Below are 119594 nucleotides of genomic sequence, written 5' to 3'. Positions count from 1 at the left end.
AGTCAGCCACTTGTCCAGGCAAAAAGGATATGAGTCTTCTCAGGTGAGTCAGAGCAAGAGAGGGAAAGGGCTCCTGCCCCTCTTGGTGGGGGACTGCCCCCAGCTTCAGAAGGCGGAAATGCTCAGGGAAAAGTTAGTTCCGGTGTGTGAAGCCCCAGGATCAATGTCTGCGGTGCCAGGCTAGTAAATAACCAGAGGAAGGGTCTTTCTTTTAAAGAAAAAGCAAAAAGTATCACTTAAAGTTGTCGCCTTGGGACACCCGGGTGGCTCAGTGGTTGAGCGTCTGCCTTCGGCTCAGGGCATGATCCTGGGGTCCTGGGATCACTTCTCCATCTGCCTATGTTTCTGCCTCTCTGTGTCTCTCATGAATAAATAAATAAAATCTTAAAAAATAAAAAAAAATAAAGCTGTCATCTTGACATTGGGTATCAACTATACTTCAATTTAAAAACTAAATTACATAAAGTAATAAAACATTTGAAACAAATGCAACATTGTACATCAACTATACTTCAATTTTTAAAATAAAATTTATTCATGCATTAGAGCTGTCACCTTCACTGCAAGCTTTTATTGTAATGATGCTGACATCATCCCAAACATTTCTAGAATGACTCTTTTGGAATTGTCTTAGAAGGGTGAAAGAACCACAAGTTTTTTGAGATCCTTAATCGTAGCCAGTCTTCACACTTGTGAGAGTGAGTTTCATATTTAGACACATTTAAGTCACACAGATCAAATTTTAAGAAGGTGGGGGAAGAAATGAGTGACCAAATTGGGCATTAGTTGTAAAATCACGAGAATGGTTATCTTATGAATTGTGTAAATGGTCCCTGAGGACCTTTAAGAAATAAAAATATAGGGGTAACTGGCTGACTCAGTCAGAGGAGCATGAGACTCTGGATCTTGGAGTTGTAAGTTTGAGCCTCTAGTTGGGTGTAGAGATTACTTTAAATTTTTTTTAATTTTTTAAATAAACAACTATTTTGTGTGTAAGTATGATAAGGGCATAATCTCCCCTAAGAGTTTAAAATCTTGGGATGCCTGTGTGGCTCAGTGGTTGACATCTGCCTTTGGCTCGGGCCCTGATCCCAGGGTCCTGGGATTGAGTCCTGTATTGGGCTCCCAAAAGGGAGCCTGCTTCTCCCTCTGCCTATGTCTCTGCCTCTCTCTGTGTTTCTCATGAATAAATAAATAAAATATATATATTTTAAAAGTCTAAGATTTCTCATACAGTTATTGAGTTGATCTACACATTAATGGGTATTCTCTTTTCATGGATTAAGGCCTTTGATCATCTGGCCCCTGCCAAATATCCAGCCCCACTTCCCCTTTTTCCAGCATCCTTGAACCTTATTCTTAGCCATGCCAAACTAATCACGTGCTTGGTCTTACTTCCTCAGGTGTACCCATACATGTTATGTCCACCTGATGAATCCTGATTTGCCTTTCAAGATTCAGCTCACATTCTATGAAGATTTTCCTGGCCCCTCCAGTCAGAGTTAATAGTTCCCTTAACACCTTGCAAAACTTTTATTATAGCCCTTGCTGCACTATGCCATCATTACTTGTTTACACGTCTGCCTCCGCTTTTTAAAAAAGATTTATTTATTTGAGAGAGAGAGAGAGAGCAGGAGCAAGGGGAGGAGCAGAGGGAGAGGAAGAATCCTCAAGCAGACTCTTCACTGAGCACGGAGTCCAGGCTCTGTTCCAGGATCCTAATATCATGACCTGAGCCAAAATCAAGTCAGAAGCTTAACCTGCTGAGCCATCCACATGCTACCTTTGTCCACTCCCTTGAGGGAAGATTCCAGGTCCTTTCTTTCTTTTTTTTTTTTTTAAGATTTTATTTATTTATTCATGAGAGACACAGAAAGAGAGGCAGAGACACAGGCAGAGGGAGAAGCAGACTCCATGCAGGGAGCCTGATGCGGGAATCGATCCCGGGTCTCCAGGATCACACCCTGAGCTGATGGCAGACGCTTAAGGGCTGAGCCACCCAGGCATCCCCCAGATTCCAGGTCTTCATCGTCTCTGCAACCTCAGCACATAAGACTTCTAGGCATATAATAGGCACTCAATACACATTTTTTTAAGTTTATACAAGAAAAATAATTTTTAAATTTATTTTTTATTGGTGTTCAATTTGCCAACATATAGAATAACACCCAGTGCTCATCCCATCAAGTGCCCCCCTCAGTGCCCATCACCCAGTCACCCTCACCCCCCGCCCACCTCCCCTTCCACCACCCCTAGTACCTTTCCCAGAGTTAGGAGTCTCTCATGTTCTGTCTCCCTTTCTGATATTTCCCACTTATTTTTTCTCCTTTCCCCTTTATTCCCTTTGACTATTTTTTATATCCCCAAATGAATGAGACCATATAATGTTTGTCCTTTCCTGATTGACTTATTTCACTCAGCATAATACCCTCCAGTTCCATCCACGTTGAAGCAAATGGTGGGTATTTGTCGTTTCTAATGGCTGAGGAATATTCCATTGTATACTCAATACACATTTGCTAAATAAGTGAATGTGCCGGTACTGAGTAGTGTCCTGTGTACCTCGTGCCTCCCTAAAGCCACGCAGTATGGAGCGCCCTCTGGTGGAACCCAAGGAAGCTCCAAGAGGAAAGACCTAAAATCAGTCCCCGCTTCAACTTTGCGTATTTTTACAAAGATCATCGCCAAGGCCGGAAAATCTGCACTGCACAAGAGCTTCCCATCTTCCACTATTTTCAGCCTAGAAGCCATGATGAAATAAGAAGAGCAAAGTAATCTATAAAATATATAATAGATTCTATTTGAATATGTGTAATGCAACATTGAATAATTATTGTCAGAAGATGTCTCCTACTTTCATTCAACCATTAAAAGTCTTAATTATTGGGACGCCTGGGTGGCTCAGTGGTTGAGCGTCTGCCTTTGGCTCAGAGTGTGATCCCAGGGTCTGGAATCGAGTCCTACATCGGGCTCCCTAGTGGAGCCTGCTTCTCCCTCTGTGTTTCTGCCTCTCCCTCCCTGTGTCTCTCATGAATAAACAAATAAAATATTTTTAAAAACAAAAATAAAAAATAAAAGTCTTAATTATTTTTTTTAAAGTCTTAATTATTGCCGCACCTGGGTGGCTCAGTCGGTTAAGTGTCTGACTTCAGCTTGGGTTGTGATCTCGGGGTCCTGGGATGAAGCCCCACATCTGGCTCCCTGCTCAGCAGGAGTCTGCTTCTCTCTCTCTCTCTCTCTCTCTCTGAAATAAAATCTTTTTTAAGGGATCCCTGGGTGGCGCAGCGGTTTGGCGCCTGCCTTTGGCCCAGGGCGCGATCCTGGAGACCCGGGATCGAATCCCACGTCAGGCTCCCGGTGCATGGAGCCTGCTTCTCCCTCTACCTATGTCTCTGCCTCTCTCTCTCTCTCTCTCTCTCTCTCTCTGTATGACTCTCATAAATAAATAATAAAAAAATTAAAAAAAATCTTTTTTAAAAAGTCTTAATTATTGAATGAGTATCAAAAATTATTGAATAATAATGGAACTTAAATAAATTATTAAATAAATGATCTAGGGATCTGAAACCCAGAATTTGGAGTGTACCTATTTATTCATTCATTTAATAAATAATGATTTAATTGAATAAGAATACTGAAGCTAAACATTTACAAGGCACCTATTATATGATAAGCACTGCTGAAAAAAAATGTTGGAAGATGCCGCAGCATTTGGCTTCAAAGAACTCAGTAAGTCATTGGTCTGCATGTTACCCAAGTCTCTTAATGCATAGTTCCCCTTCTTTGCTTTTTATTTCCATACAATTTAAATGTAAAGAAACTGGGTCGTTTTTTCTTTTCTTTTTTTAAGTTTCTCGTTGTTGTTTTTTTAAGATTTTATTTATTCATGAGAGACAGAGAGACAGAGAGACAGACAGACAGAGGCAGAAACAGGCTCCATGCAGGGAGCCTGACATGGGACTCGATTCTGGGTCTCTAGGATCATGCCCTGGGCCAAAGGCAGGCGCTAAACCACTGAGCCACCCAGGCTACCCTGGGTCGTTTTTTCTGATAAGAATTTTCCACAGTCTGGATTTATTTGACCTATATGAGCTTGATATTGTGTAATATTTTCCTTTGATTTCTTGTAAATCGGTATTGTATTTAAAGCAGTGATTCTCAGGGCACCTGACATAGGTCCCTGCCTCTCCCTCTGTGTCTTTCGTGAATAAATAAATAAAATCTTTAAAAAAAAAAAATTAGGCAGTGACTCTCAATCCTTCCCAAAAGTATCAGGCTTATCTGAATGACTTGTTAAAACAGATTGCAGGGCCCTACCTTCAGAGTTTCTGATTCTGGTCTGGGGCAGTCCTGAAAATTTGCATTTCTAACAAGTCATCAGGTGATACTGACATTACCCAAGAATGGATTATATAAACTACACCAGGGCTCATTCAGATTCAGAGTTGGCTTTTTGTATGCAAGACTACCTCACCTGTGGTATTGTGTTCTCCTGTCCAGAGACACATAATGCACGTGGTGTTATATACCACTGATGAATCACTGAACTCTACCTGTGAAACTAACAATTCATTGTGTTAAATAATTGAATTTAAATTTAAAAAGAGGTACCTGTGTGGTTGTCTTTTTTGTGTGATATGAATAGTCTTTGATGCTCAGTGCTTAGATCTATTCATTTATTTGGTATTGCAAAATGGTGATATTCTTATCATTCCTTCTTCATTTACTAACTAGACTGTTTGTGGGAAGAGAAACTTCCTCATCTACTAAATAGTTACCCAGTGGGATAGTTCATATCGGAAAGCCCCATTTTGAGAATAATGAGTTGTTTCACCAGCATCATCTAATGGTTACCAGCTAAAGATTTGTTTTTGTTTGTATTTGTATTTATTTGTAGTGTCATTATAAACTCATGTCATTAAATGTGTTTGATGCATTTTGAACATTACAATTATTTTTTAATAATAAATTTATTTTTTATTGGTGTTCAATTTGCCAACATACAGAACAACACCCAGTGCTTATACCATCAAGTGCCCCCCTCAGTGCCCGTCACCCATTCACCCCCACGGCCCGCCCTCCTCCCCTTCTACCACCCCTAGTTCGTTTCCCAGAGTTAGGAGTCTTTATGTTCTGTCTCCCTTTCTGATATTTCCTACCCATTTCTTCTCCCATCCCTTCTATTCCATTTACATTACAATTATTATCCTTATTGATTCTTAAATTATCTCATCTTTGACCAGTGGGATCCTCTTCAAGTTGGCTCCTGAATCCTGGTGATGGAGGAGCAGAAAGCAAGCTGAGGGCAAAGCACAAGCTGACATCCCACACTCCCACTTCCCCTGAGGCGAGATATGTGTGACATTCCTCTGGTACTCCTGGCTGCTCTAAAAGCAGGGGAAGGAAAAACAAATGGTTAATTTATAGAGATTACAATCCTGCTGGAGGGCAGACTCCTTCAGTTTACAAATGTCTTAGTGATTTACAAGAAAAAAAAGCATTCTTCTCAATAACCTAACTTCCAGAAGGAAACTACAGACTGTCTTAATATAATGCTAGAGGGGAAAACAACCTTAACTTGACATGGCAAGGCCTCCAATATCTTGTAGGTTCTCTTCAGTATATGAAAGTTCTTTGGGGGGCACCTGGGTGGCTCAGCCAGTTAATCATCTGCCTTTGGCTCATGATCTCAGGGTTCTGGGATCGAGCCCTACATCGGGCTCCCTGCTCACTGGGGAGCCTGCCCTTTCCTCTTCCTCTGCTGCTCCCCCTGCTTGTGTGCTCTCTCTCTCTCTATCAAATAAACAAAATCTTTTTTAAAAAATAAAAAATAAAATTTTTTTAAAAAGGAACATTTCTTTTGAAAACCTCCCTTTTTTCCTACCTCCTCCAACTCCCAAGTATATAATCAGTCACCCCTCACAGCCTTGGTGCAGCAGCTCTTTCTGCCCACGGGCCCTGTCCCTGTGCTTTAATAAAATCACCTTTTCACATCAAAGACTTCTCAAGAATTTTTTCTCAGCCATCAGTTTCAGACCTCACCAACATTCAAAAACTACATCACTTGTGATATGAGTTTGCCACGTTACTTAAGAATATTAAGAATATTCAGATCTGCTATAGAAAATAAGAGAATGAAACCAATACGAAAGATAGATGACATTAAGTATAGAAGTGGATAACTTGGGGTCCCTGGGTGGCTCAGTAAGTTAAGCATCTGCCTTCGGCTCAGGTCATCATCTCAAAGTCCTGGGATGGAGCCCCATAGGGAGTTCCCTGCTCAGTGGGAGCCTGCTTCTCCCTCTCCCTCTCCCTCTGCCCCTTCCCCCAGTTGTGCCCATGCATGATATCTCTCTCTCTCTCTAGTAAATAAATAAATTAAATTTTAAAAAAGAATCAGATAACTTTGAAACAAGTTAGACCTTGATGAGTAGAACAGGTGTCTGCTGATATGGAAGAAAAGAACAAAGTAAGTTAGCACTGAATATTCATGAGGCACATGAAACTCCAATAAATATGAGACACTCAATATTTATAAAATCTTAAATCAGCTATACCTTTGTGACACCTATTCTGACACTCTGTGTCCTCTGCCTAAGATTTACAGCTAAAACTCAGAGCTACCCATCATGGTAACTTGCAAACTCCATCAAGAGCCTGAAATTCTTGCCCTTGTGCTCCTACAACAGGGTGTAAGCAAGGGAAAGCTTTCCGTGACCCTCTTAGGGTCCCTGGCTGAGTCTGAAAATTAAACTGACAAAGACAGATTAACAGCAGAAAATGCTACAAATTTAATATAAGTTGTATGTGACACAGGAGACTTCACAAGGAAATGAAAGCTCCAAGAAACAGACCTGAGTATTTAATGCAACATTTGATGAAAAGAGGACAGCTGCCAGGAATAAGTTGAGGAGTCCGAGGTAATTGTAGCAAACTGGAGGAATCTTAGCAAGAGCTTTTTGTTCAGATTCTTCTCAGGGTGGAGATAAGGATACTCTTTTCCTTCAGGCATAGGAGAAATCCCTTATGTGAGGATTTTATAACCTGTGTCAGGGAAGGTCAGGGAAAGATCAGAGAGACTGTCTTGCTTTGCTATTTTCTCAAATTCCTTCAGCTTGAAGTATTCAATATGCTAAGGTGTCATAGTTGGGGTAACATGTCCTGAACCCCATCAAGAGCAAGAGCATTTGGGGCCCAGTGATCATCAATCTGCTGAGTCCCCTTGCTCACCCATAACTCTAGTCCTTATAACAGGCTGGTGCAGCAGAAAGATAGGATCTATGAACATTACATAACACAAGTTCACATTGGATGGTTCTTTACTGAGTTGCAGCCTATCCTAAGGGGGTTAACCTTCCCCATCTCTATTCCACTGCTTTTCACTAAATGTTTTTCATTGGTTAAATAAACCAAATGATCCAAAGATCTTAACTTTGCCTGTGAGCCATTCTGTTCAGTGATCTCTGGGATTACTTGTTCTATAGTATATGAAGATGCTATCATAACATCAAGGTAATTTCTCACATAATAATCATTTTGACACATGATAAGGTATTCCAGGCTCGTCTTGTACACTTCTTGCCCTAGACCTGAAATCACCCACAATTCTTCAATGATTCCAGATTCTTTTAGTGGGAAATAGTATTTGAGCTACAGACTGGATACTGGGGGTGCTCATTGCTCCTCAGTTGATAAATATCTTTTGAATTATATACTGTTTCATGTTATATAGGCTTCTTAGGTCTTCCACTAAAAGGTGCCCCCATTTAAGGGGCACCTGGGTGGCTCAGTCATTTAAGCATTTGACTCTTGGTTTTGGCTCGGGTCATGATCTCAGGGTCCTGGGATACAGCCGTGTGTCAGGCTCTGCACTTAGTGGGAGTCTGCCTAAAGATTCTCTCCCTTCCCCTCTGTCCCTCTCCCCATGTGCACTCTCTCTATATATATATCTAAAATAAATAAATCCTTAAAAAAATAATTTAAATATGCAGGCTCAGACCTGAACCTGCTCATTAATATAATCAATCCTCAATTAATTAAACTTAACAGGGATGCCTGGGTGGCTCAGCAGTTGAGCGCCTGCCTGCCTTTGGCCCAGGACATGATCCTGGAGTCCCAGAATGGAGTCCCACATTGGGCTCCCTGCATGGAGCCTGCTTCTCCCTCTGCCTGTGTCTCTGCCTTTCTGTGTGTGTGTGTGTGTGTGTGTCTCATGAATAAATAAATAAAATCTTTTTTTAAAAAAAAAACTAAACAGATAAATAAAAAGGAACTAGAGATACCAGATTTGGGGTTAAACACGACAAACTGAACAAACATTTATCTCCAACTTCTGAAACCCTACTAGAATGGCATATACCCATAAAAGATAAGAAGAATGGAGAGGTAACAGCAGATAGTAAATGGAACAAAACTTTAGAAAGTTAAAAACAAGTGAATGAGTGCTAAATGAATTAACATGCCAGAAAAAGATAAATTCCTCTAGAATATTGAAGACATAAAATACTATTCAAGTCCTTCGTTGAGGCCAGCATAACCTAATACATCTAATGAAGATGGTGTAACAAGGAAATATCAAGTTTATTTCACTCATGAAAACAAAGGCAAAAATCCTTCCCAAAACATTAGCAAATTGAATCTAACCAGATGAAAGAAAGGAAGAAAGAAAAAACACCACTACAAAATAGGATTTACCGGGATCCCTGGGTGGCAGAGCGGTTTAGCGCCTGCCTTTGGCCCAGGGCCCGATCCTGGAGACCCGGGATCGAATCCCACGTCAGGCTCCCAGTGCATGGAGACTGCTTCTCCCTCTGCCTATGTCTCTGCCTCTCTCTCTCTCTCTCTGTGACTATCATAAATTTAAAAAAAAATAGGATTTATCTAGTTATACAACAATGTTTAATATTAGAAAATCTATCAATGTAATTGACCATATAAGCTGATTAAGAGAAAAACCATGAGGGGGTGCCTGGGTGGCTCAGTGGTTGAACGTCTACCTTTGGCTCAGGGAGTGATCCCAGGGTCCTGGGATCAAGTTCCACATCGTGCTCCTCTCGAGGAGACTGTTTTTCCCTCTGCCTATGTCTCTGCCTCTCTCTGTGTGTCTCTCATGAAAAAAAATAAATAAAACCTTTAAAATAAAAAAAATAAATAAAAGAGAAAACTATAAGAATATCTCAGTAGAAACAGAAAAAAACATTGGATCAAGTCCCGTGCCTATTCAGAATTTTAAAACTTTGTAAATTAGAACTAGAGGGCATTCCTTAACCTGATAAATAATAACCATTGACATCTTACAGCAAATATTATCCTAAATGGGGAAATAGCTGATTCATTCCCAAACTGAGAATTGAGAAGAAAGCCTGACGTCCTCACTTTTATTTGATGCTGCATCAGAGGCCCTACACGGAACTGTACAACAAGAATAATAAAGGCTTAAAGAACAAAAAAGAGGAAATAAAGTTTACAGAACAAAAAAGATGATATGATTTTTTACATTACCAAACAAGAGTATAAACTAACAATTAAGAATAATAGAACTTATCAAATTAAATTGGATATAAGATTAATACATAAACTGTGCCTAGGGGGCTCAGTCAGTTGAGCGTCCAACTCTTGATCATGTTCAAGTCTCAATCTCAAGGTCATGAGTTCAAGCCCTGTGTTGGCTTCACACTGGGCATGGAGCCTACTTAACAACAACAACAATTTAATACATATAATATTAACAGATATTTCTGTACCAAACAAAAACCAACTATAAACATAGCTAAAACAAAAAATATATATACTACCTACCATCGTATGAAAGTATATCCAACAAAAATTTAACAAAAAATATATGTGACCTAGGTAGCCAAAATTATGTTGAATGGAGAGGTAGACAAGAAAGGAGAGAGCAGAGGAAGAATGTTTTAGTAAGCTAGTTACTTCTTCGGGTACCTATGATTCAAGTCTCTTAAGAAATGAAGAACCACGTAGAATGCATTTCAGAAATGATAGAAGGCTGGGGCCTTCTATCTTCTCACTGATAGAAGCCTGAGGCACGATCCACTATCTCCTCTCCCAGTAGTTTAGGGCCACCTCTGGGGGCAGTATGTCTCTACCTTCTCCTTCCTGTTCAGAATTGTGCCTGCCTGCACAGACTGTCAGAGTGAGACAACATCAGTGTGCAACCACAAGTGACCACAGTTGCAGCTAAAGTCATAGGTCAGCTAAGGGGATGTGACATAAGACACCAAAAGCATCTCCATGTGGGTTGTGTGTTTGTACAGCAGAGTGGCTGTACAGCCTATAATAGGCTGAAAGAGATAATGAAGAATACAGGGCCAAATTTTTCATTCTTGTCCCATAGGAGAAAAGGGCATTTGGAAGAAGAGCAAGAAAAGAAGTGTCTTGAGAGTTAAAAATAAATCTTCCCTACAACCCAGCAATTGCACTGCTGGGGATTTAGCCCAAAGATACAGATGCAGTGAAACGCTGGAACACCTGCACCCTAATGTTTACAGCAGCAACATCCACAAGAGCCAAACTGTGGAAGGAGCCTCGGTGTCCATCGAAAGATGAATGGATAAAGAAGCTGTGGTCTATGTATACAATGGAATATTCCTCAGCCATTAGAAACGACAAATACCCACCATTTGCTTCGATGTGGATGGAACTGGAGGGTATTATGCTGAGTGAAATAAGTCAATCAGGGAAGGACAAACATTATATGGTATCATTCATTTGAGGAATATAAAAAATAGTGAAAGGGAATAAAGAGGAAAGGAGAGAAAATGAATGAAAATATCAGTGAGGATGACAGAACATGAGAGACTCCTAACTCTGGGAAGTGAACAAGGGGTGGTGGAAAGGGAGGTGGGCAGGGGGTGGGGGTGACTGGGTGACAGGCACTGAGGGGGGCACTTGACGGGATGAGCACTGGGTGATATGCTATATGTTGGCAAATTGAACTCCAATTAAAAAAATAATAAAAGAAGTGTCTTAAAAAAAAAAGAAGTGTCTTGAAGAGGGAGGGAGAAGAGGAGCCAAGCTTTCTGCAAGATAGGAGGTATGGGGAAAAGCATTGTGTGAAGAGGTTAAAGATTTCAGGTAATCTCTATACTGTGGAATTCCAATGGCACAAGGGAAACAGCTAAAAGTAGGGCAGGCGTCAGCTCAATATGGCACTGCAAGCCCAAATGAATTGTTGCAGCCCTGAAAGCCCACTCAGAAGTGGCCTTGAGAGACGGTAGTGAGGGGAAATCCTCCCAAAAAGCAGAACTTCTGGCCCTGTACATGGTCATCCACTTCGTGTGAAAAAAGAAATAGCCTGGTGTTAGAATAGAGATTCACGGACAGTGGTAAATGGCTTAATTTATCAATCAGGAGCCTCGAATGAGTAAGATTAGAAGCTTGGGGGCAGGGAAATATGCAGAAGAGGTGTGTGTATGGACCTATGGGAATCAGAAAATGTGAAGGTCTTTGTGTCATATAACACCCACGAGAGAACATCCATCATAGAAGAGACACTACAACACAAAGTGAAAGAAAATGACTAAGCCAGCTAGGGTCAACTAGTCTCTCTCCTTGGCCATCGCAAAACAGGGACAACAAGGTTATAAATGTAGTAGCTATGGCAGCAGTGGTGGAGGCTATACCTGGGTACAACAGTGTGGGCTCCCACTCATCAAGACTGATTGCTGCCAACCAAGGCTATGGTTGCTGCAAACAGCCCAATGCTGAGACTCCGATTTGGGACCATCCCTAGAGGAAATCAATGAGCCATTTCTTGGCATGTTAATTACATTGGGTTCCCTCCAAACCAAACATGGAAAGGGCTTGATTCATTTCTTAGGAATTGATAAATATTCTGGGTGTGGCTTTGACTTTCTTGTCTGCAAAGCCTACTCTCCAAGAGTTCACATACTGTCTGGTCCATCAGCATTAGATCCTGCGTAGAATCACTAGGGATCATGGGACCCACTTTATAACAAAAGTATCTGGACATATGACCTGGGGATCCACTGGTACTATCGTATGCCACACCATCCTGAAGCCGCCATCTGATGGATCAATGGAAAAGCCCTTTGAAAACATAGCTAAGGTATCAACTCAGAGATGAAACCCTGCAGCCTGGGGCACTAGCCTTCAGTATGTGGTATTATACATTTTAAGTCAATGACAATAATATGGTACTGTGTCCCCAAGAGGTAAAATACATGCATCCAGGAACTAAGGGATGGAAGTAGAAGTATCCATGCTTATCATTACTGTCAGTGAATCATTCAGGAAATTCCTGTTCTCATACCTCTAGACTCTGAGTTTCTACAGGTCACAGTTTCCAGAAGCAGAATGCTTCTACCGCAGTAGACACACACACACACACCTAGTAAACTAAGCTACACCTGCTCTCTACCATGGCCAAGAGACCTGGAGACTAAATAATAAATAAATAAATAAATAAATAAATAAATAAATAAATAAATAAATAAAAATTTTAAATTCATTCAAGGCACTTGACTGGCTCAGTCAAAGCATGTGACTGTTGATCTCGGGGTTGTGAGTCCAAGCCCCATGCTAAGCATAGAGCTTACTTTAAAAAAAAAAAAAAAAAAGACTCATTCTTCCAGCAGAAGAAATCTCTCCTTAGCATCAGGAGGAGTCAGGGCTTCAGAGAGCAGAAAGATTGCATCCGAAACCCAAGGGTTCACAGTCTAAAAAGGCCATGAGACCAGACTCTTGGAGCTCAGACTCCTCAAGCTATGTCTTCCCCTAGCAGAAGCGCTAGCTGAGGCTGGGAGCAATCCAGAATGGGTAACAAAGGAGGGAGATGACTGCCAGATGGAGCTCCAGAACCTCTCTATAGTGGGACCATAACGAGCCCCATTAACTTTCCATTTACAAACTTCTCTGGGAAGAGATCAAGCAGGTCCTAGGTCTCTGGGAAGAGATCAAGCAGGATCCAAGCTGTTTAAGGGTAGGCTGAAAAAGGGGATCCCTGGGTGGCTCAGTGGTTTGGCGCCTGCCTTTGGCCCAGAGCTCGAACCTGGAGTCCCGGGATCAAGTCCCGCGTCGGGCTTCTTGCCTGGAGCCTGCTTCTCCCTCTGCCTGTCTCTCTCTCTCTCTCTCTCTCTCTATCATGAATAAATAAATAAATCTTAAAAAAAAAAAAAAGGATAAGGCTGAAATGATTATACAGCAAGTGGACCCGAGGAGCAAGGAGTGAATAGCATGGGTGCCACATGGTGCTGCCCAGGTGTCCCCTTGAAGACTGCTCACCACTGCTGGGGCGTTTTGTTCCCTGGCAGCTCTCAGCTGAGCTCTTTCACAGGCATTGTTCTCAGCAGAAGCAGCTGCCTTTCCCAAGTCCTTACCCCCTTTCTGGGAACAGTTCACAACCAAGGCTAGATGATGTGCCAGTTACCTCCATTCAGGACGGTCCTGAGAGATTCACCCAGCCTGAGAATTCCCCGTGGGATTGGCCAAGCTCTCTCTTGCTACCCTTAATTCACTTCCCCCACAACCCCTAATCCTGCTTCCTTCTTTTCCATGCTGTTCCTACACCCCCTTGTTGGGCCTTCTGCAAACAAATCTCGAAGTTTGTTTCCCAGAGAACCCAAATGATGACAGCACCCATTTGGAGATAAGAAGGTAACCCCCAGAAGAAACCAGTTCACATATTTAAAAGTGGTTTTCTCTAGAGAGAGGAATAGGGCTGAGGCAAGGTGGGGCAGGAGACTATTGTTACATACCCTTCTGTGCTCGTCCTTCTTTTTAACACGCAGGTATTTTTTTTTTTTTAAAACGGATGAGACACCCAGGGATCTCCCGCCCTAAGTGACTCTTTTTTTTTTTAATTTTTATTTATTTATGATAGGCACACAGTGAGAGAGAGAGAGGCAGAGACACAGGCAGAGGGAGAAGTAGGCTCCATGCACCGGGAGCCCGACGTGGGATTCGATCCCAGATCTCCAGGATCGCGCCCTGGGCCAAAGGCAGGCGCCAAACCGCTGCGCCACCCAGGTATCCCTACACGTAGCTATTAATTCTATCATTAAAACCTCTTTTCTCTTAAACTTTTTTAGAGAATTTGATACTGTCGCTCTCCTGTTTTAAATATTTCCATTGGGGATCCCTGGGTGGCGCAGCGGTTTAGCGCCTGCCTTTGGCCCAGGGCGCGATCCTGGAGACCCGGGATCGAATCCCACGTTGGGCTCCCGGTGCATGGAGCCTGCTTCTCCCTCTGCCTGTGTCTCTGCCTCTCTCTCTCTGTGTGTGTGTGACTATCATAAATAAATAAAAATTTTAAAAATAAATAAATAAATAAATAAATAAATATTTCCATTACTTCCGATTGCATTTAGAATAATCCTTGAGAATTGTTCATATGGCTTATAAATCCCTCCCTGTCTGGTCCCTGCTTAGTTTCCTACCTCACTCTCTCAGTTAGCTGCCTTCTGGATTTCTGGTTTCTCAAATGGGCCTCTGTTCCTATCCCAGGCTTCAAACATCCCTGCTCTGTCTGGACTATTTTAGCCATCCTCCCCTCTACCTGGTTCACTCCTATTCCATCCATCAGATTTCCACCAGGATGTCACTTTCTCAGGAAGACCTTCACTGCCCCTCAAATTATATCGCTCTCACCTTTAACATTCTCATAGCACCTATACACCCTCTTTCTTAGTATCAGTCTCCTGAAATAATCCACAAGGGATGTTCACAAGGGCTGTCTTGCTATATCTGTCATTACTACTACCCAGAGCACAACTACAGCATAGTAGATATTATATATTTACTGAGTTTTGCCAAAATGCTTTCTAGAGTCTCAATTCTGTACCCAACAAGTTAGGTAACCTGTCTGAACTCCAGTTTTCTCCAGTATAAGATGGGGATAAAAATAATACCTACCTTGAATGGTTATTTTGAAGATTATATGAGGTATGTTGGCAAAGCCCTGAGCACAGTGCCTAGCATATAGTAAGCATTTGACTAATGTGTCTTAAAAATAAAAAAAAGTTTGTATCAATATACATTCACATCAGCAGATTTTAAGACTGTCACCCTCTACCTCTTTTATATTTTAAAAATATTTTCAAATATTTTTGTAAATATATATATTATTTGTGAAATAATAAAGGCAAAAAAAATAGGAGGATCTCATCTCATGGCTTTAAGCCGACATGTATTTTCAAGCCCAGAGGCTTTGTTAATGAGATGTCTGCACCTTACTAGTCCACAACAGGCACACCATAAAGAAAGCAAGGGTGGCACCTGGCTGGCTCCATCCATGGAGCATGCAACTCTTGATCTCAGGGTTGTATGTTTGAGCCCCACACTGGGTATAGAGATTACTTAAAAATACGATCTTTAGGGGTGCCTGGGTGGCTCAGTCCATTAAGCATTTGCCTTGGGCTCAGGTCATGATCCTGGCATCCTGGGTTGGAGACCCCTGGTAGCTGCCTCCCAGCTCAGCTGGGAGCCTGGGTCTCCCTCTCCCTCTCTTCCTCCCCCTCCCTCTTGCACTCTCTCACTGTCTCAAATAAATAAATAAAATTGAATCTTAAAAAAAAAAAAAGAGCAAATATTCAGTGCTCCCTTCCTTGCCATAGCTTATTTGGAGAGAGGGGGTGTTTGAGAAAGGAGACCCAACATGGTGTTATTATTGTACAAGGTCCCCTGCACAGTTAAATTGCAGGTACTTCTCATCTTCCCTTCAGGTTTTGCCACAGCCCCCTTGCTTGTGCTATGGGAGGATATGGGGCCCATCTCTCCCCAGCCAACCCAGGTGGCTGCCCCTGCCTTGAACGTTTTCAAGTGACGCAGTACCCTGACAGACCCAGAGGCCCCTCCACACTTCCTGTGTGGGGTTCAGAAACTCGCCTCACCTCCCAGCCTTAGGTGCCTACTTCGGAAAATGGTGAGTCTCCCTCTAACGGGTCCCCTTTTTCAACCTGGTGTTGAAAACAATGACCTCAGGGTCTTCACCTTCAGCAGGGGTTTTGAGAAAGTCCTCTGGTTTCTTTTTCAGAAGTAATAAGCCACCCGCCTCCGCCATTTTGGGTAGAATAAGGGTGCATCCAGTGAGAGAAGGATGCAGTCGGGGAACCTCTGGAGAATTCTGGGACTCTGTCTCTTATCAGGTAAGTAGGGTAAAATGAGAAAAGGTGGTATTTCTCCAGACTATGGGGAGGCCTAGTGTTACCAAAGAGCCTCATTTACCAGACGATGTAAGAAACATTTTGTCCTACATCAGGGCAAAGATCTAAGACTGCAGGGTATGGAGAAAGATTTGCTCCGGTTGTACAGGAAACCATTCAGGGAACAGCCAAAGAAAAGCATTTGGGATCATAGCTTTTCAGAGCAGAGAAGTCTCTCTGCCTCCAAAAACAAGCTTGGTCATCAGTGAACTACCCAGCCTTTAAAAACTAACACAAAAGATATTAGAAGAGCTTATCTCCACTCCTTATCATGAGGAGAGCAGATAGTTGAACCCAAACGGTGCAGGGTATAACAGGGTTGACCTCTCAAACAATAGGCACATAGTAACTTCCAGCCCCTTTCTGTAGACTAAGAGCTTTCCATTAATTTAGTCCTTTTTGAAGCAAGGGAGAATATAAGTTGATAAATAACCAAAAGCAATTCCACATCTCATAGGAGATAAGATTTTTTTAACAAGTTGCCGTTTATTAAGTGCCAGAAACTGTATAAAGAAAAAATTCAAAAAAAAAAAAAAAAATTCTTTACGTGTGTCAAATAATTTAATTCTTACCTCCATCTTGGAAGGTAAAAGTTATATCCCCTATTTTACAGACAAAGAAACTGATATGCAAAGATGTTAAATAACTTGTTTAAAGTTACACAGATAGTAAGTGCTAAAGCCGACCTGGGGAATAGGACGGTCTGTCTACAAGGCCTATGCACTTCATGGCTACTTGGTGTAAAATGGCTCACGATCGATCGTTTTAGTTCAGAGACCTAGAAAATGCTAACATAGCTGGGGCTCCAAACTCAGAGTCACAACCATCATGTCTCCATTTCCTGCTTCACTGTTGAGTTTCTCAGGCTTGAATGCTCACACACATCACCTGGGATTCTGCAGCGTCTGCTTCAGTAGGATTGGAATGGGGATTGCAATTCTTCATTTCTGATAAACTCTTGGGCTTCTAAGTCTGCAACTGGTCCAAGGAACACATTTTGAGTGTCAAGGGGCAGGGTGTGGCTCCTGCAAGGAGAGGTTAGGCATTTTCTTAGAGGCTTATGATATAAACTAATCTTTCCCAGGTCAGGGGGGAAGGGAGAAAGAGAGAGAAAGACTCAAGCACCCCTAAAGATTTGGCATCATGAGGGACTGTGCCCAGTCCGCTCTGGAAATGGATGAGCACGAGGCAAGTGGAAGGGTCTCACTCCATGTAGAGACTGTTGGTAAAAAGGGAGTTCCAGGTGTATGGAAAACTTTCAGGCAACATCAGGGAAACTAGTCATCATAATGAATCCAAGTTATTGCTGAGTGAGGAACCCAGTGGAAATGTGACCAGGCTCTTCAACACACAGGCTCTTAGATGGTGAGTAATGGGAGTTTCAAATATCTCCATCTCTGTAGCAAGCAGAAAACAATGGAAAAACTGAACAATCAGACAAGCCATAGCAAGAAATGGAACAAGAAAGTCAACATTTGTACCTAATGAAGAGCTTGTTTTTTTCCTCAGTTTGATTTTCAAAATGGAAGCTTGGCTACAAAAATTGTTTTGTTATTTCTCCAGTGGCCCAAAAAGTAGACTCAACTTTTTGTAACTCCTGTTTGTCAAATATTGAGTGTTCATATTTAATGCCAAATGCTTCTTTGCTTTGTGTCACCCAAATTGACCAGGAACCCCTGGTCTATACCCAACAGTATGCATCACTTACCTGGGGGACAGGGATGAGTGTGACCCTGGGGTGGTTGGGAAAGACTTCGCATGTTCAGAAATGATCAGATCAGACCACGTCACTTTTTCTGCTTGGAATTTCAGGGACCCACAACATTTACTAACTTTTTTTTTGTATTTATTTTCTAGTTGGTGCTTGGGGGCAGGACGGTAAGTAAGATATGCTCTCTTTCCTTGTTATTAAATCAACCCTGCATTCTTTGTTTTTATGAGTGGAGTTTTCTCTAGACACCCCTGCCAACAACACACACACACACACACACAAAACTTCCACAGAGACCCATTAAAGGAGTTTCTACCACCTTCTCCTTGGCCTTTTTCTGATCAATCTAGCGATAGTTCCAGCCAAGAAGAGGAAAGCAACAGAGAGCATGGGAAATATGAGTCCTAACCATTTTCAAAAGAAAAAATTGAGACTGTTAAGTTGAATGTGCCAAAAGTTTTCATTTGTTTGAATTTCATATTTGATGTGGGATTTTGTAGAGGGCATGAACATATGCACGGGGATGTGGTGAATAAGCCTCTGGGGCATCATTTGGGTGCACATCTTGAGTCACATGTCCAAATACCCTGAATATGTGTGTGCATGTGCATTCACGTGCACACACACACATGTGAGTACGCCTGGCCTGGACTTATGTCCTGATCATAGCAGTGGAGTCAAGAGCATCCCAATTGGAACCCTCTCTATTCAATCAGCTCCTCTGAACTTAGTGAACCAATTTTGTGTCTAAAGATGGCCACTGTGCGTGCCTGCTTATATTCCATGACACTGAATCATTTGCAATATTTTTAGAATCCTTTTCCCCCCTTTTTTACCATACAGCATGCTTTATTATTACTTTACTGACAGATGGAATATGTCAAAATTACTGAATATGCTTCAGAGTAATTAATCTCTTCTGCGTGCTACTGTCATTTAGAGTTGATTATTCTTTATCATTGATTTGTGTGCAATCCATATCTTCTTTTCTTTTTTCTCTAGCTTTGAGATATAATTGATGTATAACACAATGTAAATTTAAGGTGTATGATATAATAATTGACATTGCAAAATTACTACTTAAGATCCATTTTTGTAAATTGCCGTCGGCTGTTTAACGTAGGATATAGGGCCCCAAACAGATTTTCCTATGCAGCCATGAGGAATTTGAAGATCCAATCATTTTTCCCTTTTTTCTAATTTAGAAAATGACATTTTAGTGCTTGCTTCAGCAGCACATATAGAAAATGACATTTTATTTTTTTATTTTTTTAAGAAATCTCCATACTTAATGTGGGGCTCAAACTTAAAACCCCAAGGTCAAGAGTCACACGTTCCATCAACCGAGCCAGCCAGGCACCCCAGAAAATTACATTTTAATACGGTAGAAAATTTGAAAGATAAATATAAACTTGTCCATAATCATTTCACCAGTCATAAACATTGCTGACAGGTTGACGCAGTTCCATGGTGCAGGCGTTTTTTCCTTTTTCTTTTTCTATTTTTATTTGATAAGAGTTTATACACAATGTTACATTAGTTTCAGAAGGTCCTAACCCAGGGGAATAGGTCTGTTCTTAGTAGCTGATACAAGCGTAACTAATAGTTGCTTATCATTTCCTTTTCAGAGGATTTCAAACCTGGTAAGAGGATTTTCACTCTACACCACCTCTTTTCAAATGTGGAACCAAATGGTATTGAGGACAGTCATAGTAATAAACACTGAGAACCAGAACCACCAGAAGAAAAATACAATTTTCTGTCGGTAGGATCTGTAGATGTGCCGATTTCTGTTGCTGTCACGTATCCCTGAGAATGCATTCAGAGAAGAATATACATGGGGTGGGAGCCTTCACTGAGTTTTTGTGTAAATCATAAGTTCGTGGAAGGCACAGATGGTGTCTTACTTACCTGGCCCAGTGCCTGGCACATAGTAGGTATTTTTTGAATCAGTAAGTGATCACTAATTCCCTCTCTTTAAGAAGCTGATGGTCTTGTGTGTGAAAAATAACTGACAATACAGTATGTTACGTGCTGTGCTATGGGTAAGTACAGGCTAAAATAAAATACAAAAATAATAGTGGCCAACTGTATAGAAGATAGTTGGGGAAGCCTCCCCAGAGGTGATTCCTGAGCTGAGTTTTAAAGGATGAGCTTTGGGGTACCAGGGTGGCTCAGTCAATTAAGCATCTGACTTTGGATTTTGGCTCAGGTCATGATGTCATGGTCATGAGATACAGCCCCATATCAGGCTCCATGCTAAGCATGGAGCCTGCTTACGATTCTCTCTCTCCTTATCCCTCTGCCCCTCCCAGCTCACAAGTTCTAGCTCTCTAAAAATAATAAGAGTAATAGTAATAATGATAATAATAAAGAATGAATTTGTATTTTAGGAAGAATATTTTAGGCAGAGGAGTTAAGGCTGTGTAGTGTGAGGCTAAGAAGCTAGATGTCTGGCGTGCCTGAGTGGCTCGGTCGGTTAAGTGTCTGCCTTCACCTCAAGCCATGAGGTGAAGGTCCTGGGATCGAGCCCCTCATTGGGCTCCCTACTCAGTAGGGGAGTCTGCTTCTCCCCCTCTCTCTGCTCATGTTCTCTCTTTTGCTCACTCTCTATCTCAAATAAATAAATAAAATCTTTAGAAAAAGAAAAAAGAAGCTAGACTGCCGTATTTGAATCCTGGATTGATTTCTTATTTGACGAGCGCCTGAATAGTTTGCTTCGCTCTTCTGTGCTATAGCATTATCATGTATAAAATGAAAATAATAAAGATACCTAGCTTGTAATGTTGTTATAAGGATGGAATAAGTAATTCACTTAGAACATCATCTGACATATAGATGCAATGAGTGAATTTTAGTTGTCATTATTATATGGGAAACAGACAGACTAAATAATAAGTATTAACGTTTAGTGAACATGTGTGTTCTAGATATTGCCCTAAATATTTTACCTGAACTTCTCATTTAATTCTCCTAATGTATCTATTCTACAGATAAAGAAACCAAAGTTTAGAAAATAAATAGTCCAAACACCAAGAGAAATATAAATGCAGATTTAGCTGATACTGAAACTCATTTTCTTAACTATCATGAAACTTTGTTTCTGGATATGCACCAAATCTTTGTGAGCATTCAAACAATTTCTAGGCACAGATGTCTAGCCTACAATGCTAGGTCCTTTTTGGAGTTACATACATAAGTCTAAGCTCTGCTACCATATCTGTGCCAATAAAACTCATGAGCAATTTTCTTTACATTCTTTACTTTTCTTTTTCAAACAAACATACCAACAGAATGAAATGTCTACTTGCTTTTAAGCTCTTTTATTTATAATTTCTAGCTTATTTAACATTGCTAATAAATAGCAGTATTGAAAAATTATTTCTAAGTCAAAATAATATCAACCATCTATGTCATTCTATTCAACTCCCAATTATTAGCAGATAGATAAATTGAAGAATGACTTGTTTATCATCCTGTATGATGTCAGCCAGAGAGTTGCCCGAACAACTGGGTCAGAACTCAGTTCTGTTCTCCATCTTTCCTCCACCGCAAGAAGGAAAGGAAGAAAGTAACTAACATTTTTCTTAAGCATCTGCTATGTATCATTCATTTTTTTTAAAAAAAGATTTTATTCATCCATTAAAGAGAGAGAGTAAGTGCATAAGCAGGGGGAGCAGCAGAGGGAGAGGGAAAAGCAGACTCCCCACTGAGCAGGGAGCCCAACACGGGGCAATCCCAGGACTCCAGGACCATGACCTGAACTGAAGACAAACGCCTAAAACTGACTGAGCCACCCAGGCGCCCCTTGTACCATGCATTTTTACCAGTGTAACCCATTTAATACTCACAAATACCTGTGAGGTAGGTGTTTTATCTCCATTTCCCAGATGAATAAACTGAGGCTCAGAAAAATTCAATGACTTGTCTTCAGTCACCCAGCCTAAAGCAGATGTGGGATTCAAACACAGGACTTCTAATTCAGTCCAATGTTCTGTCCCCAACAGCATACTGTAGCAAAAAAACGCCCAATACAGAGAGAGAGCTGTCTCTGAGCATCACCACCTCTCCTGTCTTCCAATTGCCACATTCAGGCTTGAGCATAACTTAGTGCCACCCTGGGTCCTGTCCACAAGTCTTCCAGAAAACAAGGATGCACCCCAGCCTTACATCCCAGGACAACACTGCCTGCTGTGGGGAATGTGCCCAGGCCCCAAATTGTATTAGTGGATTTCAGTTGTCCATACCAATAGTGACTCCCTCTAACAAAAATAATTGAAAATTGATTATACTCAAGAGATGGTTCAACATAAAGCCACTTTTTTAAAAAGATATTATTTATTTATTTGAGAGAGAGAGCATGAGCAGGAGGAGGGATAGACAGAGAGGGAGAAGTAAACTCCATGATGAGCAGAGAGCCTGAGGTGGGGCTTAATCCCAGGATCCTGGAATCATGACCAAAGGCAGATGATAAAGCCACTTTTTATTGGAAGAACCATTCCCTTTAAAGGAATACAGTCCTGGGACACCTGGGTGGCTCAGTGGTTGAGCGTCTGCCTTTGGCTCGGGTCGTGATCTCAGGATCCTGGGATCAAGTCCTACATCAGGCTCGTCACAGAGAGCCTGCTTCTCCCTCTGCCTGTGTCTCTGCCTCTTTTTCTCTGCCTTTTGTGAATAAATAAATAAGATTTTTTTTAAAAAAAGGAATACGGCCCTGTACATAATTTAAGAGCAATAAAAGAAACATGGTCTAAGATAAGAAGGATGTTTGGTCTCCATTATGAGGGATTCCATGCATTATGAGAGAACTTCTGAATGGTGAAAAATAGGTAAGCCCAAGCATCAATGGGTCCAAGATCTTGCAAAGACGAGTGAAGGTCTTTATCTCTAAGAAGACCCTTTCATGTCTATCTAAAATACGGTTCTTGCTAATGTAGGAAGTTGGCTTGAAGACTTCTAGAATTTTTCAGTTTTAGGGTTTTAAGACTTTCTGAGCTTCAGTAGATCTAGATCTAGGGGCACATGCTGGTATGCATCTGAGCTGCATCCAGGAACCTACCTCATGTAAATACCTCACCTTCAATGCTTGGGGCTCCCTAAAGGATGGGCCTTGTTTGGGGGTTCTTGGAGATAATGTCTAGTCCCACTTGAAAATGTTTATCTACAGTTTAAACTTAAGCCAAGGTTACTGTCTTACGGTGCTTTTATTTTCTCATGTTCAGATGAATTGACAAGTATATCTCCAGAGAAACGTAAGTGTCTGTCTTTCATGTATGCCCTGAAGAGGCGGGGCGGGGGGGTGGATAGAGAAAAAGGAATTGGCTGTGAGAGATTAACCTCTCAAGAACTGAAGTCCTTCCAACATCACATTTCCAACTCCTATTTTGGAAATATTCCCCAAGGGGCTTTTCTAGGCTTTCCTTTACTTCCTTCCTCCCCTTCCCAAGCCCCCATGTCCATGCCTAAACTCTAAAGTCACCCTTAAGGGTGACTCTTAAAGATTCTCCAGTTCCCCTTCTTCTTCAGATCCCCTCTTTCATGCCCTCTAGCCAGCAGAGTTCCCCTTTGACAAGATTCAAGACCTGGATGACAGGTGGTCTTCTGTATCTGGTCAATCCTTTTATTCCTAATTTGCCTTTGCCAAAATCTTGCTGGTTTCTCCCTCCAGTTTCTCTTCTCTTCTCTCCTATTTTCCAGGGTTTAAGGTCTCCATCTCTGGAACCGAGGTAGTGGTGACATGCCCTGATGTTTTTGGATATGATAATATAAAATGGGAAAAAAATGATAACCTTGTGGAAGGTGCTAGTAACAGAGAGCTATCTCAGAAGGAGTTTTCAGAAGTGGACGACAGTGGTTATTATGCCTGCTATGCAGATTCCGTAAAGGAGAAGAGCTATCTCTACCTGAGAGCAAGAGGTAATATAGGTCTCCAGAGCAAACACCACAGGGCACTTTAGAAAAGGCCACTTCAAGAGAGCACTCTCAATTATTTCCCCAAACTCACTTTGCGGTCCCCTGGCATCTTTGTGCTTCTCTTACACTCAATCCTGAGACTCTCAGGGGCCATAGGGCATCAGTGTTTTCTGAAATATGGATTAAACACGAATAGGGGGTCGCCTGGGTCAGCATTAGATCTAAAAATAACAACTTCCCAAGAGACAGGATGGAGTTGTTTGCATTTTATCAAATCCAGAATTCTGGCATAGATATGGGTTTATCTGATGCCTTATCCAGAGATCAATTCTTCAGAAGGGTTTGTAGAGCTGCTATAATAAAGTATCATAACTAAGGCATAATAATGCTGGCTAACATTTACTGAGTACTTACTAAGTTTCAAGCACCATACCAAACATTTGCCAGGGATTTTTTTCATATAATCCTTTCAACAACCACATGAGTTAGAGGAAACAGAGGCTTTGTGAGTTGAAAACACTTCTTATAATTCTCACAGCTAGTGAGCAAAGGAAAGGAGCTGGGACTTGAACCCAGGACTGTCTGACTGCAGAGCCTCTACCTATAACCTTACTCTTTGCTTATTGTTAAAAACACTGAAAGGCCCGGCTCTGGCCATGGCAAGCATGTGAGTAGTAAGGGGAGAATCACTTTTATTTATTCCTTGCTGGTTCTACTGTCCTTGCATCTTCTTTTCTCAGTAACTTCTCTTCCTCTCCCCTATCTCTGTCCCCCACAGTATGTGCAAACTGCATAGAGGTGAATCTGATGGCAGTGGTCACAATCATCGTAGCTGACATCTGCCTTACTCTGGGGTTGCTGCTGATGGTGTATTACTGGAGCAAGACCAGAAAGGCCAATGCCAAGCCTGTGATGAGAGGAACAGGTGCCGGCAGCAAGCCCAGGGGTAAGACCATGGAGTTAAGTTGGAAGAGAGTCTCACCAACGGGGACGTCCAGCCTGGGCCAGGATGGGTGGCGAGTCCACAGCTAGGTCAAGACAACTTCTATAGAACATTCACTGTGTGGCCAACGTCTGGACAGACGGTTTCACATCTCAGATTGCTTCTCTCTTTCCTACCCTAGAGAAATACAAAAAAAAAAAAATTATTAACAGGATGGCTGTGAGTGTTCTAGAGTAGCCAGATTCTGCACACACCCCCAATCTGTGGGGAGAGAGACTTTGGGATATTATTACCTCCTGCCTTTTTCCTTCCCTTCCCCATAGAAAAAGACACATGGAAGGACTTTGAGCTGAGGAAAGTCATAAAATGATGAGAAGAGTATGGAGGTCATTAGAGATGGGATGAAAGGAAACAGGAGGCAGAGGACCCAAGATAAAAAAGGGGAGAGCCAGAGGAGAGAATGAAGGGGGTTGCCATCCGGGATCGATCTGGGACTCATTGCCACGAGATGAGTTTTCCACATGGGAACTAATCCTTTCCCCTTCCTCCTCTGCAGGACAAAACAAGGAGAAGCCACCACCTGTTCCCAATCCAGACTATGAGGTAAGAAGGGATAGAGCCGGGGAGGGGATCTATCTAGAGAAGGAGACAGGTGGGACTGTCCATCTGGCCTGCTGGACACTTTGAAGCCCCTCACGCAGGGCTCCCAGACAACCTGCCCCATGCCCACCTTCTCCTCCTTCAGAACAGGGCCATTTCCAAGGCTGTGTGGCTTCTACGACTATGGCATGGGGGGTGGGGGTGGGGTGACCCCCCTCTTTCTGTGGCTTAGTCGTTAGCTGGGATACAACATGGGGAATACCATATCCACACCTTCTAACACGATACATTCAGGACTAGTTTCCACCAGCAGGCAGGGGTACGACCACGCTGGTTGTTGAAATTTTAAAGTATTTTGTTGGTAAATAGCCCCAAGCTTCCGGCTCCCCTCTCCCAACACACAGGCTGCCAGACATCGCAGCCTCTCCCCCACTAGACTGCTTTTCCATTTGACAACTAAAGAGTTAATGCCTGGCCTCAGAGAGAACCAACCACCAGGACTATTTTGGTTGGCTGGTGTGTGCACTACCAATTGTTAAATATTGGGACGCTCACACCTAAACAAACTCCACAACTATTTACTGAGCACCAGCCACACACGTGGTATTCACCTTCATATAGGTGACTTCATTTAATCCTGGCAAATGCCCTGAGAGATGAGTCTTTAGATGCCCATTTTTGAGATGGGAAGGCTGAGGCTCCCAGAAGGTGGCAGGGGCAAGTCTGTTGCCAGTGGGTGCCAGGTGAGAATGTGAGCCAGCTTCTTGACTACTAGTCTGCAGTCCTTTCCATTGCACTAAAGCTAGAGCTTCAGTGGCCCCTTCTTTCTGGAGGGAACTACTTCTTCCTGTCCTGTTGACCACGACCTCTCTATTCCACCCACAGCCCATCCGGAAAGGCCAGCAAGACCTGTATTCTGGCCTGAATCAGAGAGGCATCTGACGGCTCCTGAGGACACGGCCTCCCCCGGGCCCAGGTCTTGGTGTCTCCAGGTCCTGCTACTCCCAGTACCCTGGGTAAATCTTGAACCCCAGAAGAGAATTGTTCCTCTGCCTTCTGGAGAACTAACTCCCAGCCTGCAGCCTTATCCCCAGCTCCCTCCAACCCGCCTTCTCTGCTGGCACTCGGTCCTGCAATATCACCTCCTCATCATGGCCACTCACTGCCCCCCGCCAGCCAGACTGCCCTCTGGTCAGGGTATTCATTTCTGTTACCCTGATGCCCCCACCATCACCAGTTCCTTCCTACCCTTCAGAGGTATCCTTGCTCCCTTCCGTACTGCCCCCTTGGACAGAACCTGCCCCTATCCCTTACTATCCCACCTACCTTTCCATTTTTCCAGCTCTCTCTTTGGTGACCCTCTGTGGGGATGGACTAGGTAACTCTGGTAGAGGTCCTGCCCCATCCATGACGTCGGCCCAGAGCCACCCTCTGCCCGCAGGCCCCTGGATGATCATTTGCATTTTTACAAATGTGCTAGGCTCCTTGACAGCTGAGAGAGAAAATAATAAAGTGTATTTGGCTGAAAGAGTTGCTGTGCCTCTTTTCTGGAAGGCCCTCAGAGGCTGGTTCCTCACATCCTCCCACCTTTGACTCAATGCTCCCCTAGGATCCCAAATGCAAGTCCTACCTGTTTTCACCACTGGTGGGGGTGTTAGCTCCTGGTATCTTTGGAGAGGGCATTAGGGAAGAAATAAAAAAGAGAGGGAGAAAGAAAGGAAAAAAATAGTCCTTTCACTTATCTTTAAAAAAAAAAAAGATTTTATTTATTTATTCATGAGAAACACACAGAGAGAGGCAGAGACAGAGGCAGAGGGAGAAGCAGGCTCCCTGCGGGGAGCCCAATGCAGGACTTGATCCCAGGACTGGGGGATCGGTCATGCCCTGAGCTGAAAGCAGACGCTCAACCGCTGAGCCACCCAGGTATCCCTAACTAATTTATCTTAAAGATGACAGAGAGTGACGGATGGGTCCCCAATGGAGCTGTCAGTTCAGAAAACAGAGGGACAGAAGCAGAAGCCTTCAAGGACAGGTGAGGGTGGTGGATGGGGAGTTTGGGGGTTGGGGGGGGTCCGATTTCCACAAGCTGCCCGGGAGAAGGATCCAAGGCTGAGCCCCTGCCCTGCCGTGGGGAAGGAGGTGCTCTGGAGCAGATAACCCCTCCCTCTACCCTGCAAGCCAGCAGCCTGCAGCCAGAAGGCAGCTGTGGTTTGACACACCCGGATGTGGGCTGTGGGGCCCGGTGGGAGGGCCTCACCCCCACCTAGCACCCTGTGCTCCACTGCTAGCTCAGAGTGAAGGCCAGAACTATGAGAAGCCCCAGGGACCCCCTTCCCCCTCTATGTACCCAGAAACCTCCCCACTGACCACAGGGCTATTTATGCATGTGGCCACAATGAAGGGCCATTTGTGGTTAGCAACGTGCCACATGCCTTTCACATTCAGTCTCGGGATCGTGGCCACAGATTTGTTGGTCCCTGTTGAAGGATGCCTGTTGCCCCCTGTGCACTCAGCACCATAGGCTCACAAGGAGACTGTGATGTTAACCATCTTTAGCTGCTGATCAGCAGTCTGGGCCTCTTGTCCCAGATATTTCAGGAAGGGGAGGGATGGCTCAGGGTGAGAAAAGCAGTAACAGCTACTGTCTAGTGAGCACTGACTAGGTTCTAGAAATCACCCTTAGCACTCTCCATGCGTTGCTCCTAAAATCTTTACAATAACTCAGCAAAGTTGACAAAATAGATGTTGTTGTCCTCATTCTACAGATGAGGCTACAGAGATTCAGAGAGGTTGTTATTTGTCCAAGTTGCACAGCTAGTGAGGGACGGAACAGGAATGAGCAGCCAAGACTGTCCAACTCCAATGCTCTGAACAGCTCTGTGAGATTGACAGTGATCATAAAGAATTCTCACCGTTTTCTTGGCTTGAAAGCTCTGAAAAAAAAGAAAAGAAAGGAAAAGAAAAGAAAAGAAAAGAAAAGAAAAGAAAAGAAAAGAAAAGAAAGCTCTGTGTTTAATCACTTAGGCACTCCTTCGGTCAAGGGCTTTTCTCATCACTCATGGGGCAGACCAGCTATGTGCTAAGTGCTAAGGGGAGACAAAAAAAAAATTGTTTTTGCCTTCAAGGAGCTTGCAATTATAGAAGAGTGGCCAAGAGTGCAGAAGTTTGAACAATAACAGGAAAATGAATGTAATTTAGCCCCCATGGGTGCTGTAGACAGTGCCCCAGGGAGGAACTCCACTCACCGAAGACAAAACAGGTAACCTAAATAAGCAGTGAGCTATTAAATAAATTGAATTGATAGTTCAAAACCTTTCCACAAAGAAAATTTGAGACCAAGAAGACTTCACAAGTGAAATCTACCTAATATTTAAGGAAGAAATAATACTGATTCTATATAAATTCCTCCAAAAAATTGAAGAGGAAATACTTCCAGTTCATTCTATGGAGACCAAACTCATGGTAATGGTTGATTTTATGTGTCAACTTGGCTGAGCCACAGTGTCCAGATATTTGGTCAAACACATCTGGATGTTGTCGTGAATGTATTTTTTTAGTTGAGAATAATGTTTAAATCAGCAGACTCTGAGTGAAGTAGGCTATCCTCCAGCATGTGGATGGGTGATTAGCCCCATCTAATCAATTGAAGGCCTTACAGAAAAAAAAAAAAAAATGCGTGAGGTCCTCTGAGGAAGAGGGAACTCTCTATCTCTAGACTGTCTTTGGACTCAAGTTGCAACATCAACTCTTCCCTGGGTCTCCAACCTGCCGGTTCACCCTGATGATTTTGGACTTGCCAACCTTCACAATTGTATGAGCCAATTCCTTAAAATAAATCTCTCTCTTTCTCTCTCTGCTCTCTTTTCCCTTTCCTATATAACAGCCTGTTGGTTCTGTTTCTCTGGAGAACCCTAATGACAAATCCTGATATCAAAACCAGGCAAAACATTACAAGAAAAAAAAACTGAAGACCAATATCCCTTAGGAAGAGAGGCAAAATTTCTTCACTAAATAAATTTAATCTAATAATATATAAAAAGGAAAAAAAGAATAGGGCCACCCAGTTGCCTCAGTCATTGGAGCCTGTGACTCTTGATCTTGGGGTCGTGAATTCAAGTCCCACGTTGAGGATAGAGTTTACTAAAATATATATAAATATATATATAATATGCTTATAAAATATATTTTTATAAATTATATATAATAAATATATATAACATATATTTATATGTTTATATATAAACATTTACATGTTAATATATGTTAATATATGTTTTATATATGTTAAAAGAATAATATATAATGACCAAGTATAGTTTATTTCAGGAATGCAAGATTGATGTAATAGATCATGCCACCAATGTAATTTATCATATTAACAGATTAAAGAAGTAAAACCAGATAATCATCTCAACAGATACAGAAAAAGCATTTGACAATATTCAACAACTGTTTTTACTAAAAATTCCCAGCAAACTAGAAAGAGAAGGAAACATCCTCAACCTCTTAAAGAACATGTAAGAAAAACGTATGGCCAATATCATACCTAATGATGAAAGACCACGTTTCCCCTAAGATCACAAATACGGCAAGAATGTCCTCCCTTCCCTTCAATTCAACATTGTACTGGAGGTTCTAGCCACTGTGATGAGCAAAGGAACAGAAGTAAAATATATCCAGATTGGAAATGGAAAAGTTAAATGATCTTTATTCACAAGCAACCTGATCACCTATGTAGAAATTCTGACAGACTTTATATAAAAAAAAAAAGTACCAGAATTAATATGTGGATTAATATGTGAAGTTTTCAGGGTACAAGATCAATATACAAAAAAACAACTGTTTTTCTAGATACTATCAATGAACAACAATTGGAAATTGAAAGTTTAAAAACACCATATAAAAGAGCATCAAAAAATATAAAATACTTAAGGGATAAACCTGACAAAAAATGTATTCATGGATTGGAAGAGTCGATATCATTAAGATGTCAATTCTTTGCAAGTTGACCTTTAAATTCTACACGATCCTGATCAAAATCCCAGCAGGCATTTTGTAGTAACTGAGAAGCTAATTCACATGGGACTACAAAAAATCTAGACGGGCATTTGGGTGGCTCAGTTGGTCAAGCGTCTGCCTTCAACTCAGGTCATTATCCTGGGGTCCTGGGATCAAGTCCTACATCAGGCTTCCTGCTCCTTGGGGAGTCTACTTATCCCTCTCCCCTTGCTCTTCTCCCTTCTTGTGCTTTCTCTGGTTCTCTCTCTCTCAAATAAGTAAATAAAAACTTTAAAAATAATAATAATAAAAGAAATAAGTAAAATAAAACAAATAACTTAGAATAGCCTGACTACTTTCTTTAAAAGTTGCATCTTAGCCATTCCACTCCTGAGTATCCAACAGAAATAACAGTATATGTCCACACAACAGCTTATATGTGAATGTTCATGGCAGCTTTATTTGTAATAGCCAAAACCAGGAAATAACCCAAAAAACTATTAACAGGTGGATGGATAAACAGCCTGTGGTATGTCTATACAATGGAATACTATTTACTGGAAAATAAAAAGGAATAAAATATTGATAGATGCACCAAGATTTTGATGAATCTCAAAATAATTATGCTCAAGTGTAAGAAGCCAGCCCAAAAAGGGGTACATATTATATTATTACACTTATGTAAACATCTAGAAAAACAAAAACTAACCTATAATGACAGAAAGCAGCTCAGTGGTTGCCTGGAGGGTGGGGGAATAGGGAGAGGATGGAGGGAGGGATAGGATGCAAAGGAACACAAGGAAACTGTTCAAGATGTTGGATATGTTCATTACCTTAATTGTGGTGATGTTTCACAAGGATATACATATGACAAAATATCACATTTTACACTTTAAGTATACGTAGTTTATTCACGTCAGTTTACCTGAATAAAGCTGTTTATATTTAATATATGTGCTGCTGAGGTGAACACAAAGCTATTTATTTTTCAAAAGATCTATTTATTGGGGCACTTGGGTGGCACAGTTGGTTAAGTGTCTCCTTCCAGCTCAGATCATGATCTCCAGTTCTGGGGATCGAGCCCCATGTCAGGCTCCCAGCTTAGCAGGGAGTCTGCTTCCCCCTCTTCCTCTCCCTCTTCCTCTCCCCCTACTCATTCTCTCTCTCTCTCTCTCTCTCTCTCTCTCTCTCTCTCTCTCTCTCATAGTCTTTTTAAAAATAAAATATTTATTTGTTTGTTTATTTATTTGAGAGAAAAGTATGAGTAGGGGGGAAGGGCAGAGGGAGAGGGAGAGAAGGAATCTCAAGCTGACTCCCCACTGAGTGTGGAGCCCAACTCAGGGCTCAATCTCATGACTCTGAGATGATGACCTTAGCCAAAATCGAGAGTCACATGCTCAACCATTTGAACCACTCAGGGGCCCCAGTAAAGCTGTTTGTTAAAACCACAAAAAAAAAAAAGAGAGAGAGAGAGAGAGAACCAAAGGGACACAAGTTTCCAGAAGGGCTCAGGTGGAGGGCAGTTTTCTCAACCTTGGCTTCGCAATAAAATCACTTTAAGCTGTTCTGAAAGCCCTGGTACCTTAGTCCCAAGATAATCAGAATCTCTGAAGATTCCAAAGTATATGCCATGTTGAGAACTGGTGAGAGGTATAAGGAGATAGAAGAGCACACAAGGAATACAAGGTGAAGGGAAGAGTGCAAGGTGTGGGAAGGATACAAGCACTGGTGCAGTAGAAGCCAAGGGAAAGTTGTCCAAGGTGGAGTGATCCAATGTGAAAGTAGGAGGCAGACCTCAGAGAACAACAGAGGTAGGAATGTAAAAGGTGGGAATGAGCCGTAACCATGAATGAAGCATGTGTAAATTGGAAGTTCATTCTGTTTCTAACAAAATTAGCATCTGTGGGCAGGAATATAGTGGGCAGAATCATACAGATCTCTGGTTGTGTGGTGTTAATTCTTTCTCTTTTGGGGAACCCTGGTCCTGAAGTTCTTTCAATTACCATAACTCAGAGAACAAAAAGATGGGTTGCCCCTATGGAAGATAGACCCAAAAGAATCAGTGGCCTCAGTTCTTCCTCTAAACCAGAGACTCTCTGAATTGGGGCTGCTTCAGAATCACCTGGAGGCTACATGCCTAGAGTGGAGCCCAAGTGTCTATATTTTTAAGAAATCCTTCAGGGTCCCAAGGTTTCAGAACCACCACTAACCCAGTAGCTGAAGATGACATCTATTGAAAATATCCCAAGGCCCTGTTCACTCTCAAGTTCCAGGTTTCCAAGTGGCTGAAGAGTTTCTGATGTTAGGGGCACCTGGGTGGCTCAGTGGTTAAGCATCTGCCTTCAGCTCAGGGCGTGATCCCAGGGTCCTGGGATCAAGTCTCGCATCGGGCTCCCCGCAAGGAACCTGCTTCTTCCTCTGCCTATGTCTCTGCTTCTCTCTGTGTGTCTCACACGAATAAATAAAATCTTTTTTTAAAAAAAGTTTCTGGTGCTCGCTTCGGCAGCACATATACTAAAATTGGAACGATACAGAGAAGATTAGCATGGCCCCTGCGCAAGGATGACACACAAATTCGTGAAGCGTTCCATATTTTAAAAAAAAAAGTTTCTGATATTAGTTTATTATGCAGAAGGCAGGAGCAGGACAGGGACAGATTCTGAGAAAAAGAAGATGAATGGTACCTTCTATACCACAGTAAAGGGTACTGAATGGACCTACATTAAAACCTCCTCATAGCTAGTGGCTACCTCTCCATGGGGTCATAAAGCCAAGGCCAGCCCTTTAGCAGAAGTGGGACTTTGTCACACATACTCTCCAAGTCTTGATGAGAAGTGATCTCTTGGGCTCTTGATGTTTCCACCTCCTCTGCTCATGATGTCACGGAAACCTCTGTGTGGCTATGTATCTAAACATAGCAGCCTGCCCTCGGCTGTGGTGAGGAAGTCAAAGCCCTCAAGGGGTTGTAATAGGGGGCTGGGGGCAACAAGTAGCAACAAGTGTGGTGGAAGAGATCCTGCACCCAGGAAGCCCCCTGGGTCAGGAACACCAGGTCCCTGCACCAGGGAGCCCACTGGTCCAGAATGGAGTGGAGACTGCCCATCACACTGTTCATCTGGGGCAAAGGACTGGAACCAATGAAGGAAGGACACAGGTGAGCAGGGAAGGCAAGGGCTCAGCCAAGTCAGGACAACTCCCATGCCTTGCCCAAGAGTCTTGAAAAATCCAGGCACCTGCCAAGTGAAATAAGACTTCTTTATTGAATGAACAAGGAAAGAAAGTACAGTCGATAGCTGATACTGCTATAAGCCACCAGTCTCAGGTTCACTTCTTCCGAGGCCAGTTTTCACCAAGATGACTATACTGAGCATCATTCTGATTTCGAAGGGGCTAGGAGGTAAGAAGAGGAACAGTGAAGCAGGATCAGGATTCTCCTAGTGAAGACCCCAGTCGGCCCCAGAGATGAGAGCTCATACCAAATTTCCCAGTGCCCCCCACCCCCCGGGATGAATTCCTCACCAGGACTCTTCATCCATACACATAACATCTAGCATCAGCCTCTTCATCCCCTCCCATTCTCCTCCCATTCTCCTCCCATTCTCCTCCCATTTTGTCTCTTTCCCCTCAAGGCTCACCTGATAGAGCTGGTCATTTTCCAACAGAATTTGAGTGTCAGCAGCTAGAAGAAACAGGGAGAAAGAGTCATCAAGGGCCTAGGAGGATGGGACAGTGAGACTCCATGAGTACTGCAGGAGGACTACAGCTGGTCATATCCTCAGAAGTCTGCATGAGCAATATAGGCACAAGTCTCCCAACAACCAGTTTTAGGAGTTCTTAGGAGACCGCAAGAGTGACTCAGATGAGACACAACCCATTGCCAGCCCCATTCTTAGCAGGTGCACGCTCATACCCACAACACCCATGTACATACACACATGCACACTCTGTCCTTTCCACTTACACTTAGAGGACCTTCCAGTCTCGTGTCCAGCAAAGCAATAGACTCCCAAAGCAAGGAGCAGAGTGGCGATTATGTCGGTGATGACGATGCCAGCCAGGGTAGCTGAGTCCAGCTCCACACAGTTCTGACACACTATGGGGGAATGAGGGTAAGAGGAGAGCTGGAGAGCCTTCAAGACCAGGGAACCATCTCTGCCCCCTAGGGCAGCCCCAGAACCTCACACTAAGACTCAAACTTTAGTAAGACCCCTGGATAAAGGCCTGCTGATGCCTTTGCTACATCCACCTCTGCCCTTAATCCCAAGGAATCCCTGAGAAGAGCCAAGAAGTACTTTCAGCTTTGCAGGAATGTAAACAAGGCAGTAAGGCCAAACAACTCTCTTTTTTTATATATAATAAATTTATTTTTTCTTGGTGTTCAATTTGCCAACTTACAGAATAACACCCAGTGATCATCCTGTCAAGTGCCCCCCTCAGTGCCCATCACCCATTCACACACACACCCCAAACAACTCTCTTAACCAAGATTTTACTGCTTGAGTCACAAGGCCCCTACTGTTTTTTTCTGCTAGTTAAGTTCCAAAGTCTGGCTCACACCATTACAAGAGTTACTTCACTTTGTTTAGAGAACAGGTTGGTCCACCATAGTGCCCTCTGGCTCTAAGGTTCTCATATCCAGAGGTCCCATCCATTTCAGTTCAAAGAGTCCAAAAGGCACATACTTCGATAATATACTTGCATATAAGGTGTTTTGTCGGATTGTTCTTCTGTCGCATTGCACCGATATATTCCTCGTGGATCCAGGATGCGTTTCCCCAAGTCCAGAGTTCTACTGCGTGGGAGTTGTATTCCCATAGTTCCCTCTATCCTTAGGACACTGGTGTTGCAAGTCAGGAACACTCTGTCCTCAAGTTCCTCCACAGATACCTTGAAGGGGCTCACTAAGGAGAAAACAAACAACAAAAACAAAAAACAATGATTGCAGCCAGCTGTTTGGTCTGTAGCAGATGCCTGATTCTGCTGAAGTTTATATTTTAAAAGGACCGCTTTCTAAGTCTAGGACAATTTATGGTTTCCAGTGAGAGAGAAAGAAGTCCCAAGAAAAAGGCTTTGGGGGGCTCCCCATGAACTACAAGAACCAGGAAGGATGCAAGAATTCAGTCCAAGCAGAGCACAAACCCTGACAGACATGGAGCAAAAGAGGAAACCATGGAAGCTGGTTGATCCAAGAACCTTCCTGGGAATGTGTTCAGACCACTGATTAGAAGTAGAAGGAAAGCATAGACTATTGAAGCACCAAAGAGACATGGAAAGACAGAAGAATGTTCCTCGGCTGGAAATGTCCACATTTGTTCTCCAGCAAAACTTTTTTTTTCTAAGATTTTATTTATCTATTCGAGATAGAGAGAATGCACGAGCAGGGGAGGAGAGGCAGAGGGAGAGGAAAAGCAGACTCCCCACTGAGCAAGGAGCCCCACACGGGGCTCCATCCCAGGACTCTGAGATCATGACCTGAGCCAAAGGAAGACATTTAACTGACTAGCCATCCAGGCGCCCACCAACAAAACTTTTAACTCTGCTTCCCAGCCATCTACAACCCTTCCGCTTTAATTTCTCATCCTCTTCTCTCCCTTTTTGCCCCTGCCCCAACAGCTACCAAGAAAATGGGACTCTCACTACTAAAGTCTTTCCTGGGACCAGTGATGGTTAGGATAGGAGAGAAGCTGGTATGAATTACCAGCCCAGTGATCCAGAAGGAGGCCCAGGGCAAAATCCAGGTAATGATTTTTAGTTATTCTACCCTTGCTTAGGGGGAAGAGGACAGAAAAAAAATTATCAAATTCATTCTTGGGGCTCCACACAAGTGAAGTTTTGTCGGGAATTTAAGGACTGTAGGTATGCACAGTGCCTTTCTAGATCCACTGAATTACTTTGAGAGTATGTCCAGAGTCCACAGAGGCACAAGGATCTGTATCTCCAATCCCAGTGAAAAGCGCAATCCAGATTTTTCCTGACTCCATATTCAGTTACCAATTTGAATACAAGAGCATCCTCTGGAAAATCCCCAAAAGAGCTGTTTCTCATGCCTCTCCAGCAGACCAAGATTATATGGGCATATATCAGAGAGATACATGTACATCAGATGCTTCACATCCTACAGTCATGCCTTCCATGCAGATTTGCTTCCAATGGAAATCCTAGATATCCCAAAGCATTTGTCCCAGTTTGCCTGAGACTGAGGGTGTTTCTGGGATAAGACACTATCACTTTTAAAACCAAGCAAACCAGGACACCTGGGGTGTTCAGTGGCTGAGCATCTGCCTTTGGCTCAGGGCATGATCCCGGGGTCCTCGGATCAAGTCCCACATTGGGTTCCCCATGGGGAACCTTCTCCCTCTGCCTATGTCTCTGCCTCTCTCTGTCTCTCATGAATAGATGGATAAAGTCTTAAAAAAAAAAAAAACAGGCAAACCAAGATGAGTTGATCATCCTACCACCTCAGATATTCCCTCCTTCCTTCTCAATTTAAAGTTAACTTTCTCCTAAAGCATGCCCCTGAGTATTGGGACATGGCTACAGGTAGCGACAAATGATGGCCAAATGACTAAGAGTCCTAGATCCCAGAGACTTTCTGCTCTAGAATGAATAGCACTCCCTTACCAGCCCTAGGCTCAGGCCCCCACAGACTGCACATTTCCTGCAGATCTCTGGCCCAAGGCCTTTAGAGAGACATTGAAAGCCAACATGCACGCCTAGCCGGAGTCAGTCAAAGCCAAGAACCTGTTTCCCAAATCCAAACCGTGTGCTACATCCCAACCCTGCCCTCCTTGACAACTCTGCCAGGTGAAGTGAAGCATTGAGAAGGATTTTCAAGTGGAGCTCACTCCAGGTGCTAATATCCCTCTCGGGTTTCTTGAGATGCCCCCACCACCTAGAGAAGCCTTACCTCGGGAGAGGAGGACAGCCAGGATCAGGCCAGCCAGAAACCTGCAGTGTTCCATTTTCCAGGAGAATTCCTTCAGTAGGTAGACCCAGGTCACAGAACCACCAACCAGGGTAAGAGTGCCCTCCCCCAACTGACTCACGGGTACCCGGAAAAAGTAAAGGGGTGGAGGAAGAACTAAAAGACGCCTGTGTGTCTGCTATCTGCCGTTGATCATGGGAGATTGTCAGAGTAGGGGTAGACTGGGGGTGGGGTAGGAAGGAAACAGGTGCAAATTGTTCTTTCTCCAAGCAGGGAGCTTTGAGGGGTGAGGTGGAAGGGAGAGCAGAGTGTGGAAAAGTTTGCCTAGACCTCTAGGAAGTAAAAGAAGATTTAGGATGTTCTTTCCTGAGTCACTGATGAAAAATAGTAATTTCAGAGTTGCTGTCAACAATGTAACTACATTTACTCACTACCTGAAAACTGCCAGCTCTCAAAACTCTGGAAAGAAACTGTGAGCCCCATCCCATAATCCATACCAACAAGGTTCCTCCCATTTCTGGTCTTTCTTGGGACCCTGCCCTAGTTCCTCCTTAGGCAGCCTGGAACACCAGACTGACTAGCTTCTTACCAGTGGGAGGTTGGGCTTTGGAGCCCCCCAGCCCAGACAGATATTTGAATACCAACTCCTATACTGCCTACCCACCTGGCCTGAGCCAGTCAGAATTTTTCAGAGGCTAATTCCTTCAGTATCCCAGTAAGGATTCAGACAAAAAGTTTGCATGGTACGTAACACATCGTATTTGCTCAGTAAGAGATCATTATTAATAACAACATGATTGGGGCACCTGGGTGGCTCAGTGATTGAGCATCTGCCTTTAGCTCAAGGCATGATCCCGAGGTCCTGGGATTGAGTCCCGCATCAGGTTCCCTGCAGGGAGCCTGCTTCTCCCTCTGCCTATGTCTCTGCCTCTGTGTGTGTGTCTCTCATGGATAAATAAATAAAGTCTTAAAAAAAAAAAAGCCAATATGATTGACTCACAGGCATAATTGAGTCTCCCCAGTAGACAATTGGACTATACCTTCCTGTGGCCTAGGAGGATCCAAACTCTCTACGGGGCCAGAGTTGAACTGTAATTTACCTGAGGGCAGACATAGCATATGTCTTGCTCCCTTCTGTATCTCCAACACCTAGCTTGTGCCTGGCACATAACAAGAGGTCTGTAGATTTTTGTTGACTCACTGACTTACAGCTGAGGGAGAAAGGAGCCTAAGATTCTGGAAACTCGGCTCAGGCTCTGGCCTTTGGAAATGTATGGCCTGTCTCATTGCAATTGTCCTATCTATTCTTGTCCAGGAAGGTACTTTCTTGATGATCTTGTCTCAAAAGACTGGTGAAAAATTCCTAAACAAGGGCCTAGATTGTGATGGTTTTCTGTTCAGAGCTCCAGCCCTGAGCACATGAGTGTTCTCATTTAAATTCATTAGTACTAGCAAGAAGCAATAACTGGCTGAAATCCTAGCAACAAGTGGTGGCAGAGATGTTTACCCCTCTCTTGAAGAAAGAAGCCCAGGCCATCTCCTACCCACAACCCAAGGGGTGTCTCTGTGCAAGTCATCTCTGAGATGGGGATCCAGCACTCTCTCCTTTTCTTTCCCAACACTTCCCATTCTCTACTCCTTAACAGAAAGTGAGATACATTTGCACCTGCAACCCTCCTGAGGCCCTTCTCTGCCCACATTTGAAGTAGAGGGTGGTGGCTCTGGATTTGTGCCTTCTCTCAGGGGCCCCAGCCTAAATGATGCTGGGCGGAGCCAGACTGTCTGCTCTGCAGGCTGGCTGGCTGCTGGGGGTTGCTTAGTGCTTCTGTGTCAGGGAGAAAGGCAGAGGCTGACATGGAGCTGGGGAAGCATCTGGCTGGCCTCATTTTGGCTGTCACTCTTCTTCAAGGTAAGGAATTCTGGCAGTCTGAAGAAAGGCTCAAGGAAGAGATCATCACCAGGGTGAAAGAATATTGGGGCCTCTAACCTCAAACCTACCTCAGCTGTCACGCTAGAATTCTGAGAATGAAGGGCAAAAATGAAGCCTCTTACTGTTCTCTGCTAGAGAGAAGCAGTGTCCCATGGGAGAGATGGAGTTCTTGTCTCTTAAGAAATGAAAACAGGGGCACCTGGGTGACTCAGCTGTTTGGGCATCTGCCTTCAGCTCAGGTCATGGTCCCGGGGTCCTGGGATTGAGCCCCACATCGGGCTCCCTGCTCTGTGGGGAGCCTGCTTCTCCCTCTCCCTCTGTTGCTCCCCCTGCTTGTGCTCTCTCTCTTTCTCTCTCTCTCTCTCTCTCAAATAAATAAAAAAATTTAAAAAAAAAAAGAAATGAAAGCAAAGGACTTTACTGGCTAGAGAGAGGACCCGGATACAGCCATCTTAGGTTGATTGTAGCCCAAAAGAGCACAGGCCAGAAACCGGAAAAGAAAAAGTATGTATTCCTTAACTCAGAGCTTGAGTTAAGGGCAGACCTATAAGATATTCACTCACTCATTTGCTCAGTTGGTTAACTGGTTACGAAATATGAGTGAGATCCTTTTACATGATAGGCTGTAAGGATATAAAGGTGAATAAAAGCCTCCTGCCCTAGTGAGCTTATAGTCTAACTGGAGGGATAAGCTTCAGTGTCACCAGATTGAGTGCAAGGTGCAATATGGGGTATCTGTATGAATATTCTGTTGGAAATAAATGGTAGGAAGTGAATGAACTGGGTCGATGCCTGGAATCTGGGCTAGAGATGATTCTCCACACACTGGGAGAAGCTAAAACCACAAAAGCTGTTGCAATCACACAAGTACTATGTGAGATGTGAGGAAGAGGGGCTGAGAATGGAAATGAGAGGATATTTACCTTTAAAGGATAGTTCGAGAAAAACATCTTAAAAAAGAGATAAAAGGATGATCAAAGAGCTGAAATAATTGGATGAGTGCAATAGAAAATAATAAACTAGAAAAAATAATAGAATAGAATAATAAAATAATAATAATAATAATAAATAATAATAATAGAATAGAATAATAAAATAGAAAAAATAAATAGAATAAACCATAGGAGAAGAAAAAAAAAAAGAAAGAAAGAAAGAAACCAAAGAAGTAGAGAGCTTCCAAAAGGAAAGAATCACCACTAATGAAATATTGTAGAGAGGTCCTGTTGATAGAAAGATATATTTAGAAGTTTAAATCTGTGGGATTTGGCAAAATAAAGGCCATGGATGATTTATAACACTCTCATTGGGGGTAGTATGAGTGGAAACTGGATGGATATGGTTTCACTCATACAGGGAATATAAGAAATAGTGAAAGGGATTATAAGGGAAAGAAGGGGAACTTAGTGGGAAAAATTAGAGAGGAATACAAAAAATGAGAGACTCCCAACTCTGGGAAATGAAGAAAGGGTTGTGGAAGGGGAGGTGGGCAGGGGCTTAGGGTAACTGGGTGACAGGCACTGAGGCGAGCACTTGATTTAATGAGCACTGGGTGTTACACTATATGTTGGCAAATCGAACTTGAATAAAAACAAATGAAAAAATGAAGTAATAAAAAAAAGCAACTGAATGGAATTGTGTAGAAGGTGAAGGGTGAGTGATAATGTGCACCAAGCATAGACTGTTCTTCAAAGATTTTGGATGAGAAGAGAAAAGAGTTTAAGTGGTAAATAAAAAAAGAAATAGGATCTAAGACAAAATACTTTTGAGTGTAAGAGAAATTTGAGCACATTTTCAGGCTAAAGGAAAACAGAGAGTAGAGCAAGTTCCCTGAGTTGATGTTGAAAGGATGGAGTCAAGACCGGGCTCAAGGATACAGAGGAGAAGGCAACCTTACCTTCTGAGATGAGGAGAAAGGATGTGCAGATGGCTTTGGCCATGGGTAGGTGTGTAGATGGGAAAGAAGCTGGAGAAGATCACTGCAGCATCTATGTTCTCAACAAACCAAGTAGCAGATGATACCACTTGCAGAAACTGAGCTGGGTGACTGCTGGTTGGGAGACTTGAAGAGGATAGTGAGAATTTAGAATGATTTCTAAATGGAAATGGAAGAAGAGCCAGCTAAAGGCCACACAGGTTGAAGGGCAGGGGTGAAAGCCTGTGTGAGGCAGCTAGATATAGCAGAAAGGGTACTGGGCTGAGCAACAGAAACCTGAGCTCTGGGTTCAGTTCAGCCACGAATGAGCTGTGTGAACTTGGATGATGCCTCCTTCCTGTGGGCTCTGTTGTCTTACTAGTCAACCTAGGAAATTTGGCTGCATGATCTCTCAATTCCTAAAAAGGAGTAAGACTCAGAGAAGCAAATTAAAGGATGTTAACAATCAGTTGGACCCTCTCTCCTATAGAATCTGAGTTAGAACAAAGGGCCTCAAAAAAAAAAAAAAAAAAAGGGCCTCTTCATCCCTCCCATGGTGATCAAGTGTTCAGGGAGGACCACTAGTGAAAAATCTGCCTAATTCTCTGCCCTGCTTTTTTTTTTTTTATTCACTCATTCATTCATTCATTCATTCATGCCCTCATTCAACAAATATAAAGCTCCTACCATGTTCCAAACACCGTGCTAGGTACTGTTAATAATTGGTTCAGTCCTGCAAGAAGTTCTAAAACAGTTGTCTCCTTTCAACTGTTTCCATTATACTTTTTTTCCCCATCGTAATTTGATTCATGCTTCATCTGTCCCCATCACACATTCTACCCCTAGACACACTACCTCTCTGTCCTTTTCCAATCTGTCTTTGCTCAGCTATTCTTTCTCCCCAGAATGCCTTTCTCTGTCTGGTAAATTCCTAATCATTCTTTGAGGCCCAACTAAATATCACCTTCTCTGTTAAGTTTTCCCTGTCCCTCACTCTTGGGCAAAATCAATAGCTTCTAGCCCCTTTCATATGCATTCACATAAGTACTAAAACTAATTGATAAGTTCTATTATATTAGTTATATATGTGTTCATTTTTCCTATTTTGTTGTAAACTCTTTGGAAGCAAAAAGTTCTTTGTATCACCACTCGTGTCTTTCATATTGTTTAATCATGTCAGGTACATAATAGTGCTTGGTGTTTTGATTCAATCCAATTGAACTGAATTCCATTGCTAGTTCTCTGCAGTATATCTATCATGCAATTCTACTACTCTGAATTTTGAGACAGATTTGAGAGCTATTGAATAGCTACCTCCTCTAGGATGTCCAGGGTTTCTACAAAAAATGGATCACCAAGGCTGAGGATTTTATTTTTTTTAAGATTTTATTTATTTATTCATAAACACACAGAGAGAGAGGCAGAGATACGGGCAGAGGGAGAAGTAGGCTCCATGCAGGGAGCCTGACATGGGACTCGATCCTGGGTCCCCAGGATCACGCCCTGGGCTGAAGGCAGGCACCAAACTGTTGAGCCACCCAGGCTGCCCCAAGGCTGAGGATTTTAGAAGAACTCTAAAAATTCTTTAGTTAGTGTAAACCAACTTCTTGCCAGGATTTTAGCTGCTAAAAAAGCAAAGCATTCCAGACTGTACAGGAAATACCTTTATGTATATTCCAGTATAGTTCTGACTCTGACCATCCAAAGTTAACATCAGACCCCACAGGTTAAGGGCACTGTCCCCAACAAGACTGCCCTCACTTTAAATGCCAGGCACAAGTTTAGGGGTTCCTTTTTTTTAATAATAAATTTATTTTTTATTGTTCAATTTGCCAACATACAGAATAACACCCAGTGCTCATCCCGTCAAGTACCCCCCTCAGTGCCCGTCACCCATTCACCCCCACCCCCCGCCCTCCTCCCCTTCCACCACCCCTAGTTCATTTCCCAGAGTTAGGAGTCTTTATGTTCTGTCTCCCTTTCTGATATTTCCTACCCATTTCTTCTCCCTTCCCTTCTATTCCCTTTCACTATTATTTATATTCCCCAAATGAATGAGAACATATAATGTTTGTCCTTCTCCGATTGACTTATTTCACTCAGCATAATACCCTCCAGTTCCATCCACGTTGAAGCAAATGGTGGGTATTTGTCATTTCTAATGGCTGAGGAATATTCCATTGTATACATAAACCACATCTGCTTTATCCATTCATCTTTCGATGGACACTGAGTTTCCACAGTTTGACTATTGTGGACATTGCTGCTAGAAACATCGGGGTGCAGGTGTCCCGGCATTTCATTGCATCTGTATCTTTGGGGTAAATATGCAACAGTGCAATTGCTGGGTCGTAGAGCAGGTCTATTTTTAACTCTTTGAGGAACCTCCACACAGTTTTCCAGAGGGGCTGCACCAGTTCACATTCCCACCAATAGTGTAGGAGGGGTCCCCTATCTCCACATCCTCTCCAACATTTGTGGTTTCCTGCCTTGTTAATTTTCCCCATTCTCACTGGTGTGAGGTGGTATCTCATTGTGGTTTTGATTTGTATTTCCCTGATGGCAGGTGATGCAGAGCATTTTCTCATGTGCGTGTTGGCCATGTCTATGTCTTCCTCTGTGAAATTTCTGTTCATGTCTTTTGCCCATTTCATGATTGGATTGTTTGTTTCTTTGGTGTTGAGTTTAATAAGTTCTTTATAGATCTTGGAAACTAGCCCTTTATCTGATATGTCTTTTGCAAATATCTTCTCCCATTCTGTAGGTTGTCTTTTAGTTTTGTTGACTGTATCCTTTGCTGTGCAAAAGCTTCTTATTTTGATGAAGTCCCAATAGTTCATTTTTGCTTTTGTATCTTTTGCATTCATGGATGTATCTTGAAAGAAGTTACTGTGGCCGAGTTCAAAAAGTGTGTTGCCTGTGTTCTCCTCTAGGATTTTGATGGAATCTTGTCTCACATTTAGATCTTTCATCCATTTTGAGTTTATCTTTGTGTATGGTGAAAGGGAGTGGTCTAGTTTCATTCTTCTGCATGTGGATGTCCAATTTTCCCAGCACCATTTATTGAAGAGACTGTCTTTCTTCCAGTGGATAGTCTTTCCTCCTTTATCGGATATTAGTTGACCATAAAGTTGAGGGACCACTTCTGGATTCTCTATTCTGTTCCATTGATCTATGTGTCTGTTTTTGTGCCAGTACCACACTGTCTTGATGACCACAGCTTTGTAGTAGAACCTGAAATCTGGCATTGTGATGCCCCCAGCTATGGTTTTCTTTTTTAAAATTCCCCTGGCTATTCGGGGTCTTTTCTGATTCCACACAAATCTTAAAATAATTTGTTCTAACTCTCTGAAGAAAGTCCATGGTATTTTGATAGGGATTGCATTAAACGTGTAAATTGCCCTGGGTAACACTGACATTTTCACAATATTAATTCTGCCAATCCATGATCATGGAATATTTTTCTATCTCTTTGTGTCTTCCTCAATTTCTTTCAGAAGTGTTCTATAGTTTTTAGAAATAGATCCTTTACCTCTTTGGTTAGGTTTATTCCTCGGTATCTTATGCTTTTGGGTGCAATTGTAAATGGGATGGACTCCTTAATTTCTCTTTCTTCAGTCTCATTGTTAGTGTATAGAAATGCCACTGACTTCTGGGCATTGATTTTGTATACTGCCATACTGCCAAATTGCTGTATGAGTTCTAGCATCTTGGAGTGGAGGCTTTTGGGTTTTCTATGTAGAGTATCATGTCATCAGCGAAGAGGGAGAGTTTGACTTCTTCTTTGCCAATTTGAATGCCTTTAATGTCTTTTTGTTATCTGATTGCTGAGGCTAGGACTTCCAGTACTATGTTGAATAGCAGTGGTGAGAGTGGACATACCTGTCTTTTTCCTGATCTTAGGGGAAAGACTCCCAGTGCTTCCCCATTGAGAATTATATTTGCTGTGGGCTTTTCGTAGATGGCGTTTAAGATGTTGAGGAATGTTCCCTCTATCCCTACACTCTGAAGAGTTTTGATCAGGAATGGATGTTGTATTTTGTCAAATGCTTTCTCTGCATCTAATGAGAAGATGATATGGTTCTTGGTTTTTCTCTTGCTGATATGATGAATCACATTGATTGTTTTACGAGTGTTGAACCAGCCTTGTGTCCCGGGAAGTAATCCTACTTGGTCATAGTGAATAATTTTCTTAATGTACTATTGGATCCTATTGGCTAGTATCTTGTTGAGAATTTTTGCATCCATGTTCATCAGGGATATTGGTCTATAATTCTCCTTTTTGGTGGGGTCTTTGTCTGGTTTTGGAATTAAGGTGATGCTGGCCTCATAGAATGAATTTGGAAGTACTTCATCTCTTTCTATCTTTCCAAACAGCTTTAGTAGAATAGGTATGGTTTCTTCTTTAAACGTTTGATAGAATTCTCCTGGGAAGCCATCTGGCCCTGGACTTTTGTGTCTTGGGAGGTTTTTGATGACTGCTTCAATTTCCTCCCTGGTTATTGGCCTGTTCAGGTTTTCTATTTCTTAAGTTTAGGGGTTCCTATACCACCTACACTTCCGACAAATTGGGTACAAATCTGGAGGGTTCCCACATTTGATAATTTGTTAGAACAACTCATAAAACTCAGGAAAGCACTATATTTACTATTAAAGTTTAATTATAGAAAATAAAATCAGGATTTTCCAAATGAAGAGACACATAAGTAAGGTCTGAGAGGGCCCTGAACACAGAGCTTCTGTGCTCTCTGCCTGTGGAATCAGAATACATCACCTTCCTAGTACATTGATGCATTCACCAATGAGGAAACTCCACTGAGTTTTTTTTTTCTTGACTTTTTTTTTTTAAGAGTAAAAGACAGCTGGGGATAGGGGGAGAAGAAAAGGGAGAGACTCTCAAGCAGACTCTGTGCAGAGCACAAAGCCCAACACAGGGCTTGATCTCACCACCCCAGAGATCATGATTTGAGCTGAAACCAAGAGTCAGACATTCAACCAACTGAGCCACCCAGCCCCTCCACTGAGTTTTTATTGGGGTTTCATGACATAAGTATAATGTTCGAATCATTGGCCATATGACTGAACTCAATCTCCAGCTCTCTTCCTCTCTCAGGGTTCAAATTCCCAGATTACATGGGTCTTGACCAACTCCATCCTGAGTCATTTCTTTAGCATAAACTCATGCATGGTCCATAAGCCCACCAAGGGACACATGGTTGGCTCTGTCAGTTGAGCATCAGACTCTTGATTTTAGCTCAGATCATGATATCAGGGTCGTGGGATAGATCCCTGAGCAGAGCTCCTCACTCAGCAGGGAGTCTGCTTCTCTCTCTCTCTCTCCTTCTCCCTCTGCCCCTCCTCCTGCTTATGCACTGTCTCCCACTCCCTCTCCCTAAAATAAATAAATATATCTTAAAAAAAAGAAAAGAAAAAGAAGAAATGCACCAAGACTAACAAAGACACTCCTAACACTCATTAAATTCCAAGGGTTTAGAAGCTCCCTCCCAGGAATCCATGACAAAGATCAGACAAATTCTTTATTATACAACACCCTGAATTCAATTTGGTGATTTAGGCTGCAACCCAAAAGAAGTAAGTATAGATACTTTCCACTTTCCTAGATTAGGATATCTATCTTGGCCTCAAATGACCAAGGTAATGATACCTCAGGGCATCTGGACAACTCTATGCCCAGCTGATTCTCTTTTTTGTCTTTACAGGTGCTACAGCCCAGAAGGAACAAGGTAGGATGAGTGGCTTCTTTCTATCCTCAAACTTTGAGAAAAGTCATGGAAATATGGTTCCTACAATAGTAGTCCTATAGGGACTGAGTGATAGAAGGGATGGAATGATGAGTCATAAGTAGCAAACCTCTCATTGGCAACCAAGTGAGTGGCCAGTCATGTACTTTCTGGTCAGCTTTCCTGCAGCTAAGCAAATAATTCTCAAGTTCTTGAAGCAGAAACAGGACTCTGGCAGCTAGGTACTATTCAAAGTGGGGTCCATGAACCAACACCACTGGCATCAGCTGGGATCATGTTAGAAACGCCCCATTTCAGCTCCTTCCCAGAACTACTAAATAGAATCTGAAATTCTAACTAGATCCTCCATATGATCCTTGTGCCTATTAAAGTTTGAGAAGCACTGCTACAATAGTCTTGTCCTGATATCTTGGGACAGTGAAAATTGCAGAAGAAAGACCTTTAACAGGCAATGGCTTTTCCGTTTCAGGATTTCCCATGATAAAAGTAGATGGCAATCGAGAAGATGGTTCGGTACTTCTGATTTGTGACTCACAAAACAAAGATATCAAATGGTTTGAAGACGGGAAGGAAAGAACTTTACCAAAGAAAGATAAAAAGACGTTGGATCTGGGAAGTAGTATGAAGGACCCTCAAGGGATATATCAGTGTCAAGTAGCAAAGAACATTTCAAAGCCACTCCAAGTATATTACAGAAGTATGTAACCCCTTTTGGTCTGCTTGTTGTACAATTAAGCAGTTCTTTCTGTTCTGGTAGGCTTCCTATCCCTGGTAAGTGTGGGAATAGACACTAAACAGTTCTCATTCTCTTTTTTTTTTAAGATTTTATTTATTTATTCTGAGAGACTCAGAGAGAGAGAGGCAGAGACACAGGCAGAGGGAGAAGCAGGCTCCATGCAGGAAGCCTGATGCGGGACTCAATCCAGGATCACACCATGGGCCGAAGGCGGGCACTAAATCGCTGAGCCACCCAGGGATCCCCCAGTTCTCATTTTCTTAATCACAGACAGTGATCACAAGACAGTTACCCCATCTTCTTGGAAAAGCATAACCTGTCCTGTAAAGCCTGGTTTAATTTTGGATAGGCTCTCATGGATCAGAGCAGTCAGCTCTTTATATAAGCTAAGTTGGTGTAGCTCGGGGAGATGGAGGAGATGACAAGGTGAGCAGCAATGATATGTAGAAGGCGGCTGACCACAGAGAAGGGGATCTGATCTTCCTCCTATTTCATATGGTCAATGGTCAGACTACATGGGCTTCCCCAGGACAGCTGGGAGATGCAGGGATATCAAGAAGTATTGCGTTCTTAGTCCAAGGATCTTCCCCTACCATACCTTGCACAGAGAGAGGAGTCTGCTATCCTAAATAGAAGCATCAGCACTTGTAGGAAAAAGAAAAAGATTCAGAAGAACCACTTTCACACCCTGAAGGAGACTTGTCCCTCTCTTTCCCCATAGTGTGTCAGAACTGCATTGAGCTGAATGCAGGCACTATAACCGGCTTTGTCTTCGCTGAAATCATCAGCATTTTCTTCCTTGCTGTTGGGGTTTACTTCATTGCTGGACAGGATGGAGTTCGCCAGTCAAGAGGTAAAAGAATGCTCTTCAATAAGAGATGGGACTACCTGGGATCCCCAGTTTCTTTCCTACCAAAATTGACCTAATAGAAGAGATGAGGTTGCTCATCTCTTCTATTGCTAATGAGCAATACGACAGTGATATTTTGACAGCATATTTCACAATCCACCCCTCTCTGATTTTCCTCTGATTCCTCTGATTTTTTTAAAGATTTTATTTATTTATTTATTTATTCATAGATACACAGAGAGAGAGAAAGGCAGAGACACAGACAGAGGGAGAAGCAGGCTCCATGCAGGGAGCCCGGTGTGGGACTCGATCCCAGGTCTCCAGGATCACACCCCAGGCTGCAGGCGGCGCCAAACTGCTGCGCCACCGGGTCTGCCCTCCTCTGATTTTTTTTAAAAAAACTCTTTGTTGAACTAAAACTACATAGAGAAATGTGCATGGATGACAAGCATACGGTTAAACAAGCAAACATACCCATGAATCCAACACCCAGCTTAAGAAAGACAGTATTACCAATACCCTAGAAGTCCCCCTTGTGGTCAGTTCCAGCCTCTCCACTTATCCCACAAAGTGAGTACTAGCCTGACTTCTAACAACATTAATTTTTCCTGTTTTCATTCCTTATGTCAATGGACTCATACAGAAGCACTCGTGTGTGTGCTTCTTTTAGTAAAAAACATGCTTGTGAGATCTTTCCACATTGTTGTATGTAAATGTATTTCACTAATTCTTATTGCTATGCAGTGCTCCAATGTGTGACTATAACCCAATTTATTAGCCATTCTACCTCACATATTCCATTTTTTGTGCAGCCTCAGACAAGCAGACTCTGTTGTCCAATGACCAACTTTACCAGGTAAGGCATGGGGGAATGAAAGAGACATTACTACAATTAATAGTAAAATTTGGGGATGGGGGACATGTCATTTGGAGGCTACTGTACAGGTAAGGAACTACTTAGGGCATACCAGATGATTACATAGTCACACTTTGGGCAGAATGGATGAAATGAAGAGAAGGATTGAGAGAGACTGAGGTCAGGATCCAGTGAGAAAAAGTGGAAGAACACACTGAGAGGGACACACAAAGTAACTGTATACAGAGCCTTCATCCCCCTTGTCCTCTTTCCACCCCGAGGACAGTGAAACACCCACTCCAAAGCCTTGCACATGGAAAGCATTCAATAACTATGCTTCAAGTTAATTCATAGAGGACAAGGGAAAATGAGTTTATGACTGTGCTGTCCTGATTAGCCCCTCAGGGATCGAGAAAATGACCAATATGGCCACCTTCAAGGAAAGCGACTGAGGAAAAATTGAACTCAGGACTCAAAGTAGGTGTGTCCTTCTATACCAATTCTAAGAAATTACCTTTCCTGGGGTTGCCTGGGTGGCTCAGTTGGTTAAACGTCTAATTCTTGACTTCAGCTCAGGTCATGATCTCAGGGTCATGATTTCAGGGTCATGAGATCGAGCCCTGCTCTGGGCTCTGTGCTCAGCTTGGAACATGCTTAAGATTCTCTCCCTCTCCCTCTGCCCACCCCCCACCCTGCACACCTCTGCTTTCTCTCTCTCTTTCTTAAAAATCAGCCTTTCTTTTACTTGCCCTCCCAAATGCTGCCAAGTCTATCTCCATATTCCAAGACACCATAAGCTTAGGGAGGGTGGGTAACTTATGGTTCTTTGGGGTGAGGGGGCTGTCCTGTGCATTGTACAGTTTTTAGCAGCATCCCTCTCCTCTATCCACCAGATGCTAGTAATACCCGCAGCTGTGACAATCAAAAATATTTCCAGATATTTCAAATGTCTCCTCCGGGGCAAGATCACCATTGGTTCAGAAACACTGACCTATATTAACCTTTCAATCAAACAATTAGTCAGAAATTCTGATGCAATCAACCAGGAAAAGTTTCTATCAGGAAAACCGGATCAGAGCATTATTTGGTTTTCTGAACCAATCCAATTTTTCTTTTTTTTTCTCCCTTCTGGATAGTTCTCAGAAACATGGCAGTACGTTTTGGAGCACTCCTAGCAGAGAAATTCTCAGCCCTAAACGTAGAATCAAGTTTTCCAAAGGTGACAAATGGAGAAGAAAGCCCATCAGAGCAAATTTGGATTTTTCTCAAAATAAAATAAACAAAAAGTAAAAATATGTATGGTGTTGCAGGAGCGCCACCTATTGGAAGGTAATTTTCTGTAAAAAAAAATTGAAAAGGTCAATAACCCCTCTATTTGAATATTATTTTTTAAAGTTCTAATTTTTATTTACTTTTTGTATAGGTCATAATTTACACGGTTTAAATATGCAATAAAAGGTCTCCCTTCACCTCCATCCCCAGCCATTCAGTTGCCGTCTCCAGAGACAAACAATATACTAGTTTCTTTATAAGATATATAAGGTATTATAAATCAGAGGTATTCTAGGCATACATAAGCAAACTCTTAGGTACACATTATTCTTCCTTTCCCTATTTTTCACACAAATAGTATCATAACATACATATTGCACTTTTCACCTAATAAAATATTAAGATTATTTCATACCAGTAAGTAAAGGAGCACCTTTTTTTTTTTTTAACCCAGCCACATTGTGGACTTGCTATGATTTATTTAATCAGTCCTCTATTGATGGACAAAATATTGCTGCCAATATTTTGCTCCTACAATGCTGCAATGACATTATATAAATGTCATTTTAAAAATAGTTGTATTGAGGTATAATTTACATGCTATAAAATTCACCATTTTAAGCAATTTTCACTATTCTTAGTAAGTCTTACAAAATGTACCCAGTTGTACAATCACCATAACCCAGTATTAGAACATTGCTATCACCCTCTTAAGAGTACATTCCCTGTTCCTACCCTCAGCCCCAGGCAACCACTAATCTCTTTTCTGTCTTATCAGGTTTGCCTTTTTTGCCTGTTTCATATAAATGGAATTATACAATATGCTGTAGTTGTGCAATGTGCTGGACATTCTTCTTATGCTAATCTTTATGTGGATCCATGTCTTCATTTCTCTGGAATTGACACCTGGGAGTGAAGAATTGTTGGGTTGTATGGTAAATTTATGTTTGACTTTTTAAGAAACTCCCTGTAACATTTTATATTCCCAGTAGTAATAGTTGAGAGTTTCTGTTTCTCCACATTCTCACCAATATTTGTTACTATTTTTTTTTAGTACAGCCATTCTCCGAGGCATAAAATGGCATCTTATGCTACCTTTATCTAAAAAAAATTTTTATAGATAATTATTGTACTTTAATTTGTATTTCCCTAATAACTAATGTTGTTGAACACCTTTTCATGTGCTTATAAGCCATTATTATATCTTTAGTGAAATGTCTATTTAAATCTTTTTTTAATTTGGGTTGTCTTACTGTTGAATTGAAAAAGTTCTTCTATATTTTGAATACAAGTCCTTTATTACATATATGATTTACAAATGCATTACCAGTGTGTGGCTTTTCTTTTCATTCTTTTCATGGTGACTTTTGAAGCACAAAAATTTTTAATTTCTATGAAGTCCATTTTATCCATTTTTTTCTTTTATGGATTGTGCTTTTGGTATCATGTCTAAGAAATCTTTGGCAAACCCAAGGTCATGATGATTTCTCCAATGTCTCCTTTTTATAGTTTTTAAACTTCCATAGTTTTAGTTCTGACAAACGTCATTTAGAATATACTAGGACTATTCAAAACAAATATAAATAAATGATACTTGGGAGCCATAATGTATTTGCACTTGTAATTTTATTAAATATTGCCAAATTGCGCTTCATGGAGGTTGGACTAGCGTTTACTCCCAATAACAATAATTGAGAGTGCCTTTTACTCCATACTTTTTGAACTTTGCCGATTTCATAAGTTAAAAATGACATCTCAGTATAGTTTTAATTTACATTTTCCTTATCAAAAATGGAAGTGAGGACACCTGGGTGGCTCAGTGGTTGAGCATCTGCCTTTGGCTCAAGGTGTGATCCCAGGGCCCAGGGATCGAGTCCCGCATCAGGCTCCCTGCGAGGAGCCTGCTTTTCCCTCTGCCTATGTCTCCGCCTCTCTCTGTGTGTCTCTCACGAATAAATAAAATATTTTTAAAAATAAAAATAATAATGTAAGTGAATCATGTATTTTTCCTTCTCAGGATATATAGGCTCGTATCCCTTTATCTTATTGACTTGCAACAGCACTTTGCATATGTGGAAAACTAGATTTTTTGTTTGTGATATTAGTTGCAGATATTTTTCCAATTTTGGTATTTGTTCTTTGACTTCATGATGGTTGGTTTTCTGTCCACATTTTAATTATCTGAGTATAGCAGAATCTGTATCTGCATGCAGTAGAATTCATTGATCTTTTATGGCTTGTAGGTTGTTTCCTATTTAGAAAGGTCTTCTCCATTTTAAGATTATTCTTTTTAAAAAGTTTTCCTATGAATTCCTCTGACACTTTAATGGTTTCATTTTATACATTTAAATGAATGATTCATCTTGAATTAATTCTAATGTAAAGGCCTAACACATTGACTAACTTTAACACCACATAGCTACCCGGTTATTCTAGAACAATTTTTTGAATGATCCATCTTGTGCCCATTGATTTTAAATGGAGTTGCCACTCCACTCTCACCAGACTGTAAGCTCCAGGAAAGAAAAGACGTATTTTTACTAATGTATTTTCAGAAACTAGTATCATGCTGGAACAACATACACATTTAAAAATTGCACAGCACTGTGTGTGTGTATGTGTTTGTGGAGAAATATACATAACATGCAATTTGTCATTTTAAACATTTTAAGTGTACTATTCAGTGGCATTAAGTACATAGACAATATTATGCAACCATCACCACTATCCATTTCAAAAACTTTTTTCATCATCTTGACCTCTGTACCCATTAAACAATAATTCCCCATTCTTCCCTTCCCCCAGCCCCTGGTAACCTCTATTCTACTTTTCTATCCCTATTAATTTGCTTATCCTAGGTACCACATATAAGTGGAATCATACAATATTTGTTCTTTTGTGTCCTGCTTTTTTTACGTAACATAATGTTTTCAAGGTTTATCCATGTTGTAGCATGTATTAGAATTTCAGCCTTTTTAAGGCTAAATAATAGTCAAGCGTATGTATATACTACATTTTATGTATTTATTCATTTGTCAGTGCACATTTTGCATTGTTTCCTTTTTTTGGCTATTCTACATAACGTTATGAACATTGGTGTACAAGTATCTGTTTGAGTTCCTGCCTTCAATTCTTTGTGGTGCATACCCAGAAGTGGAATTGCTGTATCACATGGTAATTCTCTATTAAACTATTTGAGGAACCACCAAAATTTTCCCAAAATGTTGCACTATTTTACATTCCCATCAGCAATGCCCAAGGGTTCCTAGCTCTCCTTCTCTTCGCCAACACTTATTTTCCTTTCTTTTTTTTTTTTTTTTTTTTTGATAATAAACTTCCGAAAGGATGTGAGGTATTATTTCTTTTTTTTTTTTTTTTTTTTATGATAGTCACACACACACACAGTGAGAGAGAGAGAGAGAAAGAGAAGCAGAGACACAGGCAGAGGGAGAAGCAGGCTCCATGCACGGGGAGCCAGACGTGGGACTCGATCCTGGGTCTCCAGGATCACGCCCCGGGCCAAAGGCAAGCGCTAAACCGCTGCGCCACCCAGGGATCCCAAGTGAGGTATTATTTCATTGTTAGTTTCGATTTGCATTTCTGTAATGACTAGTGACATTGAGCATCTTTTCGTGTGCTTATTGGCCATTTGTGTATCTTCCTTGGAGGGATGTCTATTCAAGTTCATTGCCCATTTTTGAACCACACTGTGTGGTTTTTTGTTGTTGTTGAGCTGTAGAAGTTCTTTACATGTTTTGGACATTAATCCTTTATCAGACATAGGATTTTACAAATATTTTGCCTCATTCTATGAATTCTCTTGAAAAGTGCGCTGCTTTCGCTGCCTTTGTGTACCTCAATGTAACCTTGAAGCACGCATGATGTCCCCACGTTACAAATAAGAAAACTGAAATCCAAAGCTAGCATTACCTTACTTAGCACCCTGCCTGACACCCAATAAGAGCTCAAAGCTTTGTTGTTATTGCTGTTGTCATTGCCTCATGGATAATAATAATCTATGAAATGTAACAGAAGCTGCTTCAAAAAGGCACGACACTGGTGGGGAAGATAGAAAGCAAAAGCCCACAGAGGTTGCCAGCAGCGCCAAGGATCACCAAGTCCCACCCGCCAGGGAGACACCAGACTTCAAACCCGCCTCTTACTTCACCAAGCTCCAGCCAAACCCCGCCCCCGCCCCGTCCCCAAGACCACTTCCGGCCACTTCCGCCCCGCCCAGCTGTCTAGCGCGTGCGCCGTGAAGGTGTTTGCGCGCCAGTTTCCCGCGCAGAGCCGCGCGTCCTGCTTCCGGCACCCGGATGAGGTTCTATGAGGCCCGGCGCCTGGTCATGACGTAAGTTCCGGTTGCCGTGTTGAGTCGGAAGTGGGAACCCTTCGGCCACTGAGACTCTTGTCGTATCGTCGCTGGTGGCCCTTCAGGCTCTGGTAAGAGAGGAAATAGCTTGACGGGAGGGGATCGTTGAATCCGCGATGGGATTTTCTTCTCCTGGTTGAATGCCACTCCAGGCCTCTGCACTCTTGCCTCCACATTCCTTCTGTGTTTTCCTGACCCTTGACCCTCTCCTTCATGAACTTCGACCCTGTCTGATTTGGGACCTGGTTAAGGTGCCCCAGTTTCTGGCATCATCGCTCCCCCTTTTGCCCATTCCTCTCCGGGAAAAGGCCAGAACACTGGCCTTGCGTTGTCTTTGACTTCCTTTCTCTGGAATGAGCGCCGAGTGGGTGGGTCTCCCTTGCCGCGGATCCCTTATGGAACCTGGGGAGATGAAATGCGAAGCATAGACAACCGATAGCCGGATGCCAGGGAAGAGAGAATTAAGCACCAGTCGCAGCAACCCAACAAGTTGAATACATACGGCAAGATATTGACATTTCTTATGGCACGTGATCAGGTCGCTACTCAAAACTCTTTTGGCTCCGTGCTTCGTGCACCCTACACCAATAGGGTGTAGAAGACGCTAATAAGATTGAGTAACCGCAGCTCAGGAGCTTGTATGTGAAGGGTCGTGTCTTTGGGATCAGTTTTCCGCTCACAGAGCAAGGATACGTTTAGTTTCGCTGCTTTGGTGTCACCTGGGAACCCTCCTGAGACGCATGGGGGACCCAGGAAAGCATGCTGTCGGCTTTTTGACTTGATGTGAGATCCTTCTTGCTCGCTCGTGTGTTGTTAGGATCTGTTGCCACTTAAGTGGGACCTGAAAGAATTTCGGGGGTGGAGCATGTAACAGTGAAAAACATTTTAATTCTTGTTTGATTTAATGTCTCACTAGGAGAGAGACCTTTAAAAAGTATGATTTAATAGAGCTTGGATGGGATCCCTGGGTGGCGCAGCGGTTTAGTGCCTGCCTTTGGCCCAGGGCGCGATCCTGGAGACCTGGGATCGAGTCCCACGTCGGGCTCCCGGTGCATGGAGCCTGCTTCTCCCTCTGCCTGTGTTTCTGCCTCTCTCTCTCTCTCTGTGTGTGTGTGACTATCATAAATAAATAAATAAATAAAATTTAAAAAAAAATAATAGAGCTTGGTTTTTGCCAACCCAGTTTTAAAGTATTCTACATATTTCTGTTTAAAAGAATATGTAGGATATTCTTTTAAATTTGCAATACAAGGGGCACCTGAGTGGCTCAGTGGTTGAGCATCTGCCTTTGGCTCAGGTAAATAAATAAACAAACAAACTTTTTAAAGAAAATTAATTTGCAACACCAAGTCTGATGTCAAAACATTTGTGGGCGTGGCTTTTTAAGAGTTGACAGTTGATCCTTAGGGATTAGCAGTGCTGTTCATAAACAAAAGATTGAATTCCGGAGGGGGCGGTGTGAGCGGATTTTGTAGGACTGGAGGTAAATAGCTATTGTAGATGTAGACCCTTGCAGTGAGTATATCAGAGTGAAATGTGTTTTTAAGTAGGACATATTAAAAGGAATCAAATCCAGGGCGCCTGGGTGGCTCAGTCAGTTAAGTGTCTGACATCGACTCAGGTCATGATCTCGGGGTCCAGGGATTGGGCCCCCATTTGGGCTCCCTGCTCAAGGAGTGTGTGCTTTCTCCCTATGGAGAGAGCAGGGACATAGGGAGAGGGAGACTAATTGAATGCCACTCCCTTTCCCTATACCCCTCCTACCCCCTTCCTCACTAGTGTGCGCTCACAATCTCTCTCAAATAAATAAAATCTTAAAAAAATAAAAAAAAAAGAGAATCAAATCCAAAAGCTCCTAAGGATTGATGGAGGCACCATCCCAAAGGCTAACAACAGAATGGTATTGTATCTCTGTATGGCAGTTGAAAATAGAAGATTATAAATAATCAGTGACATTGAATATGAAAACAAAATATCAGGGCTCCGTTTTCTCAGACCTCTTGGAGTAGGTGATATCTAGGTACTCTTACATTTGTGAAAGCATTGAACATATCTAAACTGACATCTCTACAAAGGTTTCCATCAGGTGATCTTTTGTCCCTTCTCTTTTTTTTTTTTTTTTTTTTTTTTTAATGATAGTCACACACACACAGAGAGAGAGAGAGGCAGAGACATAGGCAGAGGGAGAAGCAGGCTCCATGCCCCGGGAGCCCGACATGGGATTCGATCCCGGGTCTCCAGGATTGCGCCCTGGGCCAAAGGCAAGCGCCAAACCACTGCACCACCCAGGGATCCCTTTTGTCCCTTTTCTGTGAAACTTTTCTGCAAGTGGTTACACAGTATTTGACGATGAAAGTAATTTGTGCACATAATTGAAGTTCCTATGAGAAAGATGAGCTTAATGAAGTAGGCAAAACTTTTTGTTTTTCAAAAAGACTTACAGGAGAGATGACGAGATTTATTTCCATTCTCAATTCTACACAAGCTGAGATACGAAAGAGCCACAAGTGTCTGGCCCAGAAGCGTGACCTGCTACTGCGACCCAAGACACATAATAAAGCTCTTATCTTGAAGTAGGATCATGGGTGCTTACAAGGAGGTCAGGAGTAATGACATGTAAGATTGAATCATTCAATAAATATTTATTTGGTATTCTGTGATTGTGATGTATAATGCCAGACACAGAAGAAAAACTAATCAGATATGAAATTGTATTCAAATTGCTTACTGTCTAGCAAGGTAAAAGGTCTGCATTAGGAATATAACAGTTGAAAAAAAAGGAATATAACAGTTGAAAGTTATAAATCCTATTAATAGAGATAAAAGGCAATAGGAAGCTAACTTTTTCTTTAAGATTTTATTCATTTATTCATGAGAGACACAGAGAGAGAGGGGCAGAGACACAGGCAGAGGGAGAAGCAGGCTCCCTCTAGGGATCCTGATGTGGGACTTGATCCCGAGACACTGGGATCACAACCTGAGCCAAAGGCAGATGCTCAGTCACTGAGCCACCCAGGCATTCCCTAACTTCTTTTTTTTTTTTTTTTTTTTAAGATTTATTTATCTTAGAGCTGGAGCATGTACACAAGCAGCAGGAAGGGGCAGAGGGAAAGGGAGAGAGTCTTAAGCAGACTATAGTTGAGTGTGGATCCTGACCTGTAGCTTAGTCTCACGACTCTGAGATCATGACCTGAGCTGAAACCAAGCATTGGACACTTAACCGACGGTACCACCCAAGTGCCCCTAGCTTCTTTTTATAATGTGACAGTATAATATTGAAAAAGGAGGAAATAATGCGATTTACTATCATAAATCCTGTTTAGTTGTCTCGATGGTCTTAGGACCCTATCTTTTCATATGTTCTGTATCCCTGATTTTCAGTTTGCTTCCTTTCTACCTCTTATAGGGGTGCAGATGATGCATCTCCTTTGCATTAATCTAAACTCTTTTCAGTTTTTTTTTTTTAAGATTTTATTTTTAAGTAATCTCTACTCCCAACATTGGGTTCAAACTTAGAACCTTGACATCAAGAGTGGCATGCTCTACTGACTGAGCCAGCCAGGCACCCCTCAGTTGTGTTTTTTTTTTTTAAGATTTTATTTATTTATTCATGATAGTCACACAGAGAGAGACAGAGAGGCAGAGACACAGGCAGAGGGAGAAGCAGGCTCCATGCAGGGAGCCCTACGTGGGACTCGATCCTGGGTCTCCAGGATCGCGCCCCGGGCCAAAGGCAGGCGCCAAACCGCTGCTCCACCCAGGGATCCCCTCTTAGTTGTGTTTTTAAAAGCCCAAACTGGCTTTCGCAAGAGAGGGAAATCTATTGGCTTTTTTTTATAACTGAAAGACTTTCTTTCCATCTCTCAACTCTGTTTTCCTATATCTTGACTTAGTTTTGGGCTAATTTCTGGCAATTCCAGATTTATTTCTTACCTTCTTAACAACACAAGCAGGAAAGAAAGTTCCCTTTTTTGTAGATTCAGCCTGAAGCTGGGTGTTGATTGATTCTGATAGGCCTACTCCTCAGTCAGTCACTTTGGTCAGAGCATGCTGCATTTTGTTTGGCCAGCCCAGATTCATATGCTCACTCCTTGAGCTAGTGGGTGAGGCCATCCTCTTCTGAATACATGGACTAAGAATGGGGTGGATCCCCAAAGGAAAAATCTGGAGTGTCGTGTTGAAAAAAGAGAATGATCTTTTGAAGACAAAATCACAAGAGCTCACTATACTTTTTGCATGCCCCTGGACTTCAGAACATCTTAGGATAGAGGTGGGGGGTGGTCAGATAGCAATGAGACAATTGTTAGTGTCTCTATGTGAATTAGGGATAACAATTAAGCTTATGCAGTGGTTAAATGAGATGGAAGTCCTCTCAAGGATCCTTGTGATTTCCAGCACTAAATGTGCTAATTTTATTTTTGGATTACTAAGCTTAACTAAACTATACATTGCAAAAAATAAAATACATAGAGCAACATCTAATAGTTCAGTTCCTTGAGCAGTAAAGCCCAGAACCGTGCTGAAAGGAGACTAGACCATGTACCTAAGTAATTACAAGTAATTAGTCATTAGGTCTTATGCAGAAAACACAACAGAGGAGTGTGACACAACTGGTGGAGATGTCTCTGAATTGTCAAGAAATGTTAGTCTCTCTTCTTCCAAAAAATAAGGGTAACTTTTCCAACTTGTATTAGCTTTTGTGAATATGATTCTTTAAGGAGTCTTACCTCAGATTAAAGGTAGACCTCAAAAATATTTTTTCTCCTTCCCTCATACCCCATCCCCATATTTCTAAGGCTTCTGTCCTTTTAGCAGTTCAGTATCCTTGTGACCAGAACATTCATACCCTTTGTCTCTTCCCACCTTTTTCAGGGTTGTATTTCTATGCTGTGGCCTTAAAATTTCAGAAGGGTTCCAGCCTTTCAGGGCTCTGTGCTCATCCCATTGTGCCACTGAGTCCCCTTGGCACTTGAATGAGGAAATGTAATCAGAAGAGTGCAATTGCAGGCTCAGTCAGCTCCACTAAATACCTTTGAGGTATATATCTATTTCATGTTCCACGTTAGGAATTTGTGTGTGTCGGCAGTGTTATAAAAAATCAGATAAGTAGTGGCGATTAAATATAGAATTAAACAAAGACCATTTAGTTTTAGTGGAAGAAATCTCAATTGGTATAAGCCTAGGAGTAGAGATAAATTGCCTGATACATATTTAAAACCCACAGCGCGCTGCTGATCAGGTTCCTGTCCTGATTTGCCAAGAGGCTTACAGTTAGTTTATTTGTAGCTAAAGAATTCCCAGCTCCAGCTTTAAGTCCTAAAGGTCTGAGCAAGTGCCATCTTATGTTCATGGTGAATGAGAACACATTGCCTGGCCTAGAGATTTATGGGAAATGTGTAGCTGTTGTCCTATTTTTCAGACAATGCCACATTGTTGTTACAATGAGTAGATGAGTTTCTCGTTAAGTAATTCTGCTTAACCTATTTTTTTAAAATTTTATTTATTTATATGAGAGAGAGAGAGCGCACGTGCACACAAGCATAAGCAGGGGGCGGGGCAGAGGGAGAGCAAGAAGCAGACTCCCCACTGAGCAGGAGCCCCCATGGGGCTGGATCCCAGGACTCCAGGATCAGGACCTGAGTGGAAGGCAGATGCTTATCTGCCTGAGCCACCTGGGCACCCCCTGCTTAACTTATTTTTTAAAGATATGGCAAATAGAAACATGTCAACAGATTAAATGCATTCCAGCTTGAACTTTTTTTTTTTTCAGCTTGAACATTTTTAAAGCTATTTGATTTTAGATGCCCCCAAATCAGGCCACCTTATCCAGTTGGTGGGTTTTGTAACCATTTTGCCAAAAATGCCTTGAATCTTGGAACAGGAATTGGAAGGTCTTACCCAAAGCCTTTTTACAAGTTGTGTTCAAGAAATGAGGAAGGAACCAACTATGGGTATAATCCTGGCTGTTGTGTTATCTGCCCCCCATGTCTGATACCTGTCCTTTCTGCAGCCCCTCCCCCTAGGTCTGGATGGAGGATACTTTAAAGTGAAATGACAGACCAGGAGAATAACAACAACATCTCGAGTAACCCCTTTGCTGCTCTTTTTGGCTCCCTGGCTGATGCCAAGCAGTTTGCAGCAATCCAAAAAGAGCAGCTGAAGCAGCAATCTGGTAAGTAGAGGAGCCAGTAGCAGGGGATGAGGTGACCTAGAATGGGGTCTTCCCAAGTAAAGTCTTCTTAGGGTCTATAATTGCAATTGGAGTTTATCTGGGGGCACAGGTTGTTTTTTGTTCATTAAAGGCATAAATTGGGGCTTTTTGTTTATTTTCCTTGTTTGTTTTGTTTTCGACTCTCTCCTCCCCACTGCATAAAGAGAAACCAGATAACAGGTGGTTCCGTAGTAACAGATGCCAGTCGTGATCCCAATGCTGTCGAGCTGTTTATTTTAAAAATCACCTAGCAAAAATACTTAAATAAATCTTTTTAAATAGGAAGCTGAGGTTGTAGTCATAGATGTGGAAAGCAGGTTATGTGCAGCTGTAGAAAGCAGATGTGTAAAAGGAAGAATTATAAAATGCTTTTTGGCTTTTTGGTAGACAAATAAATGAAATTTGTTCTTAAGCCCAGTGCTTCAGAGTTGATCCCAAACAAAATACCTCTTCCATCCCGAGAAGTGGTCACTTTTATAGTGTACTGTCGTGACTTCTAAGAATATCTGATCCTTTGCCTTAATGTGAAAAAAAATCAGAATAAGATCTCACTAATCAGAAAAATGGTTTTCCTTATCTAGGACCAAAGTTAAGATCAAGCCTAACTTCCTTCTGTAGGAAGATATACAGCCTAGGAGAATCAGGATACTGTTTCTCACATTATTAGTCTTCTGAGTGTAGTCACAATCTTTCAAGCCAGAAATTACTCCCCTTCTCTCCAAAAAAAATAATGATATTTTTTGGAATAATAGTATTTTTTGGAAAGGAGAAATGTTTATATTTTCCCTTGATTTTATTTCTAAAGTGCTGGTATACATAGCTGAGTTGTAGCTTTGCTCTCTGTCCAGGACTGAATAAAAAGGAGGTAAGGGCAAGACAGATGAGTAGTAGACAGAGTAATGATGAAGCAAGGCGGGGGGGGGGGGGGGGGGGGGGCATATATGTAATGCTGACTTCCAAACATAAAAAAGAGGCAGCTCAATCTCAATCTGCAATCTCTTCCAGATTCTTGCATTAGGAGATTGTAGGAAGGAAAGGGGAGTGAGGAATAGGGATATAAGAAAATGGAGAAATATGATTTATGAGTATGTAGTTGGAAATTCTGCTGCAGAGATTCTTAGCTCCTGTCACTCTCAGGGTTCAGAGAAGAACTTAACCTTATAGGAGTAGAGTGGCAAATGCTTGTCCTTCTGGCTGTCAGACATCAGGCTGGCTAGAGTTGGGAGTGTTGCAGGCACCAAGCAGTGGGACAAATCAGGTACATGCGCTTCTGTTACTATTTTGGCTTCTCCTCATTTTAGTTTGTTTACAGCTTACCATGTCACCAGGTCTAACCTGTTTTCCACCAGCAGTTAGTACTCTGCCAAAACCTTTGGCCTCCTGTGTTGAGCTTCACATTGCCTACACTCAACACACTAAAGCAACTCTTAACTTCTGAGTTTTGCCTGGCCTTTCAAAACAGTCACTGTTGGTAGAAAAAAGCAGATGCAGGCTCATGTGGCTTTTTAGTGAACAAATACCACCTTAACTCTTTCAGCATGAGATCCATTCGGAGAGGGAGCTCTGTCTGCTGACAGCCAGGACAAGCGTTCTGTCAGTCTTCTCCTATAAGTTCTCTGAACCCTGAGAGTGATAAGAGCTAAGAACTCTTACAGAATTCTGTAACTGAACTGCTACAGAATTCTGTAGCAGAATTCCCTCAACCACATACTCATAAATCCTATCTTCCCATTTCCTTATTATTCCTATTCCTTACGCCCCTTTTCCTCCTGCAATCTCCTAATGTAAGGTTGCTTTTTTAAAAAAGTAAAAAGATCCAGTCAATAAGAAAATAGTAACAAATTAGAGGGGAAAAGACTCAAATGAGCAATTTATATGCAATAATCAAATGATTTTAAAAATCTAGCCTGCTAATAATTAGAGCACTGTATGAAATATGTGAAGATTTAAACAGGTACTCTCTCATAAACTGTTGTTGAGGGGCTTGTAAAGGAGAGCAGTCTTTCTGAGGATAATTTGGTAATATATGTTTACTTTTAAATGTGCAAGCTCTTTAACTCAGCAATTCTGCTTCTACAAATTTACCTTGCAGAAATACTCATACAGGTGTACAAAAAGAGTACTATTTGATGCAGTAGTGTTTGAAATAATGAAAAATTGGAAACAGCCCAAATGTTCATCAGTTGAGAAGTAGCTACACAAGTCAGAGTGTGTGCATACAATGCAATACAGTGCAGCTATTACAAAAAATGAGGTAGGCCTATAATAAATGACCTAACAGAGAAGAATGTTGGTGCTGATTAAATTTAAAGAGCAAGCTGGAAAGCAGTATATATAGTACAATCCGTCCCTTTTTTTTTTTTTTTGGTAACTGAAAGTCCTAGCAATAAACATTAGCACCAGAATAGGAAAAAAAAAAATCTGAAACACTTTGTTAACTTAAGTGGTTGTCCATAGGGAGTTTGTTCAGAGGAGACTTTTTTTTTTTTTTAAACACATTTGCTATTTTTTTTAAATTTTTAATTTATTTATGATAGTCACACAGAGAGAGAGAGAGAGAGAGAGAGGCAGAGACATAGGCAGAGGGAGAAGCAGGCTCCATACACAGGGAGCCCGATGTGGGATTCGATCCCGGGTCTCCAGGATCGCGCCCTGGGCCAAAGGCAGGCGCTAAACCGCTGCGCCACCCAGGGATCCCCAGAGGAGACTTTTTACTTTATATTTTCCTATACAGTTTGGGATTATTTATTAAAACATATGTGTTCTTGGGCAGCCCGGGTGGCTCAGCAGTTTAGCACCTGCCTTCAGCCCAGGGTGTGGTCCTTGAGACCCAGGATTGAGTCCCATGTCAGGTTCCCTGCATGGAGCCTGCTTCTCCCTCTGCCTGTGTCTCTGCCTCTCTCTCTCTCTCTCTCTCTCTCTCTCTCTCTGTCTCTCATGAATAAATAAATAAAATCATCTTTAAAAAAAAAAATGAAACGTGTTCTTTAAAATTAGGAAAAATCTATATATTTAAAATTAAAGGCATAGTGGTCTGTTGGGTAATTCTTTGTTCACTGAGATTCTGCATAGTGTTACTACTTTTGGTAATACAGAGTGCAATTATGAGTGGAAAGAATTTGATTTGTAAAATGTGGTAGGATTTACAGCCAGGAATTTCAGAATCCTGTATTTAGGATGTTGCCACATACAACTCAATTAATAAATAATCCAGTTAAAAAATGAGCAAAGGATCTGTATGGACATTTTTCCAAAGAAGACATGCAGATGACCAACAGGTACATGAAAAGGTACTCAGCATCACTTATCAAAGAAATGCAAATGAAAACCACAATGAGTTATCACCTCATATCTGTTAGAATGACTACAATCGAAATAACAAGTATTAGCGAGGATGTGGAGAAAAGAGAACCCTGGTGCACTGTTGGTGGGAATGTAAGTTGGTCCAGCCACTATGGGAAACATTATAGAGGTTCTTTAAAGAATGAAAAATACAGTTACCATATGATCCAGGAATTCATTTCTGGGTATTTACCCAAAGAAAACAAAAACACTAACTTGAAAAGCACAGTGCACCCATGTTCATTGCAACATTGTTTATAATAGCCAAGACATGGAAACAACTGTGTCCATTAGTGGATGAATGAATAAAGAAAATACACCACACACACAATGGAATATTCTTGCCATTTGCAACAACACAGACCCATGTGACATGAATTGTCAGACAGAAAAAGGCAAATAAAAACAGAAATGTTCTCAGTTATAGATGATACATAAAAAAAGAGAGAAAGAAACTCATAGATACAGAGAACAGATTGGTGGTTGCCCGGGGTGAGGTGGATACAGGGGATCAAAAAATACAAACTTGAGTTATAAAATAAATAAGTCATAAGGATATATTGAATAGCATGGTGACTATAGTTAATAATATTGTATTGCATGTTTGAAAGTTACTAAGAGAGTAGTAGATCTGAAAAATTCTTATCACAAGAGGAAACTATAATTGTATGGTGACGAATGTTAACTAGAATCATTGTGGTGCCATTTTGCAATATATACAAATATCAAATCATATTGTATACCTGCAACTAATATGTTATACATCATTTGTATCTCAATTTAAAAAAAAAAGTTTCATGACTTGAGATATTCACTAATTAAATGATTAACTTGTTTCACATCCCAAATTATCTTTCTCTTGATAACATTTATCATTTTTGATAGTATACTTGGTTGTCTCTTAAAGATAGGAGCTTAACTCTTAATGGCTTACATTTTCTGGCAGATGAACTCCCAGCTAGCCCAGATGACTCGGATAATAGTGTGTCAGAAAGCCTGGATGAATTTGATTACTCTGTGGCTGAGATTAGCCGCTCCTTCCGTTCACAGCAAGAAATATGTGAGCAACTCAACATCAATCACATGATCCAAAGGATCTTCCTCATTACTCTGGACAACAGTGAGTTACAGACTTGCAGCCAATCTATTCACTACTCTTCCCTTCCTGCTTGGGCTAGGAACTTGTTCATAGAAACCTACTGTATCTAGTGGTTAAACTAACTGTACTGCCTAGAACACAGGTTTGACATTTCAATGAAGCTTTTGATTGACCTAAAAATAGTATTTAGACACAATTGCAGCTTTCATTACCATTTTGATATGGACTGGGCCAATAGCTCCTTACCTTTACCACCTTAAAAGGAAATGCAAGTGGTAGCCAAGTCCTTTTTCTTCTCAGAGGTGACCTAAACATTTAGATGGGAACCCAAGAGGTGTCAAATAGTGTTTTCCTTCTATGTCCTATCTGTAGTTAAACCCCAGAGTATGTGCTTATGTCTGGAATTTACTTTTTTTTTTTTTTTAAGATTTTATTTATTTATGCATGAGAGACACAGAGAGAGAGAGGTAGAGACATAGGCAGAAGGAGAAGCAGGTTCCCCGCAAGGAGCCTGATGTGGGACTCACTTGATCCTGGATCCCGGGACCACACCCTGAGCCGAAGGCAGACAGACACTCAACCACTGAGCCACCCTGACATCCCTGAGATTTACTCTTTTAAATGTCATGATGTTAAGTTTATGACAAAACCTGACATGCTCTTTGACTCTTGGAAAAGATAAGTCTTTAGATACTGCTTTGTGTGTCAAGATTATCCTTGATAAAAAAAAAAAATTATCCTTGATACCACCTGAGTTGGACTTGACATTCAAAAGAAATGCTCAAGATCAGTTGTCTGGGGGCACCTGCATGGCTCAGTTGGTTAAGCATCTGCTCATCTGAGCACCTGCTCAGGTCATGATCCTGCAGTCCTGAGATCAAGCCATGCATCTGGCTCCCTGCTTAGTGGGGAGCCTGCTTCTCCCTCTCCCTCTGCTGCTCCCCCTGCTTGTGTGCTCATTTGTTCTCTCTTTCTGTCAAATAAAATCTTTTTTAAAAAATCAGTTGTCTGTATAAGACGGAAGCATTATTCTTAACCTACCAGATTAAAACCATTTCCCAGGTGACCCAAGCTTGAAAAGTGGGAATGGCATCCCCAGCCGTTGTGTGTATTTGGAAGAAATGGCAGTAGACCTGGAAGATCAAGACTGGCTTGATATGAACAACGTTGAGCAGGTACCACTCTGATGTTCTTTTGTGTGCCCTCAGCATAAACTAGCCATGCTCTTGAACTCTGCTTATGTTTCCCCAACCATGACTTTGCTTACTTCCATCTCTTAACGTTGTCTGTGGTATTCCTCTTTGGGGATCTTCTTATTTTCCATGGCCACATATCTGAATTCCTGGTGTGAACTCTCTATGCCTCTCAGATAGCAATTATCACCTTCTGTAACATGTAGTGGCTTTTTTATGTACCTGTTTTATCTCCCCTATCAGATCCTTCAGTTCTCGGGGGTGAGGTGTGTGTCTTTCTTTATATCTTTACCAAAATCAAAATAGTACGCTTTACCTTATAAGTGTCTAATTAACTGTAAAGGAATAAAAGTTTGGTAGGGCAGACACTTGACAACTTGTAGTTTAACTTTATATGTTTAAATTATCTTTATAGAAGTCTGAGTGCCAGCAGTCACACAGAGGAATAGATTTCATGTATAAATTCAGTCACTGATTCTCCACACCATTCAACAAATACTGTTTTAATGCTTACTCTATTCTAGGGTTATACTAGACATTTGAGCTCTATTTAGGATAACTGTACAGGTGACCCTTGAACAACAAGAGGGTTAGGGGTGGTCAAAAATCCATGTTATAACCTGTTACTCTCCAAAAACAACAAATAGCCTACTGGTTGACCTGAAGCCTTATGGATACCAAACAATAAAGTCAGCTAGGGAAAAGAAAATATTATAAGCAAGAGAAGATACATTTACAGTGTTGTTCTGTATTTATTGAAAAAAATCCATGTCAAACCCATATTGTTCAAGGATCAATGGCATATACAGTTATATACCTAATATTTTCTAAAATTGTAAGGTGGGGTCCTTTACGGCCCCTTCACTCTTCATCCTGTGATTCTCACAGTAACCTGTGTCAGAATGACCTTTTACATCTTGATATTCTAAGAGTAACTTTGCAGTGATTTAGTGTTTTGCTTGTTTTTCTTAAAGGCTGTCTTCGCTCGCTTATTACTTCAGGATCCAGGCAACCACTTGATTAACATGACTTCTTCTACAACGTTGAATCTCTCTGCTGATCGAGATGCAGGGGAGAGGCACATTTTTTGTTACCTTTATTCCTGCTTCCAAAGAGCTAAGGAAGAGGTAAAGGAATAATCCCCATTGAGAACTGTGTGGTACTCTTGGGTTTGACTTTAACACGTAAGCCAGAGTTGGATCAGTGTCTTTTATATCAATTCATATACATCATAATATATCAGGAACTAGATATAAGAGGCAGTGTTAGTTGTCAAAAATTTTAGTCTGTCCTTTCTGTAGCTTGGGGTCTACTCCATTCCTCAGCTAACCAGTGCCTCCTGTTCTCATACAAACCTTAAAAAGTCATACTCTTAATTAACAAAGGTCTGGGGAGAAGAAAAAAAAAAAAGAAAGGTATGATAAGTTCATTTCCACTGAGGTGTAAATAATGAGTGAGCTAAGCTTGGTCACTTCCAGGATTAGAATTCTAGCAGTTAGGTAATTACTTAAACCAAAGAATGAACTCTATTGAATTTTCAAGAATCCACAGGACAGCAGTATTGTTTTGGGGTACATTGTCTTTTTTATTCTATTTGCTGAGTCCACCCTTGTTCAGATCATACAGCTAGATTCTCCCCTCTCTTCTTCACTCTACTTCCAGATTACCAAAGTTCCAGAGAACCTGCTCCCCTTTGCGGTGCAGTGCAGGAACCTCACTGTGTCCAATACTCGAACAGTACTCCTCACCCCAGAGATCTATGTTGACCAAAACATCCATGAGCAACTGGTAGATTTAATGTTGGAAGCCATCCAAGGAGCCCGTGAGTACATAAGCAAGATCTCTAGATTTCTACATTTTGATTTCCAAATTTAAAATTACTTTTATTGTATTAGAAAACCTCAGAGCCACTACAGTTCCAGAAGTATAAATTAAGGAAGAGAGCTCATATCTTGACCATACTGCATCAAATAGCAGTACAATACTGAAGTGTGAGAAGAGTAGAGAGCCTGTGTGTAAAAGCATCTAAAAATCACTACAGACTTTGTTTCCTCCCATTTGTCATCTGTTAGATTTTGAAGATGTAACTGAGTTTCTGGAAGAGGTTATTGAAGCCTTGATAATGGATGAGGAAGTTCGCACATTTCCCGAAGTCATGATTCCAGTGTTTGATATTTTATTGGGCCGAATAAAAGACCTAGAACTATGTCAGATCCTGTTTTATGCGTATCTGGATATTCTTCTCTATTTCACTAGGCAGAAGGATATGGCAAAGGTAGGTCTAAAAGGTGGTATGTATTCATTTGAGCTGGAGATTTAATACTTTATGCATCTGTATCTTGAGGGTGCTCTAATGTTACCTCTCAAATAAGAGAAAGATACATTGGTTGTCCTATAGACTTAACTCTTTGAGACCTTTTCACCCCACCACCCTTAACTCATCATACAGACTTATAAATAGGACTTGTTTTCTTCTGTAGGTTTTTGTAGAGTACATTCAGCCCAAGGACCCTAGCAATGGGCAGATGTACCAGAAGACCTTGCTGGGAGTAATCCTGAATATCTCCTGCTTATTAAAGACTCCGGGTGTAGTAGAAAATCATGGCTACTTTCTGAATCCATCTCGTTCCAGTCCCCAGGAGATCAAAGTGCAGGAAGCCAACATCCATCAGGTGGAACTGTTTACCTCTGTATCTCAGCCCCCTAATCTTAGATGAAGTCGTGTTTCCTCGGGGAGCAGATGCAGATAAGGCCGCTTGAGCCTCTTTGGGGAAGCAGATTGATCTGCTTGGCTTTTTTCTACCATAATCACGTAAAGAAATTGTCCTCTTTTTTAGTGTGGGCTCAGGGAAGAGGATAAGCTGGTATGTGGTTTAAGAGTAGCTGCTGCTCCTCCATGCCCTGCTGTGACACAGCCACTTCCTCTCAGCCCCCACTGTTGTCACCAAGCTGTTTCTTATAACCTGGGCTCCTAAAATCTTCCAACTGAACTCCAGCTTATAAACAATTGTTTTCCTTTTTCTTCCTTCCACCTATATTCTCTCCATTTGGGCTTCTTAGTGTGAATTCTAGCGGAGGTCTGGCCAACATGAGGAGGTAAATGGCTGAATTAGGGATGGTTTAAGTCTCCCATCCCAAATTACTGCAGTGGCCAGATCTGGCCTGCTACCTGTTTTGGTAAATAGTTGTGTTGAACACAGCCATGCCCATTGACACACATTGTTATGGTTTGATTTCACTCCACAGTGGTAGAACTGAATAGTTGCCACAGTCACCGTATAGCTTGCAAAGCCGAAAATATTTATCATCTGGCCCTTTGCAGACAAAGTTTACTGATCTCTACTCTAAAGCAATCCAAATGCTATCTGCATTTTGGCAGCTCATCAGGGAAGCTCTCCTAAGTGCCCAGAAATTTTCTTAAAATCGGAACTGGGGTATAAAGCACAGGGAGAGTGAGGGAAAAGATTAAGATATTTGTGGAAATTGCCAGTGGCTAAGGTTTGGGAGTAACAATATGAGGATTGTGAAACTGGAATGTTCTGTGGTTGTGTTTTCTGGTTAAACAGTTCATGGCTCAGTTCCATGAAAAGATCTACCAGATGCTGAAGAACTTACTCCAGCTCTCTCCAGAAACCAAACACTGTATCTTGTCCTGGCTTGGAAACTGTTTGCATGCAAATGCAGGCCGCACCAAGATTTGGGCCAATCAGATGCCAGAAATCTTCTTCCAAATGTATGCCTCGGATGCCTTCTTTTTGAATCTGGGTGCTGCTCTCCTGAAGTTATGCCAGCCATTTTGCAAACCCAGATCCTCTCGGCTCCTCACCTTTAATCCCACTTACTGTGCCCTGAAGGAATTGAATGATGAAGAACGAAAAATTAAAAATGTGCACATGAGAGGTAGGGTGGAACTGGGCTTCTCAAGATGGTGTGTGTGTGTGCGTGTGCGTGCGTGTAACATCTAAGGCATTCACTTTTATCCTTTTTCGCAAAAGTGTGTCTTTTTCAAGGTAAGGCAAAAAGAAAAACTAGTATAAATTTTTTAAAAGACTTTTTATTTATTTGACAGAGCACAAGAAGGGGGAGCAGCAGGGAGAGGGAGAAGAAGCAGATCCCTGAGCAACCCAGGCATTCCACTAGTATAAATTTTAAAGATAGATGTTTAAAAAACTGGTACCTTTTCAATGTTGTGTTTTAGTGAAACATTCTTTCTGAATTTAGCAGCCCTGGGTATTGATTGATTCATTCTTCCTAAAAATAAATAAAGCACAATCCCTGCTTTGTTTTGTTTTTTTAACTCAAAGCCTCCAATGAAAGCAAATATATTAACACATAATCATAATATGGTATAGGACTAAACTGTGGGAGTACAGAGGAGGAAGTGAATAATAAATTCTACAGAAGTTGGGGGTCTCTGTGGCTACATCTTGAGAGATGAGTTGGATTTAAAGTATAAAGTCACAAAGCTGTGAAAGGCTTGATTGGAGAATAATGAGAAGTTCAGAGTGTCTAGAGCCAGGTGGGGAAGGGGTTTGGGAATTGGCAGGAAATGAGTCCAGGGAGGAAGAATGTTGAGGCCTGTTTGGAGAAAATTCAATGCAGAAAAGTGAAAAGGAATAAATAAGTCACTCAAAATGAATCACTCTTTAAAAAAAAAAAAAAAACTCTTAATTTTGGTGCATTTCCTTTCAGTTTTATGAATCTTCTAATCATAAAAGCAATACATGGTCAAAAGGAAATAGATCTGGAAAAGCACAAATAGGTACCGATGATCTGCTGTCCAGGCATTCCACTAGTATAGTTGGCACTATACTAGTGCCACTTGGCAAAATCCACAGTGTCTTCTACACTTATTTTTAAAAAGAAATTACTAAAAAAAAAAAAAAAAAAAAAATCTCACTGGTAGCCGTATGAAAGAGAGCTGAGCTAAAGTAAGGGGACATTGGAGACGCAGGACTGAAGTCTGTAGCAAGTCATTTACTGTTCCTTTTACATTCTTTGAGGTTTGGACAAAGAAACTTGTTTGATCCCAGCGGTGCAGGAGCCAAAGTTTCCCCAGAACTACAATCTTGTGACAGAGAACCTTGTCCTGACAGAGTATACTTTGTACTTGGGATTTCACAGGTAACTGCTCTGTTGTCATTAAAGAACTGCTTCATGGTGTTAATAACCAAAAGGTTGAAAGTGAGTCTCCCTTGATTCTGAGGTCTCCCATTAGGATCTCACAGGAGAAGGGTTTGGGTTTTGTCTTTTTTTTTTTTTTTTTTTTTAAGATTTTATTTATTTATTCATGAGACCTGCAGAGTGAGGAGCAGGCTCCCTATAGGGAGCATGATGACAGACTCAATCCCAGGACCCTGGGATCACTGGGATCACTCACCTGAGCCAAAGGCAGACACACTCAACCACTGAGCCACCCAGGCATCCCAGGAAAAGGGTTTTGTATGCACTTACCCATGTTTATATGAATTGGCTTTGTCCAGAGAACTTGAATTTACTTTTCATTTTTGACCTGCTACCCTTCTTTTTTTTATTTATTTATTTATTTATTTATGATAGTCACAGAGAGAGAGAGAGAGGCAGAGACACAGGCAGAGGGAGAAGCAGGCTCCATGCACCGGGAGCCCGATGTGGGATTCGATCCCGGGTCTCCAGGATCGCGCCCTGGGCCAAAGGCAAGCGCCGAACCACTGCGCCACCCAGGGATCCCGACCTGCTACCCTTCTGAAAATTAAAGACACATTAGTATTTTTCTCTAAACTCACGGATTTTTTTTTACAAAGATTTACTTATTTTAGATAGAGTGTGAGCACAATGAGGAGGGGCAAGAGGGAGAGAGAGAATCCTCAAGCCAACTCCCTGCTGAGCACAGAGTCTGACTCAGGGCTCGATCCCACAACCCTAAAAGCATACCTGAGCTGAAATCAGGAGTCAAATGCTTAACCAACTGAGACACCCAGGAGACACCCAGGTGCCCCTAAATTTGCAAATTTTTAAACCAACTATCTATCATGATTTGTGAAAGTGGAATTGTTTTAACTTTTCACTTTCTCCTCTTGAATTTTCATCTTACTACTCCTGATAAAAAAGACCAAGCTCTACTCTGTGGTATAGAGACAATATTGACAAAAATGAAGTGCTTGGGGCTTGAGTACACACAGCACATGCACACCTCTCTTAAATAAAAAATAAATTTAAAAAAAAAGAAAAATGTTTATAAGGGATTCCGATAAGATCAGTAGAACACAAAAGATCTGTGTACCAAAGATCAAAACGATTCTAGAAATATGGAGAATTAAGAACTAGAGTGTAGGACTTCCAAAAATGGTTCTGGTTGAGGCTGGCCACATGTGCTTTTCTGTGATTTTTCTCTCCTTTGGTTTAGCTGATTAGGATTTAGTTGCAAGTATACATAAGAAAGTTGTTACAGTTCTTAGGAAGAGGTACTGAGTACAGCAGTTTTTAATGTCTTCTCAGGATACTTACACTGACACAGAGCATTTAAAAAAAATTTTTTTTAATTTAAAACATTTTTAAAATTTTCCAGAAATTCTCAGCAAACTTCTGGAAAAATAAAATTATATCTTTATTAGTTTTTCTATCCCAGTCATTGACTTTTTTTTTTGTAAGATTCTATTTATTTGAGAGAAAGAGCATAAGCAGGCAGAGGAGCAGAGGGAAAAACAGACTCACCACTGAGCAGGAAGCCGAACCCTGGGTTCAGTCCCAGGACCCTGGGATAATGACCTGAGCCAAAGGCAGATGCTTAACCGAGCCACGCAGGAGTTCCCCAGTCATTGACATTTTAAATGAGACAATAGATAATGCAGCATATGTTTAACTTATTCAACCACTTGCATTCAGATACAGAAATGAATGTCATCTAGTCTCCCCATATTGGCTGGCTAACCCTAGACATTACCTACAGGGCCAAAGAAGATGACTTTGGGCTATACCTATAGAGATAACTATCCATAACATTGAATTACGGGGCTTCCTTTCATTAGAGAACATTTGGCTGACCCTTTGTGAAGAATAATGTAATTTTATATTGAACAACAGAGGACTGGAAGCTGTTTCTTAGGTTGCATTTCAGGTGGCTACCAGTTTATATGTGGTTGTTACTAACCTAGAATCTTTTTTCACCAGTTTTATTTCTCAGCTAACCGTAGAAGAACTGTCCATATAACTGCATCCAAGTACAATCATTGCAACTGTGCTGTGTCAAATGATCCTGCTGGGGTCTTTTTGTACTTTGTCTAATAGTTATTTTACATGGTAACAGCCAAGTCTACACCCTGCTCAACCAAGCTACTGTTCCTTGGATGGTGCGTTTCAGCTAAAGGCTGCTATTTGTAATTAGCATCATTTACGTCAAATGCATGATAATATTTTCCCACTGCTATGACCCCTGCCCCTGTCTGGTCGATAATTTTTGTGAGTGCCTTCTGTATCATCACAATTGCGGCTCCCTATATCCTAAAAGAGAATACTAGAATAAATAAACGAGGATTTGTTTTTCTAGAACAATGTGTACTCTTCTGTCCTGTATGAACCTCCTGACCCAGTCTCTTCTACTTTCTTGGGGGCAGGTTGCATGATCAGATGGTAAAAATCAACCAAAATCTGCATCGGCTGCAGGTTGCCTGGCGGGATGCTCAGCAAAGTTCTAGCCCTGCTGCTGACAACCTTCGTGAGCAATTTGAACGGCTGATGACCATCTATCTTTCTACCAAGACTGCCATGACAGAGCCACAAATGCTACAGAACTGTCTAAACTTGCAGGTGTCCATGGCTGTTCTGCTTGTTCAACTGGCCATAGGCAATGAGGGCTCACAGCCAATAGAACTAACTTTTCCTTTGCCAGATGGCTACAGCTCTTTGGCTTATGTGCCAGGTAAGCAGGCTCTTCCTTGGGAACCAACCACCTATTTATAGCTGTCTAAGTTTAACTGGGTCACTTTGGAAGTAAATCCTCAGAATACCCTCCCTTAGTTATCATTCAACTGTTTTTGAAGAAACAACTCAAATTTGTAGATGATATCTACCGGTCAAAGAATGGGGGAACTATCAGCTTTTTCCTCAGCCTTGTGTCCCCACTTCTGTGTATATCATAAACTAGTCTTCAAGGGATTAAGTGCAGCCAGGGTTTTCAGAGCTGTTAGTTTTAGCATTGTTTTCATTGTTTAACTTCTAAATTTATCTGTTCGACTGTGCCTGTGTTGTTTCTTAGGAGGAAAAAATTATCATCTCCTATTGGTTAAGGAGATTGTGTATGTACATATGTTGGTGAGGAGTTGGCAGATATTGTCCGTCAAAATCAGGTTTTATGTTCTTGATCATTGTATTGGCCATCTTTTGCTAAGTAACAGATCATCCCAAAACATAGCACCTTAAAACAAATTTTGTCTCACATAGTTTCTGTGGATCAGGAATCCAGGAGTGGTTTGGCTGTATGGTTGTGCCTCTGGATCTTTCATGAAGTTGCAGCCAAGCTGTCAGGGCCACAGGAATCTGAGGACTCAACCAAAACTGGAGGATCTGCTTATAAGCCGGGTCATGTGGTTGTTGGATCTCAATTGCTTACTGGCCTCTTTTCCAGATCATACAGATCTCTCCTTAGTACTGTTCATGATATGGCAGCTGGCTTCCTTCAGGCCAAGTGACCAAAGGGAAGCTCTAGGCTTTTATAACCTAACAAGGAAATGATATGCCATTGCTTCTATGTGCCTCTACCCTGGAAGAATGTAGGGAGGGACACATGAGGGCATAAGTACCAGGAAGCAAAGACAATTGGAGGTCCATCCTTGAGACTGATGACCAGAATCATCTAATGTATTCATCTTTGTTGAAGATTCTTTGCCCATTTGAAGGGTTATTTAATGCACAGTTACCCTTGAGTGTGGAAAAGAGTATATATCGGTGTACTTTCTTAAGTTGCACTGATATGTGAACAGTATTTTCTGTCTCTGCTATTCTCATATTGACATGGATAGAAATAAAAATTGACTTACCGGGCAGCCCCGGTGGCACAGCGGTTTGGCGCCGCCTGCAGCCTTGAGTGTGATCCTGGAGACCCGGGATCAAGTCCCACATCAGGCTCCCTGCATAGAGCCTGCTTCTCCCTCTGCCTGTGTCTCTGCCCCTCTCTCTCTGTGCCTATGAATAAATAAATAAAATCTTTAAAAAGATTTTTTTTGACTTACCTTAGAAGGAGACTCAAAAAAAAAGGATATTCTACATTTATGAACTTGTCACCATTCCCAGTACCTACAAGACGTTTGTGATTTTTTTTTTTTAACCTTTGTTAGGTAGAGTGAAGGGAAAATTTTCAATATTGCTTAGTACAAAAAGTCAGATGTTTCACTTAATCGCAGTGCATGTTTGTTTGGTTTTTTTGAGGGGGGGTTTTTGTTTATTTTGGGGGGGTTTGTTTTGTTTGGGTTTTTTCAGAATTTTTTGCAGATAACTTGGGTGATTTCCTCATTTTTCTACGCCGCTTTGCCGATGACATCTTGGAGACGTCAGCAGACTCCCTGGAACATGTCCTTCACTTTATCACGATTTTCACTGGAAGCATAGAAAGGTGAGGTGTTGAAAGCTTGGCTCTAACACCACTTAGAGGTACAAAGCATTCAGAAGACTTCTAAACCAAGCAACACACAAGCCTGAATCATAAGGGCTTGCCTTCAGAAGTTGTGTTAACATTCATGAATCTCCTGACCGTCCCTAAGGATAGCCAGAAATCCCCCTCTTGAGAGGCATAATAAGCCAAGGACTTTCCCCACAGAGAATCTGGATCTGCATGTAGAATACTTGGTAAGAATTCCGCTGTTAGTGACTGGTTAAAATAGTTACCTTAATGCCAGAAACCTTACCTAGGGCAGCCAAGTTCTAATGTTCTAGCAGATGCATGGTAACAAAGTTTACCCTTAACATTCTGAGTTGCATGAGCAGTAAGCACAGGTAAATGCTTTCTAATCTCATTCATAGTTTCTTCTTCTCTACTTCTACTTATTTTCTCAAAGAAAGATACCCGCTGTCCTATAGAATTGCTTCTCTGGTATTTTTGGTGTCTAGGCCAAAGGAAACCATGTGTGCAAGGGTGAAGATTTGCTAGATGAAGAGAATGGTGCACAGTCCCCTAAGCCATGTCAGTAAGAAGTAGGTAGAAGCCAATCCTTCACTGAGCTGAGTACACCTAATGAGAAATCATAAGTCCATAAGTATTTATTAGGTACATGTGGTGTACATCGTAAATAACGTAGTATAACTGCATCCTGACCTTTGCTCTCAGAAAGCTTAGAGAGGCAAGTTTAACTTCAATGAAACAGGGATAAAAAGAGTAATGGATTATTATAGAAAAATAAACAGAATGGCTAGCATTACATAGCAACTTGAGTATTCATCCTTATACTTGGTAGGTTGTGATCTCAAAAGTTGAATGATGTACCTGCATTATCCCCCAGAAATTAACAGACTTCAAACTACAAAATCCTGTTTTTTCCTCCCAACGGTAGCATAGAGTGTTTTGGCTCCTCATGTGGAGAAAACAGTCATGAATTTGAGAGTTAAGTTTTCTACCTGCTTAGCTTGCTTTCTGCCCTTTTTGCAGGATGAAGAATCCCCACCTACGGGCCAAACTGGCAGAGGTGCTGGAAGCAGTGATGCCCCACCTGGATCAGACCCCAAATCCCTTGGTATCCAGTGTGTTCCACCGGAAACGTGTGTTCTGCAACTTTCCTCATGCACCTCACCTTGCAGAAGCTCTAATCAAGGTTTTTGTGGACATTGAGTTTACAGGTAAAGCAATCCAGAACTGAGAAGCAGATACTAGTGGAGTTTCCTAGCTTGATCAGTACTTAATGTGAGAAAAATAGCAACAGCCGTTATTTATTGAATATCTGCTATGTATCTGCATTGATGCTAAGTGCTTTTCTTACATTGTTTCAATAATTGTCACCATCTGGCAAGTTTTACTCTATTATTCCTGTTATACATATAAGGACATGAATGCTTGAAAAGATAATTTGTCTGTGTCACACAACTAAGTGATATAATTGGGTTGATTCTCACCTCAAAAAAAAAGAAAAAAACAGGGCGCGCCTCGGTGGGCTCAGTTGGTTGAGTGTCTGATTCTTGGTTTCAGTTCAATTCGTGATCTCAGGGTCATGGGACCAAGCCCTATGTTGGGCTCTGCACTCAATGGAGAGTCTGCTTGAGATTCTTCCTCTCCCTTTCCCTCTTAATGAATGAATAAATCTTTTAAAAAGAAAGAAAAATAAGGGGTCCCTGGGTGGCTTGGTGTAAGCATCTGACTTTGGCTCAGGTCATGATCTCAGGGTCCTGGGTTGGAGGCCTGTGTTGGGCTCCATGCTCAGCAGAAAGTCTGCTTCTCCCTCTCCTTCTGCCCCTCCTCCTACCTGTGCACTCACGTGCACAGGTGCACACGCAATCTCTCTCAAAATATTTAATAAGTGGGGAGGGGGCACCAGGGTGGCTCAGTTGATTAAGCGTCTGCCTTCAGCTCAGGTCATGATTCTGGGGTCCTGGGATCGAGCCCCACATCAGGCTCCCTCAGCAGGGAGTCTCCTTGCCCCTCTCCCTCCCCTACCTGTTTGTGTGCTCTCGCTCATGCGCTTGCTCTCTCTCTCAAATAAATAATAAATAAAATCCTTTTAAAAATAGTAAAGAAAAAAAAATAATAATAAAGAAAAACAAAACACATGCTCTTCCCAATTTGTGTGCTTGATTTAATTATGCTCAAGAAAAGCAAACGGTTTGATTACACCTAGGTCTTTTTTTTTTTAGTGGGGGGAGGGGCAGAGGAAGAGGTAGAGGCAAATCTTTTTTTTTTATTAAATTTATTTTTTATTGGTGTTCAATTTGCCAACATATAGAATATCACCCAGTGCTCATCCCATCAAGTGCCCACCTCACTGCCCTTCACCCAGTCACCCCCACCCCCTGCCCAACTCCCCTTCCACCACCCCTAGTTCGTTTCTCAGAGTTAGGAGTCTTTCATGTTCTGTCTTAAGCAGGCTCTACACCCAATGTGGAGCACAATGCGGAGCTCAGTCTCACTACTTTGAGATCATAACCTAAGCTGAAATCAAGAGTCGGACGCTTAACAGACTTAGTCACGCTACCCCTGCCTCCCAGGTCTTGATTTTTATCTGCCTCAAATTGCAGAATAGTGGGACAGTTCTTGTTTTTTTTTTTAAGTAAACTCTACCCCCAATGCAGGGCTCAAACTCACCACCCTGAGATCAAGAGTAAACTGTACCCCATCTCAACCAGTAAACAATATGTTAGGCAGTTACTTAAGACCTCTTTTAAAAGAAGTGTCCTAAATAAAAGCTGTCCTCCCATCTGGTGATAAATACAACTAATACTTAGGGAGACATTTAACATTGTACTGAGTGCCTTTCATATCTGTATTTTGGTTTTGTCACTTGCTCACCTTAGTGAGCTTAGCTCGCCTTAGTGTCTTCATCTATAAAATGGATTGAAGTGATGACTAGTACGATAGTGCATGTAAATCTTTATAATACATATATAGTCACACAGTAAATCACTACAGTTATCTTATTATATGACCATATCAACCCTTTAGTTGGAATGATAGAGAATGTATTATAATTCCTATTTTATTTCTAAGGAAGTGGAAGTTTAAAAATGTTAAGAGGCTTGAATTAAGTGGAGCCAAAAGAAAAACCTAGATCTTCTGACTCTGAATCCCATGCTCTTTTTATATGACCCAAACTACGAAGCTCTAGTGGTTCCTTTGATAAGTCACAACAGTCCAAGCCTCAGGTTTTTAGCCTCTGACCTGATTTCTCATAGTAATTAAGAACCAATTCATTTCACAGTTGGGATGTTATCTATGAAGAATGTGGGGGGTACTTAGTAACCCATTCAGCACATGGTTGCTGCCACAATGGCCTGTTCAGAGGCCTCATTCAAAGTCCGATGAGTACTCTACATTTGGATATGGAAGCATTGGTTTCCCCTGGCTCTTATTGAACAACTTGGTCCTTGTCTTTTTCTGCATGAGGTATCTTTCATGTCTGTTTCCCTCTTGTTCTGTCAGCACAGAAATAAGTAAACACTTGCCTGTGACTCTGGGCCTTTCTAAATTCCCAGGGCAGATTCTACCAGTAGTCTTGGCACATGCAGAAAAAAAGAAAATGGCTCCACATAGACATAAGCTCTTACTCTTTCTCTGGTAGCACCACCTTTGCTGGGTTTTTGCTCTTACCCTATTTCAGGAGACCCCCATCAATTTGAACAGAAGTTTAATTACCGGCGTCCCATGTATCCCATCCTAAGGTACATGTGGGGAACAGATACCTATCGAGAGAGCATTAAGGTGAGAGAGTTTTTGGTGTAGCCACGCTGAGTTGTCTGAATTTTACTTCAGATAAGCCCCAGTGAGTTGTGGTTCAGTACTTAAAATGGTTTTGTCTTGGGCTGGGACTTACAGGATTTGGCTGACTATGCCTCTAAGAATTTAGAAGCCATGAATCCCCCACTTTTCCTCCGTTTTCTTAACCTGCTAATGAACGACGCCATCTTCCTCCTGGACGAAGCCATACAGGTAAGAATAAGTAAAATATTTTTAGAACAGATTTAACTCACCCTATATCATCAGGTAATAATAAGTACATACTTTTTACCTTCAAATTATAATGGAGCAATCCATATGCCCATAGTACCACTTTGGACCCCCAAAATTTGTGGGTAGTAGTATACTACATCTCTTATGGAGATTGAATAGGTATTGTTCCATTAGAGACCAAGATCAATGGTCATTGAAGCCTCCTAAGCTAGGATGAAATTTTGGCAGAGTGGAAAAGAAAGGGTGAAGAAGTTAAACTAAGGTCCATTGGCAGGATTAATCAGGCCAGCAACACAGAAAGAAATCAGAGGACCTTGGGTTTGGTCAGTGACTCAACCATTTCCATCCCAACCCATCAGTAACAGTGACTCACTAAGGCAATGATTCTTATCTCCTTCCTGAAAGATTCTGATTTTTGCACCACTACTTGAAAAACAGAATCTCTAGTTTGGGTTATTTTTTCATATAAACATTCCCCAATACTCTTCATCTATCCACAGCCTCCCAAATCTTTATAGTTGAAACATGAGATTCCCAAAGTATATACTTGGGTGCCTCTCAGCAGCTTCAGTACATCATATCCTTAATCATCCCTTAGGAGCTGCTTCTTGCTCCTATTAAAAACTTCCCTTATCTCTGACAAGTGAAAGATAGATAAGGCAGTGTCCCAAAGGGAAATGAGGCAAGGAAGTCACGAAGGTGGCCTATTGGATAGCCACAAGCTCTTCATATTGATTAGCAGTGCCCAGTAACTTGTATTTAATTTGTGAGAAGAGTTCTTGCTTTTTTCATAATCCCATACTTCAAGATTTTAGATAGGTTTTCTTAGAAAACAAGAACACGTCCTGTAATAAACAGACCCCTCTAAGCAAGAGCTCTGTGATACAAAGAATGACACCAGATGGCATTGTCATAGGACTGCAAGAATGATGAGAAGTAGACAGTTTTTAATATTTATGCTTCTCCTTCCAGACATCTTGCATATTTGATAGAGCTTTGTTTTTTTATAGGCAGTTTTGGGTTTGGTTTTTTGTTTTTTATGGGGTTGGTGTTTTGTTTTGGGTTTGTTGTTTTGGGGGGGATTTTTTTGTTTTGTTTTTTGTTGGGTTTTTGTGGGGTTTTGTGGGTTTTTGTTTTTTTGTTGGTTTTTTTGAGGGAAAGATTTGTCCCTTTTTTTTTTTCACTTCAGTCTGTTATTTTTGCCTAGGTTTCACACATGATACTATTTATCCTCCTTTCTAGATCACAGACTATAATAGTCATGTGGAACCTACCCATAACTCCACCCAGGCTAAAACAAATCTATATGGATTTTCAGCCCTATGCTGAGAAATAAAGGCTCATGTTTCTTACATAGTCCCTGGTTTTCCTGGCTTACTAAACTAGATTTTAAATAGAACCGCTTACATATCTTCTCTTCAACTGCACTTTCTTATCTGATAAATTTCGCTTCTGGTTTCTGTAGTATTTGAGCAAGATAAAGATTCAACAGATTGAGAAAGACCGAGGTGAATGGGATAGTCTGACTCCAGAAGCCCGCCGAGAGAAGGAGGCTGGCCTACAGATGTTTGGACAGCTGGCACGTTTCCATAACATCATGTCCAATGAAACAATTGGTACCCTTGCCTTTCTGACATCAGGTAAGGACACAAAGCACTATGTCCCCAAAAAATCTAGTAGTCAAGATCTCCTTCATTTGAGGGATCAATCCAGCTGAAACTAAGAATTCAGGCTCTGGCAATAGTATCTCAGACACAATCTGACAGGGAAATGAATCCCCAGAAAAACGTCAAGAAGGATGATGCCCAGGGTGCCTAGGTACCTTGGTTGGTTAAGCATCCAACTCTTTATCACAGCTTGGGTCTTGATTTCAGGGTCATGAGTTCAAGCTCCACTTTGGGCTCCATATTGGGCATGGAACCTACTTAAAAAAAAAAAGAAGCAGCAGCCCATTGTTGACAGGGGCATGTTCTCCCTCACACAGCTACCAGGAAGCTTACGTTGCTATAATTTTTCTTGAGAATAAATTAGCCATATAATATATCTGGGGGAGTATGTGTGTATGTTAACCTAAGAAATATTCTTAAACTCTGGTTAAATGTGGTAAATCAAACAAAAATATTTATCTCCGCTCCCTCTAGAGCTAATGTCCAAAAAAAAAAAAAAGCTAGTGTCCAATTCAGTAGCACTTGCCACATGTGGCTCTCAAGCATTTTAAATGTGACCGGTCTGAATTGAGACATGCTAAAATGCTAAAAGTATAAAATACATGCCTCAAGGACAGCCCCGGTGGCGCAGCAGTTTGGCGCCGCCTGCAGCCCAGGGCATGATCCTGGGGACCCTGGATCGAGTCCCGCGTCGGGCTCTCTGTATGATGCCTGCTTCTCCCTCTGCCTGTGTCTCTGCCTCTCTCTCTGTGTGTGTCTCTATGAATAAATAAATAAAATCTTTAAAGAAAAAAATTTTTAAAAAATACACACCTCAAGACTTAGTATTTTTTTAATGTAAAATATTTCATTAATAATTTATATTGATAACATATGAAATGATTACCGAGGATCACCAGACATTTGAAGAAATCCTCCAACATGAAACACAGGTATCTGATGAAAACTTTATTTTTTTTTAAGATTTTATTTATTTATTCGTGAGAGACACAGGGGGGTAGGGAGAGGCAGAGATACAGGCAGAGGGATAAGCAGGCTCCATGCAAGAAGCCTGATGTAGGACTCGATCCCGGACCCCTGGAATCATGCCCTGAGCCAGAGGCAGATGCTCAATTGCTGAGCCACCTAGGCATCCCCTGATGAAAACTTTAAAAAAAAAATCTTTATAATCTCAGAGGAACAAGAGAAGGCATAGCATCCATAGGACAAGAACAAGAGGCAATAAGAAGTATTACTTAAAAAAAAACAAGAAAGAGGTCTTGGATATTGAAAATATATAACTTAAGTAATTTCTATCTGCCAGTAAAAGAGTTAGAAGATCAAATTAAGGAGCTCTTGCATGAAAGTAGAACAGAAAGAAAAGAAATGGAAATTAGAATGAAAAGGGTAAAATAAAGGATCAATCCAGAAAGTCTCGAAAGAGAAAAATGGAGAAGAGGAAATTATCAAATAATATTTAAAATCCCCAAAGACTAAAAGCTTCTTAAAAGGGCCACAGTGGGCTGACCACATGGACTTTTTAAATTCTCACCCTAAGGTGACATTGTGACATTTCAGGAAATCAAGGTAAGAGAAGATCCTAAAGGGTCCCAGAGAAAAGTCAGGTCATGTACAATATAAAATGTATAAAGTATAAAATGTCTTTGATTTTCACAATAGTGGCATTGGAAACCAGAGCATGCGTCTCATGGAAAATAGTTTTTCAGCCCAGAAAACTATAGCCAGCCAAATGTGAGGACATTTTCAGGGGTGAAGGTATCAGATTTACTTCCAGTTTACCATTTCTTGAGAAGCTACAAAAAGATATTCTCCATCAAAGTGAAAGGGTAAATCCACAGGAGGAAAGTGGAATCCCATAAGAGAGAGACAAAGAAAGTGTCCAGGATGGTGGTAAAAGGAGCTAGTGTGACCACCATGCAGCAGGCTTATAGAGCAAGGAGTCCAGATTGGAGTGACAGATGGGAGCTTCCAGAAGGAGCATTTCCAAAAAATACAGAACTGCTAGAAATTATCCTATTGAGAGTTTTACATTTCTGGTGGAGAGTTTAGAAAGATTTAGTGATTGGTACTCTGAAAATAAACAAATTTTTTAAAAGTTAGATTAAAACATATATATTACCGGGGTGTTTGGGTGGTTCAGTCAGTTGAGTGTCCATCCAGCTTTTGGTTTCAGCTCAGATCATGATCTCAGAGTCCTGGGATGGAGCCCCACTTTGGGCTCCATGCTCAGTGGGGAGTCTGCTTGAAGAGTTTCTGACTCTGCTCCTCCACCTCCACTCGCACGCACCCCCCAAATAGGTAAATCTTTTTTTTAAAAAAAGTATATAACTATATATGTAATCATTAGAACACTGTGGTTGTGCTGTGAATGATACTTATATAATCTTCATGACATAAACTAAATTATTTAACCAAAGATGTGACTCGTATTTGGGAGAGAAGGACAGGAAGTAAAAGCTAAACTCCTCAGTAGTGAAGCCAGTAGAGTGGCTAAAACTAAAAGATCAAGAACCAGTAGTATGAAGTAAGCCTCCTGATCATACTTTTTGGCTTATTAAAACCCAGCATGTGTGTGTGTGTTGTTGTTGTTTTTAAGATTTTATTTATTTATTCATGAGACAGAGAGAGAGAGAGGCAGAGACAGGCAGAGGGAGAAGCAGGTTCCATGCAGGGAGCCCGACGTGGGACTTGATCTGGGGTCTCCAGGATCACGCCCTGGGCTGAAGGCGGCGCTAAACCACTGAGCCACCCAGGCTGCCCAAACCTGGCGTGTGTTAATGTATTTTTTTAATTTTTGTAGTTTGAGTCCTGTGCCCTAGCAATTCCTTACAAATTCATTATAAGGAAATAATAAATCTAGAAAGTATGTACACAATGAAGTTAATAAGTGAAATGCTGGGGCACCTGCCTGACTCAGCCACTGGAGCATGCAACTCAGTCTCAGGATTGTGAGTTCAAGCCTCCTTGCAGGCTGTGGAGATTACTTAAAATCTTTTTTTTAAATAGATAGATAGGTATTAAATGTTTATAATAGAATGTCCAGCAGTAAAAATAACATCCAGCAATAAAGATAAATAACTTCAGGAGCGCCTGGGTGGCTCAGTGGGTTAAGTATCTGCCTTTGCTCAGGTCATGATGCCTGGGTCCTGGGGTCAAGCTCTACATCGGGCTCCCTGCTCAATGAGGAGTCTGCTTCTCCCTTTACTCCTCCCCCTGCTCATGCTTTCTTTCTCTCTCTTACTCTCTCAAAGAAATGAAATCTTTAATAAATAAATAACTTCAGATGCAGTCACAACATTGGAAAGTTATGTGGCCATTAAAAAGGGTGCAAATCACTGCTGTCCTTTAGAACTTTCTCTGATGGAAATGCTCTATAAATCTGGACTCATAATGTAGATACTAGCCACGTGTGGCTGTTGAACACTTGAGATGTGAGGTCACTGTGACTGAGGAACTGAATTTTTAAATTAATTTAAATAGATATGTGGGGCCAGCCAGTGGCTACCATGTTGGACAACACAAGGACATATATTTACCAAAATAGTGAGATATTTATGGTACAGTTAATGAAAAAGTTACAGAATATGTATACATGATCATCATTTTGTTGTAAAAATGTATATGTTTGTAAATATGGACAAAAGCTAGAAGGATGTGGGATGCCTGGGTGGCTCAGTGGTTGAGCATTTATCTGCCTTTGGCTCAGGTCATGATCCCAGAGTCTGTGTTGAGTATGGCGTTGGGCTCCCAGGAGGGAGCCTGCTTCTCCCTCTGCCTGTGTCTCTCGTGAATAAATAAATAAAATCTTTAAAAAAAAAAAAACAAAAAAAGCTATAAGGATGTATTTGCAAAATGCTAACAGTGTTTATTTCTGGGTGGTAGTTCTATATTTTGTTTTTGCTCACCAACGTTTTCTAACATTCCTGCAATGAAAATGTATTACATAATTTTTAAATATTCCCCAGAGGTGTCCAAGTGAAACTCTAAGACATAATAAGTAAAACATGGCTTATGGATTGAGTTTTCACAGACTTCCTTTTTTTCTAGAGATCAAATCACTCTTTGTGCATCCTTTCCTGGCTGAGCGCATCATCTCCATGTTGAACTACTTCCTGCAGCACCTGGTTGGCCCCAAGATGGGGGCCCTAAAAGTCAAGGACTTCAGTGAATTTGACTTCAAGCCCCAGCAGCTCGTATCAGATATCTGCACAATCTACTTAAACCTTGGGTACCTGAGATTTAATTGGGCAGGCTAGAGGGCATGCTGATTTCTAATTTCGGGTTTTGATAATGGAATGACTGGTAATTATGTAGAAATAGAGGAGAAATGGTTTATTTCTGGTTGGTTGAAGGAATTTTAAAATATGTAGTTTTAATAATAGTAAAATATGTAGTTTTCATAATGAAATTTTGTATGACCTACGGGAGGCTGTTTAGAATTTTCAACACTCTGCCTTTGTGTGAAGATAAACTTTACTACTAGTAACCAGTGTTTGGAGAAGCAGTATTCTTTTAAGGTGACAGGATACTTGATAGACTTCCTTCCTAAAAATTAGAAGAAACCTCTCTATATGAAAAGAACATTGATAGCATGTAAGTGATAGGGAATCTTGTTCCTCAACCCAGCTGTTGTCTCCCTCACTGACCTACCCTCTGATGTTCAGTGTCTTTCTGATGCTGACCTTCCAGGGACGAGGAGAACTTCTGTGCCACGGTGCCCAAGGACGGACGTTCCTATTCCCCAACTCTCTTTGCACAGACAGTCCGAGTCCTGAAGAAAATAAATAAGCCCGGGAATATGATTGTGGCTTTCAGCAACTTGGCAGAGAGAATCAAGGTGAGGAGGAGGAGGAATCTGTTTATTAACATATTCAATAGAAATCACTGTGTTAACTAACTGTTCTGCTGGTTCTCCTATTTCAAGGGGTAAAAGGGTATTTATGGCCTTGAGAAGATATAAACAAGATTCTTCCTGGTCCATGAATAACTAGACCTACATTAAAAATATATATATATTCTTATTTTAACTCTAGTTAGTTAACATACAGTGCTAGCTTCAGGTATGCATTGTAGTAATTCAGGAATTCCATACATCACCATGTCATATCACGTCATCACTACCATATCCTTATTCTCTTCTCGACATGAGGGAAGAACAGAAAATTGATTTAAGAAGCTTCTACTAGGGCAAGCCCAGGTGGCTCAGCAGTTTAGCACCTGCCTTTGGCCCAGGCTGTGATCCTGGGGACCTGGGATCGAGTCCCGCATCGGGCTCCCTGCATGGAGCCTGCCTCTCCCTCTGCCTGTGCCTCTGCCTCTCTCTCTCTCTCTCTCTCTGTGTGTGTGTGTGTGTCTCATGAATAAACAAATAAAATCTTAAAAAAAAAATAAGCTTCTACTAGAAGAGAAGAGTGTATAGACTTTGTGGACAGTTTCTAGGAAAACCTCCATTTGTTATATCTATAGTTAGTAGTTGGCTTATATGGGAATAGGCCTACATTTTATAGATGAAAATACTCTCTTATATTCAGCCAGTCCTTTTGGTTGAAGTTTGGCAGAGCTCCATTAGTTACAAAGAAGGAAAAATCATGGCACAGCCTAATAGAAAACCTTGCTTATTTAAAGAAAAGAAAAAAGAAAACCTTCCTTATTGACATCCATGTTTCCTTCATTGGACCACTTATTTATAGAGTTGGGCTCCATATTGCTTAGAGCTTAGCCAGAGGGGTCCCCAAGGAACTAGAGTTATGAAAAGAACAAAATGTTGAAGCTACTTTTAAACTCCTCCTATACCTGTTTGTACTTAAAACCAGAAGCTCCTTTTCATACACTGACTGCATGACTGATTCTGCAAATAACCTTCCTACCACTATCTCCTTTTCAATGATGATATTTACAGTAGGACGGCTGCCAGAACCACCTTATATAGGATGTGTCTCTTTTTTTTTTTTGTTAACACTTAAACCCATCTCTAGTCATGACTGCTAGCAGCTGAGCCAACCTGAAGCTTGGGAGTTGGGGTTGAATACTAAACTCACTTTTAAAATATCCTTCTTGGGGCAGCCCGGGTGGCTCAGTGGTTTAGCGCCACCTTCAGCCCGGGGTGTGATCCTGGAGACCCAGGATCAGGTCCCGCGTCTGGCTCCCTGCATGGAGCCTGCTTCTCCCTCTGCCTGTGTCTCTGCCTCTCCCTCTCTCTCTCTCTCTCTCTCTCTTTCTCTCCCTGTGTCCCTCATGAATAAATAAATTAAATACTTTTTAAATTAAAAAATAATAATAAAATATCCTTCTTCGCTTGTTTAGAAAATAAAGCTGAGAATTGTCCTCTCTGTAAAGGGTTCTCAGTGACGCTTTAAGATCCTAGTCACTTAAAAATAAAATAAAATAAATAAAATAAAATAATAAAATAAAATAAAATAAAATAAAATATAAAAAGATCGTAGTCACCGAGTATTTTGAATCCGCTGCTCTGTGAATTCACCTTAACAACTAGGTGTTTGTGCATAGTCTCTAGCAGACCTCCAGCAACAGGAGGAGGAAACTTATGCAGATGCCTGTGATGAGTTCCTGGATCCCATCATGAGCACACTCATGTCCGACCCTGTGGTGCTGCCATCCTCCAGAGTCACTGTGGATAGATCCACCATTGCCAGACATTTGCTCAGGTACGCTAGCCCTGAAGAGCAGCCTCAAGACAACAGATACACATCTGTTTGCTGTCCTTTTTTCCCAGTTTCCCAATACAGTACTGTGTACCCAGTAGGTGCTCCGTATTGCTGATTTGTTAATGAGTTGGGGAGGCATTTCAGTAGAGGTGTATCACTTGATTGTTAACGATTTAAACATCCAAAACAGAACACTCTTGAGAAATGCTGGCTCCAGCCTTATCTCTTCTTGAGGAAATAATTTCTATCAGCATATGTCATAAATTATGTCAACCTGAAGTAAAAGTTGACTTGAACTCACTTTAATTGTATTTAAGTTGTAAAAATATAAATGACAAGTTTGTTTTGTTTGGTGTAAGTCAAGTTTTATGCTATAGCCATCATATATAGGTTAACCCAGCTTCTGCTGCTGCTGTTGTACTCAGCCATGGTGGCCATAAGTTTCACACAACCTGCAAGCGGGACCTGCTGCATTAGATAGAAGTGGGTACTGAGAAACTTTTTCTATTTAAAACTAAATTATATAAGTTGACCCAAATTTAAGGAAATACTGTTTTTTAAACATTGCAAAAGAGGATTTTTGACTTTGTGGTGTTTGGTATTTAAGCATTCGCTATATGCATAAATACTATAGTAGGTGGATGTCTTTTCCAAAGTGTCAGTGAAAATATCTATTTTATTGTGGCCTCAGGATACAGACAGAAAAGATATATCACCCCTTAAAGTATATTATAAACCTTCAGAGAACCGTAATCTGCATTTACGTGTGTTGTGATTAGCTAACAAAATCAGGTGTCAATCTACAAGGTTTTATGCCCTAACACCTTCAACTATCTTGAGAGCCTGTCACTGGAACCACAAGTGGCTCTGTGTGCTGACATGAGTGTCCAGACTCTCTACCTGAGGAAAATCAAATCAAGTATGATCTGAACAGCAGTGTTGAAATAAAGGTTGTTAAGAAGCAGAGAGACCGAGTAGTTAAGTCATCTGCAGAAATCCCAGAAACCCCATGAATCACTCTTTTCTCGTCTCCTTCTCTCTAACCTCAGGTCAGCGCCTGACACAGATGTACAGGGCATCTGGCTTCCATCTTAGAGGGAGACACGCCTGCACTTCTAGCTTGGGCTTCGGGTGTTAGAACTTACAGAAATAACCCCTTTCCCTTTTCTCTCTTTGTCCCAGTGACCAAACCGACCCCTTTAACCGTAGTCCCCTCACCATGGACCAGATCCGGCCAAACACAGAACTAAAAGAAAAAATCCAACGATGGCTCGCAGAGAGGAAACAACAAAAGGAGCAACTTGAATAAATACTGTGAACCAAACAAACCAAAAACAACCAACCCCAGAGTGTAGATAAACAATTGTTTGTGGTTTCTCTCTCCTTGGTTTTATTCCTTTTTCTTTCTTTTTCTTTCTTTCTTTCTTTCTTTTTTTTTTTTTTTCACTAAATTAGAGAACTGCTCTTGCTGAAATTATGACAATTTAGATTTATTCCTAAGAACTTTACAGTGCTTTCCTGGCTTGCAGGAAATTACGCTGATTATAGCAGCACCAAGTTTAGAAATGATCATTCATTTGTACCCTTCATTCTCTCTTCTACTTTGCTTCCTTTTCCTACCTTAAGTTATATTAACTGCAACTACTGAAACCTCCTGCCACCCTACTGTTGCTCTGCCAAGAACTGCTCAGAGACCTTTGGTGAGCCTGGCTTTTAAGTATATGACGTCATATATTCTGGCAACCACTTACACCATCAGAAGGTCCTGTATCATTGAGGTATTTACTGGTCTTCAGGACCCAGATGTCAGCCCTTTTCTTGTTACAGTTCTGCTGTTAACAGAATAACCTTTCACACAAAAGGAGATACCTTGATGTTTGAGTTGACTTTTGAATAGAATAGATGAGATTTTTTAAAAGGAATCTTAGGCAGTTTCTGTTGGTAGTTCTTAATTTTGTGTTACCTCGTAACTCAGAGATCCGATGGAAGATGAACACTCTCCCCTGGGGCTGTCATCACCACAAAAAAGTTAGCCCCATAATATTTTTTGCAGGATTGGTAGAACAAATGTGAATTTTTGACACTTTATTTAGAAAATTCTGAGGTGAAAGAAAAAAGGAGGCTGTTAGACCCTTTTTATCTTATGGAAATCTGTTGCTACAAGGACAAGGCTTGAGTGGAAAAGTTAGGGAACAAATATTGTAACCATGAAAGATGTCATTTTAAGACACTTAGCAACAGTATACTTCAGTATATATATATACACACCACATGCATTTTTATATTGGTCTAGTGTCAACTGAGTACCACTTTATATTGTCTCTTCCGTGGTAAGATGTATGCAGTGTGTGGCCATGTTTATGGACACACTTAATCTAGAGAAAATTCTGAGACCATAATATGTATATAGTTAATGTTTGTTTGGGCTTGTGACCTAACTTCCAAGAGCTGCTTCTAACTCAGCCTTAGGTCATCAATTAACAAAGTAGGAATTTGAGCACAACCTTGTCTATAGCCGTTTTAAATATCCACACAGCTCCGTGTAGTTAGTAGGTGGATGGGCCCCACTTTTGCAAAGTGAGCTTGTGCTCCCTGATACTCAGTTGCGGAGGGTAACATGCCAAGTGAGGCACATTCCCCTGTGGACCATGTCACTGTCCCGGTAAGCCTGAAGATACCATAAATGACAAGAAAAGTGATAGCCAGAAACAGGGGTCACTTTCCTTTTTAACCATGGACTCTTCAAATCAGATGGTAGTTTTATGATATTCCAACACGATTTGCTCTACGCAGTCCTTAATGTGCTTTCAATGTCATTACTTGGAAAAACCTCACGTCGGAGGGCATCCCACATGAGGTGTAAAGTAGATGTTGCCTATTGCTGTGCTTAGAAATAAAAAAAGGAGTCCAGGACTCTTGGAAAAGCTAGAATGTAAGATATTAATTCAGTGTGCAAGTTGGGCCTTTAAGGCTTGGGTTAACAGGATTTGTTCCTTTTCTTCAAATGAGCTTCATTTCCTATTTATTATCCTCCTTTACTTCACTGCGAATGAACTGTATATAAAATAAGTTTCTGTCTACTTGCAGTTATCTTCCAAACCCAATGTAATAGGATGTTTTTTTTTTTTTTTTTTTTTTTTTTTTTTTTTTTTTTTTTTTAAGTGGGGGAAAGACCAGAGTTTTATAGGAGAAAATTGGAGAGAAAATGGGCACAAAACCTCAGAAGGCAGCTGTTTCCAGCAGCTTTCTAGTTAACAACCTCTATGCTGCCTCTTGTATCTGTGTCTGTATTCTACTTCTGTGGTCTTCAGATTGTAAGCCTTTTCTAGCAAGCTTTTATTTCTTTTTCTTGAAGTCTCTTTTCCTGAAACTTTTTATGAATGGCTACGGCACCATTAATGCTGCTGAGTATCTTTAAACTCATCAGAAAGGCAAGTGTATAGCTTAAGGTCACTGTTGGTAAGGAAACCAAGTGTCCTCTGTGCCTTTTTTTCTTTCCTTGGAGTAATTTAAGAACATCCCAAAAATGAGACTAAAAAATTATCATCTTGGTGAACACCATGGTGTGTATCTGCGCTTGGAAGCTTAGAGATGTTTTGTTGTCTGGAACTCAGAAACAGCTCTAAATCTATTAGAGACTTTCTGATCTACCTAGTTTTATGTGTTGGCTTTACTGGAGTATGATAGGAAAATGAAGACTCTTTATCAGCTCTGGTACTGCTTACCAAGAGGGTAATAACTAAACTTGGAAAATTATTTAAGTAGGCTTTATCAAGCAATCTTGGTTTGTGTTTGTTTTTTTAATATAGTTTGTAATAGATATGTAAAAACAAACTTTAAAGGTTTTTTAATGGTGCAGGTGAAAGTGCCAGTTGCTGTTTGGTATCACAGTCTACAAAAGCTTCATTACTTTATTTGATGCTGGTTGCTAAGCAGCCATTGCCCAGAGCATAAGTCTACTGGGTGCCTTTACAAGCCAGAGAGGCTGATGCTGCACTGTTGATGTCATGTGAGGAAATAATGCACATGCTCTAACTGCTACACAGGAAAACCTAGACACAAAAAATAAATAAATAAAAAATAAAACAACAAAAAGGTTGGTTGAAATAAAATTTGATCAACCATAACTGTATTTTGAAACATTCCAGGAAGGTTACTTCTTGTCAAACTTGCCTGGGGGTGTTTGTTCAAAGCTTGTATTTAATAAATGAACACCTGACTTACAACCTTTGTTATCACTTCCTTCATTACAGTATGAAAAGCTTGTGGCAGTTTCAGAAATCCCTCTGAAATTTTAGGGGACTCTGACCTTTACTTCTCTAAGGTGACATCAAACATGGGTCACCCAGCTGAGCTAACCTCCCTTACCAGGCTTCTGGACCCTGGAGTTACCCAGATGAGTCTTAGGACATGTTTTTTCCTAATCAGTTCATTTCTGGCTTCACTTTTATCTGGCCTAAACCCCAGGTCTTTCATTTTAATCATTATTGTGTTCCCTGTCTTACCCCTGCGCTGTAAGACCTCCGTCTAGATGGGCCCAGTCACTCCCCTGTTCCAGTATCCAAGCTACAGACTACTGTTGGGAGAAAAATGACATAATCTTTAGAGTACTATGACCACAAATCTGTGGTTGCTAACAGTGCCCAACAACCCTTCTGTGTCCAGAAATTCAACACCAAACCAAACTTTAACATTTTTCCACCAATCTTTCCGACCCTCCCAGTTTGCCTTCACTGAAGATCTTGACTTCCTCTTAACTGTTAAGATAGAGACCTCAGAATTTTCACTTTCAAACTTCTCTCCCATCATCCCATCCATGAACCAGGCCCCACGGTTCCAAGGCTAATCCCCACCGTTTTCTTTCTTGTCTCTTCAGATAATCTTAGTAATCCCCCTTCTCTATCTTCAGTTTCTACCTTAAGTTCCACAGCCTTACTTGGTTTTATATGGGGGGAGAGGAAGGACAGAGGGAGAAGGAAAGAATCTTAAGTAGGCTCCACGCCCAGGTGGAGCCCAACTTGGGGCTAGATCTCACACCCTGATATCATGACCTGAGCAGAAATCAAGAGTCTGAGGCCTAAGGACTGAGCCGCCCAGTGCCCCCTTACCTGGTTTTCTGACTCACATTCCTTATAGACATACGTACTCTGGCTTCTATCCTAATTTTCTGAAAAAGCTCTAGCTAATATTTTCCATATTGGTAAATTATCTTTCCCAACCTTAATTTGACTTCTCTGGAATACTAGGCAGCTGAATCACTCCTTCATTGAAATGATGCTCTTGGCTCCTGGATATCACCCCTAATTTTTCCTTCCACCTGACCATTCATTCCATCAATCAGATCTGCTCATGCTTCTCCAGGATACATTACTTATGTTTCTTGCATCGAATGCCACTTCCTACGTAAATCTTTTCTTCCACTCCTATTAAACTATAAAGTTTCGACCCTGTAGTACAGAGCTGTTGTGTTCTACATCACCTTAATCTCTAGCGATCTTCCCAGATCACCACCACCACTCCTACTCCCATACTAAGGCCCCTTCTCCTGTTTACACTGCAACCTCTTCAGATCCCAACTCTGCCACTCACTAGCTGTGTGGCCGTTTACCAATCCCAGTCTTAAATGGGGGACGCTCCTGACACACTACAGGCTTCCTTTAAATTCCAAAATGCCTGGAATACTGGAGACCCTCGGTAAATGTTTCGTTGCTCCCATCTGCATAGTTCCCTGCGACTCCCTAGGTAATTAGGGGAACTGGACTCCCAGCCCCGATTCAAGATGCGGGGGGAGGAGATGGGGATTAAGGAAAATCAGCCAAGGAAAAGCAAAGGACTGGATCGGAGGACAGGTGATGCGGCGCCTGCTCTGGCCATTACTTTCCGTGTTTGGCCGAGGACCCTGTCTGCCGTTATAAGACGACCGTCCTGGCCTAGGGAAGCCCTAGAGACGCCTTCCCCTCCTGACTTCCTCGCCGGCCGCACCGGGGACAAGGGCGCAGGTGGGCGCCGCGGCCAGCACGGGAAGCTCACGGCGCATGCGCCCGTCCTCCGCCCGCCGGCCTTCCGGGCCTCCGACGGCGGCTGCCCCAAGAAATGCCTGTGTCCCCGCCGAAGCCCGCCGCCCTCCGCGTGCTCTCCGGCCTCGCCTGTTCACACCCACATTCTCCTCTGCGACGGAAGAAAGTAATCGGGCCGGCTAGATTCCGGACAGATCGCAGAACGCCTGAATACCTCGGACCGGCGCGGAGAGAGGGAGCCCGCCCTTGGGAGCGGAACGGGGTCCTGCGGCGGGTCCTTCCGGGCGGTGACATTCAGCGGCCGTGCGGGGCGACGGGACGTCCCTCTCGGAGCCATGGCCCAGTTCGTCCGTAACCTCGCCGAGAAGGCTCCGGCGCTGCTGAACGGTGAGCGCGGCCGCGGCCCGGGGCGGGAGGCCTGAGAAGACGACGCGGGCGGTGGTACCTCGAGGGCGGCGCGGGGGGCGGGGGGGGGACGGCCGGGGCGGGGGCGGCGGGGGCCGGCCCGCGACTGTCCTCTAGCCTTCGCCGCCTGTCCCGCAGCTTGGGTCCTCGGTGCCACCTACGAAGGGAGGAAGGGGCGTGCGGGCAGGCTGGGGTCGCCCTCTCTGCCGCCGTTTGCCCCCTTCGGCCTCGGGGGGCGGGGGTCCGGCGGGGGTCCGGCCTGCGGCGGAGCGACGGCAGGAGGGCACGGGCCCGCCGAGCGCCGTAGATCGTCTGCCTCTCAGACGGGCCACCTGGAAGGCTGCGTGACTGGGGATGGGTGTGCTGCCCCGGAACGTGGGCTCTGCCCTCGTCCTGGCCGGGTTGTGAAGTTGCTGCTTTAATGGAAATTCTAGGCGGAATTGAGCTTTGTAGACCTGGGGTATCCCTGACTCCAACAGCCCTAGGAAGGGAGGCGTGTCCACAGCCATCTTTATTATTCTGGCCTAATATTCATGGGCTTTTTCACGAATGAAAGCCCAGCTGGCGGACCGCTGTACTTAAGACCAACCCTGAAGAGTCCCAGCCCTGAGTAGCAGCCTCTTCAGTCCAAAGTAGCGCGTTGGTCTGCTGGGTAGCAGGGTGTTCGTTGTATCCGCAAGGCGAGAAAGTAAGACCGGGGAGCGGCTTTCACCGGGCGTGTTGTATTCTGGGAAGCGGTTGAAGCACAGACCCCTAGCTTTCGCTCAGATTTGATCGTGAAACGTGAATGGAAACCATTTTTCCGAACACCTGTATTTTTTAACCCATTTTACTGTGATTAGTATCTTGATCATCTTCCTTTCCTCCTGTCAGCAGCCAAACAGTGAGTTGTTGAAGGCCCGGTAATGCCAAATACAGTAATGCTGGAGTGTCTCCTACACGACCCCACAATCTACTAACTTAACACATTTTCCTGAAGCGCTTAAGTTTGCAGCGTATGACGGTACCTATTGTGATAAAGCTCTATAATTGTATATAAATTAAAAAGAAGAAATTGTGGGCTTCGTCCTTTGGACTTTGTGGATGATTCAAAGAAAAAAAAATTGTTTCAGGTGGATCTCCCCTCCCCCAGCATGGTTTTCATATCTTTCAGGTGATGGGTTTGAAACTTAATTTTTTTTTTTAAGATTTTATTTATTTATTCATGACAGACATAGAGACCGGGGAGGGAGAGGCAGAGACACAGGCAGAGAGAGAAGCAGGCCCCATGCAGGAAGCCCGACATTGGGACTCAGTCCCGGGACCCAAGAATCACACCCTAGGCCAAAGGCAGCGGTGGCTCAGCGCTAAATCGCTGGGCCACCGGGGCTGCCCTGAAACTGATTTTAATAATAAAATTCAAAAAGAAAAATAATACAAAAAAATTTTATCAAAAAATAAACTCCTCTATCATTGTAATTAAAAGATAACAGTTGTTATTCTTCCAAAAGCACTCAGCTGGGGCCAGACTTAAATGCAGAAATGTATTTTGCTTTGTAACATGGTTCAGTATGTTATGTGTACTTCGAGTATCTAATAAAAATTGGGACACCTGGCTAGCTCAGTAAATGGAGCCCGCAACTCTTGATCTTGGGGTTGTGGGTTCAAGCCCCACGTTGGATAGAGATGAGTTAAAGATAAAATCTTTTTTAACAAGACTTTTTTTTTTTTTTTTTTAAGATTTTATTCATTTATTCATGAGAGACACAGAGAGAGAGAGGGAAAGACATAGAGGGAGAAGCAGACTCCTCACAGGGAGCCTGATAAGAGACTCGCTGGACCTGGGATCACACCCTGAACCAAAGGCAGCTGTTCAACCACCCAGGCGTCCCTAAAAAGATTTTTAAAAAAAATACCATAGAAGCACCTGACTAGCTTAGTCTATAGAGCAAGATTCTTGATCTCTAGGTCGTGAGTTTGAGCCCCATGTTTGGCCTAGAGTTGTTTTTGTTTCTTTTTTATATATAGTTTACTTTTAAAAAATTTCTTACTGTATCTGTTAATTTTCCTGGGAGCACAAGGAAGCTTACAGGAATAAGTAACTTCCCCAGGGAAGTCATGGAGTCCGATTTTTTTTTCTTTCCTATTTATTAAACTTGAGACTTTTTTTTTTTTTTAAGATGTATTTATTTATTCATGAGAGAGGCAGAGACATAGGCTTAGAGAGAAGCAGGCTTCTTGCAGGGAGCCTGATGTGGGACTCGATCTCCGGACCCAGGATCATGTCCTGAGCCAAAGGCAGACGCTCAACCGCTGAGCCACCCAGGCGTCCCCAAACTTGCGACTTTATTTGGATTTTACCAGCTTTGCATTAATCTCTTTCTGTTCCAGAAGCCCATCCAGGTTCCATGTTGTACTGAGTTTTTAATCTTCATAGTTTCCTCTGAATTGTAACACTTTAATATCAGGGTTTTTTACTTCCCACAATCTTGACAGTTTTTAAGCTATCTATGTAGATACCTGTTGAGGTATCCTGTAAAGATGTTCTCTATTCTGTATTTGTCTGGTATTTTTCTCATGAGTAGTTTGGAGCTGTGGGTTTTGAGAAAGAATAACACAAAAGTGAAATGCCCTAATCACCTGTCAGGGTGTCTGTGATACCCATTTAACATCACTGGTGAAATTAACTTTCATCATTTGGTTATGGTTAGTGTTGCTGGGTTTCTTACTGTAAGGTTACTGTTTATCCTTTCCCATAATCTATTCTTCAGAAGCAAGTAACCAAGTCTAGTTCGTGGTGTGCATTGAGGGGGTAGGGAGCAGCTGCCAACAGCAGGGATTCCATCTCCTGTAGGAAGGAGTATTTACATATAATTAAATGGAATTCTATCAGAAAGATTTGTTCTTCCCAGTTGTTTATTTAGTGGTGTGTTGTATGGATTCATGTACATTTGTTTCGTACTTCCTACCTCCAGTAGTATGTTTTGTTCAAATTGTTGCAGCCGGGGATCCCTGGGTGGCTCAGTGGTTTAGCGCCTGCCTTCGGCCCCGGGTGTGATCCTGGAGACCCGGGATCAAGTCCCACATCGGGCTCCCTGCATGGAGCCTGCTTCTCCCTCTACCTGTGTCTCTGCCTTTCTCTCTCTATGTGTCTCTCATGAATAAATAAATAAAATCTTTAAAAAAAAAATTTTTGCAGCCTTGGCCATTGAAAACTCTTTCAGGTTGGCATCTCTGTCCTCTTGACCTACCCCCGTTCTTGTACTATAAAATCCTTCAAACTCAAGTTAAATTTTCCTTGCCCCAGCCTTAGAATCCACCATTTCTCCAAGGAGCCCTAGTTTCTTTTGTTGGACAATGGTATTTTGAAACTAATATCTAGGCACCAAATAAATTTCTTGCTACTAGATTGCTAGAATATCATTGCTTCTATGCCCTCTTTAAGGGTGTGTATGTAGTAACCCATGTGTATACATGCATATATATGGTGGTCTCTGTATCTGTCCACCTGTAAATATATTAAACTACATATGAGTTCATATGAATGTCTCCAACTCTAATCTAGTACCATGGGGTTATTCTTGCTTCTTTTCTTGCCTATTTGTCATTTTCCTCTCCTACAGTGACAAATCTGGCTCCCATCATCCACCATTTATTTACCTATTTTTTTTTAAAGGATGAAATATATGTGTTTTGAAGATAATTTTAAAGACAGTTACACAAGACTTTGTACTCTGTGATAGTCCCATTTTACGGGCACTGTCAGTTCTATGTAGAACTGAGAACCTTGTGTCTGCTCATGGCCCTAAGCACGAAGGATGATGCAGATAGTAATTCTCGGTAGTGAAATACCCAAATTCAGGAAGCTAATAATAGGAAAAGTACCAAGAGCCTTGGATAATCCATCTTTGAATAGTAATTTATGGATGTTCATGCAAGTGTGCTGTTTTTATCACATTTGTCTTGTAACTTTCTTATAAAATGCCTTTTTCTTTCTGAAGTCACTACCATAATCTTACATCTATTCTGGTTATTAAGAATTTTTTGTTCTCTGAAATAGTAACTACCTTGAGGAATTTCAGCATAGTAATAGATCTGAGTTTGGGCTGCTCTGAACAATACATGTAGGTCTTATTTTTATTATTTGTGTTGTTTTGAAGGAGGAGCAGCTGGGCTTTTGTTAAAGAAAGATTTAATTCACATATTGATGAGGATACCAAAAATGGGCCCTAATTGGTATAATTCCATCTGGATTTGTAGCCAACATTGTGACAAGTTTTAATCTTATTCTTAAGGATGCGTTCTCTGTAACTCCTTCCCTCCCTTTCTGCACTTCGTCTCTCCCAATTTTCTACTCCTCTACCAAGAAAATGGTTACATTGCTGCTGTTTTCTTGTCTCTGAATCCAGCTTCTAGTGACTTTACAGTTAGCTAGATTTGCCATTCATAAGTAACAGTACTAGCTGGCCACTAGTGAAGTCCTGGCATAATTGAATGTGCTTATAGCTTCCTGCCTGATTGAACTTCCCTGTGACACAGGTGTTCTGCATCTTTAAAAGCCTCTTGTTACCAGGGAGCAGCTTTGACTTTTCACACCGGGTGCACATTTGGTACAAGCAGTGAATGAATGTGATGCATGAATAAATATTTGTGTCCAGCCCACACATCTGCTTCTTTCGGTCTCTAGTGAGTTCATCCTCGTTTTTTTGTTTTGTTTTGTTTTGTTTTCCAGCTGCTGTGACTTACTCGAAGCCTCGATTGGCCACATTTTGGCACTATGCCAGGGTTGAGCTGGTTCCTCCAACCCCTGCTGAGATCCCTACAGCTATTCAGAGCTTGAAAAAAATAGTCAAGAGTGCTCAAACTGGTAGCTTCAAACAGCTCACAGTTAAGGTAACTATGGCTAAATGAAAACGTATGTGCATAACAAAATGTCTTCCCTTGGGAGTTTTCTGATTGTTTTGATTAATATATGTATTTTCCAGTGAGGCTGAAACCTACATTATGAGAGATAATCTCTTTCTTGACTGCTGAGAAAGATATTTACCTTTCTGATTTTGTCATCTGGGTTGAAATAATTCAGCTATTTTATGTCTTCGTTTCCTATTAGTCTTATGACAAAGACACAAGCATTTTTACTGGGCAACTTTTTTCCCTCTCCTATTTTGGTTAGTATACTAAAATAGGATGGCTTACTTTGCTGATTCTATACTTTTTTTCATCTGTAGGCCTGGAAATATTCCCAGTTTAGCCAAAAGATTTCTTGGACTATCAGGCGGCTAACACTCACATGAAAGATAAAAATATCAAAACCTAGCAAGCATATCATGTAATATGAAGGGCTATTGAATTGCATTAAGATAAAATCTAAAGACTATAAGAATTAGAACTTGGATTTTATGTTTGCTTGCCTGAGCCAAACACAGAATACAAAAAAACCTAAATAACTAAATTATTGCCGACTCTAGAATCTACATCCTAGAAAACCGTTTTTTCAGGAGACCTCTGGTATTTCTGGTCTAGTTTGAAGGGGAAAATTAAAATTCACATCCAGGTGCTAAAAGGAAAAGGCTCAGTGTTGTTGTGGAAAAATAATTTTTTTCAACTAGAGTTTCACGATCTATAGCTGTGCTTGCATGCAACATTGCTTTTTGGAACCAGTCATGTGCTTTTTCTCTCAGGACAATAAAACATTGATCTGTGAAACTGAGTAATTACTGAATACTTAGAAAGAGCTAAACCAAATAATAAATGAATAAAGGAGAAGACAAAGCTCTTCATCTCTCAACAAATTCCCTTTGACCAGACAGAAATGTCTATTCAGAGACTTACCTTCCTATAGCCATCCTTTCATATGAATGCCCTGTCTAAATGTGTCAGCTCTTTCCAGGATGTGGGTTGTTTTAGGGCTCATAAAGTGTCTCATAAACTAATAATGAAAGGGTTAAGTCAGTTCAGGTCTTTAAAGAATGCTTTGAAAGAATTTATAAGCTCTGGACTACTTACCTTACATAATTGAAAGTTCAAGTGTTCTCAGCAGTTGAACAAAGTTAACATCAGTAAATCTTGACTTTGGCTAAAACTGCTCTCTAAATGAATAGCATCCTTACATTTTCTGTTACTTAATCCTGGAAAAGAATACTTTTAAATATGTAAGGAAGAAATACACATTAAAATTTGTGCTGCTTTTTTCAGGAAGCTCTGCTGAATGGTTTGGTGGCCACCGAGGTGTGGATGTGGTTTTATGTCGGCGAGATCATAGGCAAGCGTGGCATCATTGGCTATAATGTTTGAAGACCAATCTTTAACATCTCTTTTTATGTGGCTTATAATTTGAGTGTTCTTGGACCATATGTGATCAGACTGGTATTTGAATAAAATAAGATAATGTATCAAAATCAGTGTTTTCTCTATCAGATACTACATGGGAGGATCACAGTTTCTCTTAATAAGATGGATTGTCTTTTTGCTTTAATACATTAATACAGCTTTTGGGGCATGTCTTTTGCATAGCCTAAAATCAGAAAGGATGAAGGATGTATGTGAATATACCAACCTGGGAAATACATTTATAAGAATAACATTCTAATTTGAAGATTTGAAATATATGATAAATTTATTTTATTTCCAGAATAGTCAGAGGAAAGGTCTTGGGAGAACTAGGATTTGCTACAGTAGGAAAAATAGCAATACCACATGCCAAAGTGATATGGTTAAATCATGTCTGTGATATAAAGAATAAAATTTCAGTGGTTTCTTTTTGCTAGAATCAGATATAACACCTGCATTTATAAATGTTAAAGTACTTGGTGGTATTCTAAGTAAGTATGACATCTTTAACACCAGGACAGAGCTACTGAGAGCCACAACCTCCTTTTTAAATCTAATTTTGATGTGTGCTGTATTACTAATCTATTCAGTTTTATGGTTTTTAGAACCCATCTTTGGAAAAATAAAATACCCTATGGATATTAAATAGTTATAAATTTAGTATCCTCCATGGTTCTGAAGCATACATTATACTCTAAAATAAATAGAAATGCTTGCTACTGGTCTGTCAAGCTATTGTATTGAGGATACAGGAGAGACTTAATCATTCATTGGCTTTTGGGGGTTTTCACCATCTTTGAATGGCTTATTGGTATGTTTCTAAATCCATTATAACTCCTGCAGCCATCGTAAAACATGCATTACCACCTGATAACCAGAAGCTAACTGCGTATTAGAAAAGCATCATGGTTCACAGTACAGTATTAATCCTTTAGTATTATTGAACATTTATCCAGTCTATCTCAAATTTATCCACTGCACTTAGAAAACTAAGCTTTAGCTTAGTCAAGGGTTTTCCTAAGTGATCAGCAGGAAAGTCTCCACAGAGGCTGCTGCTCTTCTGAAATTAAGTAATGCCTAACTTACCACTTCTTCCAGTAATCACAGGTGGTCAAAACTGAAACTACCTCTTCAAAAGGCATTCAGTAACTTAAAATACGCATGGTGAAAGACTGAAAGTTACTACAAAAGTCATGGTGATCTTTAGGAGTTTCTCCATTTCACACAATGTATATTAAAATTAATAAATTATAAGGTATGAGATCAGCTAGCACTAATAACCAACAAGGCATAGTTGATTCATGATGTAATTTTTTGGTAACCATCTGGTCACACACACCCAGAAAGTCCTCAAAATAAACATTTGCTACTCACTTCACTGCAACTTCCTTCTCTGTCATACAACACACGTCCTATGTGTGGTGGCTAATAGTGCCTGTACAGTATTTTCTTAAATATAGAAAATAGCAGTTAAAATAGCTGTGGGCTCCTTGAAGTGGCAACTTTGCTAGCCAGTTACCTTTTGCCCTCCTGAACCCCAAAAGTCTTGTCTCCTAGTAAAGAACTGTTGAGGCTGGCTTTCACTGAATCTGTGTACCAAGTATCTGCCATTGACAACTTCAGCATACCTCAGATCTTCATTGTGAGCCTTCTGAATCCAGGCACTGTGGTGGAGACATGAATGCCCCCTTTTTCAGTGTTTGGTCTGGTGAGAGATAATTTAAGCATGCAGTTACAACAATGTGAGAAGAACTAATGAGAGAAGTGGAAAGTCCGCTTGAAAGAGTCTAACCCAGACTTGAGAAGGGGACTCAAGGGAAGCTGTCACAGGAATCAATATCAAAAGTAAACCGGGGGGATCCCTGGGTGGCTCAGCGGTTTAGCGCTGCCTTCAGCCCAGGGTTTGATCCTGGAGACCCGGGATCGAGTCCCACGTCGGGTTCCCTGCATGGAGCCTGCGTCTCCCTCTGCCTGTGTCTCTGCCTCTCTCTATGTCTCTCATGAATAAATAAGTAAAATATTAATAAAATAAATAAACCGGAAGACTAAGAGCCAAGAATGGGATATGGTACCCCAGGCAGGTACAACAGCCTGAGTAAAGGCTATTAAGTCAGAAAAAGTAAAGCACGCTAGAGGTTGTGAAAGAACTTAACATGTGACTGAATCCCCAGGTAGTGTTATAAGACCAGGGAACAGGGACCAGATCTTGGAAGTGCCTTTAACACCGTACGAAGGATTGTACTGTCAAGACCAGTGAATAGGCAACCATGGAAGGATTTGACAAGGCACAATTTCTCCCCTTGATTTGTATGGTCTGACAGCAGCAGGCGATTTCAATTCCAGGTAACAGAAGCCAGGACAGAAACCCACGTGTGGTGCATATAAGAGCACAGGTGGCTCTGCACTTTTCTCAGTGTGTAGGAGCACAGACATTCTTAGTACAGGGCACCAGCAAAGAGAGGAGGTGACGGGCTGCTGAAGTTCAACCCAGTCATACATGGTTGTCTATACCTGTGGTCCAAAGGTAGGATTTCTTTTTCTTTTGTTTGTTCGTGTTTTGGTTTTTTTTTTTTTAAGATTTTATTCATGGGAGACACGGAGAGAGGCAGAGACATAGGCAGAGAGAGAAGCAAGCTCCCTATGGGGAGCCCAATGCAGGACTCCATCCTGGAACTCTGGGATCACACCCTGAGCCAAAGGCAGATGGATGCTCAACCACTGAGCCATCCAGGTGTCCCCAAAGGTAGAATTTCTAAGGAAACCACTATGTAAAAATAAATTTTCCACATGAATGTCAGTAAATATCAGCCATTTTAGAAGGCTTTCATTTCAAGATCACATGGATGTGAAACTGTCTACACTTAATCCTTTGTTCTATACACCTCATGCTCTCCTTGTTTCTTCTGCCCTGATTTCTGAGGATAGCTCAATGCACTTTACTTTCTTCATATCCTCAAAGCACTTGCACTATGTCATTTCACCCTCGACTTTTCCCTCAGGTATGTGGCATAAATGATAGACCCATTTAATAGGTACTAAGCAGAAACATTAAATGATCCCATGAGTAATAAGTGGCATCCCAAACTGGGCCCAGATAATGACCCCATGTCATAGTCTATGCCCTGACTTCATAGTTTATGCCTGACCGCCTCATAAACCTCCCTGTATTGTACTTTCACAGTTCCATTCTATAGTAATGTTCTATTTTGCCCTACTATCAAGCTACTTAAGCTTTATTGTCCCATCAGATATCATCCTACCTAAACTCATGTAAAGTGACATCTAACTTTGTGAGACTTAATATTTCCTAGTTAGCATACTTTTTATTTCTTCCAGAAATTAATTGTATGGTTATCACTCAAGATAACCACAAAGCAGCTCCACCAGAGATCCCCTTAGCAGGGAACCCACACTGAACTGCTTACCCCACTACTATTAAAGTATTGACATGGAAGACCCTTGATGATCTGCCTGTAGCCTTGCCTTAATCTCATTCTGCTACCAGCCTTTGCTTCAGCCACACAATTTCCAACCAGTCCCCATAAAAGCCAACTTTAGATCTCATCACATTATCCACTATTCCTGATGGTTGCAATTCATTAGTCACCAAACTGTTCTTTATTTCATTTTTTTAATGTTTACTTTTTTCAATTTTTTTTAACATTTTATTTAGTTACAGAGAGAGAGAGAGAGGCAGAGACACAGGCAGAGGGAGAAGCAGGCTCCATGCAGGGAGCCCGACGTGGGACTCGACCCCGGGGTCCCCGGGATCATGCCCTGGGCTGGAGTTGGCGCTAAACCCGCTGAGCCACCAGGGCTGCCCTTTTTTTCAAGATTTTATTTGAGAGAATGTGCACATGTAAGCCAGGGAGGTGGGGAGCAGGGGGGGCAGAGGGAGACAATTTTCAAGCAGACTCCCTGCTGAGTGCAGAGACCAACAGGACATAGGGCTCAGTCTCATGACCCCTGAGACCATGACTTAAGCCAAAACCAAGAGTTGGACTCTTTACCAACTGAGCCACCCAGACACCCCAGCCGTTCTTTATTTCTTGACAATCTTTTTCTCTTGGCTCACTGGTCACTCTGCAAAACTACTTACATGTTAATAATTGGCAATTTCAACATACACATGGATCAGTAGTTTTCAAAGTATGGTCCCTGGACCACAGCAGCAGCAACATCACCAGGAAACTTAGAAATGAAAATCCTCAGAATCGGACCTAGAAATTCTGAGAGTAGGATCTAGCAATCTGTGGTTTCACTGGTTTTCCAGGTAATTCTGACACATGCTAAAATTTGAAAATCATTGACAAATAATCCAACTAACATGCCTCTTGGTTCCTGTGAAAGTCCATTGATTAGGTCTTTGACCTTCCTTGGGCATTCATTCCCAAGTCATTACCAGTCTTTTCAGTCACCATAGTTTGAATTTCATGCATCCCTCTCTCTGACCACCTATTATCTTGCTAGGCCATTTCCTCTAATACATTAATTTTTTTAATATTTTATTTATTCATGAGAGAGAGAGAGAGGGGCAGAGACACAGGCAGAGGGAGAAGCAGGCTCCATGCAGGGAGCCCAATGTGGGACTCGATCCCGGGTCCCCAGGATCACGCCCTGAGCCGAAGGCAGCGCTAAACCACCGAGCCACCGGGGCTGCCCTAATTAATTTGGAGTCACTGTGACCATCAATAAATGGATGCTACCATCTTGTTCACCATTCTGACGTCCTCTTTTCCTTCCATTGTCAGTCACCACCAACCACTCTTGTGAATATACCCTCAACATCCTTGCTTATTTGCCAACAAGCCACATCCTTGGCTAGTCTGTGTGCTCTGCACTTGCACCTGTGTAGTGGAATGTAGCTGAAGAAAAGTAAGTTGGCTAGTCTCACTGCAATAATATAAATTCCTGATCGGAATCTTAACAGGGACACCTGGATGGTTCAGTTGGTTAAGCATCTGCCTTTGGCTCAGGTCATGATCCCGGAGTCCTGGGATCAAGCCCCGCATCACATTGCATCGCATTGCATCGGGTTCCCTGCTCAGCAGGGAGTCTGCTTCTCCTCCTTTTGCCAACCTCTCCCTCTCCCCTTGCTTGTGCTCTCTCCCTCTCTGTCAAATAAATAAAGTAGGGATGCCTGGGTGGCTCAACGGTTGAGCATCTGCCTTCAGCTCAGGGTGTAATCTCGCAGTCCCGGGATCGAGTCTCACTTCCGGCTCCCTGCATGGAGTCTGCTTCTCCCTCTCCCTCTGCCTCTGTCTCTACCTCTTTCTGTGTCTCTCGTGAATAAATAAATAAAATCTTGAATAAATAAATAAAATCTTAAAAAAAGAAAAACCTTAAGAAAGGGGGTGCCTGGGTGGCTCAGTTGGTTAAGCTTCTGTCCTCGTGCTCTCTCTCTCTCAAATAAAATATTTAAAAGAATCCTTAAGAAAGCATTTAATACTACCTGACAAGCATACTTTATTTCTTTGACCCATGATTATTTCTGTCAACAGATGACCTTTCCTCCTACTTTATTAAGAAAGTTGAAGCAATTGGAGAATTTCCATTGACTCCCGCAGCATCATCTACTCACTACTATCTGCACCCATGTATATACTTCCATCTTGCCTACTGAGTTGTTCATGCTCCTTTTTATGTTGTTGTTTGTTGTTGTTGTTGTTTTAAGATTTTACTTTTAAGTAATTGCTATACCTCACATGGGGCTCAAACTCACAACTCCCAAGATGACAAATCATGCTCCGTGACTGAGCCAGCCCGTCACTCCATTCATTCTCCTTGTTAAAACCATTCCCTCCATTCAATGTCATTGTGCCATAATTTCTTTCCTTTCCTATGTCATTAATTTTCTTCCCTACTGTATTGTTCCTATGAGTGTATACACATGGTACTACCTAGTCCATCTGCTACTAAACCAGCTCCTTTTTGCAGCAAAACACCTCAAAAGAAACCAATATTGAGGGATCCCTGGGTGGCTCAGCGGTGTAATGCCTGCCTTCAGCCAACGGAGTGATCCTGGAGTCCTGGGATCAAATCCTACATCGGGCTCCCTGCATGGAGCCTTCTCCCTCTGCCTATGTCTCTTCCTCTCTCTGTGTCTCTCATGAATAAATAAATAAAATCTTAAAAAAAAAAAAAAAGAAACCAATATTGAGGGCACCTGGGTGATGGTCATTTAAGCATCCAACTCTTGGCTCCAGCTCAGGTCATGATCTCAGTGTTGTGGGATCAAGCCCTAAGCTGGGCTCCCCACTCAGTGCAGAGTCAGCTTAGGGTTCTCTCCCTCCCTCTCTGCTCTTTCTTCTCTCTCTCCCAAATAAGTAAATAAAATCTTTAAAAATAATAATAAATTTTTAATGTTTTTTTTTTAAATTTTTATTTATTTATGATAGTCACAGAGAGAGAGAGAGAGGCAGAGACACAGGCAGAGGGAGAAGCAGGCTCCATGCACTGGGAGCCTGATGTGGGATTCGATCCCCGGTCTCCAGGATCGCGCCCTGGGCCAAAGGCAGGTGCCAAACCGCTGCGCCACCCAGGATCCCAATTTTTAATGTTTTAAAAGACTCCTCCTCTCCTTCTATCCCTCCTCTCTGCTCCCGTTGTCTCTCTCTCTCTGTCACAAATAAATAAATAAAATATTTTTTAAATGCAAGAGTCCATTCTCAATCCTCATATTACTTGAACTTTTCAGCAGTATTTGACTCCCCTGAATATCTCTTCCTGCTTAATGCATTTTATGATACACTTGACTTCCAGCGCTTTCCTGTGGCCTTCCTTCTTCCTTACCTTTTTTTTTTCTTTTTTTCTTTTTCTTTTTTTCCTGCTTCTTGGATTCCTGTTCTGGTTCCTTCTTTCTCTGTTTTCCTATCTTTGGAATATCAGAGATAAGGCTCAGTCCTTCCTCTATCTGTATTCATTCCATTGGTGATCTCATCCAGTCTTGTGGTTTTAAGTAACATCTATGCACTGATGACTCTGAAATTTATCTCTAGTTCCTACCTCTCCCTTGAACTCCAAACATATATGCAACTGCCCATTTGATACCTCCCCACAACCTTCACTCTAACAGACATCTCAGATTTAACATGTCCAAAATTGAATTCTTGATTTTCTTCCCCACCCCCACCAGAAACCCATTCCATAGTTTCCTCCCTCTCGACTGTTGGCCAACTCCATTCCTCCAAGCTTGCCTGTCTGCAGTCTATTCTTCACACCATCCAGAGTGATCCCATGAAAACATCAGTTGGACCAGGTCAGTCCTCTGCTCACAACTCTTCAGTGGCTCTCACCTTACTCAAATTCAGAGGTAAAATCCTTGCAGTGGACTGAAAGGCCCAACGAGATCTGGCTTTCTATTTTGTGTCTGGCCTCACTGTCCCGCACTCTTCCACTTTTTCCTGCTTCATGGATCGGTCTCCTTGCTCTACTTCAAACCTGCCGGCCTCAGCACCTGCTGGTCCCTAGGTTTGTAATGCTCCTCCCCAACATAGTGCCAGAGCTGGTCCCTCCCCTCATTAGGTGTTTTCACTGTGGGCTTCCCCAACCACACTAATTATAATTCCGTAGACTTTTTTTCCTGCTTCCCCATCTCCAAATTCCCCAAAATCAACCTCTAATATATATATACATATTTTGAGATTTTATTTACTTATGTGAGAAAGAGAGTGTGAGAGAGAGAGCATGAACAGAGGGAGAAGCAGATACCCCACTGAGCGGGAAGCCTGGTATGGGGCTCCATCCAGGGACTCCTGGGATTCCGGGATCATGACCTGAGCCGAAGGCAGATGCTTAACCGACTGAGCCACCCAGGCACTCCAACTTCTAACATTCTGTATGATTTACTGATTTCTTATGTTTATTGCTTATTTTACCTTACTAAAATAAATACAAGGCCCCCAAAGGAATAAATGTTTAAAAATCTGTTTTGTTCACTTACATAGTCCAAGTTCCAAGCACATAGAAGTCACTCAATACAGAGGTGATGAATAAACTGCCCTTTAATGATTCCATACCTTCATAAACAGCTGTTTCCCCTGCCTTCATCCTGGCTCTGTCTACCTGGCACATCCCTGTTTCTCTTTTAAAAGTCTCTTCTGATTTTCTCAGACTGTTTCCTTTTGCCCTCCTGTTGGGCCTCTTCTAACACCTCTCATTGTACCCTAATGATACATTTACATTTGTTTATTTCCCTTACTGAACTGTAAGCTTTTTCAGGAAGGTACTCACCTTTGTAATCCTAGCCTATCACATTATCTATCTGGCTGGTATATAGTAGGTTTTCAAACAATGAAACAGCAAACTGTCCTTACTGTGTTTGGTACTGGGTTGATAAACAGCAGAGTCTGGTGGCAGTTTGCCACAGAGGGAGATGCAGGCCTGGGGGACTCATTTCCTGAAGGCCTGCAGGCTGAGACTGCTCCAGAGCTCATGCCAGCTGAGTCACTCCTGCATCTCAGCCTCTAACTCTGAAACAGAGATTGAGAGCCCTGATTAAAAGCCCTTTCCTGGGCAAGGTGAGAGTGCAGGGCTGCCTTTGCATAAGGCCTAGGAGGGAGCAACGACCTGGTGGGCAAAAGCAGATCTTTTAGAGGAGACCTAGCTTGAAATCTGAAAATTCCAGAAATCCCTTAGGAACTGACCGTCTTAACTCCCTCTTGGCTTTGCCAAGCCTGCATTTCGGGATTTATATCCTTAGTAGAACTGATAGAAGTACATCATATGCAGGCTTATTTATTTTTTAACATTTTATTTATTAGTTCATGAGAGACACAGAGAGAGAGGCAGAGATATAGCAGAAGCAGACTCTCCGCAGGGAGCCCGATGGGGTCTTGATCCCTGGATCCTGGAATCGTGCCCTGAGCCTAAGGCAGACGCTCAACCACTGAGCCACCCAGGCACCCCCATATGCAGATTTATAACCCCACACTTTTCCTCATTCGGCTTATACATGCAACCTATGCTATGGATGGAGTTTTTATAAGAATTATATGTTGAATACTTACACAAAGTAAGACAGGTTATCTTCAGGGGCTCCAAGCTTCAATGCATTCCAGTGTTGTCAAATCCAAAAGCAATTAAAACACTGTTGTGCCGTTTTGAATTATAGCCTACTTGTTAAAATAGCTATTGTTGTCCCTAAGGATAGCCTGCATTTTTACCTTGATGTCATCTCATTCTGGGTCTCAAGGGGGTAGGGAACTTAATGGAACAAGTGAATAAATATAGTTCTGAGATAACAGTGAATTCTAAGGTGATGATAGGCAATTAGTTACCAATTTTAGTGACCTTCAGGTGGGTGGAGGAATGGAATGAAAGCCATGTAAGCCCAGGATTGGTTAAGCAAACAAACAAATGATATCAGCCAAATAAATATTAAGTCAGAAGTGGTGTTTTGATCATGACTGCTTTACCTTGGATCCTGTTAGGGTTTTGTCTGCCTTGAATATGCTAGTAGAAAGAAGTATGCTTTTTAAAAAAAAAAAAAAAAAAAAAGATTTATTTATTTATTCATGAGAGACACACAGAGAGAGACAGCCAGAGACACGGGCAGAAGGAGAAGCAGGATCCTTGCAGGGAGCCCGATGCGGGACTCAATTCCAGATCCCAGGATCACGCCCTGAGCCGAAGGCAGACACTCAACTGTTGAGCCACCCAGGTGCCCCGGAAAGAAGTATGCTTTATTATGTGATACCCGTGTTACTACGACATGGGGGGAAACTATTTCCCATCTCACCCCAAGGCTCCAAATTTTACCCCCCACTGCACTGAGACTAAATACTGAAGCCAAATGGCCCTTGATTTGGAACCCCTGACTTTGTTTGCTCTACCATCACCATCTGACTCTTCATCCCAGAAGAAAGCTGCCTGTAAAGACTCAATAATAAGCTCACAGAGTTATCAGTGCACAGAACACAAATCAGCGACAAAACCCATCTCTTATCTCTCTTAAGATGGTATCTATAGCTGCATGTTTTCCTTATTTGTCCATCTCTACTATAGCAAAGACCTCTTGCAGGTTAACAGAAGCCACCCGTCTTAGATTTGAAACAAAATGTTACTCTCCTCACTTTGCATGGCAAGATGAGATGAAGTGGAACCATTTGCCTGAGGTGAGTGAGTCAGGAGCAGAGAGGACTGGAATGCAGGACTTGATTCCTGGTTTCCTAACCCTAACCACATCCTCCCTACGCTGGAATATTTAAGTTGCTTATTGCACCGTGAGGGGCAGTAGTGGGGAAGGGGATGGTTTGCTTTTTATGTTTTTATTCAGAAACTTACTGACATCTGAATTGTAACCCACATGTGAGACACTCCAGTTAAACTCTAGCAGGAGTAGATGATAATTCCTAGTGTATAATTTGCATCAGAGCCCCAGACATGACGATTTTTCCTGGGTTGTCAGCAATGGAGTTGGCTAGGTGTGAATAGGGCTCAAAATAAAGAGAATAAGACTAAAAAGAGGCTAAAACCTAATCCTAAGCATCTTAAAAGTTAAATTAACCAGTGATCATAATTAATTACGCAATCTCTATCCATAATGGTTCAAAATAAGTTCTTAGTTTTTAAACTTGAAATCAGAAGCTCACATGACTTCACATATGAAAGACATTAATAAATGTAGCTTTTAGGGGTGGCTGGGTGGCTCAGTCAGTTGAGCTTCTGACTCTTGAAATTGAGACTTGCGTAGGGCTCCGTGCTTAGTGAGGACTCAGCTTGAAATTCCCCCCCTCCCCAACTTGCAGGTGTGCAAGTATAGTGCACTCTCTCTTTCAAATAAATCTTTTTTAAAAATTAGGGCACCTGGGTGGCTCAGTAAGTTAAGCATCTGCCTTTGGCTCAGATCATGATCCCAGGGTCCTGGGATCAAGCTCCACATCAGGCTTCTTGCTCAGTTAGGAGCTTGCTTGTCCCTCCAACCTGAGGCCCCTAAATGTAGCTTTTAATTCAGGCTTACATTTTGCATTAGAGATTATAAGATCTTTACCTTGTGCAATGATGGTTATATTCTCATGGGTTTTGGAGATTTGGGTTTTTTTACTTTAGTTATCTACCAAAAGAGTCTGGGAATAAACAACTAAACACAATGCATGCATTGTAATGAGATTCAAAAACATGTCAAAGCAACCTTACCCAACTGACCTTGAGAAAGATAACCTTTGGGAAATCTTTCAGGCCAGTCATGATTGCTGGAGAGACAATAACCAAATGCTCATTGACTCAAAGGACTTCTTCAACTGACAAGAAAATCAAGTCTTTCACTACTCACACCTTCACTTGTGGAAATTCATCTCAGAATTCAGGAACTGGTAGCATCTAGCTCCTCTGAGAATATTCTTCAATCAACAAGTTGTCCACCTAGCTAAAGGACAGCTTCCTGGAATTAAGACTGCAGAACCTAGGTTATAATTAACTCAGACTTCCTCCTCCTTTTGTACCTTGGCCATGACCTTAATCCTCACCTAGATTTTCCATCCCATCTACAGATAAAAATTTGTTCTAAATTAAATCAACTGAACTCTAGTCTTGTTAGCCTAAGATAAGTTAGCATTATCTAACTTATGGTGGCTGAAAGGAATCCTAAACCAATTTTAGACCATTTAGACTTTAAGCATGACTCAAAAGAATGCTAGACATCTCAGTGAGGGTATATTACTCTTCCCCCCCCCCCAGTAAAAGAGAAAGAAAAGAAAAAAGAAAAGAAAAGAAAAGAAAGAAGAGAAAGAAAGAGAAAGAAAGAAAAAGAAAGAAAGAAAGAAAGAAGAAAGAAAGAAAGAAAGAAAGAAAGAAAGAAAGAAAGAAAGAGAAAAAGGAAGAAAGAAGAAAGAAAATAAATCACTTGGTAATGTTAGGTCTAGGGAATTTTTTCAAAGTAACTTGGAGGCAAACAGTGTCTCCAATTCTAGTGACTGCAGCACTGACAATACATAGAATGAAAAGGGGTGATAAAGTGGGAGGGGCTCTGGAATTTAGCAGGTTTCACCTGCATGGATTTCAACTCATATTTAAGTAATAATCATCAGGTCCATTGCTACTTATCTACAGAGCAAAGCCCTATCCTACATTATCTCCTTGGTTCTTACAACTTTGCAAGAGATAATGTTTACAGAACAGAGAATAGAATCAAGTGTTTTGCAGGTATGAAAGGTGAGATTCAAAAAACCTGTCACGAAGCTTCACACACACACAAGCCTTCCAGAAAAGAGCTATATCTTAGCTACTACGTCAGGAGAAAGTAGAAACTGTCCAGCATGGACACCTTCAATTTCTTATTCTTCACCTCAAACTGATCTGCTTCTAACTGTCCACTTCCTTCCTTTCTCTTGCCCTAGAAGGAAACATTTAGGACATTCTTTCTATCTTTTTTTTTTTTTTTAAGATTTTATTTATTTATTCATGAGTAAGAGGGGGGGGGGCAGGGACACAGGCAGAGGGAGAAGCAGGCTCCATGCAGGGAGCCCAATGTGGGACTCAATCCAGGGTCTCCAGGATCACACCCTGGGCTGGAGGTGGTGCTAAACCGCTGAGCCACCCGGGCTGCCCACCGACTATCTTTTTATATTTGCTCTTGATTCTCTTCCTTTCTACTCTTCAGAGATCTCTCCCTATCCATTCCCCATTTTTTTTTTAAAGGTTTTATTTATTTATTCATGAGAGACAGAGAGGGAGAGAGAGAGAGAGAGAGAGAGGCAGAGACATAAGCAGAGGAGAAGCAGGCTCCCTGCAGGAGCCCGATGTGGGACTTGATCCTGGGACCCCAGGATCATGCCCTGGGCCAAAGGCAGGCACTAAACCACTGAGCCACCCAGGCATCCCCCATTCCCCATTTTAAAAAAAGATTTTATTTATTCATAAGAGACACCCTCCCAGATCCCAGGATCAGACTTGAGCCAAAGGCAGATGCTCAACCACTGAGCCACCCAGGTGTCCCAAGAAGGACGTTTTAAACAGGGAATAACAGGGACATCTGAGTGGCTCAGCGGTTTAGTGCCTGCCTTCGGCCCAGGGCGTGGTCTTGGAGTCCAGGGCTCCAGTAGCACATCAGGCTCCCTGCATGGAGCCTGCTTCTCCCTCTGCCTCTGTCTCTGCCTCTCTCTCTGTGTGTCTCGAATGAATGAATGAATGAATGAATGAATGAAAGAAACCAGGGGATAACATACACCAAAATACGGCTATACAAAAAAATTCAAGCTCAGTAAGGCAAGGACGCAAGGAATCCGAGGTGTGTTTGGAGGTAAGACATGAGGGAAATTTGGACCAAATAATGAAGGATCTTGAAGATGATAGGGAATTATTAAAATATTTTAAGTATTTGTTAAAATATGTTTTAATTTTCAGGTTAGGAAGTTCAGCCTTTGTAGCACAGGATGATTAGATTGGGAACTATTGCAGGAATTCTGAAGAAAAATGAGCAATTGTTATTGCATGGTGGTGCCATTAGAAGAGGTGATACAGGGGTACTTGGGTGGCTCAGTGGTTGAGTGTCTGCCTTCAGCTCAGGGTGTCTGCCTTCCCGGGACCCTGGGATCAAGTCACACATCGGACTCCCCACAGGAAGCCTGCTTCTCCCTCTGACTATGTCTCTGCCTCTCTCTCTGCGTGTCTTTCAGGCATAAATAAATAAAATCTTGAAAAAAAAAGAAAGGGTGATACAGAGAGAAGCAGACTTCAATGTAAAGAGGAATTCAGTTTAAGGACACAGTAGTGGAAATGTATCTAAAATTAAAAAATTAAACTAACATTCCACTGTATGTTAAATGGAATTTAAATAAAAACTTAAAAATAAATAAATAAAAATTAAAAGTGAGTAGTGCTGGAGATGTAAACTTGGAAGTCACAGACATGTCTGGGCATCTGGGGACTTGAGTATGAGGTGAGGTTGCTTGGGAAGAGTGGGTGAGCTCCATGGGGAAAAGCAGGCATTTTTCCATTGTTTATTACTATTTCCCAAGCACCCAGAACTGTACCTGGAATTTTTTTTAATTATAAATATTTTATTTATTTATTAATGACAGACACACAGAGAGAAACAGAGAACGGCAGAGACACAGGCAGAGGGAGAAGCAGGCTCCATGCGGGGAGCCTGATGTGGGATTCGAACCCTGGTCTCCAGAATCATGCCCTGGGCCAAAGGCAGTGCCAAACCACTGAGCCACCCAGGCTGCCCTGTACCTGGAATTTAATAAGCAAGCAATAATTTGTTTGTTTGTTTTTAAGTATAGTTGACACACAATGTGACATAGTTTCAGGTGGATTCAGTAAGTATTTAAATAAATGAATGAAATACTGAAAAGAAAAGAGGGCTAAGAACATAACTGAGAGGGCCACCTGGGTGGCTCAGTTGGTTAAGTGTCTGCCCTTGGCTCAGGTCATGATCCCTGAGTCCCAGGATTGAGTCCTGTATAGGGCTCCCTGTTCAGTGGGGAGCTTACTTCTCCCTCTGCCCCTCCCCCATTTGTGCTTGCTCACTTGCTCTCTCTGTCAAATAAAAAAATTAAAATAAAAACTTAAAAAAAAGAAAACAACATAACTCTGAGAAACACCCACACTGAAGATGGATATGTGAAAAGAAGCCAGTGCAGGGGTTTGAGATAGAAAGTCTAGAGAAATGGGGGGAAGGCAGGAAGGAAGGAGTGGGGGGTCAGGTACCAAGGCGGGAGAACTTCCAGAAGTTCAACAATACTGCAAAAAGACCAAGAACTACATAACAAAAAGATCTCCATTTGTTTTAGCAAACTGAAAGTCACTGGGGTTGTTTGTGTCAGCAGTTTCAATGAGAGTGGAAGGCAGATGACAGTGGTTTGAAGCACCTAGGGAAGATGGTACGGAACTGGAGGCTGTGAGTATAGATATTCTTTTCAGAAACTTGGCTGCACTGTCATTAAATAATTTTTCTCATTTATTTTTTTTAAGATTTTATTTATTATGAGAAACACAGAGACAGAGGTAGAGACATAGGCAGAGGGAGAAGCAGGCTCCCTGAGGGGAGCCTGATGCAGGACTCAATCCCAGGACTGCGGGATCACACCCTGAGCCAAAGACAGATGCTCAACCACTGAGCCACCCACACGTCCCTCATTTATTTCTTTTCTGACCTAGGCAGCCCTTGTAATCCGTCACTCTATAATGAATGTGTATGTGTGTGTGTGTGTGTGTGTGTGTGTGTGTGTATCTCCATATATATATATATCCATCCAATTCACTTATTCATTTACTTATCCATTCATCCTCACTTCTTCTCTTTCTCTCAAGCCCTACACTATTTTTTATTTATATTTATTTATTTTTTAATATTTTATTTATTTATTCATGAGAGACACAGATAGAGAGAAAGAGGCAGAGACACAGACAAAGGAGAAACAGGCTCCATGCAGGAAGCCCGACGTGGGACTCGATTCTGGGTCTCCAGGATCATGCCCTGGGCCGAAGGCAGACACCAAACTGCTGAGCCACCCAGGGATCCCCCCTACACTATTTTTTAGAATATTTTATTTATTTTTTCATGAGAGACACACAGAGAGGCAGAGACACAGGCAGAGGGAGAAGCAGGCTCTATGCAGGGAGCCTGATGTGGGACTCGATCCCAGGACTCCAGGATCACACCCTGAGCCAAAGGCAGATGCTCAACCACTGAGCCACCCAGGGGTCCCTCAAGCCCTACACTTAATACATCAGCAAATTCTCACTCGATCTCCATAATATATCCTGAATCTGACCATTTCTCATCATGCCCACACTACCAATCAAGGCCAAGATCCTATCATCTTGTCACCTGGACCACTGAAATAACTTCCAACAGATTTCCCTGCTTCAACCCTTGCTTCCCTCTTGTCTATTCTTTTTTTTTTTTTTTTTTTTTAAGATTTTCTTTGTAAGTAACTTCAACACCCAATATCGGGTTTGAACTCACAACCCCAACAAGAGTCACGTGCCCCATGGACTGAGCCAGCCAGGTGCCCCTCCCTCTTATGTATTCTTCTACCACAGTCAGAGCCATCCTTCCAAATTCTGAGTCATATTTTGTCAATCTTCTCTTTAGAAACCCCTCCAATGATCTGTCATCTCATTTCAAGTCCCTGTATAATCTGAAAATCCCCCCCTTTCCCTCCCCTCCCCTCATGTCCAACTCCCATACCCTTCAGCCACCTTTATATCAGCCACACTGGCCCCCTCATTGCTCCCTGAACACTCCCCACCACAGGCTGTTAACACTTGAGATTGGTATCTAACCACTCTTTCCTCAGACATCATCAGTTCTTCAGCACTCTGTTCAAATATCCAAAGGTCTTGGGGCCCTTGGGTGGCTCAGTGGTTGAGCATCTGTCTTTGGCTCAGGTCTTGATCCCAGGGTTCTGGGATCAAGTCCCACATTAGGCTCCCAGCTCAACGGGGAGCCTGCTTCTCCCTCTGCCTATGTCTCTGCCTCTCTCTGTGTCTCTCATGAATAAATAAATAAAATCTTTAAAAAAATATATCCAAAGGGCTTCCCTGGCCATCTTTATAAATGATCACACCTCGGTCTCTCCCACCTCTATCTTCTCTTTGTCCTGCTCAATGGCACTTGTCACCAGCAGACCTATTCTAGTAATTTATTTATTGTCTGTTTCCCTTCACTAGGCTGTGAACACCTACAAAGTACGCCTTTTGAGAGCACCTCCTCTGGAAAAGCGGAAAGAAAGATAACCAAGAAAATTATCCCTGCCCTTGAGGAACCCACACTTCAGTGAGTCATATCACCTAACAAGTAATTAGAATGGAAATGCTCAAAGCAGTTGGATCCAAGAGTCTGAGGCCCCGGGGAACAGTGCGGTTTGGGGCAGTCTTCAGCCTGGGTAGTAGTTAAAACCATGAGTTCACTCAAAGAGAATGTAAGAAATGAAAAATGCTCAGGAGACACCGGTGTTTAAGGGGTGAAGGTCAGAGAAAGGAGGCCAAGAAGGAACAGTAATGATCAACGACGTGCGGAAGAGCTGGAAGAGTGAGCCACTGACGTCATCGCTACTAGAGCCTGTATGGAATACTACTAATAGTCAAGCAAGGATCATTCCTCATAATTCGCTAGTGTCACCTACTGTTCTGAGCCTGTTTCATATATTCATACGTTAAACCCGGGGAGTGAGGCACCAGTATGGCCCCACCTTACACAGAAAACTCTGTAAAATTCACCTACCCAAGTGCACACATCTACTAAAAAATAAAGATTAGAACCCAAGCAGCCCCGCCCCTTTTTAAGATTTTATTTAAAAAAAATAAAAAATAAAAGATTTTATTTATTTATTCATCACACACACACACACACACACACACACACACACACACAGAGGTAGAGACACAGACAGAGGGAGAAGCAGGCTCCCTGTAGGAAGCTTCATGTGGGACTTGATCCCAGGACCCTGGGATCATGACCTGAGCCAAAGGCAGATGCTCAACCACTGAGTCACCCAAGTCTCAAGCAGCCCTCTTAACCACTATGTTGTTATCCATCATTCTATACTATGCTACCTCTCTATTTTTTCTGTGTTTTATTGAGTACCTACTAAGGGTCAGGATGTAGAGTAGTAAGGTGGATAAGGTCCCTCTCTTCTTGGAGCTCCTATCCTTGAGGGGGAGACTGACCCTGAACAAATCAGCTGATGCGTGATAGACAATGCACCTTGGGGTGCCTACCTGGCTCAGTCGGTAGAGCACAAGACTCTCAATCTCAGTCATGAGTTCAAGGCCCAAGTTGGGCATGGCGCCTACTTAAAAACAAAACAAAACAAAAAAACAGGGGCGCCTGGGTAGCTCAATGGTTGAGCATCTGCCTTTGGCTCAGGGCGTGATCCCAGGGTCCTGGGACCGATCCTCTCATCAGGCTCCCTGCAGGGGCCTGAATAAAAAAATAAAATCTTAAAAAAATAAAATAAAATTACATAACTAAAAATCAAAGCAGACAATAAGTGCCATGAAGAAAAATGAAGTAGGGTAGGGTCTCATAAATGATACCTGGTTGCCTCTCTGAGGAGGTGACACAGAAGTAGAAATCTGAAGGAAGTGAGAGATTGAGCCAAGAGGATATCTGGGGGAAGAACATTCCAGGCAGAGGGAACAGCAAGTGCAAA

At 41.8% G+C, this 119594-nt stretch overlaps 5 protein-coding genes, 1 long non-coding RNA gene and 1 other non-coding gene across 9 annotated transcripts; 6 read left to right on the top strand and 1 right to left on the bottom strand.

Annotated features, from left to right (window-relative positions):
• Nucleotides 1-15831: 15831 nt before the first annotated feature.
• CD3E (CD3e molecule) lies at nucleotides 15832-26870 on the top strand. Its single transcript, XM_041769963.1, has 9 exons — nucleotides 15832-15901; nucleotides 16013-16124; nucleotides 18039-18059; nucleotides 19521-19535; nucleotides 23115-23144; nucleotides 23590-23808; nucleotides 24584-24751; nucleotides 25305-25351; nucleotides 26234-26870. Exons 2-9 carry the CDS (start codon nucleotides 16076-16078, stop codon nucleotides 26288-26290), a joined length of 606 nt encoding a protein of 201 aa, XP_041625897.1. The 5' UTR covers nucleotides 15832-15901; nucleotides 16013-16075; the 3' UTR covers nucleotides 26291-26870.
• A 5966-nt stretch (nucleotides 26871-32836) lies between these two features.
• Nucleotides 32837-32943, top strand: LOC121501117. The gene has a single exon (XR_005990539.1). It is a non-coding gene; the product is annotated as a U6 spliceosomal RNA (small nuclear RNA).
• A 639-nt stretch (nucleotides 32944-33582) lies between these two features.
• On the bottom strand, nucleotides 33583-37408 carry CD3D (CD3d molecule). Its single transcript, XM_041772263.1, has 5 exons — nucleotides 37254-37408; nucleotides 35029-35247; nucleotides 34308-34439; nucleotides 33982-34025; nucleotides 33583-33736 (listed from the first exon to the last, which is right to left on the bottom strand). Exons 1-5 carry the CDS (start codon nucleotides 37306-37308, stop codon nucleotides 33671-33673), a joined length of 516 nt encoding a protein of 171 aa, XP_041628197.1. The 5' UTR covers nucleotides 37309-37408; the 3' UTR covers nucleotides 33583-33670.
• A 1675-nt stretch (nucleotides 37409-39083) lies between these two features.
• On the top strand, nucleotides 39084-52462 carry CD3G (CD3g molecule). Of its 2 annotated transcripts, none has more exons than XM_041771686.1 (7): nucleotides 39084-39180; nucleotides 46834-46857; nucleotides 47345-47572; nucleotides 48333-48464; nucleotides 49274-49317; nucleotides 49715-49794; nucleotides 50454-52462. In XM_041771686.1, exons 1-6 carry the CDS (start codon nucleotides 39126-39128, stop codon nucleotides 49778-49780), a joined length of 549 nt encoding a protein of 182 aa, XP_041627620.1. In that variant the 5' UTR covers nucleotides 39084-39125; the 3' UTR covers nucleotides 49781-49794; nucleotides 50454-52462. The 2 variants fall into 2 exon arrangements, with proteins under 2 accessions (XP_041627620.1, XP_041627619.1); XM_041771685.1 differs by having other exon boundaries at nucleotides 49715-49798.
• A 2462-nt stretch (nucleotides 52463-54924) lies between these two features.
• Nucleotides 54925-92985, top strand: UBE4A (ubiquitination factor E4A). 2 transcript variants are annotated; one of them, XM_041771450.1, is made up of 21 exons: nucleotides 54969-55032; nucleotides 59834-59998; nucleotides 60972-61133; nucleotides 65461-65634; nucleotides 66676-66788; nucleotides 67781-67933; nucleotides 68469-68628; nucleotides 68879-69081; nucleotides 69287-69478; nucleotides 70373-70706; nucleotides 71810-71930; nucleotides 74399-74703; nucleotides 76260-76392; nucleotides 77422-77609; nucleotides 80078-80178; nucleotides 80293-80406; nucleotides 81893-82067; nucleotides 86142-86322; nucleotides 86784-86931; nucleotides 88602-88759; nucleotides 89942-92985. In XM_041771450.1, the coding sequence occupies exons 3-21, from the start codon at nucleotides 61013-61015 to the stop codon at nucleotides 90066-90068; spliced, it is 3201 nt and encodes a 1066-aa protein (XP_041627384.1). In that variant the 5' UTR covers nucleotides 54969-55032; nucleotides 59834-59998; nucleotides 60972-61012; the 3' UTR covers nucleotides 90069-92985. The 2 variants fall into 2 exon arrangements, with proteins under 2 accessions (XP_041627385.1, XP_041627384.1); XM_041771451.1 differs by lacking the exon at nucleotides 59834-59998 and having other exon boundaries at nucleotides 54925-55032.
• A 2023-nt stretch (nucleotides 92986-95008) lies between these two features.
• Nucleotides 95009-101558, top strand: ATP5MG (ATP synthase membrane subunit g). Its single transcript, XM_041772953.1, has 3 exons — nucleotides 95009-95163; nucleotides 99893-100053; nucleotides 101356-101558. Exons 1-3 carry the CDS (start codon nucleotides 95112-95114, stop codon nucleotides 101452-101454), a joined length of 312 nt encoding a protein of 103 aa, XP_041628887.1. The 5' UTR covers nucleotides 95009-95111; the 3' UTR covers nucleotides 101455-101558.
• A 9936-nt stretch (nucleotides 101559-111494) lies between these two features.
• Nucleotides 111495-118705, top strand: LOC121500230. The gene is made up of 2 exons (XR_005990338.1): nucleotides 111495-111605; nucleotides 118111-118705. It is a non-coding gene; the product is annotated as an uncharacterized LOC121500230 (long non-coding RNA).
• Nucleotides 118706-119594: the final 889 nt, after the last annotated feature.

This window comes from Vulpes lagopus, chromosome 10, assembly GCF_018345385.1.
Source record: "Vulpes lagopus strain Blue_001 chromosome 10, ASM1834538v1, whole genome shotgun sequence".
Lineage (NCBI taxonomy): Eukaryota > Metazoa > Chordata > Mammalia > Carnivora > Canidae > Vulpes > Vulpes lagopus.
The sequence above is the reverse complement of the archived record's forward strand: the minus strand, read 5'-3'. Positions and strand labels throughout refer to the sequence as shown.

Excerpts from the sequence above, each read along its gene's own strand:
- CD3E (XM_041769963.1), top strand. The coding sequence starts at position 16,076 with ATGCAGTCGGGGAACCTCTGGAGAATTCTGGGACTCTGTCTCTTATCA. Across the intron at positions 23,145-23,589 it reads AAGTATATCTCCAGAGAAAC|GGTTTAAGGTCTCCATCTCT; the intron begins GTAAGTGTCTGT and ends CCTATTTTCCAG. Across the intron at positions 25,352-26,233 it reads TTCCCAATCCAGACTATGAG|CCCATCCGGAAAGGCCAGCA; the intron begins GTAAGAAGGGAT and ends TTCCACCCACAG.
- CD3D (XM_041772263.1), bottom strand. The coding sequence starts at position 37,308 with ATGGAACACTGCAGGTTTCTGGCTGGCCTGATCCTGGCTGTCCTCCTC. Across the intron at positions 35,248-37,253 it reads GGCTGTCCTCCTCTCCCGAG|TGAGCCCCTTCAAGGTATCT; the intron begins GTAAGGCTTCTC and ends TTTTCTCCTTAG. Across the intron at positions 34,026-34,307 it reads GACTGGAAGGTCCTCTAAGT|CTGCTGACACTCAAATTCTG; the intron begins GTAAGTGGAAAG and ends TGTTTCTTCTAG.
- CD3G (XM_041771686.1), top strand. The coding sequence starts at position 39,126 with ATGGAGCTGGGGAAGCATCTGGCTGGCCTCATTTTGGCTGTCACTCTT. Across the intron at positions 39,181-46,833 it reads GGCTGTCACTCTTCTTCAAG|GTGCTACAGCCCAGAAGGAA; the intron begins GTAAGGAATTCT and ends TTGTCTTTACAG. Across the intron at positions 47,573-48,332 it reads ACTCCAAGTATATTACAGAA|TGTGTCAGAACTGCATTGAG; the intron begins GTATGTAACCCC and ends CTTTCCCCATAG.
- UBE4A (XM_041771451.1), top strand. The coding sequence starts at position 61,013 with ATGACAGACCAGGAGAATAACAACAACATCTCGAGTAACCCCTTTGCT. Across the intron at positions 69,479-70,372 it reads AGGAAGCCAACATCCATCAG|TTCATGGCTCAGTTCCATGA; the intron begins GTGGAACTGTTT and ends CTGGTTAAACAG. Across the intron at positions 80,407-81,892 it reads TCCTGGACGAAGCCATACAG|TATTTGAGCAAGATAAAGAT; the intron begins GTAAGAATAAGT and ends TGGTTTCTGTAG.
- ATP5MG (XM_041772953.1), top strand. The coding sequence starts at position 95,112 with ATGGCCCAGTTCGTCCGTAACCTCGCCGAGAAGGCTCCGGCGCTGCTG. Across the intron at positions 95,164-99,892 it reads GGCTCCGGCGCTGCTGAACG|CTGCTGTGACTTACTCGAAG; the intron begins GTGAGCGCGGCC and ends TTTGTTTTCCAG. Across the intron at positions 100,054-101,355 it reads TCAAACAGCTCACAGTTAAG|GAAGCTCTGCTGAATGGTTT; the intron begins GTAACTATGGCT and ends TGCTTTTTTCAG.